Below are 144,179 nucleotides of genomic sequence, written 5' to 3'. Positions count from 1 at the left end.
CACATGTACATGATATATTATGTATACGTTACGTGCAATAGGAGCGACAGGGTTAAACTGAGGAGGTGTGAGAGAACCCCTGAACAAACGGAACAAACACCACCATCTGAAACCTCTGATTACGTAATGAACGGTAAAGGAATAACACATGTCTGTACAGCATGCGAAAAAAAAAGATAGCGTACTTGCTCACTTTCACAGTAAAACTGTCCAAAAGCCAGATATCCCACTCTAATATGTCTCACCAACGAGGTATATAAGCCAATGCCTAGTTTCCTCTCGGACTCACCATATTGGTCTCACATACAAACTCCTGACGATACTATTTTCGAATGCCGGGGAAAAGCATGGTAAAGATTCGTACCATGTAGGACCCCCTAACGTAAATGACGTTCACGCTATTAAAATCATAGGGATCGTGGAGTTTAAAATAATAATTTCTATCAATAGCTCTGTTGTGTTTTCTCACCAAAATCTTTGCGCATCATATTCACCAGGTCACTATGTTACATGAAGATATCATGACTACCACCTGACTACTCTCCACGATGTTTCGTCAGTGATTAAAGGAGTTCCCTTGAAACCAACAATTAATTGAGGAACCCCGTAATCACAATAACAACAACTACATTGTACCACGAAAAAACAACAACAGGCTGATATGACTGTCAAATTGGCTTGTGGGCCTACATTATTTTCCAGTCGTTTAAAGAGACAATGACAGTATGACTTCTGAATGGTAAATGGCTCGTTTCAAGGTTGAACCGTCATGTTATGGATGTGAAAAAAAGAAAAGAAAAATAAATGTCTCCCTGGAGAATACATGGCATTAAATGAACAAAAAGTAATACTGGAAGATTTGAAAGGGAAACATACTGTAAAACCCTGGTGCATTCAACAGTTTCAAATCTATCCGAAGTCTCGTCTAAAAATGTCCTTTCTTTAACCCATGCAGGAAGTGTTATCGTTAGAATAGGGCTAAAGCGTCAGATACAGTGTACTCTAGTAAACAAGGCCACCAATTTATCTTAGATAAAATCTTCACTACATGATATACCTCAAATCTGTTTGGTATTTCCAGAAGTCGAATCATGGGCCCGTTAAATACAGCTTAAACGAAGAGATTATCACAGACAAGGTGTTTGCGGTAAAACGCTCTTCAAATCACAGTGTAGAATGGTGAGGAGCGGGCAACGACGATTAATAGTACATGTTCTTAGTCATGGTCACTCAAAAGCTATTGTTCACAACTAAGTGGCCTCGGTTCCGTAGACTTCGGGGTTTTTATGACGTTGTTTGTATTTTTTTGAAGTTATATGTTAGTTAAATTACCTAGTCTTCTTTCCCTGTATAGAAAACTTTAGCCAACTCATTAGTAATGGGATGGTATTAAACATAGGATCATCTTATCCTCTTAATGAAAGACACCGCCACCGCACTGATCTATGTTCAAATATAGCAAAACATCAAACAACTTTATGTTTTATAGATTCAAGGGATGTAGCATTGAAAGTTCGACTTACACGATGAAACTTTCGTCTTTTTTTCAGGAGAAATGACTCTCAAAAGCAAACCCTAAATCTACAATATAGAAGTATGATTATGTTTATGATTATGATTATGATTATGATTATGATTATATCTCGAATTATTTTCTTAATCCTAATTTGGTTACCGCTTGTAAAATATGTTTAAAATGTCGGCATGCCATATGTAATGAGATTATTTCTTTTCGAATCCCCCACGATACCACGGAGAAGAAAAAATCATGAGTTGGTATTTTCAGAACGATTTCCACTTGTCATGTCCCGTTTACAAAAAGGAGCAATGTCGAGGTCGTTGGGGTGAGCTCCGCTGACTCGGGCTGACCCCCAAAAAACGCTGCTACTGAAATGTCAAACTCGTGTTGATGCGATGTAACCCAAGCTCTAGGAAAACCGAGACGTTCTCTGAAATGATTCCGTCGACGCCAGAACGAGAAAGAAGCATGAAAACACGGGAGAAATATCTATCGAAACAGCATAAGGGTCACACGACTACGTCGTTCATACGACAAGACTTTTGATTTACAGGCGTCTAAACGTCAAGAAGAAGTACTTGGGTGTTGAGATGAATAAATTTGCCCAGCCGCCGAGTCCCCCATTCTGTGACCTCGAGTTCGTGTCGTCCCTTCCAAGTGGTTTTTAATGTAAATAAAAGTGAAAGTCCAAACCGCGTTCGTGTCGACACAAATACAGACAAATAGAATGGTACAAGTTTCATTACAATCGGACCTAAAACAGTGAAATTAAAAAGTTAGGTATTTCAAAGTTTGACACGTTTTCGTGCAACAAGAGGAAGCAAATCTGTCAAGGTGATGTCATCACCTCAAATACTCCTCATGCTTTTAGTCAATAATTCAACACCTACATATCCCCCCCCCTCCCACTTTGAGGTCATAGGTCATTAATGCAACGTTTTCCCATTAGTTTTGTATCAAAAGATGACAATTCGTCAAGATTTTGTGCGCAGGTCATTGAGAGAATTGAGAGATGAAGAGATCACCCCACTTCCAAGTTTGAGAGGATGATTACTAAACATGATTCAACCTTGCGAGCGAGCTACATGAGGTATTGCTATGTACAAACATAGATAGACTTGGTAATTCATACTCCAAGGTTAGCTGCCATGGCAGAAAATAGAAATCACGGCATATCCAGGGAGGTGGAAAGAGATATTTCTATATCTTCCTGGTCTATATATTCCGCGACCTGGTACTCTCCAGCGAACGGTAAAGTGATCGTTACTTCTGATTCCTCAGTGACCTGCCCTGGATATCGCGATCTAAACAAAAACTGCTCTTCTTAAGGAGATTGGTGACAGCATATACCGAGCAGTTTTCGTTGTCTTTGTTTTAGTTTTTGGTGTGTTTGTTTGTTTGTTTGTTTGTTGTTGTTGTTTTTTGCTCAACGTACAGTTTTTAATCGTCTGTGTTTCTCTTATAGACATGTGTATTGTATATAGCAGTAAAACATCAAACCTATCTTCATAATTATGCAATGAATTGTGGTCACCCGTTGTTCTTTGTATCATTTCATGTATAATCTCACCAGACACGTCATAACTTTTCTTCATGCTTATAGATGTTCTTAATTACAGTAAATTGAGATGTTATTGAATTTACCACCTTGAAAGTCACCTGCATGTCGATTTTGATACACGAGTCCTCCAAACTGACAATTATGCTAGTTTTTACTTGACCTATATACGAACCCTGCTGCATTCTTGAAAACTTGGAATATATCCTAACCCAAGGGACTTTGGACAGTGCGTTTCACGCTATAGGTTTTTATGTGCCTCAAAACACACAAAGGGCGTGTCTGTCTGGTTCCGTGCATGAGGCAGGAAAGCCATGAACATATACCTGGTCTGTGTTGTTTCAGTAAAGCCTACTCATTCAAAACACTTATCATTTTCCTCTAGGGGAAGCTTTATCATTATTTTGCTGTTATTGTTGGTGGTGGTGTGTTGTTGTTGTTTTTTCTGGATTCTTCCTTGAGATCTGAATGTCCTGTCGACATAAATCCCCATGAATTTCCTGCCGGGATCTGAGTGACAGACAGCCTCACGCAGCTCGCAGCGCTTCAAAAAGAAAAAAAAAATACGCTTGTGACAAAATGGTTAATTGTTAAGCGGATATCGAGTATTAAAATCAAAAGCACCACGAAAGATAGACGGAAGTAGCGCAGCAACCGTCAGATAAGTTGCTATGACAGCACATGGATACAAACAGAGAGATGTTGACAATATGAATACCCTGACAACTATAAGCATAAGATCAGATAATTGCATGATGGCGTATTGAAATTAAGCATGCTCACGCTTTCACATGTAGTCGTCAAATCCGCTGTTTGTCTCTCTTTTGTTTTGTTTTGTTTTTGTCAAGTTGGCCAACGTGAGCTTCAGGTTAATCAATTTCATTAGTGCTATAATTATGGCTTTAACACTCATTGAGAAAGCAATCCGCGTTTGTTCCTGTTTTTCCACCAAGACACCGACTTTCAGAGTAAATCTTATCGCAAATAATATCATATTGTGCATCCCTATAATGCTAGCCTTCATTTTGCGTTGCTGAACGCCTCAGTTTTCGATGTGTCAGAATTAAGATTTTTCTTCCTGAACAAGATTTTTTTTTTCTTTACTTGCAAATGAGTCTGTGAGTTTTAAATGTGAGTAAAAGGTGATGCATGATAAGGTGGGAGGGAGGTCTTTTCATTGAGGCAAAAACAAAAATCAAGTTGGTAAAGATGTGGACCCAATCTTTACCAACAGTGACAGACAATGCATGGTAAACCTGGGCAGTGTGAGCTAAAAGTCCAGCTTTCGTATGTAGCTGAGTGTGGGCAAACAAATTGTGTTTACTACAGGCATCTCTCTGGTATAGATCCATCATGGTAAGACCAGGGAGGTGCTCTTCCACCTCCCCAGTAAGACCACGGAGCTACACTACAGCTCCACGGTAACACGATTTATATGGAGCTTCGATGTAGCTCCATGTGATAGTAAGATCAATGGCTCCATGGTAAGATCATGGAGGTGGACCACCTCCCTGGTATTAGAAAGACAAAAGGGTGAGGCTTGAAAGGGGTGGTAAAGTATTGGTGGAGATGAGAATTGGGCTTTTAACATTTTGCGAGATACCAAAAAAAAAAATCTTATGATATAGTACAGAGCATACCATTTTAAGAGGGATTCAAAGTTTATTTGATGAAAATCGGGTTTGGAATGACTGAAACATCCAAAAATAAAGTAAAACAAAGCTATCGTAATAAAGTGTGGGTCCCACACTCTATTAGAATCGCTCTCTTTTGGTTATCTCAACCATTTCAAAACCAATTTCATCAAATAAACGTTGAATGCCTCATATAATTACACGTTCTTTTATATTTCATAAGAGTTTTCTCATTGTCTCACTAAAAATGTTAGACACCTGAAATTAGGGCTCAACCAAAACTATAATTTATGATCCCTTTAATACTGTACATAACAGGCGAGCACGGGAAGTATCACTTTGGTTATAGGTGTCTTTTTATATGTGTGTGTTTGGTGAATGTTTGTCTGTTCGCTTTAGTTTTTTGTTCGTGCATCTCTGTGTGTGCTTCAGTAAAAGGAGCACGACCAGTGATTTTTTTCTATTATGTAACCTTCTAGACCCAAATCGGTGTGTACTGTATAACTTTTCTCTGTCAACGTGTAAAGTTGTTTTGCATAGTGATGTCATGGAACTAAACTTTAATTCTTGCATTCCTCACATTTTCCAGTAATTTTCACACAGGTTGTCCCCTTGGCTTGAACGCATGAACTATAGGCATACTCGAAGCAAAATCACGAAAGCGTTACGGCATTAGACGAAAGCGTTACGGCATTAATAATTACATAGTCGATTTTCCCTGAATGATCTAAAGCCTCTAATTGCTTCACCTACTTCTGGTAAAGCGATTCTATTCAGTCTGTTGACCAGACCCTCAGACTCGGGGACTTATGGCTGTCAACTTATCATTCGGGTGTGAAAGTGTTGTAAATCTACAAAGAATGCGAGATCCTTTGGGTACCCTCGAGTTTGAAGAGGAGTGATTTCAATGTTCTTTGTCCAAAGACGGTTTAAAGCTCGGCGAAATCTGGCGACCATAATACTTCACAGAGCTCATGTCAACAGAGGAAAATAGGATTGGATTTAGTATCAAAGATCGAATCAGTGGTATGTATTTTGTATGTTTACTTGTTTGTATGCGTGTGACAGGTTTTTGTTTGTTTGGTTTTTTAACTATCTTCTTTTTTTCAACCTAATCTCAGGTTAAAAGGAAATTACAGTGATGAAGATGGTCTTCATTGACAACACTCTGTATTAAATTTACATCACATCAAACGCTTTCCGGGTATGCCTATAGGTTTGCTATATGAGCATAAAAACAAGTTGTTGTTTTTTTTTCGATTTTACGTTTAATTTTCTCATGAAGTTTATCATCAATGACAGTGGATACGTTACTCGTAATAAATGACCACCTCCAAGGTTACAACATTTTCTGTCATCCTTTCAAACCATGTCTGTGTAACTGGGCCAGTGTAAAGCCAACAACATTTCACTTCGTCACTCAGCCACTCTTGATTTTCCCCAATTTGTATTAGTGAATAATGTGCTCTACAACATAACAGTCCCTTGAAGAATGGGGCAACAGTTAACGGGGCATCCCTATATTCACGTACATTGTGATCTCGTGTTTTCATGACATTATCCGTGAGTAGAGAAAGGCGAAGATTGCAGTGTAGTCGGCTCCACTGCCTGTGACAACAGAAGTCGCAGTAATAAAAAGACATCCCCGAAGATCTGGCGGGAAGAATATATACTGAGGATTAGAGGAGGACGGCCCATGCAGCTGCGTTTAATGGGCAATGTTTTGTGCGATGTTGAAATAAGGGTACATGATTGTCTGGAGTGGCCGAGAAATGAAAACATGTTCACACCGGAAGACACATAGCGGGAAATGACGTCATAAGCGTAAAAGTTGTAAGTGGTTCAACCTCGGCACCGAATTAAAGTGACAAGGAACACTATAGGATGTGGTCGTCTTTTTTGCTGAGATCTAACAAAGGGTTATTTCAGGCGGAGCTAATTTTGCTCTGTGCTCCAGAAGGTCCCGACTCATCGCGAAAATAATGTTATAGACTCAATTGCAGTGGATGCAGAGTGACATTTAACATGGCTACACGAAATAGTATACAGGCCTTCCCTTATTACAAGCTGCTTTAAACATTAAAGAGAAGAAATAGAATGGCCAAATTGTTATATGGCGATCAATGAATAAGCTTTGAGAAAAAGAAAAGGCAAATACTGAGGAAGAAAAAAATAAATCACAGCGCCTCAGAACAAAAAGAAAAAGGGGAAAAGATTCGCCGGGAAAAGAAAAGAGAAAGTATGAGGAAGGAGGCAAGTGGACAGAGGAATGAGAAGGAATGTGTGAAAGGAGAGAAGGAAAGCCAAGAAAAAAGAACGCGGGAAAAGGGAAGAGGAAGAAGGGAAAGAACATACAAAAGAAGATGCCAGGATGGTGAAGAGATAGCAGAATTTGTTGGCACGGTAATTGACCGTGATGGTGAATTACGTGAACGACGTACAACACACAAGCAGAAGAAAAAAAAGAGTCCAGAGAAGAGCTGGAAGAAAAGAGAAAAATAAAGACAAAATCACTTCATTCTCTCCATTATCCCGCCACCATTCTGGCCACTTGCTGAGCTAATAGCATACAAAGCAACGACAGGTAAGCTTCTCTGCAAATGAACGCCCGTCTCAGACCACATTGAGTCCATTAGTTATGCGTATGGTGCTTACAAAGCAAACACCTTAAAGGGATAGTATGGTTTGGTTGAGATGAGGAAACAAAGCAAAACAAATTGGTTTATTAGGATCACTTTGTTTTTACTTTATTTTGGATCTCTCAGCCATTTTAAAACCGATTTTAATCAACTAAACTTATAATTCCTCTTAGAATTGTAAGCTATGTCTGTAGTATTTCAGATAAGCGGTTTCTAATTATCTCGCAAAAAGTTAAATCTGAATCCCCTTCTCGATCAAAACTCTACCATCCCTTTAAACAAAAGAAAGCAAACTTTAAAGTGTGCTCTTCGATGCTTTTCGAATATGGAAGCTTCTTAACTTTCCCATATAAAAGCATGTCCTGAACAAGGAACAAGCGAGCTAGGTGATTTGCAGGAAGTCGCTTATTTGTCTCAAACTGCAATGCGCCGTGGCGAGCTCTAACAATTCGCTTTATATGAAGCAGTTGCATTTTCTCTTCACTGTAACTGTCATGCTTCCTAATCTCCAAATTTACCAAAAATTATCTGCTCTTCCAAGTTGTCAATCTTCCGATTAAGGTCATTTGGTATTCCGCTCCACAAGGGTCTCTGCTCGGCCCTTCAGACTCCAGAATAGAGGGGACCGTCTAATCATGAAAATAAAAATCCTTCTTTTTTTAGTTTCTATTCAACATATTCATGATATTTCGGACTGAGAATTGCTTAAACAACGTTATAAAAAGACACAAATTTACATAGTTATGATTACATCAATTCGTAGAATACTGCGTAATCTTTCTGTATTATCACACGTCTGATAATATTTCTCGAAGAACTTTAAACAATAGCATTTACTTTATACGTCAAGTATCTGAGTCAACCTGACCCAAATATAGTGAAAGGACTATCTTCTACAGGGGAATATATTACAGCTGTATTAATCACCTATACCCAATAAAATTCTAAATGCATCAACTTTAAGATCTTTCAAACACCATTTTCTGATTATCTGCACTGTACATTGTAGGAAGAAAATCATAGACAATATGTACCGAACGCAGCATCACATATTTGTAATTCCCTTTTTGTTCGGGTTATTTTTTTGTTTTCTTGTCTTTAACTATTGTAAAATTTCTCACTGTTTCTGTAAATGTTTCCATTTAACATTTTTCTTTTTTTTTCATGTTTGCCATCTATTACCTTGTATGGTAATGTGGGAGTCCAGGGGGAAACAGCTGAATTTCGTGAATATAATACGGCTGACTTGGCAATCCTTAGTTTCTTCGTATTGCATGTATTGGGTACATATTCTGTTGTATAGATATACTGCATATTTTATTCGAATACGGAAATAAAAGCAACAACAACATAGTTCCTTCCTATGAAAATGTCGAGTGCCCTGATTTGTCCTATATTTCTTTCGAGTGTGTCATTCCATTGCAGTGAGGACTTCCTTATCAGCCTCAGGTCACGTCTCGAGTAATTTACCTTATCCTATATTCCACAACATCCAAATCAAGGCTATACTCAGTACAGCCTGCCAGGTGTATTCTGCCATTGAATGGGGGCGGTATAGAGGAAGCTATCCAGTTTGACTTTTTTTTTTCAGCCGGAAAAATGAGGATATCATGGATGACCACATTCGCACGCAGCAAAACAAAACAAAATTAAACTAAACTAAACAAAAATAGCCTAAACTAAACTAAACAAAAACAAAAACATGACCGAATATAGGCCTTATACCTGAACTGAAATTACCCTGAAGAATAACACCTTCATTAGGAAAGGCCGCTGTATATTAAGATTTAGACAAAACACAATAACAACTATAATTTGGGAAACATAGAAAGATGCTTTGACATTTTTATATTTTTTTTTTACATTATCATAATTCATGACAAAGTGGGAATATCAAAGACATATTGATAGACAGTATGTGCGTAATAGAAAGAAAAAATGAGAGAAGTCAATACAGTTCCATGTTTAAAGTAATGGATCAATAATAATGAATGTAAATAAAGAAAACATAAGCAAAAAGGCATAGACAGATAAATAGATATATTGAGGTAAGTAGACTACCCTCCCCTCTCCCTCCCCCCCCCAAAAAAAGAGGAAAAAATAAGAAAGCGGCAAGCTTACAACGCTGCTGTTATTTTTTTTCTCAGTTTCCGTAAGGATGAAATATAATTACAGTAAATAATTATGTTGAAGCAAGACTGCCGACCTCAATAAAAAAACGGGGAGATAAAGAAACAAAACAGAAAAAATTGACCTTCGGTGTAACGACAACAAATTAAGAGCTGTAACTACGCAGACACAATATTATGGAAGTTTGGAGAAAATTACTCACAGTCACGTGATTAAGTTCAATGCCGACGATCTCCTAAACAGGAAACGTTTCCACGAGCCCTGATGTGTTAATGAATGTGTGTCGACAGGCAAAAGGGTACCCTTCCCAGCGTGGGTGCGTATGATGGATGACAATCATGACACTGTCTTTCTTGTTCATGCTGTTCAACTCCAAGGTAAAATATCTCCTGTACACCACTGATAAAACTTGTGTTGTTGTGTGCTATGGTGTGCATACGAGTATGTGTGTGTGTGTGTGTGCGTGTCTATGTGTGTTTTTGTGTCTGTCAAAATTTGCACGCTTGATAATCATAATAAATTTGCATATCATACAAGTATTTTTCAACACAAGTCATGTACACAGTCAATGGACAAGAAAATACTTGTATATATGTTTGTAAATGAATGTGTATATGTACAATGATGATACAGAAACCAATAAATCAAATCAAATCAAATCAAATCATGTGAAATGACGCGTCACCTAAAAAAAGGTATGAATATGTATAAACTTCATGATCATGAATATGCATGATTCTCGTGGCTCGCGTGACAAGAGAATCGCGTGAGAAATAGTTATGACACGGTTGAACACCAGGCAACGTTTATGACGTGTAAATTGTTTACCTGGGTCATGCTCTTCTTCAGTGGGTGATCACGTGTCAAATGAAGTGATGCGGGGATGGTTTGTCATAACATTTGTTCTGTGTCCTGACTAAGAGCCTCATTGGTAAACTTGGTCGTGTCAGATGGTTGTTTCATAATGGACTGCATAAGTTGACATATCAATAAGCGCGGCCACAAAGGAAAAGAATACATCGTATATCACAAGAATTTCAAGAGGTACATTCAAAACCAGAGCGTTTGAATGTCTAGATACTAACCCATATTTGAGAAGTGTTATTTGATCACAAGAGGAAATACCAAAACCTATATAACAGTGTTTCGCGATCATGGGCAGAACGTACAAATAAATTGAAATAAAACATAGCAAGAGACTGAAATGAAGGCTATCAAAAACTATGGATAAGTTCTTTTTTTTTCGTCCATCCTGACACAATAATTGACTTATCATAATCTAGCTTCATAAAAGTTTGATAACACACATGTCTACATTCCAGCAGTAACAAATCCAAGATTATAAAAGACTGCGGGAGCAGTTTTATTCGAAAAGTAGCGCGGAGTAGCTTTCTCGATATATTTTTATCTTTTAGTTGATTAAGATTCGCTGGCAGCAAAAGAATGTATACATAGTAATAATCAATAATAGGTAAATGGATAAATAAGTTGCTTTATGTGTTAAATCAGTGCGCCCAGCATGATCTGAATTCTCTGAATACAGCAATATTTGCAGAACATGTTTCTAAACTGTGAAGAAAATTGGGCAAAAAAGTTAATAAATTTTACGGGTTTTGGTACAGCAATCGTTGAAAAAGAAGACTATCACAGTTCGTAATGTCACAGTCGTGGAAAGATTTCGGAAAAACAAAGAGAATTCAAAATATTCTTATTTTCTAGTATGATGGAACAGGACTTGACTTACCTTCTTTATAAGATTGAGGATGTTTCTGTAGCAAGTTTCCATTCCCATTCCCGTTCCCATCTTTAATTTGCTTGTACTATATATAATTATGCATATGTATATATTTGAAGAAAAAAACAATTGTGTTTTCTTCATTGTTACTCATTTTCAAATATATTTTGTCAATTTACGTTTTTGCAATTATCACAAAGATGTTCTGTTTATAGGCCTACATTATATATAATTTCTCTGTTTATTTTATGGAAAGGAAAATAAATTTGAATCTTGAATCGAGTCAATTGAATGTGCACTTTCATTATCTAAAAATATGTGGATATCTCTTTATGATTTTTGTATATAATTTCACTAGTGAGGAAAAGCTACTCAAAACTATGTGAATTCATTACTGGGATTGTCAGTTTTTCAAACTTCACTGATGTGTGCATTCACTTAATCTGCACACACATAATCATATTTAGAGTATATTTCCCTTTAACGAGTCGAAAAACTGGTGTATTGCGTATATAGATTGCTCCAGAAAAAGAAACCTATATCCTGCATATGACATAAACAATTTATTTGCGCTCGTGGAGTTATTCGCTGCTTCAGCGACGAAAACAAATAGTTACAGACGGTATATGATTTTTTTTTATCCCCTGGACCACCGCCAAACCGGTTGAACATATACGAGTCAATTTTATGCCTGAATTACGAGCTAATTTGTGGCACAATTCTTCAGCGACGGGTGAGCGATTTCTTAAATCATGATCGTTCAAGTCCATGGACCAACATGAATACGGGGGGGGGGGGCGAATCGAAGAGTATAAGAGATCAGAGGCTGAGGCAAAGGCAAACAAACCTCTGTGGGCAACGATGAGTTATTTGCTTGGAAAAGCAACTTCTGGCTCCCACTCATACAGTAAATTGTCATGCAGTGATAGAAGAGGAAAAAGATCTATGGCTATTAGGCGTGCAAGACTCGTGTTGTTTGTGTCGATCACAGACCCAAGAGTTGCAATACGCTGTATTTGGAATCAACATATTATTTGTAATCATTGTCATGTGGGTCGGTTAACTTTTGGTTAAAGTGGTCGTATACTAACTTTAGCAGTGAGGAATTTCGACGAAAGTTGTTATTTTCATGAGGATTATTGTTAGATATAACCGTCTTGGGTCTGTATTGACATATACTGTACAATGGACATTAAGGAGGAAAATAATTGTATGAGGAAATAGCAGCAGCGGCACAAAATAAAAAAACGGAATGAATCTTTAAAAACGTGATATGATTTGATTTGATTTGATTCAATTTATTTTCTGTATGGGATGGTTTGCAATTACATCGACTTCAATACTTTCATTACCCTTGTACCCGAGAAATAGTATTATGACATTACACAGTAATATTGCTGTTTTTAATAATAATTTCAACAATTTTCGTTATATATTTTCGTTGCATGTTGTGAAGGTCATCAACAATTGGACGAAAGAAGCAAATCATCAAATTGGCAACCTTGTCTGTAATTCCACATATCAGTTTTGTCCCATGACAGTTCCGTTGCTCGTGTGTTACCCTCTAAAACCAGTACAGGACTTTTTTTTCACTTCTTTCAAAATATTCAAGTATTCAAAGGTATTCAATGACTTAGTTTGGACTAATACGTCAAAAATTTAAATATTCCAAAGCACAATACATTCCTCCCACTAGTAATAACCAAGAAAGAAATCGCTGTTTAGTGCTTATTACTTCATTTCATGTGCCTCTGAGTTTGTACAAACCAAATACAAAATGTACATGCAAGTGACTCTCTGAAAGCCACGTGCGGGTCTCATAACCACCACACTACCTACCTTCGGGCAATATTCTTTCAGTTCGGGCAATATTTTCTGGTATCTCCCTCGAGGCCAGTCGATATCATATAAATATTCTGAAGGTCATGAGACGCTCATTAATACTTATCCCATATTTTGCTCGGTCTTCTGCACATTCTTAAGCTCATATGTTACTGATTTCCTGTTGCTTTTGCTCGAGATTATGGAGCATATCTTTCAGAAAAGGATTTAACTGTACGCCAGTAACAAGTTATTATCATAGAAGAAAACTTGAAAAGTCGAAAACAACTTGAAAACTTGGAGACAACTTGTAAATCTCGACATCCTTCGAGCACGCACTTCTTGTAAATGTGCTGATTTGTGTTTGTATATAAAAAAAGACAGAACTGCCATCAGGGACCACTTGGAATTCTTTCCCAACGCCTCCCCTTGAGTGCAATCTGCCAAACGATTTGCAAGTGTTTTGCCATCGAGGTACCCGACTCACAATGTATCAGGACAGAATAGAGATTAAAGAATCGAACAATGTACGATCAGGGAGGTACTATATAGAGATTCTTTATAACATTACCGCCATGGTACTATCAAGGAGTCGTGGGGTACCTCCTTGGTAGAACTGCGAAGAAAGGAAGGGGTAAGACCTTTAGGAATTATTGTTCTACGAGTCTATATCGACAGGAGTTCGTGAAAAATAATGGGTCAGTGGAACTTGTAATCATCTTTCATGGGTGAATAAGTGGACAGAACGACTGATACCACAACAGCAGCTCCTATTATAGCCCTATATAGTGAATGATTTTACGTTGCTGTTTACATCTTGCCTCTTCTCATTTCTCAGAGTCTGCTAGAATCGCTTTGAAGTAAGACTCCACTACTATATAAATACATCAAACAGAAATGCGTAAACCTCTATAAAAACTCCATAAATAAAACAAAAAAGGAGAATGTCTTCAACTTTGAAGTTTGCCTGATATCGGGAAGACGATGTTTATTTCACAGTAATTAGGCTTATCACTTCAAACGAGTTTATGTCGATCATCGACTCAAAGTTTCCCACAAACATTTCTGAAACCAACATTCTTTTCCAAATTTATCGTGATTTCTTCTGCAGAGTGTAATTGGGTTTGTTGTTTAAATGCATTTTTAGACTTCGTAAGAATTCCATAGGGCTTATGCATGGTCTCTTCGAATCGTCAAAGTAATGAATTATTCAAGTATATTACACTTCAAGGTTCATAAAAAAAATATAATAAGAATGTGCCGTGCCGCAAATCTAAACGGTTTGGGTACCGTCTTATGACTATGTACAATGGAAAAAGAAAAGCCAGCCATAACTGTGCTAAGCGCAGCCCAGTGAAGTCACGTACCTGCAACCATGGACCTACGTAGGTCCATGCTGCAACCAAGGAGCCATTGATCGAACGTGTCACCATATCCCACTGAAAACATGGAGTTATTCGGGTTGCTCCATCTTCAATCGTTCACCCCTGCTCTCATATGTATATGCGAAACTCCATCTTCAGCCAGTCCCACATCTTCGACTCCTAAAAGTCTATGTGTCATCGTTGAGTTATAAACATTCGAGTTACCGTGGTTTCGCGTTTTCCCTTTTTCATTTCTAGTTTGAAGAGGAGATAGGGGAAAGAGAGTATATGTTTAATCGAGGACTCTTTTTGAGAGTTTTTTTTTTTTTTGGGGGGGGGGGGGGGGGAATGGGCCTATTTTGCCCGGCTACATGCTGACATCACCACTGATTCGTTCTTTGACTTCATGAACCCAAACCTGACCTTCCAATCAGCTCACTCGACAGATCTGTTAACCTTCATTTAACGAGAGTAAACAAACACCCGACAATCATCGTAGGACCGATGTCCCTTTCCCATCTTAAAATCGGTGGAAATGCTCCTGAACTCTCACTGTCTACAATTTTTCTCGTCTAGTCGCTGTACCCCCAAGCTTTACTCGGCGACCTCGCTTGCTGTTGAACCTGGGGCATCTTTCGACATGCCACAAAAGGTCCTCTCAAACTCAAGGACTATATGCCCCCATCCTTACTCCAGCAATTTGTACACGCGGTTCACCCCTCGCCCATCAGCGTTCGACTGTATCTCTCCGTCCAGACACGACAGAGATGGACTAAACCTTGATGTATTTCTACAACTGGGAATTGCACTTCTTGTGACCAGCGATCTATTCTCCACTTGCCGTGTTGACAATCAGTCGTGTGAGCGAGTGAACCATTATACAGCTAATAGCTTGCTTTACTTATTAATAACCACTGTACAGTTCGGAGTAGAGAAGCCCAGACAATTGCACTTAAGTTACTGGAGAGTAAATCGGGCTGTTGTGGGGCTTTCGCTATTCAGTTTTGCTCCCCGAAGGAGCGTCTGATTGTCAATTGATCCTTTAATGACAACGGGTGCAAGAATTGGAGTATACACGTTGTATTTCTTTGGATAATTGCTCCCTTGGGGAACTCCATTGTGTCAAGAGGATAACGATGAGAGATGCTCAACCCTCTCAGAACCACAGATATAAAGTCCTACTGAGATCGTATATAAATATGTTGCCCAGGGAATGAAGTTAAAGGGATGGCATTGTTTAGGTTGAGATGGGGATTCAGGTGAGATAATTAGAGGCAAGTTATATGAAATATTAAAGAGCATACAATTCTAAGAGGTATTCAAAGTTAATTTGATGAAAATCGGTGGGACCCACCTTTTGTTAGGACCACTTTGTTTTGATTTGTACTAGATTATCTCAGCAATTTCAAAACGGCTTTTCATCAAATAAACTTTGAAAACCTCTTAGAATTGTATGCTCTTTAATATTTCTTAATAAGTGGTTGCCAATTATCTCGCAAAAAGTTAAAACTTGAATACCCATCTCAACCAAAATTATACCATCTCTTGAATTGGTCATCATCATCTCCCTAATATACGCACTTTGTCAAGCTTATGATTCTTGCCTATTGTTTTATTGCAGTAAAAAGAGAAATTGTTAATCGAGTTGCAAGTTCGACACAAAAATCATTCATTCAAATGATTATGCAGTAGGTATACCCGCTCCTTTAAAGAGGAGACCCACCCCAAAGATGAGTAAACTTCAAAAGAAAGAGAAAAATATTCTCTACAGAACGATACAAAAATGACAAAAATCGCATACGAAATAAGGAAGATATGACATTTTGAAATTTCACATTTTTTCGGAAAACACTTCTTGACCAGTCGTTATGAATATTCAAATCAGCAAGTTGACAATGTGACGCTCTCACAATTTCTTATTCATTTCATTTACAGAAATGGCAAAAATCTCATGTTTCAGCTGGACAAATATAAAACTTGCCTTGAAACCATCCAAAATTGCCTACACGAAACCATCCAAAATAAAAAAGAACAGATGTTAACTCTGATATATCTTCTTGGTATTGGAACACGCTTTTACTGGAACGAGCTAAAAATAACAATTTGTCCGAATTCCATATATAACATAATCTTTATATGAAAAATTGTGAGGGAATGACATTATCAGCTCGCTCATTTGAATATTCCTAAGGACTGGTCAAGAAATGCTTTCCGAAAAAATGTGAAATTTAAAAATGTCATATCTTCCTTATTTCTTATCCGATTTTTGTCATTTTTGTATCATTCTGTAGGGAACATTGTTCTCTTTCTTTTGAAGTTCATCTATTTTGGAGTGGATTTCTTCTTTTATAAGGGATACACACCATCACTGACTATCGGACGGAAGCTTGGTAGTCTAGTGGATGTGACGCCTGTATGGCAATCCGAAGGTCATGGGTTCGAATATCCTACGTGGTTATGTATGTCGACGGTTTCATTATAGCTATTCTTTTTTTTTTAATCACTGTATAATCAGCGGGCATTTACATCAGTGGATGGAACTTTGTCAACCAATTACAGGCGGTTGTTCCTCATAATCATTGTATTAGGAGGTTTGATTATACCCCTGGCAGATTTAAACTCCACTGCTCACGTTTAACTCAAAATGAAGAACCCAGGTAATTCATTATCCGTCAGTTGTGAATATTTGATTGGTTTCAGATATGCTGATGATGGTAAAATCAATGATGATACCGGCTGGAAGGAAGGCTACGGAGTAAAACGCCCTGAAGATGAGACGGTATCAGACTTGTAGAAATGGTTTGAAGAGCGAAAAGCACGTATACACAGTCATCCTCCAAATTCCATTTCGTCCGTCGACATGTCACGTGCTTCCCTGTGATGCGGCTTTTATAGGCTTACCGTGACACGTTTTGTGGTGTTGTTGAACGATTTATTAAGTCGTTCATTCAAAAGGGGAACGGCAATACAGCAATCAACCTTCGGCCAAGGAGGTATCATACACTACCATGGCCTGTGACTGTAGAGCGCAGTATACGTGATACATAATATTAATGATTTAGTCACCACCACATACACACAGACAAAAACATGAAATACACTAAAATATATATATATTACATATATATATATATATATATATATATATATATATATATATAGATTCAAGGGATCAAATTGCAATCAAAGCTCAACTGTCCGATTCGAAGTCAACAAACCCGTTTTGCCAGATATCTCCTTCTCTTAATCCTCCTATAATTTTTTCTTCAATTCCATCTGTTTTTCAATATTTTTCTCCTTCAAATCAATTCTACGTCCCTTATTTCACAACGAATGAAATCACATTCTACAATACACGAGCCTTGCACCTATGGGGATTTGGACATCTTCGCGCATTCATCTCTGTGCTTTAAATAGCAAACACACCAAATGTCCATATAATATCAAACACGACAAAGTCATAACAGGAGTTCTCACCGTGAAACCATGCTTACTTTCCTGTCTATACTGTTTTCCGTTACTTGACCATGTTTTGTTTTGCAGATAAAAGTGCCGTTTGAGTTGATTTTTAAACGCCTGCGCTTTGTAAGTTAAAGGTGAACCCCGCAATACCGATCGGGGTACTGGCAGTCTGAACTACGAGAATTCTCTGATTATAAGGAAAACGGACAAACTAAATGACAATTTTATCAGTAAAATTTTCCCTGTAAAAGTTATGGAAAATTAATGTCTTTGTATTCGTGTTTGTGATCGTTATAAAGGGATTCGCCTCATAATTATGACTGATCAATATCAAGACCTGATTTCTCCAGAATGTTTGATCTTGTTCCGTGACAAATTAAGAAATTTGAACAAATTAATAAAAAAAAAAAATCCAAACAACAACAATTCAGCCAGACATGCGTTGATGTCTAAAAGAAACCCATGGCAATTCACATTTTTACGACGAAACAGACACCAGACTTTAAGCAAAGTCTCAACAAAGTCTATGATTGATTCAGAGGCATTATCATTTGAAAAGAGGTGGAACAGACTAAACAATGGGGATGAACAAGAAGTTGCACAAAACTGATGGGAGAAAATGATATTTTGAAGATGTTATATGACTGATAGAATTAGGTGACGGTAATCTCCATACGAGCAGAAATGTTGGCAGATATGGAAATACCGATCTTTTGAAAGGGACATAAATTTGAAAGAAGTCAAGTATACAAGCTATCATAGTACACTATAGGGTGCAACATTCAAGATTCGACATCGGTAAGATCTATACTAGGAGTGTTATCGGCCAAAGAACAGCCAGATTTTCCGGTCTTGAGTCAATTATTGGAGTGGAGTTTCCCCTCATGTCGCGGGGAGCCAGAGTGCGCTACTGTCGGCTGTACGTCACAAAGCTCCAGACTGATTTGCGGAGCCCAGTTATTGATTTGTAAAGCAAACCATCTGGATTTGTACGTGATCTTTCGGCAAACTTGTTACGCTGGTATCCGGACAGCGTAATGAGATTTGATTTCTTTCCTCCACTTATTCATTGATTGAAGCCACACGAGAGCTATCCCGCTTCCGTCGTCCAAGGACAGGTGAAAGATGCCTCATACACACACGTGAGTCATATTACCCTGGCTGACATTCATGTTTTCAATGTCATTTATTTATCCCCCCCCCCCCCACCCCGTGTTTTGTCAACCCCTGTGGCTTAGTCCAAACCTAGTTTGTGATGGGGGAGAATGACGCATCTACCCCTTGCTGTTAGCCTCGAATAAGATGCCGGGTGGGGAATATATAAAAGTTCAAGCCCTGTTTTTACAGACCATACCGCAACAACGTCCAGAGAACAATATTCCTCGCCTCGGGCAATATCATTAATACAACCGCAGAAGAGAGCGAAGGGTACCATTTAAACAAATCGAAAACCTTCTCCGGGTAGGTTTCTGCGAAGAGGGTAGGTCCACTGATGCGACTATACCCTGCCCACCAGGGCCAGCGTCGCCTATACCCTTATGGAACAAACACAGTGTTACCACAGTGTGTTCACATAGTTGAGTATGTGTAAACAATGTGTTAACCATGTGGTCACAGTGTTGTCACAGTGTGGCATTTGAGATCACATAGTGTACCACATAATTGGCATACCGAACACAGAGTGGCACACATATACCACAGTGTGGTATAGTGTTACGACAGTGTGTTCACATAGTTGACTATGTGTAAACAATGTGCTAATCATGTGGTCACACCGTTGTCACGGTGTGAGATTTGAGACCACATAGTGTACCACATTATTGGCATACTGAACACAGAGTGACACACATATACCACAGTGTGGTATATATCGAACTATGTGTAAGCCCTGTGTTCATAATGCTACCACAGTCTGGTATTTTAGTTGAAGTGTTTTACCACATAATTCCCACATAGATCACATACTGAACACACTGTGAATCATGTTTGACACAGTGTGGTATATTTTGAACTATGTGTAAACCCTATGTTGATAGTGTTGTCACACTGTGGGATTTCAGATCATTCATTTACCACATAATCCACACAGACTTGGCATACCGGACACTGTGACTTGTGCTTACCACAGTGTGGTATATATTGAACTATGTGTAAACCCTGTGCTCGGCGTTGTCACTTTGTGGGTTTCAGATTATTCGCCTGCATCATCTCCACATACTTGGCATACTGAACACACAGTGTGGTTTATTTATGTGTACTCCTGTGTCCATAATGTTGTTACACAGTGGGATTTCATATCATTGATTTAACACTATAATATCCACATACTAGATGTTAAGGAAGAAACACTACATTTTTATATTTTGAATAAATGAAAAATAATGAAAATTAACTTTCCTCAAATTTACACAGAAGGTAGCCGCTGAATAACGCACAATTTTGTTGTGTACTGTTTCAAAATATTGCAGGGAACAGCATACAACAAAATTGTATGCCTGTATTAGCTACCTAATGTGTAAATTCGCGGAAAGTTATATTTTCATGGGTTTTCAGTTATTCACAATCAAAAGCTCAAACTATTTTTTTAAATATCTAGTACTTTGACACACAATGACTCATGTTTACCGCATTGTGGTGTATATTGAACTTTGCTTTAGTATTGTCAGTAGGGGATTTCAGATCTTGTACTACCACATGGCATGGTAATCCTTGTAAAACCAGGCTATTTATGGTTTTGTGGGGGGGGGGGGGAGGAAGCATTTTACCAGTTTGATGAAATGTTTCAAATATTGTAGTTTATTAATAGATGTACATGTATGTATCAAATTAAAAGAATACACCTCATCACTGTACTCCCCAGAGATTCTTATCAAGTTTGTTCAGCCACTTTTAACTGGTCTGATTGTCCAATAAAGTAATAAACCAATAACTTAAAGCTGGACAATATACAACACCCTTTAAGTACATGGTAGTTGCAAATGTTATATACTTATTCATTTTCCTAATTTCAGTTGAAACCTTTCAAATTTCAAATTTCAAATACTGGCATGGAACAACAGTTTCATTTAATGTGAGAATATGATCTATACATATCATTTATCCAACCTTCAGATGAATAAATCATGCATTTAGTGTTTTGTTAAAACTGTTTACCGATGCATAACATCAAACACTAGAAATGATATAACACTAGGAATATCTATAGTTGTGGAAAGAGAACAAAAAGTGACATGTTATAACTTCCCTGTTTCTCTCATAAATCACATGCTTTCCTAAGATTTCACCAGGAGGTATTGCATACAATCTATTGGTCACATGTTTCACTACTCTGATGTGTACAGCATCAGCATGGCTCTCCCTGTCTCTATTCTTTACAAATGGGCCATCATGCTCTACATACTTAATGAGAGCAAATGCATCACTATCATCTTCCGAAACCACAAAATCATGTACAAATGTCACTTCATTGCCTGTTACTTGTACATAATGATTTATTCTGGTAGTGTGCCGAGAATATTCAGTAGTATGGATACAAACTGTGCTTACAACTGCTTTCTGGTACACTTTAATTACAGAAAAATGTCACAGGATATTCTTGTGGGGGTTTTTTTCGTGACATGCTATACCACATGACTGTCACAGGACAATACCACACAGCAGTACCACACAATAGTACCAACTGGATTATAAAAAAAGCAAAAAAGCAAAACAAAATGCATATTCCAGAATCTCATTAATAGGTGAGTTATGCTGCGAATTATGACAATTGATTTAAGCAGTACTTAACCTGTCCTATACTCCTACAGTATTACCTATCAAGTGGGAGTGCTGAGGTACAGAATGTGATATACTTCATGCGGTATTTCTGTGGTATTCCTGTGGTATTCCTGTGGTGACACTGTGGTATTCCTGTGGTAACACTGTGGTATTTCTGTGGTATTCCTGTGGTAGAGACTTTGCATAGCTCATGAATATTTATAAAAAGCAACCTAAATTTGAGAAAATTCATAAAATACTTCTAAATTCGAAGTATTTGTGGTGGGATTTCCTTTGAACTATTGTCTAATAATGTTATGTTATACCAATGTCATAAATTTTGCTTTGAAAAGGTAATTCCATATTCAATAACAGTGTTATCTACTCAGTAACCGTGCCTTCATGCATTACAAATATTGATATACCTAATGACTATGTGATATTTGATATGCTTGATGATTATGCGGTGACTGCCACATTGTACTGTGGTGGACTATGTGGTGACTGCCACAGTGTGGTAGACTATGTGGTGAATTCCATAGTGTGGAGGACTATGTGGTGACTACCACAGTGTGGTAGACTATGTGGTGAATACCATAGTGTGGTGGATTATGTGGTGGCTACCACAGTGTAATGGACTATGTGGTTATAACCCTGTGGTCATAATGTGTGACACTGTGGTTTAATTCACAGTGTTTTTAATATGTGTTTTGGACCATGTGGTAATGCTATGTTGCACAGTGTGGTGACGCTGTGTTTAACACCGTGGTAAATACACAGTGTTACCACATGTCCCAAAATCACATATTAAACACATATTAAACACATGTGTTCGACACTGTGTTACACACTGTGTTCCACACTGTGTTCGACACTGTGTGCCACACTGCGTTGCACACTGTGTTACATAGTGTGGTAAAACTGTGTTCTTTCCATAAGGGTATACTTGTACTTATACTAGATGGCTTGTGCACAGACAAAACGAGGTTGCAATCACTGATCTCAATAACTGCATAGAAATTAGAGGTTAGCCTACAATCCATACTGTGATGCAAGTGTCAATCCTTCTATGTCTGCAATGTTGCGCATGCGTGTTAAGTGTATCAAAGGGATGTTACCGCGGTTGCGTTCTAATAGAAGGGCTGTCGGGGTAATGTCGCGGTAACTTCAGGGTAATGTCGGGGTAATTATGCCCTTGCTGGCTCGGGTAGAATTTGGCAAAGGTTACTGCCACAACGTCGAGCAACATTTTACTGGGACCGTTTTAACAGGCAGGGTAAAATAAGATTACCCGGACGCTACCCGTACGTTGTCGCGGTGAAAGGCTCTGTTAAAAGCGGGGCTTGACTAACGAGGCCTCGATCACCCCATCTGCATTCGCCCCGTTACGACTAAGCATCACCAAAGTATATCAAGACAGAAGTATTCTGAGATAGGCAAACACTTAATGCAAGACATTTTTGAGATGAAAGGATTTAGACCTGAACATGAATATGGAGTATAATGCACAGACAACAGCTCCCATTATTAAATGAACGATTATCTCTCCGTATCAAAGCTTGTGTTTGTGACTGCACAATCTAGTTTTGAGCGAGGTAGCGAGCTCTTTTTACTATGTCATGCATTCTTCCCCATGCGCATAACTGGTCCACCCACGGGATTGGGAAAGAATTAGGCCCTAAACTCAAGAGTCCTAACGTCGACTTCGACTGTAGAGTGGCGCACGATAACAAGAGAACAATTTATTATGGGCACGCGGGGCACCCAGGGGCACCCAGGTGTTGTTGAAGTCGGTGTTGACAGCGCAGCGTGGAGACGATCATGCCATCGGATCGTCTGCCTAAATCAGTCGCGACAGGCCGACTGGCAGTATCGGCAGTCCCAGGTTGACAGGCTGATCAGCCTCATTCAATTAAGTTTTCTCGAACGCGCCGCGGTCTAAAAACAGCAACAACAACAACTAACCAGTGTGGGCTTGATAATCGTGACTTTGCCTTTCACGGGGTTTCTTGGAAGCCCTTCAGACTTGTCATATTGAAGCCAAGACCTAAGTCGATATGGTGTTTTCTTGATCCTGCACCCCTGCAGGGGTGTCAGTCTGGCAGCCGTGAAAGTGTTAATTATAGTTGGAGGACAAATCATGCTAAACCACCGGGTCCCTGGGCGGGATTAACAACTTCCTGTTATACAATGAATTCGATGATGCCTTTAGGGCATGTGTTCATATTTTGACCAGATTAAGGGGTACACAGAGTTTGTCTTATTGTTATTTACACGCTCTGACGGACCAATAAGGTACTAAAAGAAACTGATCAGGCGCAAGTAAAAGGAGAATTAGAGGTTTATTTCGTTTGTATAGACGTGTGATGAAACCAGCATGAGGCTGTTGAAAGCTACATTCATGAAAAGAAGTGATAAAAGGATCCATTAGACGTAATTTGATAGTTATATATAGTTATGCTAAATCAGTCATAATCAGTTAAAAACAAGTATTAAAGACACCCAGTCGCGAGGATACATGGACATATTTCAGCCGCGGGCGGCAGCACGTAAACTCGCTTCCGAAGTTGCTACGAAGCGAAATGTGTGTGTGCGCAAGACATCCCTAAAGCAATGTATCGCGCTATAGTATCTCGATTGCTCGCGATCGCTTGCTGAGCGCGGGACAGTACGTTTTGTGTAATGTGAGTGATGTTCGCATGAGCTAGTAGCTAGCTAGCTGCGTATACTTCGTACGACTACGCATTCTCTTCATCGTATCGTCGATCGTTGTCACTCGTCAACTATACTGTAATCATCAGATCAGATCAGATTAGTGAGTGCAGACCACATTATAATAGATAGGGTGGCCATCATGGACGATGACACATCGTCATGGGTAGCGGATATTACCGCCGAGTTGTCTATTCTGAACGCGGACGATTGGGTCGGAGACCCTGCCTGTATCATGTACTTGCCCTGGCGTGTGTACATAAATTCAGGACGGGGAAGCGACTGTGCCCGTGCAGGGCCAACGGCCAACGGCCACAGTTGCACTGCACATTTATGCAGTATTTTTGCACTCTTCATTGTTTTACTAACTAATATGAAGAAGGTGAGCGTTGTATCACCTGCCTGGAATATACTATATGTAGGAAGCAATGCCGAAACCCTTTCATTTGACTAGGTAAACTCACAGTTATAGTTCTGTCAGCTTAGCCTGGTGTGAATAATCTTTAAAAAAAAAAGACACACACACACACAAAGTGAACATTAAAACTCATAGATAAGTACATGACAAATAAGATGTAATGCCTTCTTCAGACAGGAGCATAAAGAAATTATTGTCTATCTCCCTCTTACACAAACAAACAGAACACTATTGTCTCAACAATACAGTGTGAAGGATAACCATTATAAATAAACCTATCACAGGTATCAGTATTTGAGGTTATGTGTGAAAAATGCCCTACAAATTAATGAAAATCGCGGACAGTAGACCTTTGTCCATAGTCAACTCAGTGTAACATCGCAAAGCCACTGTAATGGGTTAGCTTTCTACCAAACACTGATTAAAATACCAATCAGAGGCGTACCTTTGATCAACAAATAAGGGATGTGCCACGGATACCAATTAATCGTACTTGATGAAGCTCATACCTGTACATATTAGCATGTTACAAACTGATAGGTTCATATTGCCCCTTGACCTATGACCAATATCTGTATTAGAATTAAAACAATGGATTCTTATGAACTGTTGTTCATCAACAACTTCCACACCAATCAACATCCCTATTAGACACTCCTATATGAAGATGTGAAGGTAAATAAAACTGTAACTTTCACGTACAAGGGTATTGTACGTACACTACTGAATAACTCTGTAGTTACTACCACTGACCTGACACTGTCGGTGTAACCAAACTTTAACGAATTTCAATTGTAAAGGATCAATTTTTTTTTCTTCAGAATTTACATTTCAACATACTTGTAGAAATTCACATGAAAAGATGTACACTTCACTGGATCACTTGAATTTGGTTTCAAATTATTGGACCAAATGCATTGGAAGTTTGACTATAAATGCAACATAGATGCCTGAAACTTTTGCCAAGCTTATGAAAATTACAATCTTTATCAAAATTCCTTAACCAAACTTAAAATGTAGGGCCCCTAAATATGATGAAAGAGGAGACTTTGCTATACAGTTAAATCAATGGGGACAAACAGTATTTGAATCGCAGCCATGAAATCTGGCTATGCAAATTTAACCTGGATTGTTGACGCTAGCTGCTCAGGAAAGTGACCTCTCTGTATCTATCTAGATTCTACATTTGCACATGAAATACTTTAAATTCTCAAAACTGTGATGACAAAAAACTTACCACTACTTGCGATTCCCTGACTAATGACATTTGCTGCCTACTGCTGGGTCAGTTTTTAAGAAGCGATAAACTGACCCAGCAAATGTCATTTCGATTACGGCGTTATCATAATTTGACATAAATGAGAACTTAGAGAAGTTTTTCGCGGAATTATACATAGAAAAATAGGCCTACTTGTCGATGAAATGCAAAGGCCCTAGCAGTTAAAGATAGATTAGAAAAAGTCATTCCACTTCAATCATTGATTCATGTAATAGACTTCTAACGTTACTTACACATCATCTGGATCTGGATTCCTTGAAGTTGTTGACTTGGTCAGCTGGGGTTGCTTGATTGGCGTAAGCCGTGGCATTGCATGCCGTAACACGAATTTGCACATTCTAAATTCCTGCAAAACTGTTCATGCAACTCCAGCAAGAGGAAAGCAAATTTTTCATCGGCACGCTGACGCTGAAGCTTCCCCCTCTGCCACTGGTCTCTTACTTGTCCTAAGCAGGGAGGTGAGAGGAAACCTCCCTGTCCTAAGCATGCTAAGAACACGTCTCTCTGCGTTCTCCACTCGTCGATAGCGTCAAACAAGTAGATACGTTTTACTCGAGTTGGACGGCTGTTTTGATCTCCATTGTGAGGTTTCATTACTAAACCAAAGCCAAGGCTAATCCGAAACAGTACACGCATACCACACACATTATTGATATTGACATACCGGTACCGACGACTTTATACCAACTTTGTTATGTTCCGATCCGGCCCAACATACTGTAACACAGCTGACGCAGCAGACAATTGCCAATCAGATCAAAACAACCCGCCATATGGCCATGAGCATTGCAACTTGCTATACATGAAGTTTAGAGTTTTAATATTTCTTCATCAAAGCATATTTATAAATACCAAATATTAAACAAAGTAATATATGAATGATTTAAAATATTGTTATATAATATTTTCAGACATTTTAAAATATTATTGCTTAGATTGCTGAAATTGGCACCATAGTGCAAATAAACAGAGACTGCAGCCAGATACGTACGTACGTACGCCACACAGCTCTACTGTTGTGTCGCGACGGGGACCCGTAGGAGAGATTTTCATGCACATGGCTGTTGTGCGGTTTTGTGCGTGCACCCATTCGGCCCCATTCGGTAGGTATTCGGGCGTCCATGTTGAAATTACAGTGGACGGCTCGCACGGCTCTCGTGCCCCATCTGGTTTTCGCTGGTGCGCTGCGTAGCGTCGTGTTCGGCATTCGGTACGTACGGGGGTACAATAACGGGAGGAGCAGCTTGTCGTGCTTTTCTACTGAGCTGCGAATCGCCTGCGACGACCGATTGCCTTTAAAGGCAGCCGATCGCCATCCCTAATGGTACGTAAACTCCGAACGACCGAAGTTTGTGTAATGCTACCACCGAGACAAGTTTTAGTGTATGTGTGTGCGTGTGTGTGTACGCATCATACACAAACATTGTCACCGCGAGCTGCGGTGATTGGAGGAGAGAGGCCAGAAGACGCTGCGGCGTGTGTGTGTGTGTGTGTGTGTGTGCGTGTGTGTGTACGCATCATACACAAATATTGTCACCGCGAGCTGCGGTGATTGGAGGAGAGAGGCCAAAAGACGTGTGGCTCTTTTGGCCTCTCTTCATGCGCATGCGCACTGAGAGTGTGCGTCCATTCGGAAGCTCTCGGGACAGCCATTTTGGGTTAGGAGATAAGCACAGGGAGCTCTCTTGTAGCCTACCGTATTTTCGCTGACCCATTGAGCCAGCGCTATTCTCATTCGAGGGTCACTACATATGATACAGAATGGGGGAGGCAGCGTGTTGCGTTCGTCTCCGTGCCGCACAAACCACTCGCCACGACCGAGTGTCTTTAAAAAGGCCAAAAATTCTCAATACAACAGAGACGTATTCAACGGCAGGGCCTGGCTTAAAGTTACAGTTCGTATGCATTTAGGGTAGGCTGTTTGCTCAGTCTTCACATTCTGTGGGATGTAATGAGCGTTATAGGGCTCACACGGGTAAATAATTCCCCATAGAGACGTGTGTTAAAATTCAAAATTCAAAAAAAATCATGTAAAATAGATGGGAGAAATTAGGTGTTTCATCTTCACTAACCTGGATAAGTGAGCTATACCCTGTCATCTATCAAATTTCCGAGGCGGCCGGGTTCTTCAGCTCAAACTCTGTCCAAGGGTCCGCAAAGCCAGACTACGAGTTCTTTTCACTAAAAAAAATCACCTATTTTCTGTACATGCACCCAATGAAATATAGTCCCTTCAAATTCCATGAGAAAAGCTTTCATCTTCAAACCAGAATGCAATTTGTAGAGGAATTCATACTCAGTATATCTGCAGCTATTCAATTTTTAGATATGCCAAACTGCATTATTGATTTTTAATTATTTTTTTTCTTCATTTATTTTGGTATCTTTGGTACGAATTTGTGAAGGGGTCTAGGACATTCCATTTTATTTACAGGTGTGAGCCCTATAGACATTCGAGAAACAAACGCATGAACAAGGTACGCATGGATTATAGATCTCACTCCTCATTTCAAAGTGAGAGAAAAAGAATCCACAGAGACAACATGGGTAATTCGAGACAAAATTGGTGCATGGTTGTGTTTGATAGAAGAGGGCATCTTACGGTTAGAGGGATCGAACTCGGACGGTACGCCAAAGAAGGCTATAAATGACTTGCTTTCGAATAGATCCAAGAAAACTTGAGGGGAAATTCAAAGAATACATGTACATATTCAATCTCCTCACAGCGACAGCGGGTAGGAATTGACAAAAAAAAATGATGAAACTTGAAAAATGGAGCTACATGCTTGAACTTAGCTTAGGGACACAATACACTTTTTTCAGTCTAGACATAGATAATGGAGGGGTTAGTAGAAAAGAGCAAGTCGAACTTTTAAAGCTTCAAAGCGATTAGGATTCGGTCCACTTGTTGTCATGTATAGTTAAATCACAAGTCATTAGAGTCCGTCGGCAACTCAAAGCACATTAGATCATTAAAAGCACCTCCCCGTCAAAAGTGAGGGGATGTGACGTGAGGGCATCATCTATTGTGATGATTATTCGTATAAATTCTCGCCTCGCGGTTAAAGCCACCTCATCAACGGTTGAAAAGGGGGTAATAATCGACATTGCCGGAAGGGTGATGCGACTTAACGACCCTCCAATTCTCTCTTCGTGACTTCACGATTCATTCATTTTCTCTTTTCTTTTCTTTTTTTTTGGGGGGGGGGGGGGAGGGGGGAATCTAGATTCTGCACGTCGATTCCATATCAGCCGCAAGCATCAAATCACGTTCGGACGCAAAGACTCACAGAACGTGCAGAAATTTTTGGAGGCAAAGCGCGATTCCCTCTTCGTCCGATATCATGCTCACTGGGTACGCTGCATTCTCTGGCGTCTGGGGCCTTTCGTTCATAGTGTAGATTTATATGAATATCTCATAAACGGCTGGCGATGAATAAATGACAAGATGACATCTTTCCGACCTCAAAGATGTAACTTCTTGAATAAATTCTTCCACTCTAGCTGCGATAGCCATAAGATGATACACGTACAATACTATTTTTAGAATATCATCTATGGTGAAGATAATGATACATTATAATGATAATGATTGCTCATAGCTTTAATCCTATAAATAACCGTTTTCATCACTACTTCTAACGTTACCAGTATAATAACACCTTTAATTTTTATCATCATCTCATGTGTGCATAACGGATTCATTTTTGAATTGATTATAAACCAGAGTAAATCAATAGAATTACAATGTCAAGGATTTTGACGTGGTGCACAAAGCCATAGCCACCGAAGTCTGCCTTAAGAAACCCGACTACACTCCATGCATTTTCTTTCTTTCTTTCTTTTTTTTTTCTCTCCTCAGGCAAAAGGGAGAGAGAGAAAAAAATGAAATAATTGAATTCTTCCACCTGACATGGAATGAGGTCTAACTCGGCGGGAGAAATCTTTCATGTTCATGTTTACCCCGCATTGTTGGTGGCACGGAAACCTCGGAACGGCACTGGCAAAGCAAACAGCGAAGCTGAAACCAGAAAATACGACAAATCTTTCGCAAACAGTCGACTGATCTTTCCTTCTTTCCTTCTTTCTCTCTATCTGTCTCTCTTTTCCCTCTCTCTCTTGTTGTGTCGTTGATTCATCCTCTAAGCTTCTTGACAGAGTGCCTTGAACTTTCGAGACGCGACTCCAGAAAACTGACCCCTTGTTACGAGTGTCCTCCTTTGAGGTAACGTCTTGGAATTGACAGTTGCGGGGCGCAGACAGTCATGTCCGTCCAGCATACAACACTGTATTCAACATTATCAGTTTTTTTACGATCCTGGGAATTCTACAGTTCTCAGGGCTGAGGAAGAAGCGAGCTGTAAACCATGCAGACGTGAGTGATACTTTTATAAGGAACATTGAATTATAATTCTCCCCGTTTTCCCCTTCTCTCTATAATTGAAGACCTGAATATAAGAACGACCCAAGTCCAATTTTTGGCCAAATTCAGTTTGACATGGGAAATTGTAGCTTATGCATGGACTCATCTTGTGTATAAATGATAAATCCTAATTACCCCCGGAAGTGCCTGAAATGAATGAGTGAAATCTTATATGAATGTAAGAATGACCCAAGTCGAGGATTTAGGTCATTTTCATATTCATATTACAGCGCCCTCTCTCATCGCTTCTCTCATCTCATATAGCAGCCTATCCTGTATGTGATTCAAAGAACGACCCAAGTCCATCACACAAAATGGCCTCTCCACAATTAATGTAAATGTTAATTGTCAATTGTCATATGATCTAATTTGTATATACAATGTTGCCTTCCCATCACAGTTAAATAGAATATTATTGGACAAATAAAAAAGATATAAAGTTTTTTTAAGTTTACTCGAAATGGCCTTCCATGGACTTGGGTCGTTCTTATATTCAGATATTCAATTACATAATAGATACGTTAATCATACCACTGTTTCTTTGTGTAGATATTAACTTCTACGTCTTTGTGTACATGTTAACTTAGTTAAGATCATTAAGATAGACTAATGGCATAGAAGAGTAAGAGGATGGTGTGGGAGGGAACATATTGACAGAGCGAGATAGAAGAGAACTAGTGTTTCTACAGAAAGTAGGCCTATAATGGGTATAGTTTCACTGCATATACACATGTCGAGTTTTGAGCTAGTTACTTTTTAATGATCAAATTTACTATCCCCTTACGCTAGTCGTGGGTTTATTTCTTTTAATGATCTCAAGATATGTAATTAATAAGCAAAGTGTTTGTTACCATTCTTTTTCACTACAGTTACTGTGGACCATCATTAATGTGGATACTCTGCTATGTGTATGATTGTTAGGCAGCAGTTTGCACACTTTGAAATGTAAATTCGAGTGACTTTAGTGATGTATATGGAGAACTCCGCAATCGTGTTTTCTTGTACAACACAATGTAAAGTAAAAATGATTTCTAAATTTGAGGCAACCCATTTTGTCTCTTGCCAACATTAAAAGGACAACAACTTAATCTCACTTTAGCTATTTACCTGAAATCCAGAGCAGCCCCGTAGTTAATGCAGTACGATATAAATAAAAATTAGGGATATTCAAAATGCCCTTTACTACTGCGAATGCCCTTTACTACTCAGACTGAGCAGCTATTCAAAGGACATGAAAAAAAGATCTAGGTATTCAAACAAAAAAGCGATGGATATACAGTAATAGTATGCATGCACAGCAATGATAATTCCTGTATAGCAGTCCGAGATTTCACTTACCAACACGTTACGAGGGTTGGGGTTGCTCTCTGGATGACTGAACAAAGCCCGTAACATCCGAAGCATATCAAAATCGAAAACAAAATTTGCTTAAATCGCGATTAAAAAAAAGACATACAAAACAAAAGTAGACTCTTTGTTCCAAATCGCTCTTCCAGTGTTACTACAGTGATCTACTAGTTTAGACCAGTAGAGCGATCTATCTCTCGCAAACGCCGAGATCTAAATGGTTATTTGAAAGAGATGATTCCCGAGGCACCCCTTTTCACTCCAATTTTGTGTATGGACGTGCTGGCGACGCGTCGGAGCGTGTTCTTAATGTACACAGCTCACACCACAGAGATTTTATGCTAGATTCTCTTTGGCTCACTCTTCTTTATACTCTATTCCCAGGTGATCAGACGGAAAAACATAGAATTTCGTCTGCAATGAGTGAGACCAAACTTCTTTGCGCGCCCACAGAAAATATTCTAGATTTCTTTTCAATTTCTGAAGAATACCAAAATTTGCGATATGGTGTGAAAGAGAGACGCAGACAAAATGTATGCGTGTGTGTGTGTGAGAGAGGGAGAGAAAGAGAGAAAGAAAGAAAGAAAGAAAGAGAGAGAGAGAGAGAGAGAGAGAGAAGAGAAAGAAAGTAAACATGTTTCCTAGATTTTTTTTTTCTGTCATTCAGTAGAATGAAGGTGAGTGCACTTTGATTTCGATTTGTGAGTGAAAGAGAGCTGTGTTATCCATTGTGAGGACAAGGGTCGGCGGGAGTATCAGAGTTCATGGTAGGTTGACGTCATACAGGATGAACTTTGTGAAGTACTTCGGTTATTTTTCGATGTCCTGATATCCCAAGTCACTTTTTAATCAAAGAAATCCAAGATGCAGTATATACCTACACACCAGCTAAACAAAAACAAGCACCTGTTATATATTTGCAGTGTTGTCAAGTTCAAGTTTTATTTAGTATTTCCACTTTTTCAGTGATGGGATTACAAAATGATTGACAGTAAAACAAGAGTACAAAATATATACAACCATATCTTTTGATTGGAGAAGAAAGAAAAAAAAACATACTTAACACAAATGTAAATGGTCATTATCATCTGAGGATATCACAAGTAAATGTCAGAAATATGATGGGGCCTACATACAAGCAATGATGCTTGTAATACTGTAGGTTCCCGAATTCATAGGCGAGGAATTATACGGAGAACGGATATGTTCATCTTGACCAACTAAAATTTTACCCAAATCGCCTGATGAAACGTAAATTCGTAACTTCAGACAAAAGTGCAAAAGTGTGACACTGCGTATGCCATTGAATTGTGATACGCTTTAGCCAGTCAAAATGACTCAAAAACGAGAAAACATGAATAATATCATTTTAGTATGATATCTTGAAATATTATTAAACTAAAACATTATCACTTATAGTATATTTTCACCCTTTCATAATTGAATATAACCTAGGGTAGTATTCTGCTTATGTAAGATAGTCAGGGGGATGTTACGATATCATTCATCCCATATCAATGTAAAAGCCAAAATCATAACAACCGCCTTTATGCCTTTAATACCCAGCGACACAGGATGAAGGACTCACTACCAAACTTCTCACTCTCATAATATGCTTTAGTTTCGGTACACCTGTACTCTACTTAAATAGATCGTTGTTAATGTGGAGAGTACTGTCATTTACTGCAAATCAGACCATTTCAATGTTAATTTGGTGCTTTTTCCTGGGAAGCGGCGATTTCTTTCTGTTCAGTTTGTTCAATCACTTTACCTTGATGTAATGGTCCATTGTCCGAATCTGGAAGAGGTGTTTTCTTTCTGTTCAATTTTTCAATCGCTTTGCCATGGTGTTATTGTCCATTGTCCAGATCTTAAAGGGATAGTACAGTATTGGTGGAGATGAGAATTGGACTTTTAACTTTTTGTGAGATACCTAGAAAACACTTATGAAATAGTTCAGAGCATACCATTTTAAGAGGAATTCAAAGTTTATTTGATGAAAATCGGGTTTGGAATGACTGAAACATCCAAAAACAAAGTAAAACAAAGCGATCGTGATAAAGTGTGGGTCCCAAACTTATTAGAATCACTCTGTTTTGGATATCTCAGCTATTTCAAAACCAATTTTCATCAAATAAACCTTGAATTCCTCATGGAATTACATGCTCTTTCACATTTCATAAGAGGTTTCTCATTATCTCACCAAAAAATGTTAGAAACCTGAAATTAGGTCTCAACCAAAACTATACGATCCCTTTAATATCAAAGCAGGCCTTGGTATCCCAAAGTGCCTGACATAAAGCATAGAACCTAGGAGGTGATAGACCACATACTTCTGCCTATGTATTCTTAGGCACCTCATTTCCCCTCTATCCAGAATTGTTGCCAGTATAAATGCTGATCAAATATTTGTTGTGTTATAAAAGTTATAATGAGGTTTGCTTTGTTGAAGAAAGCACTCCATGCATCCTTTGAAGATACGGTAACTTTGTGGAATGTTGAGACTATTTGGGATACCTATAGATATAAAAGTATGCCTAGAATTTTTATTCTATTTCAATAGGCCTATAACTTTTTTTTTTAAATTTCAATATAAATTTTTGGGGTTCAAATGTTTGTCCGTATTACCACTAAAGGGCAATCTCTCGTTCGTTGCTTCATATCTAACCTTCACTTGTTTGTTAGTTGTCTGTGTGTTTTGTTTTATTTCGTTGTTGGTTCGTTGTTGTTGTTGCTGTTGTTGTTGTTGTTGTTGTTGTTGTTGTTGTTGTTGTTGTTGTTGTTGTTGTTTGTTGTTTTTGATGGGAAGGGGGTGGGGACCGGAGGAAGGGCCTCAGAAAGCTGCGAATAAAAAGACATCAGATCAATGCTAGAAAATAAGCAACTATTTGGCCATTTGTTGTCGGAGGAAGCAAAGGTAAAAATCATACTGCTGGAAGGTCAGTTAGCACAGTGCGCTCACTGTCTTGCGCGAGGATAAACTAGTGTAGCTACAAAGTGCTCATGCACAAAATACGTTTTCATTCTACTCCTTGCAATTTCTTTCTAATGCCTCGTTGTCCTTTCTATAGACATGATAGTGTCCTCGTTCACGCAGTGATATAAGGTCAAACGAGACCGCCAGATGACATAACTGTACCAGAAAAAACGAAACAAAACAAAACAAAACACACACACACACACACACACCAAGATATAAGCAGGCACTTCCGCTTGAACTGCACAACATGTTCGATCTCGTATAAGTGCGTCGGGGGAAAATAATTTCGAGTGATTCTTGCATTCATCCATTCATTTAATTTCATTTGATTTCTAACAAAAGTATGAAGCACAATATGGCATTTGCATATATATATACAAAATCAGTGGAGCTCTTTTTTTTTCAATAAAGGGAGTGCAATTATGATAGACCAACTGTAACCAGGGAGGCGAGACGAAGTCACCTCCCTGCTGTAACTCGAGGAAAAATTGTCGGAAATGGAGGGAACAATTGAGAAGCCCAGATTGTAGAATGCAGTCCCCTCATGAGCATTATTTCATTCAGTGAAGTAGCGAAATACAAGAAATCCATCGAAGTTATTCCTTTTAAGCGTGACAGATTTATATTTATCGCCATTCTCCCATTTGGAATGGGGAGAAGAAAGAAAACCCATGAAAAGCTTAGTATCCATAATGTCAGACAAGCTGATAATGCAAATGGATTTACGACTATAAAAGAAGTAGCGAAACCCCGCTGGCGACAATTTATATCGTCTTTGTTTATGAAACTATCACGCCACAGCAACAGATCATTTGAAAGCGGAGGTTATAGGCATCAAAACCACCCAAAAAATTGGAGGAAGTCGGAATAGGGTGGAAAGGATAATATTTTATTTTGCAGTAATCTGTAAATAGAATCTGCGGGATTCCAGTCTTTTAGATATGAGTAAAAAAAAAAAATCGTCGGTATCTTCGGCGAGATAAAAAGAAGATTCCTCTTTTTAGTTTTGCTGTCAGGTGGCTATTGAAAAGCCGACATGTCGGGGCGTATAATCTGGTATGACAAATGTCTACATTATGGGGCCCCACGAGGGGCATTGAGATCGTTGTTCGGTTAACCTCGAATCAAGTGGATGCCGGTATATCCCCCACCACCCCCCCCCCCCTCTCTCTCTCTCCCTCTCTCTCTTGTTTTTATAGTTGAGAGCAACTCATCGTCATTATTATCATCGTTTGAATAGTATATCTGTGGTTAGATCACGGAGTAGGCCTATGGTTTTTTTTTCCACATTTCATGAGAAAGAGAGTAGAGTTAGGTTGAAAAAAAAAATCCTTCATTTAACTATCATCTTTGTGACGATATATACCACCAAAGAAGAAGGGGTTGTAGTTGCTAATTGGGTAGACCCCGAATTAGAATTTCACTTTACGTCAAGCTTTATATAATAGTATCAATGGTATCTGAACAAGAAGCCTGCATCTTTTTCCCTTTTTTTCCCGTGATTTTACCATCCCCACTAAGACAATATAGATAATGAAATCCATTTAGCCTACGCTGCTTCCATTTTTAAAGGGATGGTACAGTTTTGGTTGAGATAGGGGAATCAGATTTTGATTTGTTTGCGAAATAACTGGAAACCATTTATGAAATATCATAGAGCATACAATGCCAAGAGAGATTCAAAATTAAGTTCATAAAAATCAGGGGGGGGGGGCATGAAAAACTACATGAAATGAAATGAAATGAAATTGAATTGAATCAAATGCCTAAACCCTTCAAAGTTCGTAGAATTTCCAGTGGAGTGTGAGAAGGCTGTATGCACAAGGACAATAGAGGGCGGAATGTGTCAATCAGGTGAAACGACATTGCCTCCCAGAGGAAGTGTAATTGCCGAATACAACTCGGCAAGGCCATCACTTCAGACGAGAAGGCAATAAATAGTTCAATATCCCCCATACGCCGAACTTTCGTCGACCCTTCATTTCGTCACTTGAACATGCAATCTGAACAAATACATCCGACGAATGCAGTTTATTGATGAATTTGGCTGTTTATTAACTAATGTATCAGACCTATACCTGTTAACATCAGAACTGTGTGCATCATGAATTTGCCTTGACTCGCAAAATGCGACACCCAGAGAGGTTGTATATAGAGAGTTATCGATTCAACTGTATTCTGTATTCACTACTACTGTATTGTAATTGTCAACATTACCATTGCCGTCATGATAAGTATGATTTCTCTAGTAGTAGTAGTAGTAGTAGTAGTAGTAGTAGTAGTAGTAGAAGTAGTAGTAGTATCGATGTGATATTAAAATGATAAGAATAGAATAATGACAATAATAAAAAAAGTAATGCTGATAATGAAGGCGTAATTAGTACCATTATCTTTGTCCTCGTTATGGATAACATAATATTCAACACGGAAATGGGATGATTATCGTTAATAGTAGGAAAACTCAAACTTAGGTTAGCCATTCTAATGTCAGCAGTCAGCAAACAAACATATCAAGCAACAAAAAGAGTATTTAAGAAATAAAAAAAAACCCACAAGAAATACGCAAAACACGAAACCGTTGGTAGACACTGCGCCGTATGATTTCTAGCATTTTGCGTTTAATATAACTTTCAGAAATATCATTGTAGTACTTCGGATTGCCACATTATAAATACGATAAGATTCAATTCAAGGTGCGCACCATTTACGACTTCTTAACAGATGTTTTGCCTCTGTAGTAGTCCACATAGCATTGGTTACTATTCCCAACGTGTTAGCCATTATATCTGTAAAATATCACATGAACGTGTGGCATATGAATCTAATTAAAGAGGAAAAAATTACATATATATACTTCTCTTCTTGGTAATAATGTAATACTTAGAAATCACTTGTGTATGATAAACTGGGAGAAAGAAAACAACTTGCAAAACTTACTGTCATGAAAAGAAAACTTGATGAAAACGTAATAAAAGCGTCTGTTGTTTAATTCGTTCAACAAGAAGACGCTGTGCATTATACGGAAGACGTGTGCGCAACACAAAGTTGTGACGTAAGCACTGTTTTTTTTTTTTGCACATTTGAATAAAATTTACATCAATTACTTACCTCATCTATCTCACCATTACAACATCTAATGGTTTTTTTTTTTTCTTTATAAATTTTAAGGCTTCTGAGTTGGTACAGCGGCTGTCTGTTCGAAATCATGTAGAACGTCTCATTTTTTTTTTCTTTTTAAATTTAGCTCAATACAAGTTAAGCGCCTCAATATAGGAACACGCTTGGATTACCGTATAGGCCTATAGGACCGCTTGCCTAGCGACTACTGAGTATTAGTAGAGCCCGCTTATTTACGATCGATAAAGCCGATATTCTGTGTGTATAAGGCTCCTACGGTGAGAGGTAGGCCCCTACGAATTCCTTGAAACACCAAATTTTGTTTTGCAGATATACAACGTACATTCTAATATAAATACGACGAAATGATATAAAAGAGGAATGTATGCACTATAGAGCCTACAGTGGTGACAATAATTATTCTCACACCAGAACTGATTTATAAGTAGTGACGGTAAACACACCCCCTTGGCAAGAAAACAACTCCTTTTTATTTTCCTAAAAGTCGTTTGGAAACCTTAATTCTACGCCAGAAGTGAGTTGATAGACGCACCCTACGACGGACGCGCAGACGCGAAAGTCATCCTCCTTTCTGTAAATGCAGGCAAACCATTCCGCACTTACTACGTGGTTGGAATGTGTAAATGAGAAAACAATAAAGATACACCCAAAAGATTCTGGCGACAGAGCGTACAATATATAGAACAATCAGGTTTTGATTTCCTTGATACCAGAATGAATTGAACATTTAACAGTGCGACAACATTAACTAAGATAAGTTTTCAGTGAATTCTGTCGAGCAAAACGCTGCACATGACTGAATTACAAGCGCCAAAACTTTCAATACTCATCATATTTTTCGAAAAGAAACAAATGTAATACATTCATTACTATACACTTCACTGATACAGTAAGTTTATCCCGTCAATGACGTTTCACACACCCACGTGGAAAAGTGCACTTGTGAACAGAAATCAATTTCAACTAGGCCTACTTGTATTTGAATAAATACTACACAAGTTCAACAATGACATTTCGTGCATAAGAGTAAAACCGTTTTCATGGACTTAAATTCATTTTGAAATAGTTGCTTGAAAAAAAAAGTAACTAGACAGGTATTTTAACATGAGTTACATATGGCAGCTAAGCACATTGAATTTGAACAACGCTTCCCAATCATTCGCACTTTTTAATGATAAAAGCAAAGTGAAAAGCAACAACAGTACTGCATGCGTACGATCAAAGACTCAGGAAAAACGGTTTGATTACCGCTTTCAATAATTACATGTACTTAAGTTATTTCAAATTTCTAGATCATCTATAATTGCACTAATATTGGCAAATGGCTCAACAAACTTACAATGCAACATAATGAAAACTCTTGTCCGTGTTATAAAGAATGTTATTAGTCAACAAACAGAACAAAGGAATGAGCATCTCACCTAACAAGCAAAATATTACGTAGTATATCCAGTTAGGATCAATCTTTACACACTATTAAAAGAAAACACACGTATACTATAAACTGACAAGTGAAAATATATCACTTGTAAAACACACAAAGATATTACAGCTTCGGTTCATTGCACCAATGTGAACGTTGAACTTGCTACAATCAAGTATATTTTGTTCATTCATAAATTATCTCTAGGTCATAGGTATGGACATGATATCATTTGAGTTGATATTCTGACAATGAATCTGTATGAGATTATGGTAAACACACACAAAATTAATAAAAACGCCAACTCACAGTCACGACTGCTGCATTGCCTAAAAATAATACTCCTACTTTTGTAGCGTTCACACTCAGGGAACAGGCACTCTGGTGTGTTCAAATTTTGAATAATCATAAAGATGTTGGCCATGTTTTTAAGAAGTCGAATGTCACTTCTAACTTGTAATAGTTGCTTGCCTAGTTACTTTGTCATTCTCCGTTGAAACACGATCTTCCCGAAATTTGAAAGATTCTTGTGTGCCGGTATTCCTCTCTCCGGAAACACTTTAATCGATCATAATGACCTAACCCTCGGATTTGAGAAGGAAAAGTTGAACCAAATGTTGGCTTATTCATACGACCAGGTTAGATTTTTTTCGTTTCTTGATAAACAGAAGACTATCACTTTGTAACGGTTGTGTTTCGTATAGCGTTGTCATGACAAACTTTCAATTTTGGCTAGGTCACGCTCAAACGCAGCACATACATGTATTAGCTATCATCTATAGCTACTGAGCTTTTCACATTTGCGAATCAATAAACTCTCTGTTCAGAGAGTCCTTTGATTGGCCGCTTTACAGGAGAGAAATTTCTTCGCCCTTCTCCTTGTATTCATGTTCCCCTTCTACTTTTCATTTCTATAATTCTTTGCCTTCTGGCTTCATTTTTCTTTTTTTTCCTTCCAGTTATGGCTCTTCCAGCAGCCACCTCTTCATCCTCCTCCTCTTCCACCTCCTCCTCCTCCTCTTCCTCCTCCTCCTCCTCTTCCTCCTTTTCCTTCTTTAGTCTCCTCCTTCTCCTCCTCTTCCTCCTCCTCCTTTGTTTGCTTCAGTATCTTCTTCTCTGCCGCTATTCAACTTCATCCTCCTCCTCTTCCACCTCCCCCTCCTCCTCTTCCTCCTCCTCCTCCTCTTCCTCTTCCTCCTTCTACTCGTCCTCCTCCTCTTCTCCTAACTTCTAACTTCTTTTCTTTTCGACCAGCTAATCTCCTTCGTGAAATAAAATCAGAGCTGATCATGTGTGCTTAAATTAAGCCAATAGATCTTCAATATAATTATCTCAGGCAGTAAACCAGTAGGGTATTTACAGGCAATAAATAAAAACAGACTTATCTATCATTGATTCTAAGCCAAGTACTGTCTGCACGTCTTTAATAGCGCCCATCTTCAGGATCTTCACATCACTCATCAACGGACACGCCATCAAGAATGATAATAATCAGTGTAGTTTACGGCGAAAAATATCTCCATGTATGAAGGGGTCTTTCAGAAATACCGTAAAATCAAAAAAAGGAATAAATTATAATAGTTTGTAGCCTATGCTGAACAACTTTGTAAGTTGTACATTTTTTTTTCATAAAAGAGTATTAATCGCCACGAACACGAATACATATCACATGAATTATAGATGACATCACCTCACGGATATCAAATTTGTTTCAAACTCGCTTGCACACAGGCATTCACTATCATAACAGTTTGTATCATGACTTCTAGTAAGGTAATTGGAGGTCGAGTTATTTTAGAGGTGTATAGATGTAGCCCTGTTGATTTTTTAGAGTTACTAAATTACTGACAGACAATATAATTTTTTTAATGATAACCATCTAAATGATGGAGTCGAGTTCCACTTTAAAGGTCCGTCTTTTTGTGTGAAAAGGATGTTGAATGCAGAAACCGCTACCGTAGAAGCGTACCACTGCGGTTGAAGTAATAGCTGAACTGCCACTTTTGTTTCATACTGCCGTCACAGTGATGTAGTATCACGCGAGTTCCGTCCGGATGAACATCCAGACATCTAAATGATGGAGTCGAGTTCCACTTTAAAGGTCCGTCTTTTTGTGTGAAAAGGATGTTGAATGCAGAAACCGCTACGGTAGAAGCGTACCACTGCGGTTGAAGTAATAGCTGAACTGCCACTTTTGTTTCATACTGCCGTCACAGTGATGTAGTATCACGCGAGTTCCGTCCGGATGAACATCCAGACACTTTCCCGTGGATAGGTCCATCATTGTCTGACCCTGTGACAGGGAAAGCAAGGTGTAGGTCAGAGGTCAGGGGTCACACATTATATTTCATTCATGAAAACAAAAATCAATGTTCTTCTGGCATACATTCTTTTTTGGGAGGGGGCATAATTCTGACTACGGTTTTACTGCATTGCAACATGACGCTATAGATTCGAATTCAACATTTGAATGAAATACAAAGATATATATGCACACACACACAGAAAGAAATGAAGCAAAAATGCAATTGTGACAGCACGCGAACTATATTGGTATGTACGTAGTTGAAAAAGTTCTGGAGTTGCAATTAAACGCGAGGTCCGGAGTTCGATCCTACCTTGCGTTAACAACCTCGAATGATTTATATTCGATGAGATGTTTTATCAGTCTATGGGCAGCTAGCACGCCAATGTTGGGTGAGCAGTAATAGCAAAGCCCTCTCTATTATATAACAGTAGTACCACTACGGAAGTTACAATCAGATGCCCATGAGGTCATTTTATAAATCAAAAGTTTTCATCGAATCAACAATTTATCCTTTCTCCTTTTCTATTGTATCTGACAGTAAGAGACATGGACGAGGAGCTGTGTGTGTGGTTGAGTGGATAAGACTATATCAATCACGAGATTGCTGGTTCGAGTCCAAGTGTCCTTCTATGAGTAAGGCACATTTTCCCCATTGCCTATCAGTCATTCGGAGGAGATTCCTATGAAACGTCGGCCCTCCGAAGCGTGAATTCCCGATTAGTTCGAATAAGAACAAAAAATCAAGTGGAGGGTATACTGAATGAGACGTACGGGATGGATGGAATAACAGAAAGTAATAAGCACTGATAAGAACGCCAAGGCTTGCTAGCTTACCTTGGTGTGTTGGAATCGTAGATTGGGAGACTGTTTGCAGGCTCGGATAGTAAGTTGTACCTGTCCCCTCATGAGAGATATACATCGATTCTTGTGGTAAAGGTGGTTATCCCAACCTAGACTGAAGGCCTTCAGTAGAAAAAACAACAACAAAAAACCAAAACAAACTTACAAAAAACAAACAAACAAACAAACAAACAATAATGCTACAAAGATAATGATAATGATAATGATTGTAATAGTAGTAATGAAAATATCAAATGAAAAATTAATGATAATCATAGAAATATTAACAATGACAAAACTAAAAATGATAATAGCACAAATCATGAAAACAACTACGTCTGTAGTTATTTTCGTAAAAGCACTGAAGCAACATCATGTAAATGGCAAATAAATGCAACCTGGATAATGATTGAATAACTATACTGTTCCACCTGAAATCGTCACAGCATTACTTCCCGAAAACCAAACTATCCAGGAATATTTATCACAAAATATAGTTAAGCCATCTTCTGGCATTATACGTAACTACTTCTCTCTCTTTCCGGTAGTGTTTTATCATTCCTCGTTTAAGTTCAAACATTTGACACGTCATCATCTCCATCATCATCATCATCATCTGATAAGAAATGAAAGCGTCGTTTGCACAGAAAATAAAAGAAAAATTATGAACGATATTGTGATGAAGTTGATTTTTTCTTCAAATTGCGGTATATGTGATTGTGCGTGAGTGTAATTATCATTCGCATGAAACTTAGAGTAGAATGTTAGTGATAATCATGACCTCTATACTGCATCTCCAAACTACCTAATCAGAAAATATGATAATGTCATTCAAAAACATTCCATGATAAAAAAAAAGAAATGGGAGAGAGTGAGGCATGCAGTCTGAAATCCATTTTATCCAGTTTTTCGTCACTGACGTTGATTGTTGCAAAAGGCAGCATACTTGCTTACCTGGTTGTTACCCTCTCCGTGACACGGGTACACAGCCATGGTTCCTTTCCCCATCGTGTCCAGACACACTCCCAGTCCTAAATTTCTGAGCTATAGTACCAAGCGCAAAGAAACAAATTCCAACATGGACTTCGTAATGCAGAAAATTACATATCCACGGCATTTATTCCATTTTTTTTTAATTTGGTATAAGGTGCCTTACGTGATGAAGTCACTTTTGCAAACTTGGCATTTAAAGATTGAACAATGATGTTATAAAATCCATTCAATTCAATTCACTTCACTCCAATTCAATTCAATTAAAAGTCGATCTTTATTAACAACTATGATTGTGCACATAGGTATTTCCCAAGTTCAAGTTCAAGTTCAACTTTATTTTCATTTCCATTAAATAAACAGGAGAAATTATATTCAATGCATAAACAAAACAAAATTGTAGTAATTTCGATAAACGTACATCAACAAGATACATGTGATGATGAGTAACGACATATAATTGCATTTATAAGGTATATACATATGCATATTACACGAATGGTAATGGAAATGGAGGGTCCCACTAAAAAGCCAAGCTTGTACGATATGGGACCCTCAGAAATATATACATAAAAAGCAAATAATGGCTTCATGAAACTACAAACAAATATATGAAACAAAATCGAAGAAACCAATGTCAACTGACAAGAAATGAAATAACAGGAAAGAACGAAAAAAAAAAAAGAAAAAAAAAAAACACGCCATCGTGGACACAAGCAAACAGATTTCCAGGACGTATAGGAGTAGTAATACGCACCCTTGAATGATATTGTGAATATAAGGATTGGGTACATATACCAGAAAAACTACAAAAGCGCGGACATATTAAAAGCAAAGAATAGACACAATGATGCATTGTTCGATGACTGTCATATTTGAGGAGAACTTATATTCGACAGATTATTTTACTCTCATGATAGAAAATAATTGATGTGTAATGATTAATGCATAAAAATAAGTGATAACTTAATTGAGTTAATGAAACAAACCTAGTTCGGTAATATGTTATAAGATTTCAATAAAAATAATTTCAATTTATTCTTGAAAGAATTCAAAGTTCGCACTGTTACAATATCATTAGGAAGTGAGTTCCAAAACTTTGGCCCATCATAAATAAAGGTGTTCTGGGCCAGAAGAGTTCTGAAAAAGGGCAAATGAAACTCATTCGAACGCCTCGTTGGGTAATTGTGGACGGACTGATTTCTTGGAAACATTGTTTCAAATATATTTGGAAGATTTTTTTTATCATAATTAAACATAAATTGTCCTAGGTTATACAGATACAAATCCTTGATTTTCAATATTTTGTTTTCAAAAAATAACGGGTCAGTATGAGACAGAAATGCAGTATGACATATAATACGGAGTGACTTCTTTTGTAATAAAAGTAATTTATCTAAGAATGTTTGATATGTGTTTCCCCAAGCAAGAATACCATAATTTAAGTATGGCAATATGAGAGATGAATATAATGTAATAAGGGACGACAAAGGAAGACAAAATTTAACCTTGTTGATTATACCAATATTTCGTGAAATAATTTTACATATACTATCAATATGGAATTTCCATGAAAGCTTATTATCAACTGTTATTCCCAGGAATTTAATATGGGAAACAATTTCCAGTGGAGTCCCATCAAAAACAATGTCTTACAATAAGCAGTTCGCTGTTTTCCTCGAATGAATTCGTATCAATTTCACGATACAACAACTTAGACCTGTTTAAAAAAAAAATTCTAACTGCCTGTAGCAATTAAGACAACATTCGTAATTATTGCTAGTTCCCTATTCTCATTTGGATTTCTTTATCAAACAGTCAGTATCACTTAAACTATACACACTCCCCCCCTTTTTTTTTCTTTTTTGGTATGCCGATATGTATTATACCATTCCCTTTTCATCTTACTTTTCATATCATAATATATATGGGTACTTTGATAACTACCCGGAAAGAATATAACACTGCTATAAGGACATGAATGAAAACATGCAAAACTATACATTACCAAGAAGAGTAAACGCATCATCAAAACTGGTCTTCTGGTACACGTATTATATTCATTGAAAGAGCTTCAGTGGTCTCATTCACGATATGGTGTAACCAGTCTCTCTTTCTCTACTGAGTCTTTATCTTTGAAAAGGCAGGTACTAATATTGACTTTGATGAACTGAAATGGGAAGAGAGTGGGGTACCTACCTCTCCTCTAGCATGTGACTTGGAGTTTGGTACGTTGAGGGCGGGAAAGACGTTGTTGAGAAACCATTTGAAGTCGTGACAATGGAGGTCTTCTCGTAGTTTCACCCGGTCCGAGATGTCGCCGAACTCCTTCCCCATGAGCTGCGGCTTGAGAGAGTAGAAGATGTCGCGGTAAGGCTGGTCCACCCACACCTCTACCAAACGCATTGTGTTACGCATGAACGTGCTGGAAGCAGAGGGGAAAAGACACGAAAGAGCAACATTTAGAATTCTGCTTTGATTTGAATACTTCGTTAATTGCAAACGAGACAGACGAACTACTCGCACAAATTTGATAATTATAGAGATCAATCTACCTCCTGAAAGTCCATGATGTCGTTTCCTGTAAACACATTAAAAACGAGACTTTGTGTAACGTTTAAGTGCACTCAAATTTCACTTTAGAATCGAAGGCTATACTAGCGCTTCACCATGAACTTCATGAGCACTACCGGTCTGTTAAATTAGATGTACCTCTCTTGTTGAAAAGTGTAGGGTCCATGGTTCTAAAATCTACTGCAACCTATTTCATCTGATGGATTGAATAACACCTCAACTTATTACAATTCCATTGCTGTCCTTACCATCATTTCGCTCTGGAATACAACTTGTTTTTCTTTCTTTAAGGGAGGCTGAGGAATTTCATCTGGTAATTATCACGCTAACGGTGACATTAGCGCTGTATCTATTAAAATTAGAAGAAAAACGTATATCTGGAATATTTCCTTGTGCGTCTCTCATACAGCAGTGGGTTGTATTTCAACCTAATGCAGATTTTCATCAACGTGAAATGTCAACCTAAAGGCCAATATCTTTAAACTAATAAACGCCCTATCTTGGGAGAGAATCGAGAAGCTCGGCTCCCAGTAAATCACGAGTCCACAGAGATGTGACTTTTCTCAGAGTCAACATGGTGTGCGGCGGAGCATGAGCAAATTTGTGCAAGGTCTCATTTCATGATGAAATTTTATTCATTTAAAGGCAGCAGGGCACATTCTTACTTTTCGTAAGGATTTCAACACATCTTCTAAACAGTAACCTCTATCAAACGAATTTTCCATAAACTTATTGCGCTATGTATAGTGTTTGAGTAACAAGCAAAGAAAAAGAGATTATTCTTATTGTTCTTTCTGCAAATTATTCTAAAAAATTGCCTACATTTTCGTGTTGTTTATTTGTGTTGAAATATATTGTGGAATGTAGGTAACATTTTTCTTTTTAATGAGCGTTTTGATACATATATGCACATATATCTTTTTTTTTTTTTTGAGGGGGGATAAATATTTTGATGATCATGATTGATCAGTATTGCTTATCACAGCAATGCGGTGAGCGTTGTTTGTTGCCGATTTTTCTAGTTATAATAACTGGTAATATCGTTCCACTATCCGCAGCAGTAATAGTAGAATTTTAAGATTATGACTCATGATCTGTATCTGATGTTTTAAACATAATCATGTTCTGATCTCCCACAAGTCCTGCGAATTATGCCAGACAAGAGGTGGCGGCTAATGCCATTCCTTTAACATGACGTGATGCGGTTTGAAAAATTGATCTCCCGCCACGGGTTGCCATGGGATACTATGGAATATCATAGGAATGTGCAGACGACAATAAATAGCGGTGTTCAAGTGACATGACTGGGTAAACTTAATTTTCTTGAATAGAATTTGAATGACATTTCGAAAACTCTTGCCACATGCATTGACATGACTATCTGCACATTTATTATGAAAGGCCTTGCTTTTTAGCAGTCCCCTCCATTTTATGATAATCTATAATTATCGTAAGGTGCTACCATTATTGTACATTCTTTTCATCCTACATAGTTTTACACACCTTATTTTCTGTTACCAAAAAAAAAAGTGATGCCTATATGTTCTGGTCGAAAAATGAAATAAAAATTGAATTGGATTGAATTGAATTGAATTTTCAACAATTTTGATTCGATATTGTCATAAAAGTCATAACATCTATTGCACTTCAGTTTACAACATTTCCTTTTTTCGTAATATTGAATAACAATCGATTTATATGAATGTAGTACATGATTTGGACTATTTATGTATTTTACTGCCACTGCATTTATATTGGAAATATTGATGAATGAATGAATATGTGTTGAGTGTAAACAGAATCATGAATTGAGTCCACATGTATCTATCTTAATAAATCAACGGAGATCCAATGTATGATGATCATACCCTTGGTATAGCTAGGATTGCACATATATTATATTCACTAAACATATTCGTTTAATCTTCACATAACATGGTGTCATGGGGTTATCTGTCACTTGCATAATACATCTTATTAACTGTGAGATTTAAGAAAATGACAGTTACTTGAATCGTTAGTAATGATGCGTATTGTGCCATATACCCTTGACATAGTACATTTATGGGGAGTTCTTAAACTGATGGACATTACGTTAATTATGAGTATCCTATACGGTATTGTTCCCTTCAGATAGATTCTGCAATCCAACGCTCATTGCCAAAGCAAAGTTCACACACACACACACACACACACACACACACACACACAAACGACCCAATTATAACACGACATCGCCAAATTGATTTTGACAGCCTATAGGATATCACTCACTTGATATTTCCGTCCGGGAACTTGTACGGCTGCTGTTTTCTGAAGATGTGCGCTACTCTAGAACACGGGATGATCTCCAACGTACCCCCGCACATCCACGTCTACGAGGCAGGCAAGATAAGGGAAGAAAAAGGCCGGGAAAAAAGGGCATAAAATACATGTGCCTATCATAATTATGGGTATTCACCATGATCATTACGTTTATACGCACACATAGATGTGTGTATGTCTACATATTTATAATATAGTGCGTCTATTTACAACATGGCTTTGGATTGGTGTACTTTTAAGTGGCAGAGAACTCCTAAAGTTTGAGAAATTTTAAGTTCTGATTGCAATGCCTCCGAGAACGAAACAATGGCTCTATTTGATTCTAGTTTCAGATACAATATGATAATGATCAGTGATGATGATGATAATAAGAATGATAATCATTATAATGATAATAATTTCTATACCGCAACTTGCAAAAATCTCTAAGCGGTTGAGAAAGGAGATCGTATAAGAGAGATTGAAAAATATCATTTTCATATAAACTTACATAAAAATCAAAAAGATGTGTCTTCAGCGTTCTTTAAAAATGTCTAGTGGTAACATTAATATTTCGAAATCTTGTGAGTGCCGCAATAGGCAGGTATGTGGGAAGTTTTCAATTTTCCATTTGACAGTTAATTTCCTTCACCACTTGTACGAGACCTAATTTTTTCATTTTTTTTTTAACTTTTTGTTTTTCCAAGCTATGAATTTTGATCGCAAAAACCGCACACATAGTCGTGAGCGGAACTGTGCCGTACTCGGTGGCCTCGTAATGATACGTCTACGAAACCCCAGGCTGATTGTGTGGTGACATGATTTGATTAGGCGATGTCCGGTTGATGTTCGTGAATGTCTGTAATAATGATCTAGATGATGATGTAATATCTTCATAGCAGTGTCCGTGGCACATGAAAATAAACAGCTAAAACATGGAGCTTTCCACACAAAAAGGTGAAATTTCATAAAAGATCAATCTTGCTGCTGTATAGGTATAAAACAAATGTTAGTTGTTCATGTAAATAACCTGTATGTCCACTGAAATCACTGTCCTGAGTGATTGAGACAACAATCATTATTATTATTGTTAGTATTATTATTATTATCATAATCATAATAATTATGATCGTTATTATTATAATCATTATCATCATCATCATCATCATATCATTGTTTCTATGCCCTTTTCTTTTCAAGTATTCCTGTTAATGTTATTAATGTTGTTTTAGAACAATCGTTATTGATGTCATCATTATCATTTTCTAACGATTGTTAATATTATATGCGTTAGTATTATCATTTCCACTAGCATTATCGTCATCCTACTACTACTACTACTACTACCACTACTACTCATACTATTAATATCAAAATTATCATTATCATCATCGTCATCATTAGATACTGATTGATTATCTCCGGTAGTGTAAATGTTCATGAGACATACGTTTCTTATATTCAGCATCGTTTATTTTATCTTTCCTCTTAGGCCTACATCGAGATTCTATATTAACTCTGTCAACAACGAGCGAAACATTTGGTCCTACCGTATAGGGTTTGTTCATTGAATGACCGTTAATGATCATTAATGCAAGGCTGTGCTATTATCATTACCAAGGGGTAAAAGGAAGAAAAAATTGAAAAACCCCCATCTCTAGGAATCGAGAGAAAAAAACATTAGCATTGCAGTCTCCCCTAACACTGCAATCTCTTCATTACCTTGAGAATATACAGCCACATGGGATTCATTTAGAGCGTAAACATGTTTTCAGGTTGTCACTGGTGCATATTGCCACCGTGTATGGTGTTTATCGAACGAAATATATGTGTTTTTGATTTAGAAAAAAACAGGACTTAGATAAAGAAGAAGTATATTCTTCGACCAAATAAAGAAATGTCCACTCATATACTTCAGTAGTCATCACAACCTCTGCATTACGATTTGCTATTATGGTGAACTGGGTCGTTAAAAGCTGTTAGTAATGAAAAACAAATGGAACATTTTGGAGCAAAATAAAAGAACGTGAAAAATACCACTATATTAATAGATCATTCCTCGCAGCTGAGAAAATTCGAGTTGATTTGAGACATCCTGTTATTATTGCTCATGTTTGTGATTCGAGCAGTCAAGGAGGCCTATATAATACGAGCGTAAATGTCCTCATTTTTAGAATACTTGGACTTTAATAGCTAAGCATTCCGCGCCATTTCTGTACTCCGCTGCTGTAGTATGTCCATTCAGACTATCAATTTACTTGTATTTAATAGTGTTAATATGATTTAATACTGTGCAGTCGTATTTCACAGAGTGTTCACTAAGCAATGTTCTGTTTCAAACTGTGAATTGATGATTCACAGTGTATTCACAATGTTAAAACGTGCGATTTAAACAGTGTGAAGAGATTTCACACTGTGTTTCACAGTGTGTTTCACAGTGTGTTTCACACAGTGGGACACTGGTGTTGGATACTGTGCTCTTTCCAGCAAGGAGAGGCTATTGACGTACATCGTATAGGGTCCTACAGTCCTGATACATGCTTCACTTGTCGACTAAACAAACATGCGCGACTATTTTACATTGGAATGAAGCATAGAAGTCCCACTAGAAGCGAGAAGGTTTGCATTCTGCGGTTCTTCTGCATCGCGAAGGCTGGATCTGCTTTCATCGAGTACGCCAAAAGGACAGTTCGATTTCAGTGGTCTATTTTAATTCATATACATATACGTACACGTACTTCCATCGAGCCATAAGCAGGATATTACATTCAATACAGACTGCACAACACCTTGCAATTGCCTTCAAACGTTGTACAAATAATACGCAACATGAGTAGAAGCATGAATCCGCATTAACTTTTCAGTCTATTTTCCTGGAAGTATAGCAAGCGTGAATACGACGCGACGGTTCGTGGTAACCATGACAACCGAACACAACTGCTCACCATCGAGCGCAGCATTGAATTCTGCACATAAAAACTGCATGGGGATGTATAAATGCATTATCAAATTACTTACGCCACATAACCTGCGTTAGGCGTCTCTGTAGAGTATACAAACACAAAATCATCGTGGATAAATGGCGATGTGTTCGTTTCGAACAGAATGATCTATCGTACCATGAAGCTATATAACGGGTAGCTCCATGATCGTACCATGAATTTACACTACGGAGTACGGACTCTACAGCTAACGTTTCATGTTCTTATGGAAACGTGAATAGACCCTTAAAGGGGAATGAAACCCAAATAAACATGTGGATTGAGTGAACTCAAAGATATCAGTAGACGACATCGGTGAAGTTTGGGGAAAATGAGACAATCCGCTGGGAGTTTATGAATTTTGAAAGTTTCGATACCACCTAGCTGGGTAAGACGACTACACCAGCAGCTGTTATTCGTGATGAGCAATGATACAAAGAAAACACAAAGAGAATTCAACATATTTCATTTTGATTTTTATAGAATGACGGCAGAGCACTTGCCTTCTCTCTTTCAGGAGGCAGGGGAAATGATAATACCCTGAAGTGAAATACATGTTTTGTCGAAAAATAAAATACAAAACTTTGAAACACTGAAACCCTCAAAAGTATGTCAGGAACACGTAGAAGACATGTGTGCTTGTCACGAAAAATGAAATCTATTATGGAATTCTCCTTATGTTTTCTTTACATCGTTGTCCAACTGTGATGTCAAGAATCATATTGTTGATTTCTTCTTATCCAGCGACGACGGTATCAAATCTTTATGAATGCATACTTGAAAGGGTTGTCTGATATCCCTCAAACTTCACTAATGTGTCTACCAATATTTCCGCATTCACTCGATCCACGTATATAATATGAATCATTCCCCTTTAATAGGGTAGCGAGCATTACCTTTTTACAATATTTTACTCTTACCTTAAAGGATAATTCGAGATTCTCCGCTCCCCAGATGTCAAAGCCCGGGTCGTATGTGCCCAGTTTGTAGAAGAAAGCCTTGTCAATGGAAAACAATCCTCCCGCCATTGCTGGGGATCTGAAAACGGATGAGCGTTTCATACAGTTACATAAAGTATCTTTGAACAAAACAAAACGAAAAAGGTAGGAATTATTCGTTCGAGCATCCATGCTCTCCCCCTCTGCCTTATCATAAGATGCAATTCATCTTTAGTAGTAATCAGTGCTAGATCATGCATATATGGGTATAGGCAATCGGTTTTTCCCAATTCTGTAATAAATCGGGAATAGAAATGATGGTGTTCTACTTCCTATAGGTATAAATTTTCACAGTGTTTGAAGACTCCGTAAACGGCTCCGAAGCTAGTTGTCCACTCATTGAATGAACATTGGCATGATTGGGGTCCTGTGGCATAGTGGATAAGACTCCCGACTCCCAAACGGAGAGCCCTGGATCGATTCCCGCCCAGTGCTATAACGTCCTTGGACAAGATGTTTTTACCCACCACATCCCTCTCGGGGTACCTGGCAACGCTAGGGTAATAGTAAAGGCATGACCCTCTGGTAGAGCAGTGGCAACAACGGAGAAGCTACCCTGGATTTAGAAGACCTTGTTAATAATATGACTACTGCTTGAAAATCGAATTGCCCGCGCATGTGAAACGTCAGAACAGAGACATCGTATGCATAAATGTCGAGAAAACCACTCGTTACTTTGCTTCAACTTTTGCCCTCAATTGTACATGGAACGAGACGGTTTGCATCCTGTGAATTTGTTCACTTTTTTATCATTTACCTGATGGGCCACGTGGTATCTTGTCTTCTCCTTAATTCGTAATCCGGGACAGGATTCCACGTGAATTTCATCTCCCAGTTAAAGGCGCCTATGAGACCCTGGCCGGAACTGGTATACCTGTAAGAACCATGACGAAATATCAAGGTGTAAAGATCACAAAAGACATTACAAAGACACTTTGTATCCTACCATGATTAACCTGCTAAGTACAGTAGCCTTGATTTCCAGGAACACCTTACGATAATACTTTTAGAAATAATCTTATTAATCTTAATAAACTTAATCCACACTTGTCTATTTTAAGGCTTCCATACAGGGGTAGAATTTTACACTCCGATACTATCGATTAAACTTAGTAGGACGGCAACGACACAGTTTGATACACCTGCACATCTCTAAACCTCCAAAGTGTTCTAACTAATCTACAAGATAAAAATACAAGTCCTTGTCGAATGTAAGGAAAAAATCCTGACACAATTGTAAGTTAACTCTCTGTCTGATATTCATATTGCATTTTGTTTCAATTCCCCGGCGTCGTTTCTGGAACAATGATCACGCCGTTGTCAATGGTTGTTTAAATCATTACTGGCTATTAAAGTATACGTATCCTGGCTATGGCGCTACACTTTCACTTCATTTCATTTCATTTCATTTCACTGAAGAGGATGCTTTTACATTCCGTTCCATTCACTTGCAATAACGTGTAACAACAACAACATCAACATCATCACGATTTTCTTGCACCGCGAAAAGGAAAGAGGTGAGAAGGTTTTCGCGCGCAGACATGAATCTGACGATGAGTTGTCGACGAGGTAAATAAATTGCCTGTCAAGCATGTCATGATTATTGATTCATGTCTCAAAAGATATCGCTATCATCGCTTTCCCTTCAGGGCAACATGAAGACAGGTCGCTGGCTTTGTTTGTTGGACAAAGAACATGAAGAAGGAGTGTGGAACGAGGAAGGTGTTTTATCTATTTATTTATTTATCTATTTATTTATTTATTCTGCGTTACCATAAACATGCCAGACTGAGACGATACAACGAAAAAAAAGTGGATAAATCAACATTACTCCTAGCAATTTGCTGTCAAGTACTAGAAAACATTGACGGAACGTGAATAGACAGGCATGTCATGATTATCGATTCATGTCTCAGAAGATATCGATATGAGGTTATCAGCGCTTTCCCTTCGGGGCAACATGAGGAGAGATTGCTGGCTTTATTGGACAAAGAAGGGAGTGTGGAGTGAGGCAGGTTGTTGTTTTTTATTTATTCATTTATTCTGCATTACCATGAACATGACAGACGGAGACGATACAACGAGAATGTCGATAAATCAAAATTACCCCTAGCCATTTGCTGTCAAGTACAAGAAAGCGTTTTCGGAATCGAGGAAGACGTACGGAGATGTATGGTGCTAATGAATAGTACCTCATCTTTGGTATTCTCTTCCAAAAATGCCCCCAAAATTTACCAGGTGGTAAAATCACCAGCTGACTTTTTTGATGTGTGCCGAAATTATCCGGTCGTCTTTACGTAAATATAGCTCTCACTAATCAGCCATGATTCAAAGTCAAGTGTATATAGGAGCGATCACGTGATTCTTATACAAGAATTTGTACACAAAAATATCACAACAATAATGGTTTGGGTCGGAAATGTAGCAACTACAACCCCTTCCCCTAGAAGTCGTGATCGCTAATTGTCTACTAGTACTTGAGTTCAATGAAATGCACGACACACCAATTTTGTATATATATTTTCAGTACTTCTTTCATATACATTAAAGATGTGTGATAATGTTTCTCTGGATAAAAATTCTTTTATCAAGCATTTTCACCCTAGTTATTATTCTGGCATTTTTAATCTACAGTAATGTTTCATGGAAACAACTTCTTGTTCTACACGTCTGTTATGTCCTATGACCCTATTGTTTTTGTTATGTAAGTCCATGTTTAGTCCCCGTCAATGTCAATGTCTGTATGTGTGACCCTGTCATCGTCTGTCGTCGTCCATGTCTTTGTCTCTATCTCTATCCATGTCCCTATTTCTGTTTTTTTTTTTGTATCTTCAGTTATCATAATCTCGTACATAACTGCACACTTTATGGGCACACTCGCCACAAGTTCTGTACTTCTAGAAAAGTGCGCCAATCAAATTGTTCAAATTGATCGCACTGTATGTACTTATACATGTATAGCAGCATTGTATGCGGAATATATCATTGAACTGAAATTTGATAGTGACTAGCTTGACTTACTGGAATGTGCGAGCGTCGATGGAATCGATGGACGGACAGACGACATTGGAGCTGTTGTCATGGATACGCTGTAGCAGGGGTTCCAGCCAGCCGACGTTGCACTCGACGTGCGAGTCGAGGAAGGTGAGCACGGGCCCCCGGGCGATGTCGGCCCCGATGAGACGGGCCCGGATCAGCCCTTCCCTCTTCGGTAGGCGAATGATCCTAACCTTGGGGAAGCGCTTCATGTATTCGTCTAGGGGCGCCTTCAGATAATCTGGGGATGAAGGGGGGGGGGGGGGGAGAGAGAGGAAGAATGATTTATGGAACGGATCATCCCGATTATCTGTATAATTTCCACAGATTACCACCTGTAGCCATACTGTACACGATGTAAATGATGTGATTACTTCTTGTTTCTCTCTTCTTTTTTTTTAATTAAGTAGCGGTCAAAAACAATTTCTGATCAATAATGTACATGAACATACAACTCTGTACTGTGTAAAATGTTTACTTACTTACTGTTCTCCTGCCGTCGAATTTAAACTTTCCGCAGATTTTAGTGACTTTACTTAAATAAACTTAAAAAGTTTGATTAGAGTAGACATTTCTTCAGTCATGCGCCTTTGTATGTGAATATATAAAATTCCATTATTCCGCGTCTCACGATCCATAACCAGAGAAGTATGTGTGTGTGTGGTGTGCTACAGATTGTTTCCTTTGCTTTATTTGTTCGTGTGTATTTTGCCTCTGTTAAGGGGAAAGTGACGTATTGATAGAGGGGTAATGAACAATAATCATTTCCTTTGTGGCGATATCAAGGCTTGTAGCTACAAAAGCCCAAATGGCCTGATACTGAGGGGACAATTCCAGATCGTGCATGAGAGGAAGAGTCGACAGAAAGACAAAATTAATAAATCACCTCGCTGGCTGAAATCGTCGACGAGGAGCACTTCGGCGATAAGCTCTGGAGGTGATCGGTTGATCACGCTGTGTACCGTGCGGAGCAGCGTCGACCACGACTCCTCGGTGAAGCAAATGATGACACTGGTCCTCGGGAGGTCGTTGGCGTACCCCATGGTCTTACACCTGTAAGCCAGTAATCGATAGGAAGAAAGGACGAATGACAAGGTCAGAACAAACTGGTTTGCTCCGGCCCAACTCATCCTTACCCCTTACTGTTCTGTTCCATTGACTTGGGACAGTGTGCACAGATTTCTGTTCCATTCTACACTCAAAGGGCACACAGGGTTAAAGGGAAATTGAGCTCAGTTTCACATATGTGGGTTCATGGAATGCAGAAATAGTAGTTGTAATCTTCTGTGAATTCGGAGGATTTCGGTCAAACGTTATGCAGCGATATCAAGAAGAGATTTCCACATAAGTTCTTTGTTAAATCAAAAGTACGTTCTTGTCATTGTTGTCATTTCGTTTCGAAATGATCGTTCCGCCGACGAAATGACTGATTTCGTAACGAAATAGGCCATGCGACACTTGGCGCGCCATACAAATTGTCCATGGTTTAAAACCATGGTTTCAATTGTACCACCTTCGTGAATTCGGGCCATTATTAGAGTTAATGTTGATCAGGTCTTCAAAAGTAGGGATAGAATTGATGCAGTGTATTGTTCAAGACTGCAGAGTCGAAAGTTTCAACCACCAAACTACATTAATATCAGGAATATAGGCACAACGGGTTGGTTGCTCAATCCACTGTCGTTTGCCACAGTATGTTACGACACCGCGCAGATCACGTGGTCCGATCGAACTCTTTCATGTCACTTCAGGCAATGTCATGTACACGGAGTCAACCAACAGACAATTACATGGACTCACCAGCACGACGGTATTGTCTCACAAACAAACAAGCGAATAAACAAAACAAATATCGCTGAAGAGAGGCATGGACATGGAAATGATAAGCGCAGAAAACGTTTCGACACCTGCGGGAATAAGGGAGAGTGATTTCATCGGACTGAATGTGGATGGTGTGTTGTACAAAACCTGTCGGAGCACATTGACTCGCTACCCCCAGAGCAGGTTAGCGGCGATGTTCACCTGCCAGGGACCTTCCGCTTCACAAGCACAAGATGAGCACGGTGAGTATAGTCCTGAAAGTATTCCGCAGTAGTTCCCGCATTTAAATCAACCTCTTTAGTTATTCTTCTTGCTGAAGAAGACCATCTGCATATCTCCGGGGTTGGGGAAGGGAATCTTGACTCTACTAATTTACTATTTGAAACCAGTGACAGGTGACAAAAGAAGAAGTTATTCGTTTAGAAGCAGCGATAAGGGCAGCAGGGGCAACACAAGTACATAGCAGCAGTACTACTCGCAGTTGCGGTCCAGAAAGTAGTAGTCATGGTAGTGGTACTAGTCATGCTAGTGATTGCATGATCATTTTGGCAATGTGTCAAGTCAGTGGTAAGTCGAGGGAATGAGTTATAGTCATTACAAATGATAATTCTATGAATTCACACATTTATTTGAGCGAAATTTCCTTGAAAGACGCAATCGAAAACTACTTTCTAAACGGAAAGACAGTGGTGGTAATTGTGGATGTCAATAAAGACAAAGTGGTAGGGATGAAACTATTAATACCGCCGAGTCAAAATCAGGAGAAGTAACAAGAGAAGAAGGTGCCGAGTACAATAATTACTGCATTACCATCACTGTTAACGTTGCTACACAGAGTTACAATACCTAAATATGTCCATTTTCTTTCCTGTAGGTAATTTTGTGATCGATGGCGACGGTCGCATGTTCCGTCATGTCCTGAATTACCTCCGCCGGGGAGCCCTGTGCCTCCCCGATGACTTCACGGAGTTCAAGCTCCTGCGGAAGGACGCCGAATTCTACGGGCTCGGGACCCTCTGCGAAGAAATCGACATCAAGCACCACGAACAACTCGCTATGGAAGTTGAAAGGACATCGGCCTCCTCCCCGACCTCGAATGACCATCGCTATTACGCCAAGGTTGTCGAGTTTTGGGTGCGTCGAAGAGAGGATGTTCGGACTTGGAGAGTGTATGGTAATTTCAAGATGCTGAAAGAGGTGCCGTCACTCCGACTCTACATGTATACATACAAGACTGGAAGCCAAGCGATGTGGTTCTCTACAGCAGATGGGATGTACGATGAGGAAAGAATCGAAGTCACTAAGACCGGACTGTTGGACGAGCTACGAACTCTTGGCTTCAGGCTGCACACCACTGACTGCGTTAGTCCATGGTTTAGATACGTTTTAACAAAACTCTAAACTGAACGCTTCCGTGCGTCTGATGACTTTTATATAAAAAAGAACAAAGAAAAGAAAGTTATCTGTAAAATGATAAAGTTAAGGTTTCATTCAGGTCGAAAATGAATTTAGATGAGATGAAATATCAAACTTGCACAAATAGCATGTTCTGAATAGACGGTGATATTAGTCATAGCTAAAGATCTGATAATGACACTACCTCCACAACTCTTTTAGTGGTTTGTCAATGTAGAAATCAAAATAAACATTTCCGCCGTGAAAGTAGTGACCGCTATAATTGTATTCGCCCTTCCAAGTTCGTCGCCGATTAATTATTGACTCACTGGAATTATTCGATGACTATTACAGTGGGTTTTTTATGCCTCCGCCACGAAATGTCGCCGGAGGCATTATATTTTCGGGTTGTCCGTCCTTCCGTCCGTCCGTCGGTAATCAATTTTGTGGACAGCACAACTAAACAACCGTTTCAAGTATCCAATGAAACATGGCAGGTATATGTATGAGGGGGTGAAGTTGTGCCTATCAACTTTTGGATGCAGATGCTCAAGGTCAAAGATCAAAGGTCAAGGTCAAATGCACAAAATTTCACTATTTTCCCCATATCTATGCAATGCCTGAAGGCATTTTCTTGAAATTTAGTGTATACATGTATAACCCAGTAAAGATTTTCTAGTGAGAGTTTCGGGTCATGAGGTCAAAGGTCAAAGGTCAAGTGAAAATATTAAAATATCACTTTTTTCTCCATATCTCGGAAATGGTTCAAGGTATCTTCACGGAACATAGTACATAATTACGCATGTACTGACTGGCATTGATTATCTAAGGAATTTTGGGGTCATGAGGTCAAATATCAGGGGTCAAAGGTCAAGGTCAACTCATTAAATTTCACTTTTCCATTATATTTATGCAATGCCTGCAGGATTATTCTTGAAATTTGGTGAATACATGTATTACCCAATGGAGATTCTCTAGGAAGTTTTTGGCCAAAAAGGTCAAATGTCAAATGGTCAAAGATCAAGTGAAAGTGCTAAATTTCACTTTTTCCTCCATATCTTGGAAGTGACTCAAAGTACATGCATCATCATGAAACTAATATTTATGCATGTTCTGCCTGACAGTGATTCTCTGAAGAATTTTCAGGTCATAGGGTTAAAGGCTAGGTAAAAATGCTAACAATTTACGATTTAATACAGAAATTACACTTTTTCTGTATACCTTGAAAATTACTCAATGCATAGACTTATAAAAGGGTCAAAATTTAAGTATAAGTCCTCAAATCCCCAAATACAATATAGTTCAATGAAAATGAACACTCAACACATTATAACATGTCATTTTAATATTTTGCCAGTTAGATGAAACTGTCCTCACACATTGTCAATACTTACTGTAGACCTATTAGGAGAATCATTCATTATGGCGGAGGCACACCAGTCGCCATAAAGCGACATTTCTAGTTGCTTCATGTAATGGTGATATTATCGCTATAGTCAGTGAAAAATTGTATGATTAAAGCTAAATGGAGGGATGAAAGTTGGAGACTTCCCCACGTCATCACTTTTATATTTGCATTAGTGATAACGACCGAAATTCCTTTTCCCTATTCAAGGATTTGAATTCCGTATACTTCTTGTTGTTATTCTTTTTTGGCTGAATTTTCTGAAAATTCCACTGTCCCGGTTCTTTGATATTAATTTGCCGAACACATATTGAGTTTTCATGTTTCAATAAGGGGTCGGGCATTCAGGCGTGATGAATGCATTGTCAGAACGCCTTCGTGCAGAGAGACAATAAAACTGCACTGGTCTACATTAGATAGCATGGAAAATACAATGTGCAATCAGCGGCGAGTGTCTAGGCCCTAATCATACTGTTTTCCTAGGGACATTGCACACGCTTTTTATTATGTCGCACACACATCATGCTGGAATATAGGTGAGAGTCGTAATATATCATTCAATACGCAATGTCGGGTACATTCATCATTATCTCGACATCTTGTCAGCCTGAATAGACTTTGTGACGAAACAGATACGAAATCTGTTCGAAAAAAAGCCATTACCAACAACAAGAACGATGTTATCTGATGTTCAAACGATAATGAAGGACACTCTCCAGAAGTTGTATTGCTCGGCCTCAGTTCTGTGACGGCTTGGAGTCGACAGTCGAGGTGACTTGGGTATTCCCCCAATTGTGCCTAGTGTATCGCTGAACGCGGATTTCGCAATCGCCTATTCAGGTACTACCTGATGTTGCGAAATTTCGGCTGTTGCTTGGCACTGATGCGTGACTGTTAAATTCCCGTCACAATGTCGTTGGAAAACTGTACTTATCAGTGAATAACTGTACGGGGACGCTCACTAGTATACAGTGCTACAATGTTAAGCGTTTCTTTCTGCTGTTTTTGTTCTCCTGTAATACTATAAAAGTCTGATACAATGGAAAGTGAGACAGTTTCTTCGGAGGGTCAACACCTCGTCAAGTCGCCTAGCGAATATATCGGGTTAAATGTTGGCGGTGTCCTGTACCGAACTTGTCGCAGCACCCTGACCCGCTATCCGAACTCCATGCTTGGCGCTATGTTCACCAGTTCCATGACTCCGGCAGCACGCGATGAACATGGTGGGTACAATATTACTTTCTTTGGGGCTGGAAGATATCAATTTCCTTCTATTTTTATGGCTAATGTTTCAAATTCAAATTTTCAAATCCAAATTCTTTTCCATTTTTTGAAAAAAAAAAGAATGTGGTTTGATCATCCATGTACACTTCTCCTCTTGATATAAGCAGGGATTCTTCGTAGATGTTATTGCTGATGATGATAAAGTTGATCATATTGATAGAGTCAGATTAGCTCCGAAAAGTGGAAACTACACTGCTTCCAAACGGTGCATGATGAATCTCACAGTGACATACATGCAATGTTCCACGAATGGATGATAACACAAACCAGGGATTGAGATGGGAGCATGGGATATCATCTTTCCACCTTCCCTGCACAAACAAAAGCGCGCACGGCTCAGCGTAAATTCTTACGAAAGGCAAGAGTAGACGCTTCTGTTGTGCAAAAAGAAAGCTCACCGTGGTCGTAAATGAAGCAAATCTAATGGGGTCTTTTTTATCTGTCTGTTGCTTACTTTGAATTTTGTCATGATAATGTTCTTCCTCCCTTTTCCATCGTCTTCATTATCAATCTTCCCCATCTCTATTATGAACAAGCGCGCCGGAACACTTTTGGTTTGGGGGGGGGGAGGGGCAAAATCTCGACGGGGGCACATTATGTGACGGTGTGAAATCCTCGGCGAGGGAGCGAAGCGACCGAGCAGGGGTACCACGGTAGGGACTTTTTGTAGAAACAGAGTACAAAAGTTGCGTTTATAGAGCATTTAAAAGCAAATTTCTAGGAAATTACACATAGTGGAAAAATTTTAGTGCGAAGGACTATGATTATAAGATACGGGGGGTACATTTATGTGATGGTGTAAGATCCTCGGGAGCGAAGCGACCGAGCAGGGGGAGGGTATGGGAGGGGGATACCCTCTTCCCACGGTATAGGGACTTTTTGTAAAAACTGAGTACAAAAGTCGCGTTTACAGAGCATTTAAAAGCAAATTTCTAGGAAATTAAACATAGTGAAAAAAAAATTAGTGCGAAGGACTATGATTATAACATACGGGGGTGCATTTAATTATATGTGACGGTGTGAGATCCTCGGCGAGGGAGCGAAGCGACAGAGCGGGGGGAGATGGTAGTCGCCAAAAACGAGCACTCTGGCAAAATTTTGTCCAAATACAGTCGGAAGGAATTCCATCTGATGGTTCTCGGAAAATAAACAAATCAGCATTGACAAAGGGACCTAGGGACGTTTTAATCTTTGAAATACCTCGGCGAATTCCGGACATGTTTGAGAGAAAAGGGTTAGGTGATTGGTCCCTTCATATGATTCTTTGAGAACAGTCAATTTAGTACAGCTCAATGTCTCATTGCAACTCGATTGCAGTTACAAGATTTACTCGCAAATGAATGATACACACTGCTTTTGTGATTACGAACTCAAACTACAAGGATTGTAAGGCAAATTGGTTTGATCTTGAAAAATTTGCTTGATACAGATGTATACATAAAAAGCATTAAAGGTAACCATTTGGCAAGGCTTGGTGACTATAATGTATATCACACCTTGATAAATGAACGAAAGTAACTTGTCATGAAGAGAACAGTGCCGAGCAGCTAAGGAAACTGTTAACGTTTTAGGTATTGATATCTCATACGCTATCCTTGTGCGAAGGCTAATCTGAAGAATCACATGATTTCCCTTCAAATTCAGGCAACTACCTGATAGACGGTGACGGGGAAATATTTAGGCACATTCTCAACTTCCTCAGGCGGGGTGACCTCTGTCTGCCCGAGGGGTTCCGGTTCCTCGACCTTCTCCAGAAGGAGGCCGACTTCTACCAAATCCAAGAACTCAGCGCCAGAATATGCGCCTATCGTCTTGCGGAGAACTACGAGAAGGCAGAATATCCGAGGACGAATACCTCCACAAATTTTATCTCCCACGGAGGCGTCGTCGAAGTGTGCATCCGCGAGAAGGACGACGAGCCCCACGTCTATCGAATCTACGGGTCCCTCGTCACATTGCAAGCCATACCACAGCTGACCGAATACCTGGAGAACTACAGGAAAGGAAGCCAGTGTTTGGAGTTCTACGCGCAGCACGCCATGTTTCCCTCCCACACCTATCGCAGGTTTCCAAAGACCAAGCTCTTCGATCACATCTGTCACCTTGGTTACAGGCTCCACAGCACGGACTGCATCAACGTCGTGGATACCGAGGGAGATGACACGCCCTGGCTCCGCTATGTCTTCGTCATGAAGGAATAGCGTTCACTTTCCTACAGACCCATCTATAGAGCAAACTGATGCACCAACACATAGTCCGGGTTCGCTTACCCAATGTCATGGCTAAGGTAGTCGACGACAGACACGGTTTTCATGTTCGACCCTTCTCTTATCTATGAAGGCTGTGTAGATGTTATTCGTGTCCCAAACATTTCTTTATCCAACCGACATAATGCTCGTGTTTCAACAGATGATACACACATTCCGCTGTGTACATGTGTTATAATGTTCTGTGTCTATTCGGTGACAGCACTAGAAAGTGTACCTTTTGTATTTCTCTTCTTTTTATTATGCTCGAGCTGCCGTCAGACGAAAGCAAAATATCAACTAGAGATTGTAATTTGTCATCACTGACAAATTAAGGTGATCCGATCTTTTTTTTAATCAATGATTCAAGTCCTGATCGCAATAGGCATGACCATGCAGGTTTCATCTGTGGTCAGAGACATTGGCCGTGTGATGTTTGGATTCTCATTTAGAAAAGGGAGTCATATCTGCTATCTTTGGTACCAAATCTGTATACACTATAACGAAGATACAACAACAAGTACATATGACCTTTGACCCCACTTTGCACAACCTAGATGGCATCTGAGCAAAAAGTGGTTATTTTGTGAAATGATTCTTGTAACATGATCTTTGCGTGTGCAAAATATGGGAAAGATAAGACATGTATTCACCAAGATACAGGATGAAACATTTGTGACCTTTGACCCTAATTTACATACCCAAGATGTTGTCCGATCAAGTAGTTGTTATTTTATGAAATAATGTACGTGACATGAACTAAACATGTGCAAAATATGGGAGTGATAGGGGCTGTTTTTCTTGAGTTATTGCAAAGAAAGTTGCAGAAACATAGGAATATCTCAATACATCGAAGATAAGCTTTAATTTCAACCAAGTTTTTTTTATATGATTCCGACATTGTATGAAGAAAGGAAGGCACACATTCGATAGCGCACAGTCTCAGCTACAACATATTAAAATCGAGGAGAAATTCACCGAAGGGTAAGTGAGCTGGTGCTCGATAAAGACAATCATGTCAATTTTCACATTTAAAAAAATTCCCTCCCATAGAGATACCACGTCATAACGAAGATAAAGAAAGAAGTACATATGACCTTTGACACAACTTTGCATAGACAAGATGACATCTGAGCAAGAAGTAGTTAATTTGTGAAATGATCCTTGTAACATGGTCTTTACGTGTGCAAAATATGGGAAAGATAGGATATGTATTCACCAAGATACAGGATGAAACATTTATGACCTTTGACCCTAATTTACATACCCAAGATGGCGTCTGATCAAGTAGTTGTTATTTTATGAAATAATGTTCGTGACATGAACTAAACATGTGCAAAATATGGTGGTGATAGGGTATGTTTTTCTTGAGTTATTGCATATAAAGTTGCAAAAAGAAAGAAATATTTCAATACATCGAAGATAAACTTTAATTTCAACCAAGTTTTTTGACGTGATCCCGACATCGTATGAAAAAACGAAGGGCACACTTACGATAGCCCAAAGTCTCCGCTACAACATATCGAAATCTTGTAGAAATTCACCGAAGCATAAGTGAGCTAGTGCGCGATAAAGATAGTAATGTCAATTTTCATTTCCAGAAAAACTGCACTGCCATAGAGATTACACGTAAACTGGTCAAATTTGACAAGGTTACTTTGAATCCATTTTTAGGAGGTGATGCCGTCATTAAATCAAAATTGTGTTTTTATATTTATGAAAGAACATTTCATAAGCTTCAACATATTGAAATTTGGCTGAAAAATGGCAAAGGATAAGTGAGATACGCTCGAGTAAACTTGGAATTTGATGACGTCATTTTGAAAATTTACTTTTTTGACTTTATTAAGAAATTTGATATCTTTTAATCATTTTGTCAGCATAGCCAACCCATGAAATAACATGTACAACTCATCAGCTTTCAGAATATGTCAAGAAAATGGGGGGTCACCGTCCATCCTGACGAGTAAAATCCGATTTAAAATTGGCGGTTGTTTGGCATAGTTGCACTGTGTATCCCCATTGACGCACGCGCGGAATTTTAAGTTTGACGGGCCCGTATGACGTCATATTGAGTCGGATCGACTTGAAACTTGGTAGAAATATTCCTTGACATTTTGGACATCCCATCCGTGTAAAAAAACTGAAAATTTCTATTGCATACTAGCTGTGCGTGCGAATATGTGCGCGCGCGTACGCGTCCGTCCAATTTTTTCAATTTTTCAAAAAATGCTCCAAATGATCTGAAACGTGTGCAAAAAAAATTTGAGCTCGATTTGAGCATACAAATATTTCAACGCGCGCGTACGCGCACGTACCAAGAGAAAATGTGAATTTTGAGAATATGAGTAGAATGCGCATAACTTGAAATATATGTGACGTAAATTTCATTGAAAAACTTCATTCCATTAATGAGATATGATTGAGAATGTGTTTTCATATAATGACGTCATAGTGACGTCACGGTCGACTGATCACTTTGATTTTAGTTCGATTGCCGTCTTTGGGACACGATACATACATGGTATAAGTTTGAACTTGATAGGCATAGCATTTTCTGAGCTAACCTCTGCACAACTTTTGGGGAGAAATAAAGAAAGAAGAAGAAGAAAGAATCCGTACAGATACAATAGGTGATCCGAGAGGATACTCGGATCACCTAATTATACTACAAACTATGCACGTGTGAAGTTAAAATCTAAAGCTACTACCATGACTACACTGGGAATAAGAGAGGTGAAATGGGGAACTTAACATGTCGGTAGTATTTAAGGATGACATTATTGAAAAGTATATCATAATTATATTCATTAGTTGATCACATCAGTGAAGCCGTAGGAAAACTAGACAAGCCGAAAAGCTATTAACTGAAACTGACGTTGTACTATACCCGTGACGTCAAATATTGTAGTCTTCTAATCCAGGGATTCGGCCGAAAATTATGCGATTCAAATTTGAAGAGCTTTTCCAAATTTCACCAAACTTCACTGGTGTGTTCTACTAATTTCTTCTGCATTCGCAGAATTCTCAAATGTTTTGAGTATACATCTATTCCTTTAAAGTCTCGCTGTGACCAGGGACCATGTCACCATGGATACATCAAATTTGTGTCTCTCATTGTGTTTGAGTTCATCCACCATCTTAATCCATTTTGTAATTCAAGAGGCAATGACCCAGTTTCCTCGATGGGCTGAGAGATAATCACAACTTTTAGCTGTATGACATCTCACTGGGCAACGTCTGCCCTCATATAGTCTTGAACAAACGATTAAACCCAGAAAGAACCGCTGGTCTAGTGGGGTATACAACCATGAGGAAAACGTCTTGAGGATAACTCGGCCGCTTGTGCTGTATTTAGTTATATTATGTTTCGTCAATCATGTACGCCCTATAGCAAGATGTTTGTTTGTGTGTGTGTTTGTGAGTGTGTGTGTAAGTGTTAATAGTTGAATCTTAGGTAGGACGTAACAGTTTTAGACATTTTTCTGCTTGCTTAACTCCCAAGCAAGGGAAGAATTTAAAGTATACAAGGTATATTCTTTTAATTGTTCCATGAGTATTTTTTTTTTCATAAGTAGATTAGCATTTAAGACTGTGTATATTTTGAGTTATGTTCTGTCGTATACGTCTTTCTAATTGCAAGTTGTCTGTTTCAGTCGATATACTGTGTAAATCATGTTGCTATATGCGCTATTGGTTTCAGCTTATACCGTCAGATGCTGTCAGATTAAAGCAAACTGCCAATATTGCAAACTATAAACGTATGAAGTAATGGTAATGGTAATGGTAATGGTAATGGTAATGGTAATGGTAATGGTTTATTTAAAAATTCATTCGCAGCCATGGATATGGCTGAATTGCAGAATTGTGTACAATATAATATTTCATTTTATAATAACATACATAATCATACAATCATTCTTCAATTAAAATATAAAAATACACAATTATATATATATATATATATATATATATATATATATATACATATAAAAGACACCTGATGACCAAAATATCAAAATTGATCAAATACACTTGTACATACACATTGAAAAAGCTGCGAGAAAAATTAAACATAATCTTCATGTCATCATCATATATGCATACGCAAACTTATAGACTAAAATATATATCAAATATACACAAATCATTATACTTCTGGAACAACTTTCAAATTTTGTTTATACATGTACTGAAAAAAAAGAAGAAAAAGAACAAAAAGTGATAACATGAGAGATATTTAACACCTGTGTACGGAGACGGAGAGAGAGAAACACAGAAGAGATAGGAAGGAGATAGCAAGAGAGATATAAGGGGACAGAAGAGAATACTTGGAATGAGATGTGCAAAAATAAAATAATGAATCCATTTCTTTTTCATCTATATTTCTATTAAAATCATCATTTCAAACCGTATAATCTTCAACATTGCTATCTTTTTAACAATATTATGTATCATTAATGGTCAAAATCATACAAAAACCGAAATACCTTATACATATAAGGGAGTGGGGTTACCCACACATATGCAATAAGCATACAAACATAACAACATTCATTTATATTTCACATATCAATTATCATAACAATTAAGATTATTTTCTAATAATGATCTGAATGCTTAAGCTCAATCAATGTCAGTAAAAAAACTTCATCAGGGGGGCATTTTATGAAGGAACTTGTCGGATAAAATATCTGACAAGTCAATTATATCCGACAAGTTTTGAGAAATTCTTTAGTCTGATTGGCTGATTTCTCTGAACTTGTCGGATATAATTGACTTGTCGGACATTTTATCCCACAAGTTCCTTCATGAAATGCCCCCCCCTGGTGTGTCTATCCTGAAAAAAAAAAAACCCGTCTAAAACGCTTGATCAGCGTGTTGATGTTAAGTTTTTGATGTGTGGTTATTAACTTATTCTGGGAACTGTTGTACACATTTTCTAACGAGACAAGTAAACTCTTCTATATTAACTCTCAGAAAAGCACACACACATATTACTCGTCTCGACTTTCATTCAATCATACTCCATGGCTCACTTACCCTTTCGGTCTGACGTCGGGTACCGATCGCTCAAGGGAGATCATGTCGCTCACGTACTCGTTGAAGAAGGCGTGTTGCCAGCCAATCTTCACCTTGGATTCATCCTCCGGCCCTGTCTTCACCAACTTTCCCATCTCTCCAGGCCCGTGGGGGTCACGTGGTTGTGACGTCACATCCAGGTTCCTTACAGGATGTACGCGTGGTGTACGGTCTTTCTGTATGATCTAACGAGAAGAACATCAAAGGGGGGGGGGGGGGAGAGAGAAGGAGGAACCAGAAGTATTAAAGAAGAATGAAAACCAAATATATGTTTGGATTAAGGGAATGCAGCAATATATTAACAGAATACGTCATCAGTGATGAAATTCAGCAATATCGGACAATCCGTTCAAAGCCATAAATCTTTAAAGATTTGGTCAGCCATCGCTGGATAAGAAGACTATAGTGACATCACTGATGGAAAAGTATACAGAAAATTCGGCATACTTTCACTTTTCAAGCATTATGAAAAAGCACCTTATTTTCTTCTTTCAGAAAGCAGGGGGATTAATATTACCCTGAACAGTTATTTTGTCTTTAACAAATCAAGGGTATCTGTACTTTTCATATTAAAAAAAAATGATTTTTTTTTTATAATTCTCTTCATAGTTTCTTTACATTGTTTTCCATGTGTGACCACGCAAACTGTAGTAGTCTTCTCATCCAACGCTGGCTGCAACGAAACTTTAATAATTCATATTTCTTGAACGAATTGTCTGATTTTCAAATTTTGCTGATGTATTCTAATTATACATATTGATGTAGTCACTCAATCTACACGTACTATATTCGAGTTTCCTTCCCCTTTAGAGTGCCAAAGACAGCAAATGTAAGATAGTAAATTGTTCTGGGTAGATTTCGTGAGAGAGAGAGAGAGAGCTAAAGGTGCGTGTGTGCATCCTGATGACGTTCTCGGTTATCTATCAATATACTAGGACATGCGGGACAAAATTATTTTTGAAATGTGTGCAATTTATGCAAGAGCGTTGTGAAATAATGTAAGAGAGAAACGATACATCAACATTGGCATACGTTAATTTACAATACAAAATTGTATTAAACGTTCTTGAGTTTCGAAAGACGGGTATTTGCCAAAAGTAATGGTCATATTTTGCCCCCGAGAAACGTAACAAAGATTATGATGTCTCCACTTACTTTGTCCTCGTGGACCATTGGAGCGTGCACGTCATGATCTATTTGGTTCATTATCACAATACTCTCTCCGTTATGATTAGCGTTGTCCTGGAATGATTGTGGCGGCTTGCGATCTTCTGCCGCGTACTTCTTGACTTCAAACGCAAGTCTGTCTTTATCGCTACGCACGCTGTCTAACTCCTTCTTCAGCTGCTCGATTTGGCGCTTCATAACATCACCTCGCACGTCCACGGATTTCTGCTCGACGATTTCCCCTGCACCTCTCCTCGGCAAAACATCCTGCCCACTTCTATTGGAATGCAGCAAGTTTTCCTTCAGTTCGTTCCCCCACGAGAAACGGCTGCGCTTTTCCTTGACTCGACTCAACGTTCTGTTCAAGTACGCGCGCTTTTTCGCAAGCGCGTGGAAAGTGTCTTCCTTCGCCGGCATCGCCATGGTGTGGACGGGCTGCGGGTGGACATCCTCCTCGCGAATGTTGCGCTGGTGATCGAAGCTGGTGGGGAGCTTGAGGGTGGAGCCGCTGCCCTCATCGGTGAAGGACGAGTACATGGCTAGGATGAGGACGTCGAGAACGAACCAGAGGAGGGAGGTGTAGAGCACAGCCAGGATCACCCGACTTGACGTCCCCTTTGCGCTTCGCATCGTCGTAGAGGGCGCTGCAAAGGGAGATACGAACAAGAACGTGACATGATTAATTATGCAAATACAAAGACAGAAAGTTAGTCCAAAAGTTTATATCGTGCAAGTGAGTGTACTTAAACAGACACACATCATGATAGTGGCTTCGCACTGAAGTTTGTCAGAATGCCTGATAATCTTGACTATCGGCATACGTTTTGAAGAACTTATTTCAAGAGTCCCCATGCAGTTTTTTTCGTAAACCCTGTGGCGACGTGTTTGTATACAAAGCTAATGCCATTTTTAGATTGTGGGTTTAAGGGGGTTAAGGCTGGAAGGCAATCTACAGTCCTGATAGCACACGTAACCATACTCACATCTCGCAATATAAGTGAAAACAGGGAAAGCGAAGATTGCAATTTAGGAGGGAAAAGAGGAGAACGGAAAAATCGTACGTGGAAGGAGAGAAAGAAAAAAGAACCAAAGAAATCATGTCATCTTATGAATAATGAGACTGTGTTCAGGTGAGGGACTTTATCATGTTCTGTCTTGTAGAAATCCAGAGAAATCCATACGCCTATAGTACTGACCCACATCGTTTAAGATAATGAAGACACCACGTTCCATACAGTGTGACTGTAATTACAAAAAAGTGTCGACTACAGCAAGGCAGACGAGTGGTATCGTGTAGAGCAGCCTCTGCATTTTATCGTCACTTTCTTGGCGCTCTAAAATAATCGACTTGATGTCAACACATTTCCTTGTACATCAACTCCGGAAGCGTACTACCTCTCACATGCATTACCCCCCCCCCCTTTCCTCTTCCTCCTCCTCCTCCTCCTCCTCCTCTCCATTTCCACGAAAGGAAATAAAAAAGGGGGTTTCAAATCACATCGGGTTCGGTCGTTGCTGCACATGCGCGTTGAACATTATCCAAGTCATTTTCCTCAACTACCCTACTATCTACATCAATAGAATCTGATGAGGAAGAAGATTGGTGTTTAATTTTCTAAAATAATTGTGAGCATACGACGGAAGGGTATGCGATACATACTTTCCTACAATATGCATGTCATATACAATAATTGAACTGTAATAAATTATCATTCAGAGTTTGAATCGATTCTTGTTCAGCAATCTGTTCCCGATGAGCTTCACACAGCAGCGACTGCCCATTACTCTTCATCTCTTGTTTCATTATACGCTCCAAGCAACGTATCGTCCACGCTCCGAGAGTATAGTGTAGGATCAATCTGGAGTTATGTTGATTAAACATGGCTCCTGGGGATGTACTTAAGACGGGATGGGTCCTATACGTGATTAATCCTGAGTCAAGGGGATGTTTCGAGCTTAATTTGGGTTATTGGAAGGCGCCAGGGAGACCTTTTCTGCCTGTTAGGCACGGTTGCCTTCTGCTGCGAAGATTGTTTACCAGAGAGGTGTCGTCTGCTTTGAGACGATGGGATAATGAAGCGATTTGTTCGGCGGGAGCGAAGGACGGGAGAGATTTCACCGCTGCGGAGGGGAACGGATTGCCGCAGCTCTCTGTGACGAAATTAAATGTTGCACGTCCGGACTACATCTCATTCAGACATAGCCATTCCCTGGAACACCACAAACATTCGCCATGAGACAGGAATATTAGCGTGGCGTCTGTCGATCGCCTTGCATGGTTTTTCGCTCGCATAGACGCAGTCACATTAATTTGGCGCACATCGGTATAGTGGTTAAAGGATCGGGGCTATCACGGAAGTGATCATGGATTCGAATCCTGCATGGTGCGAACACCACTTCACAGGATGCCTTACTTGTTCCTTCTGCCCATAATGTAAATTTATTGTGCAGTAATTAGAGTGGGAAGACACCCATGCCAAGGCTAAATTTGCTACCTTAGATAGATAATCTGGGTAGATTAGAGCACATTGTCAAAATAATGTATGAGAGAAACTTGTAGTGGTGGATGTATTTCACTAGGAGATTAAAGCTAGAAAACGTATGGGCAAATGGTTAATTTGATGTGTCAGACACTATGATTATGATATGTTTCAGGCAAAATGAAGACGACGAATACGTCTAAAGAAATAGTGGGTATATCAGAGGATGTGATCGTCGATGCGATTTCAGAAATAAGAAATTAACAGATTTCTCCAACCCCATCTCACCCACTCACCCCCCCCCCTTATAGCCATGAACGAAATAAATCCGACGCGTTTTCAATGATTTATACAAGTCAAAGAACGTGAAGATATTAAATTATCTTTCAGCCATGGATCTGAAAAAGCTTTGTGGATTTCCATACGCAGACAGGAGTATTAGGGCCGTCTTCGTCATCACATGTTGAATTGTGTGTGAAATATTTAGTTTGATCGGAAATCTATCTGGATTTTTGCTTCGATACTACATTTTGTATATCCATTTTTCATTTATTTGTGTACAAATAGAATTGTTTCTATTCAAAAGATATCTCTGAAAGACAAAAGAAAACAATTTTACATTTGTATATTATTTTCTATTTATTCAGGTACAAATGTCCTAATTGTTCCTATCTGAAAGATGTTTCAGTTTAATGTTTCCAGGTTAGCATGCCTGTACAGTGACGGGGCATTGAACTGCACATTACTTGAATATGAGACCATTCTGAAGCAAATACATTTCACATAACAATAGATATATAATGTACTCTTAAATGAATCCCACAAGGATTGGAACAATCATCCCCCAGCATTCCCACTGATTCCCACTGATCAGGTACTAGCCATCCCCTTTAAACAATAGTAAGAGACATTTGCGGTTCTAGCTTTGTTACTGATTTTCAAGGCATTTAGTGTTAGTATAATGTACTTATTCGCAAACCTGCCTCGTTTAAATTCCGTTTACAGTATATATTTCGGGTTAGGGTTCAGGTTGGAATTCGGGTCAGGTTTAGGAATAGGTTTAGGATTAGGGCTAGGGTCAGGGAAAGGGTCTGGGGTCATTGTCCAAGAGATAATCGATTGTCCTCGAACCGACCCTATTACTGTTTAGGGAAATATGTTATGAATTCTACAGTAAAGCGTTTCATTTCGGTCAGTCTAATTGTACTCATTGTATTCATAAACGTTGTTTCTCCCATATCCGGCCAAATCGCTCATGCGGACTGGCGCGGTGTAGCGGAATGTGCATTTTAACTCCATTGGGTGGGGAAATCATAGCAATACTACTCTACATTTCTTCAGTCTACTTGTTTCTATTCTTATTGATGTTAATCAGTGTCTCGACAACTGAAAAAAAGAAGCAAATGTCTTGGCACAGGACTTGAAAGAGGGCTATGAAATGAAATAAATAAAATGGAATGAAATATTCATATAAGGTATGTGCAGAAACGAACACATATTTCCATGTGAAAAATCATAGGATGTGACCATTATAGGCAAACGACCATGATTTATGTCAGTTAAAAAAACAACAAGAACCTACCACTGAAATTACAGGTTTTCCGTACTGTGTTTAAGCTTTTGACAATTTACAAATCTACCTCGAACTGTAGTAGTAAATACATGTATACACAATGTTTGTTTGATGTGGATAAACAAGGTAACAACTTCGGTACACATGGCGTCATTGTAGCGAATTGCGTCCAACGTGTTTCCGGTATCAGTCCACTTATTAAATTCAACATCATAGCACGCGCTTGTCTGCCCAAATCGTCTCCTCTTCAAGCCAGAATTTGGTAGGACGTCCCGCCACGTTTGATGTGGCTGTTTACCGGCGGTCATTTATTTCGCGGCGAGGACGGTAAGGTGCTAATATGAATTAATTGCGCGCGTTGTTCGCCCTTCCGTCACGTGACGCAATTATAGTTCCAAGTCAAGATCATTACCCCGCGATCTAATTAGCCATGTAAGATGCTCTTAATGACTTGCCAGCACTCCTATAACAACACGGTACTGTTGTCAAGCCAACTTGCACAGCGTTTTCTAACGATTCATTTAAAGGCTGGGAAGGGGCTTATTCCGTCCATTTTCAGTGATTTTCCGATTGTTTCTACAAATACTACTTTCCCATCTGCCTGCCTTTCATCACACCAAAGGATATCTCCGTCGCCAAGCATGTCCTCTGCTGATTTGCTTTAGTGTGCCTTTACCTGCATTGGTTCTGTCGAGGCAGCAAATGAACATAATCAGATTTTCGTCAGTGGTATCGTGTTCCTGTGTGGCTCAAAGGTCTCTACAGGACACAAGTCGTGCTTTTAAGAAAAGCGTCCACCCCTGTATAGGTAGCTTCCAACTGCCTATAAGATCAATGTCACTGTGCGGTATTTCCGCAGTACTATGATGGTATATATAGTACTGATACATCTTTTGCTTTCTTGTTTCACTGTTCAAAAGGATACAGACAAAACCTGCGTCTCAATACGACTAAATAACAATTCATCATTTTCATTCTCTCCAAGAGCAGTAATCATTATACGCTCTTGTCAACAAACAATTGTCATATATTATGCTATAGGATAACACTGTCGGTAAAAACGAGTATAAATATCAATCCAGAAATGCTGGAGAGAGCAGACTGATGACAGACGTTGAAAGGGACATGTCGGCACTTTCGTAATCCTTTGACCAAAATGTAAAAGTGGTTATCGCTTTTGTTGTTGTTGTTTTTTGGATAAACTCTCGCTCTCTTTCTCCCTCTCCCTCTCTCGACCTCTCTCTCTCTCTCTTTCTTTATCCCTCTCTGTTGACCCCGCCCTTTTCAGCAATATCCATTGCTGCCGTGAAGCTGGTATTGCTACCAGCAGGTTTCTGAAAGGCACCCACGGGTGGACAAGCAAACAGCTGCCTACCAAGGAGAGAGCACTGGAGTCGAAAGCAAACAAAGCAGACTTGTCGTTCACGGAGTGTTTCCTATTCATTATTAACCAGGAAATGTTTATCTCATGAAGCCAATGGGCAATTTATATCATCATCACTTTTGTCATCATCATCATCATCACCGCCATCATCATCATCATCATCATCATCATCACTATCATCGTTATGGGATGTCGTCGTTGTCACCATAATCATCATATTCGAGGGTTCTTTTAGGCATTCCTCTCTGTCACCGCCCCATGGCCCAATCCCATCTCACGCTGAAAATTTACACATTCCAATCCTCTATCCGTACCAATGTGATTGGGTTACCCGGTCTACAATTCCATCATCTTTTCAACCATAGTTCTGTTTTAAAAAGTAGGTTCTTCATTACGATTATGAGCATAATGAATGTAACTATACAGAAATAGTCGACCCAATAAAATGCATGGATTTGGAAATGAAGACTGTTAAATAATCGTTAAACTAGCTAGAGTACAGAAAAAACACCTCCTCTTTGCGGATACGAATTCAATGTTACGATTTTCACTTTCAATGATCAAACTGTAAATCTAAAAGACATGATTAGGCCTACTATTATTAAGGATCTACTTCATACTTGAGCCGCTCATTTGAAATAGAATATTCTTATTTAAGCTGGAAAGGTCAATTCGGTAGTGTGAGGTCACTTTGATGTTTTGTATTGTGTTTTGCTTTTTTTTTTCATTCCTGGTGATCAGTGGTGGCGGTGTAATGTTGACCACATGTTGAGTGACAATTCAAAGCTTTGTGGTCAAATTCTTGGAATTGTCGTATACGGATCGTAAAATCTGTTGATGTCATAATTCACGTATTTCATTAAAATGTCTCAGAAGTCAGTGGCCTTATATGTTTACGTGCTTAAAAATTGTTTTTAAAGGAAACCAGATCAAAAACATAAATGTGGATTTAGTGAAAGCGGCAATATCAGTAGAGCACATAGGTGAAAGTTTGAGGAAAATCAGACAATCCATTCAAAAGTTAAGAATATTTAAAGTTTCGGTGACGTCATCGTTGGATAAGGAGACTATACTACACTTCATGCCGTCATTATGGACATCGATATAAAGGAAATATAAAAAAATCCACATATTTCACTTTTCTAGCATAATGAAAGAACACTTGACTTGCCTCTTTAAGAATTAAGGGGGAATAATGTTAACCTTAACATTATGTCAGTAACAAGTCGATGAACTGTGTACTTTTCATGCAAAATGAAATTTTGTGGAATTATCCTTAAATTTTCTATTGTTGTCCAAAATGACGTCATGAATTGTAGTAGTCATATTATCCAGGACTGGCTGCATTGAATGGATTGTCCGATTTTCCTCAGACTTTCCTGACATGTTCACTCAATCCATATTTATGACATTTTGCTTATTTGGGTTTGGGTTTCCTTTAATGGACTCTTCTGCGTGAGATTGGCTGATCCATTAGGCACACTAAAATGGACACCTGTAAAGTTTAAGGATGCGAATTGATGAGAAAACTACTCAGCCGAGATTGATCTCTGCTGAATTAAATTTTGATAGTATACAACATGTATTGTGTTTTTGCGCGTATTCAATTCTATGAGTATACCTGGTCTACGCCAAAGAATGACCCTACGAAGATGAAGGATGAAAATATCAATCATGATAATTACAACGCTGAGAATGATGCTGATTATAATATCTCAGCAATGACTACTTTTGCATGATCTACGTATGACCTTGAAACCCCCGCTTTTGATAGAAGGCTCACCACTTGTAACACCACTTTCCCCAAGCAGGCTCTGTAAAACTATCCGCCAAGTGTCACATACAGTTTGCACACTCGCAAAACCTCATCATTTCCAAATTGCAATCTAAATTGAAACTGCGTGTAATTGGACCCGCCTCAGATATCAAGACCGAGGTGTTATTTGCTTATCCATTAGGGCACTTTCCGTATTAACATTGACTTCTTGGCCGTCTTCAGTGCGCGACATGTGCCATTGATCATGTAAGACATAATATGTATGATATATGCCCACGTGATCATTCACGTCATGGCCAACGGTTCTCCTTTCTGTCCTAAAAGCCACGTAGCCGTAGCAATCAGCGACGAATTAAAAGTGTCAGTCGGATTCGGAGCTAAATGAAATAGCCAATACAGTGATGTCAAGTTCATTGGGCAATTCACAATGAAGTAGAGAGAAAATAATTAATATAGGTGTATTATTTGTGTGTGTGTGTGTGTGTGTGTGTGTGTGTGTATATATATATATATATATATATATATATATATATATATATATATATACAAGGCTGGACATTGGCGATGTCCCTGGTCCTCTAAATATTGATGTTGAGCCACCAAATGTTTTAAAAAAGACTATTTTTGGTGGTCCGGATCGGGAAACTAAAATTTAGAATGGATCGTAATCTCTCATTTCATTTCTGGCCAACATTTCAAATTAAAGATTTAGTGCCCCGAAATACGGGCCACAAGAAACAAAAAAAAAAATGTTTGTGTCGAACCCTGAACATATTTTTGTGTTTACCTTGAGGCTACTTTGGATGTATTTGTGTGGGGGTTTTTTTAAGAGTGAGTTCATAAGTGTGTCTGTCCGTGTGTTTGTTGTAGGAAATATTCACAAGGAGCAGTGGTGATGTAACTACTAGCTGACACTTTTTTTTTCCTCGCTGAGGGATTAGTAAATATGTTACAAGATTTTCCGTCTGACTGTATTCAGACAATATTTCAACATTAATTCTTAAATCGTTGCCATAGCAAAAACAAGGCTGTATCGGCTTACTGGTTGCTAGAGAGAATCAACTCGTTTTCAGCTTGTACATTAAATTTGAATCCAGTATGAGACTTGCATAATATAGAACGAGAAGAAGTTCGACCCTTGAGTTCGACTGCACAAAGGAAAGCGATTTCTGTTCCAAGGGCGTGCTACCGAAAACAATGCACTTCGATGTTTTCAGTTTTTATTAATGTACTAAAATCCATTGATATCTCGTCCTTGAGGAGCTTGTATCTAATCAACCAGGGGCCTGTTGCATAACAATTTTTTTACCTTACATAACTCGGGCTACTTTAGAAAAGAGCTTTTTCCTGTGTTGAAGTCAATAGCTGAATCCATCTAACCTTAGTTTTCCGTCTTTCCCAGAGTTTCTTTAAAGTAAAAAGATGTACATGCAAAAGGCCCCAGTTCTACTCAACATATCTTTTATTCTTAAAGTCTAATGATTTCTATCCATTCGTTGAATTGCAAGGTCAAATGAACGTCAGGGTAGCATTTTCGTCATTTAAAATAGAATAGCTTTCAAGACATGTCAGAATGTCCAAGGCCTTTGACACCATAGACCACAGCATACTACTTCACAAATAATCACATTATGGTATCAGAGGAAAGGCCTTGGAGTGGTTCAGGAGTTACCTTACTAATCGAAAACAGTTTGTATTTATCAACGGACATGCATCGACTACACAAAATGTTAACTGTGGTGTTCCTCAAAGAAGCTTACTAGGTCCCCTTTTATTTATTCTCTATGTTAATGATATGTCAAATTCTTCAAACATCCTCTCTTTCTTATCATTTGCGGATGATACCAATGTGTTTTTATCTGATTCTGATTCTGATCGATTAATTGATATTCTAAATAGTGAATTAATGAAGTTACTTCAGTGGATAAGAACGAACAAATTATCAATAAATTTGCAAAAAAAAAAAAACTAAATGCATGTCGTTTAGTAATTCGCTGGAAAATTTACCGAGAAATATTTTCTTGGAAGACACGGTCATAGAAGAAGTTTCCTCCATCAAATTCTTAGGTTTGATCCTGGACAATAAACTTACCTGGGGTTCGCATATTGATATTTCAAGGAATATAGGTGTTATAAACAAAGTTAAATTTTATCTTCCCCAAAATGTACTTTTTATGTTATATTCTACTTTGATACTACCTTACTTAAATTATGGGATACTCACATGGGGAAACACTTTTTCTACTAATACAGAAAGAATATTATTATTACAGAAAAAAGCTCTTCGTATCATTTGTCACGAATCGTGGAGAAGTCATACTAATAATTTATTCCACGAAAGTAATTTTTTGAAAATTTATGATCTTTATCGTTTGCAATTAGGACAATTCATGTATAAACTCACCAACCATTCTCTCCCCCTTGTGTTTGATTCCATGTTTTTAAAGAATGAAACTGTTCATGCATATCCAACCCGTCAATCCCATGAATATCATTTGCCTTTGACTAGGACGGTTTTCGCAAAATCTTTATTCTCCTTTTCTGGACCAAAATTCTGGAATTCTCTGGATAATAATATAAAAGAAGCTTTAAGTTTTTATACATTTTCTTTAAATTTAAAGAATCGTCTAAAAACTTCGTACGCAGCATAATTCATTTTTCTTTTTTTACTTTTGATTTTCAAAGTTGTTGTTGCTTCGTTATTCTCACTACTCTTTCTTCATCAGCGAGCCCGTGCTTCTGTGCCTCCAGTGCCCTGGTTATGACCCACCATTTTCCTCTCCTCTCCCCTCCTCCCCCCCCCCCCCCTGTCCACCTCGGACTTACTACCTTCTTCACTACTATATCTTTATATCTTTCTATCCTCTCATCAATTTTTTCCTTACAAGAGAGCCGCCATGTGTTTGTTAATGTGCGTCCGTATGTGTGCATGTTTGTGTGTATTACTCTGTCTGTCTTTGTTTGTTTGTTTGTTTGTTTGGTTGGTTGTTGTTGTTTTTGTTTTTTTTTTTGCTACCGCTTAGGGAAATTTGTTGTTGTTGTTGTTTTTGCAAGTTTTTCTCTATGAGGGGACTGCATTGTACAAGCTCTGCTTTTTAGCAGTCCCCTCCATTTCCAGCAATATTGTTTATGCATTTACCACAGTGACGTAACAGTTATTTGTATCTCTGTTGATAATTTACCTATATTTTTTTACAATGTTATTCTGTTCATCGCATTGTGGTACTGATTTCATGACGTCTGTGTATACGAGCGTTTCTTTGTATTTCTTATTTGTTCGTTGGAAGTGAAATAAATCAACTTGAACTTGAACTTGAAAAATATTTGTTACAAATATGTTGAGCATGATCATTGCAGTGCATCGAACAATAATGACCGTTTTAAGGCGAAATAATGGTCACAACAATGAATAATGATGAATCTCATTCATCGGCGTGTGTTGAAGAAATACAGTCCTACCAGAACTGCACAAGCACATACACACACTTTTTCCAGAATCTTTTCAGAATATTCCATTCAATTAATATTTAAAAGGATAACATAATTCGGTATATTATACACAGAGACAAAATTACAAACTTTTATCATTAACATAACTATAGCCAGGGCTCGACACTAACGGTGGCCCGGTGGCCCGGGGCCACCAAAAATGAAAGTCGGGCCACCAAATTTCAAAAAAGGGCAGATTTGGTGGCCCGCGTCGGGCCACCAAAATTTTTTCTAAAGTATGTCAACAAATTCGGAACTTTTTGCGCCGGTAATGCATAAATGCATGCAGTGAGTTAATGTTTTTTATTGTTTTTGTTCGGGCCACCAAATTTTTCTCTCGGGCCACCAAAAATTTGAAATTGATGATTTTGGTGGCCCCATCGGGCCACCAAAAAAAAAAGTTAGTGTGGAGCCCTGCTATAGCAGTAGACAGAATTGTAAAATAACATCCATTGTTTCTTCGTACTGTCTTCACAAAAAGTACACCTAAATAAAAAAAAAGATGAAACAAAGTGAAGACAATGAGAACCTATAGCTGTATTTATTAAAGGAGTCCACACTCCCTCCCCCATCTTCCATAGCAAGTTCTCCCCTTCCCCTCCTAAGATATCTAATCCCACCGTAATCTTTAACCCATAAACCTATAAACACACAGAGTCACACACATTCACACGCAATCAAGACATAGTTTATGTTCTACAAATTGAATTGCTCTTGAACTTCGTGATAAGATACATCTCAGTATACTTTTTTTATCCTTGATGTCACCGTAACTCGGCCACGGACGAGCGATTGAGTGAAGAGGTCGCATTAAAAACTAATGAATTCCATGAAAGGTGTTAACTTAAAACCGTGAAGTGATTACCACGAGTATGAAGGCAGCTTACCTAAATTAAGCCAATGGTTGCGTGATGGCTGTCTGAGTAATTATTCAAGTTCAAGTTCAAGTTCGAATTTATTCGTTTTTCCACAATAAAATCATACAGACATAAATCTCACTTTCTTGAGTGACAGAAACAATGCACGTAAATTCGTACAAAGAAACCAACAATAATGGGAAAAACTAATAGTATCAATACATTGCAATTGTTGCAGAAGTAACGAAAATGAAAGAATTGTCAATATTATTAAGGTCGGGCCACAATTCAAGGTCGCTGGCCGGTACGATAAGGGTTCAATTTCAATTTCAATTCAATTCAATTCAATTCAATTCAATCATAGTTTATTTCCAATCAATGAAAATCAAAACATAGTGCAAGGTATACATGTCATGAAATGATATTCAAACATTTGCAAAAGATTCTGGTATACGAGATAAATTGTGTTAAAATGTGTTTTTGGGTGTGTGCGCGTGTGTGTTTTTTTTTTTAAATGACTATTCTTTCCAAACTTCCTTATACCTGAAAAACGGATTCAAAATCATACATGCATATAAACTTACTGCATGTTTTTAACTTATAAAATTCGACTTAAAGACTGCTGAAGTTAAAATATACGTATGTGTTAAAACATATGTATATGTGCATATCAAATATATATTATATTACATTATATCATATGTCATATTTTATTATATCATATATCGTATCAAAATAATCATATCATATAACATATCATATTACATATCATAATATCAAAACTAATCGTGACAACTTTATATGGATAGACCGATCATTTTACTTGTACAATGCTAGGTCTACGGAGGCACCCTTATCAGTAAGGATAAAGCCACTAAGTTTTGTTGCCGTTTTCTTTAACTGCATGCTTGATTATAAATCAAGATTGCAATGTCTGTAAAGTGAAAGCGACGATCTCTCGTTATATTTGCAATATATACATAGACGAGGTAAGATAGACTTGATGAAAAAACTGTTTATGAGAAAAGAGAGAGACCATGCACGTGAGTATTGGCTCAAGTTCAATTTCATCCTTTTTTTTTCTATTCGGATTTTGCACATTTAACACGTCGATGCAACAAGGCTCGCTGGCTATGCAAACGTGGCAGTGAACTTTCGATCTATCTCAGCCAGCTGCGGGTACGTATAGCTGCCTGTGCTTGGAGAGGGGGAAAAAGTCGATATTCCATTAACTCTACTTAAATGACCAATTCACCTGTGTAGATCGAGCTATCCTATCCTATTACCCCGCTGAGTATTGCAGCCTCTATAGAACTTTGGAGTCTGTGTGTGTGTATGTGTGTGTGTGTGTGTGTGTGCGCGCGAGCGTGTGTAAGTACATACTTGAAGCGGATGTTTAAACAAAAAGTGGCGTAAATTAATACGCCATCGATCAGTATCAATCATTTTGCAGTGTTTACACACCTCATCCCAACACTACACTCGAGACATATAATATAGTGGCAGATAGGTTAATATTATAATGTACGAATTGAAATATGCGGGTTACTTCTGTGCGAGAGATCTCTCAATTCCATAATTGGTTTCATCAGACGAAACGTATGGCAGACATTCCTGTTCGGTTCTGATCGACACTCGTGGCGTCTACGAAAGGGCGTGTGAGTTGGTTCCTTATCGCTGACTTATACACGCCTTTGCACCTGCCGTGTTTTACTGACTTTTAGTTAAACCAACTTTACACTCATTATACACATAATTTTATGAGCTAAAGTCACAAGCACACACACGTTTATAATTTGCATTTCTTGTTGGTCAAACGGTATTTAAAATATCCATCTATCTATCTACGTATCTCTCTTTCTCTATCACTCTGTATAAATTATATATGTGTATATATATATACCATTTTAAGTATATGCACACACACGTACAAAATATTCATAATTCATATTATATATTATACAAATATGATGGCAATATAAATACATTTATGAACATTAAATACATTTATGAACATGCAATGATTATATATATATATATATATATATATATATATATATATATTTACATTGCCATCATTTACATGTATGTATAATACAACTATCAGCCACGCTGAAATTCTAAGTTTCCGTCGTTGATTTCTGCATTATAAAGTAATCAGTAGCTCCCCCTTAGGTGTTAGATCTACATGTATGTACGCACGTTGTCTACTGGCTCGGAAGAGTAGCTCTGAAAAGCATAGCGACATTTCACAAGGCTAACACTTCAGTCATTAGCGTCAGTGCGTTATCAATACAGTAATGTGGACCTCTAAAGAAGATATCGACCTCTTATACACCTATATGGCAAATATGATGTTGTATTGTGTATGTTAATGTCAGCAAATGCTATGCACACATCTGCGCGTGCATATTGAGAGATAATTGGTTCTTCCATTACAGAAAAGTGAGAAAAGCAACGTTTTCTATCCAACTCATTTTATGATTGAGTTTGTGTAATCAGCTATACATTGTATATATGTCACGATTCAAAGCAATTCATGCGCCTGCATCCAACGTTCTGAGAGTTTTGAATCCATTTCATCGACGTAAGTATTTTGTGCGTCGGCGAAAGTACATTCGACAAAAATAGCCTTGGTCGTTGGATTTACTGTAATTGGGAAGCTTCGTAGAAAGTGCGTGGTGATGATCAGCCTTGGCAAGTGTCTAAAAAATGAAATTAGTCAATGACCCTTTTAAGAAGTTGATTAGCTTTTCTTCTTGCATCGCCTGTTTCAAGGCTTTTCATAGGTTTCCAAGGCTCCTCGAGTCAGTAGAAGTAAAATCCTCAAGTTGTACAATATGAAACATGTTAATGATTTTGGGAGATGGTCTTTCTTCATGATGTGTTCTCAACAATAGATTAATGTTTGTGTTTGTTTGCTTGTTTGTTTATTAACATGCGAAAGCAAGAGCGACAAGGCGACACGGAACAAATAAAGGATAAGACATCTCAGGAGTAGACTGTCGGATACTCCTTTCATAGAGGGGGAAAAAGTGACTACATGGTTATACTATTGTACAAGTAGGTCCATGGTATACAAATGAACTTAAAGGACAGGTTCACCTTCATAGACATGTGGGTTTAGTGAATGCAGCAATATTAGTAGAACACATCAGCGAGAGTTTGAGGAAAATCAGACGATCCGTTCAGAAGTTATGAATTTTGAGGTTTCTGCTCAGTCACGACTGGATGAGAAGACTACCATAGCTTGTGATGTCATATGTGTACAACGATACAAAGAAAGAATAGAGAAAATTCAACATATTTCCATTTTTCTCGCATAACGAAAGAACACTCGACTTCTCTCTTTCAAAAGGCAGGGGGAATAATATTGCCCTTAACATACGTCAGTAACAAGTCGAAGAAATGTGCACTTTATTCAAAAAGTAAAGTTTTGTGAAATTCTCTTTTTATTTTCCTTATATCGTTGTACGCATGTGACATCATACACTGTTGTAGTCTTTACATCCAGCAGTGACTACACAGATACTTTAAAAATTCATAACTTTTGAACGGATTGTCCGATTTTCGTCAAACTTTCACTGTAATTTTTCTTCGTCTCTTTTGCTATATACTTATCACAATATTCGTACTTATATTCTGTACTTTGATAACTTTCCTGTTCTGTATCAATGCGCTTAGAAACGCCCGCATTAAGCGCGATGCACATTTTATTCATTATCATCATTATTATCACACTAAAACCCTAGAGACATGATTGTGCAAGCTATTACATGCAATGGCAGATACTTTCAGCAGCTGTTCAGTGAGCTTGACAAGGTTTGTTTGGGATACGTGACCAAACAAGCGACAAGAAAAACAAGTGGTAGGCCTACGTGTGATTTGATATGCTAACAATTACGGTAATCCTTTCCGCGCTGACAATGTCTCATTTTTTAAGGCATAATTTACCATTTGCAGATGAAACAAGAACTCAGCATTAGCGCATCAAAAAAATTCTAGTTCTAAAATATGAGTTGGAGATAGAAACAAAAAATGTAAAAATTTGAACAAGTATAATCGATGCTAAACATTGCTAAATATACAAAATGTGAACAATAGTTATAATAAAAATGTTTCCTGATTAAACCGTGTACAGTTATGGTTTAATGAGAAAAATAGTGATATCTCCTTATATTTTAAGCTCTGTTGCAAAAATCTTATATGGTAGGATGTTTTGTGTTATAGCTGACCTACATATATGCATCAAATGTGATATTTTGAACAATTTTTTTTAAATCACTGCTCCCAAAGGTAAACAGGACCTTTAAAGGGATGGTATAGTTTTGATTGAGATGGGGATTTAGATTTTTTTTTGTTCGAGATAATGAGAAACCAGTTCTGAAAAAAGAGCATGCAATTCTAAGAGGAATTCATAGTCTATTTGATGAAAATCGGTTTTGAAATGGCTGAGATATCAGAAAACCAAGTGGGTTTAACCCGTTGAGGACGGGCCGATTTCACTACCACATTCATTTCCCATAGACACTTGCCCGAGTATATAAAAGTTGGGCACCAACTTTATTGGGTTTTTGGATGTCTCAGCCATTTCAAAACCAATGTTCATCAAATAAACTTTGAATTCCTCTTAGAATTGCTTGCTCTTTCGCATTCCATAAGTGGTTTCTCATTTCCTCACAAAACCATTAAAATCTGAATCCCCATCTTAACCAAAACTATATACCATCCCTTAAACAAGCAAGATTATTGAGCCAAAGGAAAAGCCGCTTGACTTCTTCCCCATCTTTCGTGGTATAAAGAATAGACAATGGTTTATTTATTTATAACTCTTCACCTATTCAAAGAAGGACACTGTAATATTATTTCCTTGTAAATTCAGTCATTATCTCTTTGCACCATAAAAAAACAAATCCTGGTAGCATAAAGTCAAAAGAGCAATTGTACACCCCGCTCAATGAAATACGCTAATCAAATGTAGCCTAGCGAATTTTAACCGCAAAACTCTGAAGAACAACCAAACGTACAAATCGTAAATTTCCTATTGTCGACATTGTACATAAATTTATCTAACAATAGACTGAATGAATACATTCCGATGAATCGACCTAAGACAAAACTTATAGCAAATAGCTTAACACCAACATGGGCACAGTTTCATGATTGACTTTGCGTAAATCCAATCTGTTTGATGCGCAAATAGCATTATTATTGGGAACAAAGTGGTCTAATATCAATGGGAAAGGCGTATAGAAAATGCATATTTCGTGAATCTTATATTTACATGCGTTTGGAGAAAATGTGTAACATCCCGCTTTAAAGTTGTTGTCAAGTTGGGAATAATATAACATTCTGAGATACACATCAATCCCAAACGACATCCACGATATTTCTGATCATAAATTCCAGGACTTACCTCCAGACGATGAACTCCAGAAAGCGAGGAGAGGGAAAGGGAGATGAAGCGGTACGGAGTGTGATCCCTCCGGGAGAGTTATCCGCACGTCGCGAAGAGCTGCCGCATCGTCATGATCGTGGCGCCTGAGTAAAACTCAGTGGATCGTGCGGAAATCCTCGTCCCGCCTGCTCGCTCGAATGCGTGGCTGGCACAGTGCGTCGTTCAGTAGCCTCAGCATGAGCGCGAGCGGGAGAAGATCCGTGGGTGATGACGTCATAACTTTATGCCCATTCTTTCTGCGCGTAAGCCTGCGGAAATCGGGGGACAACAATAAATGCAGTCTCCAACTTGATCATTTTATGCCATAATGTATGCTGCAAGCACAAAATATGAGTGTTATTACACAAGGTCGAATTGATCTTTGATAATGATCTCACAACATGATCTTAATTTGGGACCTTTGTTTCGTGATTATTTTGATTTATTTGTCTAGATACCTACGCTCTACTATACAATCATCGTCTGCCTATCAAAGAATTGTCATTTTCACAGACATTAATAGATTATGCAACCTATGTAAATACATGACAGATATTATCAAGGAGTTTTTAACATGCTTTTGATATTTCAGTCAATCAATGTATCCCTACATCATTTGTAATTTATTTACCTTTTGTTCTGTGAAAGAAAAAAATGTAATGAATTTAATTAGATTGAACATAATTAATTATCTCTATACATGCTAGTCGCTTTAGACAGTTGACAGGACGCCTGCTTTATAGCACGCAATGTGTCCTTCCAGTCAATTTATCAATATTCCAATGCCTTTTTCTCATCATTAAGTTTTTTTCCTTCTTATCTTTACGACGCCCGAGTTAATTCGACAGTCAAATAATTATTAATCTTGTTTGTAAGAAAGAAATGTTACCATTCATTTCACTCCTGATATATATAGGACAATATTTTGTCATAATATTCCAGTCATTACAAAGGTTTTTTTCACCTCCGCTGTTTACCAGCACTACGCTGATGACTGGTGGGGATATAATAGATAAACTACCAGCTTATTAAATTTCTCGAGTTGTATAAACGATGCCACAACCTGTTGCCCAGTCTTGAAAGGTGATATACTTCCTTTCTAAAGCTGGGTAATTACAGGGTATCTACTAATTAAGTCCCTCCAAGGGAGGAAAAAGAGTTATAGCCACCTTCTAACTTCATTTTGATCGTGATCTAGCATCGTGTTGATCGATAGCAACCAAATCGGGTGACGACAGTAAGTTGGTTGTTTGCAATCCACAACGTGAACGCGAATCTCTGAGACCTGAGCCAGAAGTTATCGATCGCTCGAGTTTTCTCCCGTCCGCATGCTTCCATGCTCACGCTATGCAAATTAAAAATCTTCTCTCTGACAACAGCTGTCTAAACAACTTCAGCAATCATTGGAGAGATTTTTGCACACAGCGCGTGAATATGGATTTCCTTGAATCATACCGTGTGAGTTCTGAATGATTTATCTATCTGATCTATAGTGTCAGATATTACATGCAAATGCCTAATCAATGATTTTGTCTAATAATAATATCCCTCGAGTTCCTCGTGCACATGATTCATAGGGAACAGACCTCTCATCCAGTGTGGTTCTTCTCTCTGAAACTCATTGCCAGCGAAACTGAGAATGTAGGTCTTAATCCTCCTTTTCAAGGAAGAACTGAAATCATTTTAGTAGCAATAATTTTAATGCTTATGGGACATCGCTCGCTTTAATCCCATTAATACACAAGTATCAATTAGTGCCAAGCGATTCAAAAGATAGACTCTCACACCTGCCATGAGAACATTGACTCTTCGCATCTCGTATATAGACCTATCAATTTGATTCAAATTTCTTAACAAGCATGTAAAATGTGTGAAATTTAAGTAGGCGTATAATAAGTACATTTTTCATCAGCATAAAAAGGGCTATTTTTATGTCAGAGGAAATTGACAATAAACGCAGAACGATTGTAGTAGGTTATTTTTCCTCCCTAAATAAGTCAGATCTCTAGCGAGATTTGTTCACAGACTTAAACAAGAGCACAGGGTCCATGAGTGTTGGTAGGATGACATTTATATTCGTGTTTTAACTCTGCCGGCAATATTTGCTATCTCGTAAAGGGACGTGTCAGTAGGAAAGAGCACCGTTGCTACATGGATTATACGAGTTGAAAGCAAGCATAGTATTATCATTATGATCCCTTTTTATCATTCCCTACCACCATGACCAGCTGGTTGTACGTTAACAGGTGGAACGAAAGAGAAAAAGGATCATAATTATACTGTACGCTTTGTAGATCTATGAGTTGGTGCAACCCCTTCTGATTGAGCAAGTGTTCCTCTCTCCTTCTCTCTCCCTCTCTCTCTCTCTCTCTCTCCGTCTGTCTGTCTCTCTCTGCGTGTCTGTCTCTCTCTCCTCTCTCTCCTCCCATCTCCATATATTTCTCTTTCTCTATGCCTCTGAGCTTTCCTCTATCAATCCGTCATTCCTCGATTGATGCATCTAATGTGCATTTATCTGTATTTAGCATGTCTATGATACGTATATGTACGTTATTTTGTATGATGATGTATGTGTATCGTGATGTTTCTACCTATCTATCGCCACATAGCTCGTCAGCAAAATATCTTCCCATATCTCCCTATTATATATACCTACGTGTTTCGCTATTTACCTATATTATCCACCCAATTCTCTCTTTGCGCAGGGTTTCACGGAGGGATACACGTTTAGCCGGTAGGGGTGGTGATTATGTGTTGCATTTTACTCTCTAAAAAAAAATCGAGTGAAAATTTTCACTCTAAAAAGAGTGAATACAAAAAAGAGTGAATTTCGAGTGAAATTGGAGTGAATTTTGAGTGAAAATGCTCATTTTCACTCATTTTGGAGTGACGTCAGGGATCACTCCAAAATCTTCGAGTGATCCCTGACGTCACTCCAAAATGAGTGAAAATGAGCATTTTCACTCAAAATTCACTCCAATTTCACTCGAAATTCACTCTTTTTTGTATTCACTCTTTTTAGAGTGAAAATTTTCACTCGATTTTTTTTAGAGAGTAATAGTGGGAGAGAGAGTTGCAGAGTGTGTGTATGTGTGCGTGCGTGTGGGTGTGTATTGTGCGATCCGAAGAACATCAGGTGTGTGTGTGTGTGTGTGTGTGTGTGTGTGTGTGTGTGTGTGTGAGGGAGAGAGAGAGAGAGAGAGAGGGAGGAAAGAAGGAGACTCAATCGAGGACCAAACCCAAGAGGTGGAGGAGAACACAACTCTCTAAGTATTGATCAGCCTCCGTTGACGATCGCATTTTAACACACTGGGCGTCCCCGAGGCTCAAGATAGTGGATACTTGCCTTGTAAATCAACACCAACTCCTCTCGTTTAAAAAAAAGAAAGAATAAAAATGGAGGAAAGGAATTTGCTCCGATATTAGAGTACTTCGATTAAGCTGCGACATTGATTTCCAGCGTTCGTGTATTCGTTTCAAGTGGGCCGCCTACTTCGGGGGGAATGCTAGAACCCGAGAGGCACTTGACATTTATCAAGTCAAAGGCTCGCAGTGGGAATCCAGCCTTAAAAACGGCAACATTTCGTCCAATCTGCTCGCGACACGACGGGCCACTGTGGCCTCTCGAAACGCTTCGACGATTTCTAACACTTCTAAAGGGGCATATACAGATTTAATAGTCTACTCCTCAATGTGTCTGTCACAGGTTTATATTCACAGGAAATATAAGAATGAAACACTACCAAAACAAAAAATACTCTTTGAACAAGTTGCATTTATTTGAAAAAGAAAATTTATATCAATTACAATTATTATGTATGATACACACACACACACACACACACACACATACACACTCATATAATTATATAGATATATAATCATATACATATGATATGTGTGTGTGTGTGTGCGTGCCTCTGTGTGTGCGTGTTAAAACATTAGGCATGGAACTGTTAGCAAAATCATAAAGTGTTTTTTGAGTTTGATGTAAAATATTCTAAGCCATATGAGCCAGTTGCTGTATGTAAATATTGTGGTCGTTATATATTTGCTTATTGATATCTTAGTGTATTTGTGAGTGTCTGTCAGTATTTATTTGACTTGCAGAAAACCCCACCAAACTGCAATGGTGTGAATACGGTGCCAATCAGGTACAAACACACATAATACATATGCACATGTACACAAAGCGCGCTCGCACACACACACACACACACACACACGCACACACACACACACATGCACACACACACACACACACACACAAGACGTTGCTTTTGGTTTCTGATGCAGATGTGGATATAATTTAAGGAATGTTTGTAAATATTTTGAAATGCAATGTTTGATCCAAGAGTACAGGACTGGAGTCACTCCCCCCCCCCCCCCCCCCCACCAGCATCCCCATGGAAAGGTTAACAATACTATGAAAAGTCACTGATTACAATAAATTCATGTTACCAAGCCACTAAAAGCTGCATAAGATCATCTCATATTGCATGTGCATATCTTAGCTGTCTTACCCCCATCAGGCATAACCATTATGACAGCGGACATTTTCATGGTATATTTCTAACAGCCTCATGTTGGCAAAGAGCAAAGAAAATCCATCCACCTTCGCTATACAGTTGCATAGATTTACACCACACAATTTTTTTTACTGAAAATTACCTAAAGAGTGACCCCACGTCCAATTAGCTAAATTGATATGTAGCATCGAAATACAATGGACTGTGCTAAATAGAACGTATGAGGGAGTCCCCAGAAGATCTCAAGGCCGCGAAATTGGCGTCCATGTTTGCTGGATGCCGCTATACGGGGTAAGATAAGCAATACGTTTACAGTGATCATTAATATATTTGACAATGCCACGCGGACAAGCATTACTCGTTTACTTCTCTTCCCGTTCTCATTTCCATGCTATTTGCTTTTAGCTCGCTGGCCAGACAAGACAGCAAATAAGACGTCCTCACGATCGATGCATCATCTCTGTTTACCATCCATCGTAATCCCCCGGCTCAGGGAGACTCAAATGGCTAGTTCAGGAAGGCTTGTCGTATTTACATGAGCTTTCGCGGCGAGTATGGATTTTTGCACACGCGAACTCGCACATTACGAACTTTTAAAAATGTACCAGTAATATATCTAGCGTCACTGCATTAATATCAAGGAGGTACTAGGTGAAAGTAGTATACCTCTTTGGTAATATATACCTCACGTTGTAATTCATGTTATCATATTCGCGTATGTTCGCAAAACAAAAGAAGGCTATAGAAAACTCTGACTAAACCGCCATCCGAGGTAATCCTCTCTTTACTCAAGAGCGCACCTGTTGAAACGTGGTTGTGCAAACTGCTCAAATATAGGTGGAAGCCTGGAAGGATATGCAGAAAATAATCTTTTACGACCTATTCTTTATTATGATGACATTTACCGAGTTTCATGGTTGTGTCTTTCAATCCTTGTCGGCGTGTTGATATTATGCAACCATGGAGCTAAGTAGCCTTATGATGCAACTTAGGCTTCTTTAACGTTGTCGTATTGGTTACGCTAAACAGGCATGAATTCGTAACGATAAATTTCTATTTGTCAGTACTTCTGTGTACATCTATTCGCGTTTGGGATTGTCATGACAAATACAGAAAAAAAAACAGGAAGAACGATTAATCAAGCTGTTAGATAGATAAAATAGCAAGAAATAATGTTTTTAGGAGAAATGACATTGAAGTCAACATTATGAGTGGAAATTAGGGCCACCTACCACGAAATCACACAGCATCAAATATTGATGCGAGAGTAAAACTTATATCAAAGTGCAATTTAACCACAATAGATGTTAGATAGATAGAAGTTCATATTGGTAAATTTACCAGATAATAATAATTCAAGGTTGAAATTTATAGACAAAAGAGCAGACAGATGGACAGTATAAAACATAATAGCCACAGCAATGAAGTCATCAACAAAGACATCTATATTTCCTCCACCGAAACACAACATGAACATCCGATCTCAAGGACCCATGGCTCAAGCAATAAACCAGCGGGTATAGGCATTTCATTTCCGTCCGCACTTCCGAGCCATCGCCCGCTGGTCCTCTCATACGATGAAAAATGACACCCATTCGTATCACTCACATCAACAGTACTATTAATCCTCCCTACCAGAGGTAATCTAAGTGATATTATGATTTGATATCATATAATTGAATTGCTGCGAAGTGCGCGACCATCCCTGAGCCGCAGAAAATTGACACAAACAAACGAATGCACACAAATTGAATGAAAGAATCATTGTGTATGTCTTGCTGACTGACTGAGTTCTGTCAAGGTCGGATGAGGGATGCTGGGACATATCGGAATTACAAGGCAAACGCCACGCGATGTCTCACCAGCATCGCTATTTGTGATTTAAGCATTTATCAATGCAACTTCATTGACCTTTTGACCTTTTACCTTGTCCGACTTAACCAATATCGGGACTTGACAGGTATCATAGGTGATGTACCTGCGGTGTGAGTTTGGTGGTTATAGCTCAAAGCTGTCGAAAGTTAATGAGAGCTCATAATGTACAACGGCGCTTAAATCTGGGAAAGTTCATTTACATTTTGACCTGTGACCTTGTCAAAATTCACCAGTATTCGAACTTGACTGGCATCTTTAGGTGATGTACTTGTAGTGTGACTTTGGTGATCATAGCTCAAAGCCGTGGAAAGCTATTGAGAGTACGCCACAATCATACTATGTGTAAAGTGCTTATCAGGTAAAGTTCACTAACTATTGACCTTCGAACTTGTCGAACCTCATCAATATTCGAACTTGACCGGGGTCTTGGTTATAAACCTGCCTGGTGTGAGTTTGTTGGTCACATCTCAAATCTGTGGAAAATTATTGAGAATATATCACAACAAAATATGTACTCTGAGTACAGTCATTTGAAAGTGCTAATCTGGGAATGTTCATGGACCTTTTGACCTCTGACCTCGTCGGACCTCATCCATAGTTAAACTTGACCGGCGTCTTTAGACTATGAACCTGTTGTGTGAGTTTGGCGGTCATAGCTGAAAATCTGTGAAAAGCTATTGAGAGTACGACACAATTATATTGTGAGTATACAGTACTTTTTAAGGCAAGTTAATTGACCTTTTGACCTTTGACATTGTCTGGCAGTACCTGTAATCGAACTTGACCGGCATTGTCAAGTTATGTACGTGTGGTGTGAGTTTGGTGTTCATAACTCAAAGCCGTGGAAAGTTAGAGAGAGTGTACCAACTTGTTGACGACGCCGACGATGACGAAAACGACGAGGACGGAAAAATGACGCCTATAGATGTTTTGATTCCGTATATACGCGGGCCAAAGAAAGAAAATAAATTAAGGTATTTTACTACGTGTGGTAATTCTGTCATTTTTTTATATCACCAATCAGATGACATACATAAACAAAACAAATGAACCACAAAAAATAGATATAGGTGCCTAAATGATGTGATTTTATGTGTGGGTGTGGGATGGGTGAGGGACTCTACTCGCGATGTTCCAACTTTAGAGCAGTGGAAATGTGGAGTTGGTACCTCACGTGATTCGTATTATGCTACAAATACTACATCTGATTTACAGCGACGATAGTTTGAATGTGTTGGAAGACAAGACAAATTTCAACCGACTTGCGTTCCATCTTGTTTGATTAAGCATATTTGAAATATATCTCTAATAATTCGACAACAGAAATCTCACATCTTACCTCAGATTAGCCTTATATAAAATCAAAATGCTTCCCTAAATCGAATGGATGCCACGTTCGATGAGGACTCTAAACCATTCATCCCAAATAATCATCTTCTTTCATGCTTTGCAATGACAGTTAAACGCTCAACATTAAAAGCTAGGCTGCGTGATTTTGACTCCATTTGAGCCAAAATGTAATTCGCAGAAATTCGCACGAGTGCCTCTGACTGATCTCACAAAATTCCATTCAGTTCCGAAGGCAACTGCTCTAACCAGAAAGTTGTTCAATGAAGAACAATTACTGTATCGTGTTTGCAAGATTATTGTCAACCTGACGATCGATGTGTTCTCATCCATACTATTATATGAAGCACTCTTTTAAACACAAATAGCGACGTTGTACTAAAAAAGAAAATTTATACCAACTTCACGTTTATACCGAGAGCATTCGATGATGAGTCATTGCACTGTCCATGTAAATAAAGCGTTTAAGCATGCTATATAGTCCTAACCTTGCATTGACAACATGAATGAGTTGACGTTTTGGTGTCATACGTTTAGATGAGCCAGTTGTGATCAGGCATGAATCTTCGCGCCTCCTGAAATGGGCTTCGCCAGTCTAATCACCAGCAACATAATATCAGCGACCTTCAGCGAACATCCAAAACTGCGAACGTTCAGAGGTAATCTTACCTACAGTGGTCTTGGCGGAGCGGATGGCATTTCTACTCGTTCGGGGGTTCTTGGAAGTTTTCGAACTGCAAGAAACTCGGGGTGTTGATGCGCACAATCGAGAGTGTGAGAAGGGACACCGGCCAGAGTGGAAGCCATCGTGGTAAGAAGGGAAAAAAAAGTAAAAAACAGGGTAGAAGGAGAAGATGATGATGAAGGTAACGAAAAAATAAGAACAAGATGAGGAGAAGAATGAGAAGAAGGAGTATATTGGAGAAGGGAAGGATGCACAGAGACATAATAAGATAGAATAAAGAGTAATTGATCAAAGACTCCTGAGGCAACCATATAAAGGGAGTGCAGTCGGAATGGAGAAGAGAAGAAACGGAGAGAGGTCAGTAATCTATAAATTCCTTAGATTGGAAATCAATCTATGAGATTGTGGTTAGGGACAAATGCAAAATCAGGCTTAAAAATCAGATTGACTTCTAAATCTATCAGATTGAGATTTTCAATCTAATTTTGGATTTGTCCCTCATCTGAATCTAAGGAATTTAGAGATGGACCCTAATTACACCCTGTAGAATTGCTTTTGAATAAAAAATATCAAAATGCAAATTTCTCTGTCAGCCAAGGACATCACACATCATTGTAGCCCTTGTAAAAAAAGGAGTAGAGATTCGTTTTTGCCGATGCTGAAAAGTACTTTTGATAGCCTATACACTAAAGGAGGAATATATTTTCCCCCAACACTTATTACACAACAAACGACAAACGTGTCCCTTCATAAACATGAAACACACAAGCACCCACGCATATACACCCCCTCGCTATATCTCCCTCCTTCCCTCCCTCCCCCTCTCTCTCCTTCTCTCTCTCTCTCTCTCTCTCTCTCTCTCCTTCTTTCACTGTATACGATATATTCTGAAGAATTAAATTCTTCGCCAACCGTACAAAATAACTTTCTTGCGGTTTCCTGCATTGATAGATTCATTGTCTCGGATCGTGTCGACAGCAAAGACCTCCGGACGGAAACGTTGCCATGGTAACCGGAACAACCAAAACTTTTACAGACATCTGCCTAATCTATGTACACGCTTGGAGAAGGCAGGTGTAATCCATACCGTGGCATAGCCGAGCTTAGATTTACGCCGCATCATGACAACTGGCAAGATTTTTGTCGTTATTGATATGCAATAACGAGGAAAAGCTAAGTGCTCGTGGTCGTAGAACCTCGATCCCCTTGGCAGCGTGACGTGTAATTATTGTGTCCTGATTCCACTTTGATTGGATTTATAGCGGACTGACTAATTTATTGGACACCCAGAAATGGTGGTAATCATTCTATACTGTCAAATGGAGTGCTTGTAAATACCAACATGTACGTCCAAGGTGAAATCCTTGGTAACGTAATGTGGATTTTTTTTTCTTAGAGATCATTGAGGGACGCGAGGTATTGTCGAAATCCAGCATAGAACACTTATCCTCTTGGCGATTTTGTATTCATTGCAGTATTTCTTTAATTTTAAATTTCAATTTCATTTTCATATTTCTCAATGAAAAATACATCAAATGCAACAAAATGAAATTAGAGCATGTCTGTTTAATGTTTTGTTTTTATTTGATGTGAAAAAGGCGTTTCCTTAACATATTATTTGCAATGACAGGTTTATAGGAAAATCTTTCCTGGTATTTACTCGTCATGAGTATGAACAATGTACATTCTTTTGTTTCACCTCATATCTCATCATATGCAAATATTCATAGGTATATATCTCTGCTCAAGACTCCACTCTATGAACTACAATGTATTTTGTTCGATAGTGAGAAAAGCGTGTAAATCAAATCTGTTCGACTGGACTTAATTGTGAAAATCACAGAGAGAACATTTTCGTGACTCGTCCCGAGTTACTTCTCCAGTTCTGTCTGGAATGCTCGCTAGCCAGACAGAGCTGAAGAAGTGACTCGGACGAGTCACGAAACTGTTCTCTCCGTGATTTTTACAAGTATAAAGTCCAAATAAACAGATTTGATTTACACGCTTTTGGCATATTACCTGGATGAATCAAAATCTGCACCGATTTATGAGGATTTCAATACATAGTTTTTGCCAAGAGGCAAAATCACTCTCATAATCGGGGATTTTCGAACCATCATTAGTCAGATTAGAGAGCATTACTAAATGCATCGCAACGTTAATGGCGTTGACAGACGTGCAGGAAAAAAATGAGAAAAGAATTCATACATAATTATAATATCTAACAAGAGTACATTTGTACTATCATAGAGAAAGAGAGAGAGAGATTGAGAGATAGAGAGGGAAATAGAATAAAAGATAAAGATAAACAGACATACTTTGTGCAAAGTTCATCAGCACACGCACAACATCCCCTTCAATGCCTTTGCACTGCGATTGTGCCTGATCGGTGAACGCTAACCACCTCATGAACATAATCATTATACTTTCATTTTCACACGGAGCACTCGTTGATTTGATGAGCATGAAGTCCGGATGATTCTGAACGATGAATCCTTGAAACGCCCTGGTATGAAATGAACTTGTTGCAGCCATGCGTTTATTGCTCATTATGCTATTCAGTGTGATGATGAACATATAATTGAAAGTACTTATCTCTTTTTTTTTCCTTCATAGACGACGATTTCATTTCATTTCATTTCATTTCACTGGAAATTTGCTGCTTTCGACATATTTTGAAAAATCGACTAGGTTACGCAACCAGTACTAGTAACTATTAATAAAGGTTGGTATCTGGGGAGGGATAAACACATATGGATGAATCAATTTTGGGGAGTAAAATTAGACAACTTAGACCCTAAAGGTGTACAAGAGGGGAAACGTCCTCGTTTGTCGAGTTTATTTTTTTTTATTCTTCAATACGTGGCCAATAGAAAGACGTCTAACTATCGTGTAACCATCAGTGATGTAAGCGGCCCTTTATTACTCGAGTCATTCGGCCAAGCAAATGCTGTGCGCAGTGTGTGTGTGTGTGTGTGTGTATGTGTGTATGTGTGAGTGTGAGCTAGTGTTTGTGTGTGTATGTGAGTGTGTGTGTGTGCGTGTGTGTGTGTGTGCGTGTGTGTGTGCGTGTGTGTGTGTGTGTGTGTGTGTGCTCGTGTGTGTGTGTGTGTGTGTGTGTGATGCATATTATATCAATGATGCATATGACGTCGTCACGTCTGTCTGAGACCGGAAGTATTCTTTGTTCGTATGTGCTAATTGGCATATACGAATTTTCCATCACACTGCCACCCGCGGTATACACAATACACAGTCTATGATTGATGAAATAAGACTACTTAGTACTTCATCATAATGACGCACGTTGCTTGGAGCCAGAACTGACAGAGGGAAATGGGAGCAGATGGTGTTGTGTGTGCCAGAGGAGAAAAATCAGGGTTTTCTATCTCTAAAACGATAAAGGCAGCATGCCTCTTTGCATTTCACAGGTTGATAATTCAGCAGCATTTTCCTTGTATATATATATATATATAGCCTTGCAGGTATTCTACTTTCAGTATTCTTCAGATACGGTCGATATTAGGCGCATTTCCTCAGTCTGGAATCTCTGCGATTTTAACAAGAATCAGTTGAATATCATTATCACACAGAAGGATCATTTTTTCGAATCCCACAGAGATGATAATGATTATTCAATTTTTATTTCGTCATTTTAAAGTCGTTAAACTGGAATTCTGGACCAGTTAAAATATACGTCTGAAAACAAAGAGTAAAATTTTAAAAGAACGCCAGTGAAAATTTCATTAAAATCTTATAAAAAAAAATTAGGGAACTTATGAAAGTGAAAAGTTTCGATAGATTTTGCAAAACCGTTATTGAACGTTTTGACATGAGTAGGCAAATGAAGGGGCTGATGATGTCGTCAACTCACAATTTTCCATTGATCTCGTAAAAGAAAATCAAAAATCACATTTTCTGCTATGAAAGTTTAAAACGTAATATTGTTCCTGCCTAAAGCACTTTAAACTAATGATCAGTCTGATATATTGAGATTTGAGACTTGTGCATAATTGCGTTCGAACAAAAAAAAAGGAAGTTTCAAGATTTTGTTAACACACTATGATATGGCAAGATGTGAAGCGATGACATTATCAACTCACTTATTTGCACATTATACATCGACTGTTCAAGAATTGGTTTGCGCAAATTAACAAAACGTCACAATTGAATGACTTTCCTTACGTTTATCAGATTTTGATCAAAATTTTTCTGTTGTTCTATAAAATACCACTCTTCTTTTTAACTTGTGCGGAATTTCCCTTTAAGGCGAAGATTTCGTCAGTCAGACACGAACGGAAGGAGAGCTCAGGGTAACATTATGAGCGCATCATAATCACGCATCAAACACCATAGTGGCCATTGACAACACCGCCTTGATATACGTCACTTTACAGTATATGGGATCGTTCTGGGGCATTTCACGAATCGTTTTGTCATTTTTTTTTTCTGAGAAACTGTTATAAGCTTCTTAAATCTTTGCATTTGATTGGCTGAGACCAAATTTCTTAGACAAATTTGTGGGACAAAACGCTTCATGAAATGCCCCCCCCCCCCCTCCGAATCAACAATAATTTTATCAAGAGGGCACCGTTTCATGAAAGTTGGCAGCCCTGACAAGTTGACAGTCTCTGACAATTTCAGTAATTTTTTTTTTTTGGTATAGTAATTGTCAGAGACTGACAACTTCTGACAACCGTGCCCAGGTTCGTTAGGGTGATAATTAACCTTGCAGTGAAAGGCATGTATTTCAGGCGTGGATGATTTACATAACAAAGCCTACAATACAAAAAAAAAATCAAAATAAAATGCACGAATGAGACAAATCAATAATTGGAAATATAGTCTATGAACTCCGCTACGGAGAAGTTTTATTTTGTGGGCTCCTATGTGGAGGCTATTTGATATTCGCGACATTACGATACAAAAGAAGTGAAGCAAATTAGAAGTGACATTCTATTTGCGCATGTTCCCAATTTCAGTCAACTTTTTTTTTTATTGCAAAGAAAAGAAAAAAGTACTATATAGGTACAGTCAATGAACTTTTACTCATTACCTTGAAGCACACCTTACGAGCTTTCGAGCTTTGAAAAAAGCTATCCTCCAATTATTTCAGTAATACCTTTTCAAGGACTTGGGCCCTTCATGACACTGTATATCGGCGATTTGTTATACCTCATCCAAGTCGCATCAACGCAGCCACACGTGTAGGAATCGCGGGGAAAGTTGCCGTACAGTACAGCTGAGCCGAATCGATAGCCACAAGTACAACAGTCAACGACCGACTGAGCCATGGGATGAATGGCCAGATTGAAAATATAAGCCAAGTATATATTTATGGGGAACATGACGTCTCAATTGCCCTTATTGCCGTTGTTTCATTTCATCGTCGTATCAGTTGAACTTTCACTTCCGTTCTACTTTTGATAAGCACACTGCTTATTGATCACGGTATGCACCTGTATGTCCATGTTATGTTATGAGTACGATTAGATAGATGTCTCTGATTTTGTAATTTTTCATGATTAAAGTGTTGTCAATCTATTACGGGGTTGTTTTTTTTCGCAAGTGATAATAAAATCAGTGATGGTAATTCTACAGTTGCAAGAATTATTGTTTTCATTTTAACGAATTTTATGTTCTTGTCCTAAATCTTTGCTTCAAAAAAACAACATTAAACTTGTCTCATGGTCAAAGCTTTTGCTATTAAACTGCCTTTCTTGTAAACTACAAAATGAGGAAATCGTTCCTCTCATTCGTATTTATGTTTCATTCGAGCCGACATTAAAATATACATATATATATTTTGACGTCGGATGTCCATCACTTTATATGGCTGATATCTCACTTTCATCTCAAATCTTTAATTTCTTGTTGAAATAGTACAGACCTCTGATATGAATAGTGCGAGAATTGTGCCTAGATTTTTTTTTGCCTATTTGAGCAACGAGAGTGCACCTGTAGGGCATGCTTCTTCGTTCGTATAAAGGTTTGCCATAATTTGCAACATCCATGAAATGAACCCGCGTTGAACAACAATTAATTAATTAATCTGATCATTGTCCATTTCTGGCCGCCGTTTGGGTTGTTGCAATTACTGGAAATGGATATCGCAGCAGAGCTTTACATGGCACTGCATGGTATTTAGGTCTCTGCTGTTGATATCCTTGCACTTTCCCATCTCAGCTGTGTGTGTGTGTGTGTGTGTGTGTGTGTGTGTGTGTGTGTGTGTGTGTGTGTGTGTGTGTGTGTGTGTATCTACGGCTTTTTATCTCTCTCTATCTCTCTCTCTCTCTCTCTCTCTATCTGTCTGTTTATCTATCTGTCTATTTATCTGTCTCTTTCATACCATCCCCTACCCTATCTCTATTTTTATCAGCTGTTTATTTCTACATATTTTTGCTGTACTACAGTGAATCAACAACAATAGCAAATGTCCATCACATATCCACACAGTCGCAGAAACTGAGCAAATATAGGACTCTCGACAGCGATGCTCTTATACACCCGTGAGTGGTATCTAGATTTTTACATTGGCGCGTATAAGGGAGAAACAGGGGACAGGTTTCCATGGTTACCACATCCCCGTGGTTTAGTAACAGTATTTTTCTGTTACAGTGTGTACTACTTTATTGCTATATCGTTTCGGAAGTTGAATGATGATAATTCTTTTTCATTAGAGCGGTGTGTCGTTCTTGTGCAGTTATTGTTTCGGTTGAGAATTTTGAACAGTCTTTTTATAATTCCTGAACAGAGGACTGATCTTTAAATTAGCAGCCAGTTTTTGAAAATTAATGTTCCAATTTCTCTCTCGTATTAGCAAATTTTCGTAGATTGCTTTTTGTGTTTATATAGACTTAATGGATTAAACCGGTTCTGCCTATTATTTCTCCAATAACAGATTTGAATGGAAATTTAGAGGTTCCAACTAAATGACAAAGTAATAATTTCTGATGAACAAACAAAAAGTCCCTCAGGACTAGATGAGCTCATTAATTGCGTCTAGTTCTTCTGGCTGAGTGCGCGTGAAAAAAAAAAAATGCCAGTCGCACAGACAGAGTATAGGCTGGGCACTTAACGCCCTAATGAGATACGTTGTCACCGTCAATTACCAATCACTCTCAATTTTTTGGTAGATTAAACATGTTAGAGGGACGAGCAACCTTTGGTGATAATCCAAAATCATCATCAAATTTCATCCGATTTCTGACAGAAGTATAATTCATGGTCAGGTAAATTTTATGCAAATTTGTTTCTACGAACTTATCCACATTCTCTGGAACAGTCTACGGTGCAGATAAAACAAATCTAAATCGAAGTACTAAAAATGGAAGAAGTTATAACATGAGCAGTAGATAAGCCACAATGAAATGGTGTGAGGTTTATAGGAAATATTCGAGGGACAATTAATACACTAAGCAAAAAAAAAAAGAAAAAGAAAAAAAAGAAACTAAACACTTTTCCCAGTGCATATTTTTCATAGAAGATTTTGATAAATATCTGTTGTGTCATATACCATATTAAAGGTTATTTCATTGGTTATCGACCTGGTAGGTTAACACAAAGAAACTTTTACGCATGAGTGAACATATTCGCTTTTGTCCTCCAAGACACAAAAGTGAAAATTGCAAAATTTTACATGTAGTGATTCATTTTGCAAATGCCCTTCAAGATAGCAATGGTAACAAAAGACACATTCCACACAATGAGAAACATGAATGAATAGCAAAAAAGTAAGATTTTGTTTCCTTGTATCTCTTTATTTCCTCAAACAAGAACAAAGTAGCAAAGTAGGAAATTAAAGACGGAAATAAGAATTTTCTTTCAGGTTAAATTCAAATCTAAAAGAGAGTAAGATGCAACAGTGGTTAAATGGACTTTTTTGTTTCATTCTTTTAATTAAGCGATTTAAGAATCATGAGACAAATAACATTTCAAATTTCTACCATTTTTGTTAATATTGTCTCTTTTCTATAATGTCATTTGAATTTGGATTTGACAGAAGGTTCTTTATTTTCTCCATTATTTTTTGCCTTTTTATCTTTGGGGGCTGCAAAGACATTGTAGAGATCAATGGGTAAATATCCATATTAATTTATGTTTCTTATTGTGTTGGATTTGTCTTCTCTTCTCGTTGTTATAATGGAAGAGCAGATACGCATGAATGAGAAATTGTCCATTTTTGCAACTTTTACTTTTGTGCCTTGAAAGAGAAAAACGAATGTGTTCACTCATGCATAAAACTTCCATTTTTACCGACCTACCAAGTTGATAGCCAACGAAATTGCCTTTAACTTGGTATACAAAACATTGATATTTAGCCTAATAATCTATGAGAAGTATGAGCTTGAAAAAGTGTTTACTTTCTTTTCTTTTCTTTTCTTTTTTTTTTTGCTGAGTGTATAACTTTCAAGAATATTGAACGCAGAACAAGTATGGTTTGGCCCACGATTTAAAAAAAAAAACAAACTACAAAATAAAAATATCTCTTAGGTTCTACCAATTATTGTCGTCGATGTTATAGGATGTTTATGAATAATAATGGCGAACAAAAAACAAAACAAAACATGTTGTAGTCCGGACTAAGTGATTACACCGTCAAGATAATAATGTTCACAAATCGAGTATTGTTATATCAACTAACAGACACTAGGGTATCGAGCGCCCCCATTGTTTCGCACAAACAACATATGAAGAGAAATTTCTGCTATAAAATCGGTCAATTAATAGTGCTTGAAGTTCAAGCTTTGGCTTGGATCACGCAGCCGTTAACGCCCTTGCTGTTGTATTTACAAAACAAATAATGAACTGGTTTTTTTTAAACGTCTCTGAATAAACCTGACAGTTTATTCAATCAATAAGAAGGTTCGTGAAGGTACTCAAAATCATGGATATCAATAAAGAGCTTTTCTATTTAATTTGCTCCCTGGAAAATGCATTTCAATATTTAAAACCCAGTTATGCATGCATTCATTATAAGTATGTCGAGCAAGTTTCTGCCAGTTAGGAACAACCTTCCACGGTTTACCTGAGGTACTTATATAGGGTATCCAAAAGATTATAAAATGAAGTTGAGTAATGGCAACACACCAGTACAGCACATTGTTAAGAGCGATATTCTAACCCCCTCCCCTTCACCCATGGGGTCTACATCAGGTGAGAATCACTATTCTCAATGGCCACATTTTATTCGCATAGTACAGCTCCACGAATTTTGATTATAACAGTGTATGAGTTGCCCCACCGAGGTGTCCGTGTATCCTTCCCCCCAGAGCTCCAGGGGAGAGAAAATGGTCGTTAACCAGGTACTGCGGCTCTCTCTGGTACCAAAACCCGATATGTGATGTATTATAAAGAGGAAGTCCCTGTATTCACCCAAATAGAGTTTGATAGAACTGTCCTCTGATCAAAGGCAATGGGAAATCAATTCGAAATCCTGCTTCACAAGCCAAATAGGGGACAAAGAATCCAGAATACAGCGGCAAGGCTGGTTGCAGGTGCTATCTTAAGAGACCCAATTACATCTAGCTTAAAAAAACTTCACTGAATATAATACCATGACAAATACTATATTACTATTTTGATTATTAAATCGTTATTCTTATCTTAATTATTACCACAACTATCATCATGATAAACATTATTGTTATTACTATTACAATTATTTTCATTATCATCAGCACCTCCGAATATTCTACATATCGAAAAATATTACAATTGTAGAAAAGGTATATCTTAAAATGATGTGTATTATTTTTTTTTCGTTTTATGATATTCTTTATTTGAATTTCATTCGATATCAGGTCCATGTTAACAATGAAATTAATATAAACACAAATAAGCAGCTGTATTCTTCTTTCTTGTGTTGCTAAATCATTTTTTTTTCAACATACAGTACGATATATTTTGAGTTGGTGGTTTTTTTTTTCGAATCATACCATGTATAAGAAAAATGACATAAAATTGTGCATGACTCTCAGAACAAGCTATCTTGATCAACTTAATCAAGCCAATCCATATCTGCCTCATTACACAAAAACTTGAATGAATACACTGTAAAAACATCGGTGTTAGATTTAACACCATGGGTGTTAAATCTATCACCGATCAAACTTCAATAGAGGACCACACCCACAGGTGTAGAAAATGCACTGCGACGGTGTTGAAAAGTGTTCACCTGACACTTCGTGGTGTTAATTTGACACTGTACCTGGTGTTATTTTGACACTGTACTGGTGTTAATTCAAAAAATGACACCACATGGTGTTGATTTGATATTTGTTGGTGTTAATATCAATGGCTTAACACCCGTCCAGCTTCAATAAGAGACCACACCAGCTGGTGTTACTGTGATGTAAATTTATTTTCACATTTTTTCAAAAATCTAGTATTTTAATGTAAAATTCTTGATCGTCTTGTTTAAATTAAAAATCAACAAGAAGTGCAGTTACTAAGAAACTCTTCAAAAAACAGTTTTATATTTGGAAATGACATCCGGATATGTTAATTTAACACCATAAATGAGCATCGAAAATTTAACACCAGCTCGGTGTTCACTATTTAACACCGGACTTTTTGCAGTGTATAACTAGGTTATCTGATGATTACTCCATCTGATGAATCATGGCTTATTTGCATAGGAAAACTTTAGTATTTGTCTACATCTATTATCTGTAACAGCATGCTATTAACATAATTAAAGGCAATCAATTAAATTTGCTTATTATCAATGTATACGTTTCCCTAATTTCAAGCACTGTTTAGGAAACACAATTATGATTAATTTGATATAGGTAGAGATATAATGATCTCCAGTAGCATGTTTTCAGCGAAGTGTTCCACGAAAGCAAAAATCTGATCCTATTATTGAAGCCGTAATAAATGGCAGGTATTGGGGAACATTGTCTTTCATTTCAATGACTCCATTAAATCACCGATGTGAATTCCGTTTGACCCTATTAGCACAATATGAAAAGGGAGCGAATGTATGAGTAAGTAAAATCACTGAAAATGGAATGAAACCAGCGTTTAAAGGTCCTGTTTATCTTTGGGAGCAGTGATTTAACAAATGTTCAAGACATCACTTTTGGTGCATATGTGTAGGTCAGTTGTATCACAAAACATCCTACCATATACAATTTTTGCAATAAATCTTAAAATATAAGGAGATATCACTGTTTTTCTCATTAAACCATAACTATAGACGGTTTAATCTGCACAGAAACATAGTTATTATAACTATTGTTTACATTTTGTATATTTAACAGTACTTAACATCGATTATACTGGTTCAAATTTTCACATTGGTTGTTTCTATAACTCACATCTTAGAATTATTTTGAAGCACTAATGCTGGGTTTTTGTTTCTTCTGCAAATGGTAAATCATGCCTTTAAGCACCCTAGGTCCCTTTCTATCGTAAGTTCACAAATAAAAGATCATGAGATTACGGTGCAAAACCAGCCAGCGCGCTTTAAGGCCTGTCAATGCCCTAGACCAAAGTCCAATGCGATATCATCTTTAACCCTTACTGTGCCAATAGGGAATGAGTGAAATGAGCACAAACTTCATACAAAAACTTATGGACAGGTAATAATGTGGCATGCAGGGGGTTAAATTGATATCGACCTTTTTATACAGAGTCAAAATCAAAGAAGAAATATGGTACATGTTTCCTTAAGATCGTACATTAAAAAAAGTCATTTGATTTCAGAATTTCATTCGTTTGCGTGAAGCAGTACTATTGGTCTCAAATCAAATGTGGTAATGACATCACGTCAGTTTCATTACAGGTGTATACTGCCAACAAAGAATAATCAAAGGGCCATGTCTTGTTTGATATTGTTTTAACAACTGTAAACCCAACATCTTACAGTGCCTTACATATCAGTATGGCTACATTACTAACACACATCACTTATTTATCATAATAAAGGACACAGTATCTTCGAAGAGATTTTATTTCTTAAAAAGAAAGTTAGCAATTTTTGTTTTGTTTTGTTTTGTTTTGTTTTGTTTTGTTTTGTTTTTTTTTTTGACATCATCATGCACCTCCTCCAGTTTATACATAATCATATGATAATTACCGATATCACTGTCCTGGTAAAAATGTATGAAACTTTAAGTTTCTACAACTTTCTCATCAGAAGTCAGATTCACGTAAAACTGTCACTCCCCCTTCGTTTAAGTCTAATCGTCGTGTTAAAATCAACTTAACCCTTTGCGGGCTTTGGGTGTCGGATGGCACAGAACACCCCATAGAGTTGAAGACACTGTCCAAAGACCCTGGTACAGATAGGATTAAACATAGCACGGACTTGCACTTTTAATCTTTCTTTGATGGCAGCTTGACGTGTGGAAAGGAAGCATTGACGAGGAGAACCACTTACGTGAGGCCGTCAGTTTTTCCTTCGAGTCACATTTAAGGGGGATAGCAATATAGTCTGGGCAGGAATCAGGGCTCGAGCGTTCGTCCGGCCCGACTTCCGTTCAATTCGCGTCGGTATACTGGTCTGCACTATGTTCAAGTCTAACATGCCTAGAATAACCTCGTTTTCAGCGCTATGCTTGAATGGAAAACTGGGTCCCTTCTTTGTAAATCAGCTTGGATCGCCTGGAATAAGGTTTCGGCTCTCTGCCAAAAATATCGCCTTCATCTTCGTTTCGTCTCCTCCATCTACTGCACCTCCTAATCCTACCTCACATCTTTAAATCCCCAAATTCCACCCCTACTCCTTCATCGTCATCTTCTTCTTCTTCTTCTTCTTCTTCTTCTTCATCATCATCATCATCATCATCATCGTCATCATCATTATCATCATCATCTTCATCATCATCATCATCAACAACAACAACAACAACATCATCATCATCATCATCATCATCATCATCTTTTCATCCTAATGGGAGTCCTGCAGTATATGATACAACAAATCAGGTTCTGGACTCAAACACAGGAGATCCTGAATCTCGCCCGATGAGAACATCTTTGAATGAGATGTATTTACCTATACTCTGTCCTTCTCTCACCAAGGTGTAGAAATGGGTACCGGACAATGCACTAAACTAAACGCAGACTCCTCTTCGGGAGCGGTGACTCTATATAAGGTCATACTCTGTATGGGTATAGGGCAATGCTGTAATTATTGTGTTCCTTTTTATCATTACTATGATTAATGTTTTCATTGATCACCATTACTGTCTTTGACTATGGTTATAATCATCATTATCACAATTTCTATCGTCGTTAGCAGCAGCAGCATCACTGCTATCGAGGCTACTCCATGAATGAACTCCATTTCTCTTTTCATCCCTTATATCATACAGAAGATGGAATTATGAGACAAGGAATTCCAAATGGCACAAGTTGCTAGTCAAATCAGTGGATTCCCTTTTAAAGTGAAATTTCCGGAGAAAACAAGAAATCTGTTGCTTAGTCACTGTAACAGATTTGTTCATATATCTCTTGAGACTTTAAGCCGTATTTCAGTGTGAATTACCATCATTCGATTCCATGACAACGTCGATCGGAGCAAAAGAAGCAATGGGAAAGTGTCAAATCTATCATATACTACGACTTCCCATCCCAACACGAATGAACTCGTTTGGAGTCTTGATATAATTCAGCAGAAGTGAGACATTGAGCGTAAGATTTTTATTCTCGTAAAAAAAAATATTAGCATAATTTCTTTCGGTCACATACAACATAATGACTTATTACATATGTATACAAGTACAGTATAATCGTACTGGGTTGTCGCAATGAAAGAAAACCTTAGGGGAAGTTCTTCAACATCGATGACAACTTTACGGGGATGATTGAATTCAGAGCTATCCCATTTTGTAAATTTTTTTCTTGTTGCTAACTTTTTGAGTGTGTCCCTTGCAAGTGACCTAAACGCTCACATGAAGAAAGAGCTCAATGACTTTGTTTTTATTTTTACAAAGTAACGTTGAATATAGAGTGTATAAACCAACGCGTAAAAATTTCCTGGGATCTCTCACACGAATGCGCGAATGGTCTGATCTTCTCAAGAACATGTAGTAGGGTTTGGGTTTGTTTATCCTTTAGGAACTAAAGGGCTTTTCACACTTGTAAATTTTTGCTTAGCCCCGGACCAACGGTGGGGCTAAGGGGGGGCCTTAGCCCCACCGTTGGTACGGGACTATCCTTAGCCCACTTTCTGTTTACACTCGTTTTTGCCAAAGTGGGCTAGCCCCACCGATAGTACGGTACTATCTGGCCCTGCAAAATAGCAGGGGTTAGCACCGCAATTGCGGTGCTAGCACCGCAATTGCGGTGCCAAGCAAGTAAGTGTAAACAGAACGAAAAAATAATCCTGGGCTAAGCGACGGAGACGAAGTTCGACCCTCACTGACCAATCAGAAACGAGGTAATCAAGTGCTGCCGGTGCGTGCGTGTACGTGTACAGTACACAGCATGATTATGAATATTCATGTGGTTTGGAAAGTCCGGGGCTAAGAAATACGAGTGTAAAAAGGTCAGATTTCTCCTTAGCCCCGGACAAGAGATAGTACGGGACTAATTGGCGTGTGTAAAAAGCTGAAAAAATTGGTATGGGACTAACGATAGTCCTGGGTCAGAGAAAGTCCGGGGTTAAGAAACACAAGTGTAAAAAGCCCTTAACTGTAAATTCTTCTCTGAAATTTCGAGTGAAAACACTCCACTGCGTCGGCAGAAATGTGAGAATCTTGTTTGCTTAGTGTACATCGTTGCTAGCCTGAATAGAATCGACTTGCTTTATCGGTTGGTGCTGATCGCGACTTGGTAAGTGAACCCTATTGTCACACGTAAAGCTTTTGCGTGGTGCATGGCGGACACCCCCGGGGTTGGAGTCGGGAGAAAACCTCAACAATAATACCTTTCCGCAAGTCTGATGCACAAACACGGAAAAATCTCCGGATATTTCCTCGTATCTATAAGATCCGACCGGGGTAACTCAGGAAACTGGGCCTACAGAAAAACAAACGAATCCCAAGACCCCATTCGGGCTTGAAAAAATAGACTAAATAAAACAAAACTTCAAAAACAGTGACGGTGTGAGAAACGAACGTGGCACAAAAAAAAAAAAAAAAGCATAGAAATGTTATTGTGGATCGCTTAGGCGATGTTTGTCGCATGCTTGAGTCATTATACAGAACGTGAGGGTATAAACCATGAAACATACAGCTAAAAGTGTAACAAGCCAAAGAGAAGTATCATACAACAACACTAAAAATGAAAGGAATGGAAACGACGAACCCATGTCAAAGTATAAGAACCGGTCTAACCCAACTTTCGATGTTAATGTCAATTTCACCATGACAACTGTTGTTACTTCCTGTATCGCAAACTCCGCTTGTTAAAGGTCCAGTTTACCTTTGGGAGCAGTGATTCTAAAAATGTTCAAGGTATCACATTTGATGCATATGTGTAGGTCTGTTGTATCACAAAACATCCTATTATATAAAATTTTCGCAATAAAGCCTAAAATATAAGGAGATATCAGTATTTTTCTGAATAAACCATAACTGTAGACGGTTTATTCTGGAAGCATTCTTATCATAACTATTGTTAACATTTTGTGTATTTAACAATACTTAACATTGATTATACGGATTCAAATCTTTACATTGGTTGTTTCTATCCCTAACTCACATTCTAGAACTATTTTAAAGCATTAATGCTGGGTTTTTGTTTCATCTGCAAATGGTAAATTATGCCTTTAAGTTGATATCTACCAGGAAGGAGTATTCGTATCTCAAGGCACTCATCTGCATGTCATTTTTATCTGAAAGTGTTGAAACGATTACATTCTTTAGGTTTTATTTTTCTTCTTCTTCAATCTCAGTCTCTTTCTTTTTCTTCAGTGTTTTCTATTTCTTTTACCTTTTTGTTTATATTCTATTACTTTGTCTTTTCTATATGTTTTCCTTCTGTTGATTTCCCTTCATAGCGTATATTTCGATTGGCACTAAACTTGTGGTCAAGCAGGTCATAATTCTTAGAAATAAAGGCGACAGTGATCAATGTATCTATACCACAGCGGTAATTGAACGCTGTCAAGACGGTCAATGGCACAATGACCGTATCACAGAGTTACAGCTTCAACACATTCTAGAGTGAATGCACATGAATGCACACACGAGGAAAACTTCGGTCATCAAACTTTTATCCACTCTCATGTACAAATGGTAGGGTTGTTTGTTGAATCAGTATTAGACCTTTGATTATTCAACTATTCCACCCTGGCTTATCATACCAAGGAGTTTGCAACTCCTTTAGATCATAATTCCGGAGGTTTTGTGTTTCGTCGACAAGGGACACTCGTCATGCGTCTTCGGTAGATGACACTTTCGTAATGCTTTTCGCCCAAAGCATCGTGGAAGAAAAGAAAAACGAGAGGAGCGTAACGAAAAGGACACTTTGGGAGCCATATACTTCTGCATCCCCCCTGAGGAGACGTACTCGTGTAGTGTTTCCCAAGATGATACATCAACGGATTAGCTGAACTGATGTCCATCGGCAACCTTATACTCAGGAATAGACGCTAGACTTCTATTCACTCTCCTCCCATACTGAAATATGAACCCTGACAAAATAGCATCTAGAGGAGTACTCGAATAAAATCTTTGAAAGTGCAGTGTCGTGGGATAGAGACGTCAGCCCACGCAACGCGAGATGAATCGTGTGAGGGTCTTGTTTGTCTTGTCAATCGGGCACAAGTCGCTCCAAGTGATATCACATTTGTGTCACTTTCGGGTGTTGACAAGATGCCTGGACGCCGGGCGAAATTAGCCATCTCTCGCACAGAGCAGTAGAGCAAGAGAAGGAGAAACTAAAGCAAGAACGACCAATTCGTAGACCGGGGACTCAATGCATTGTTGTTTCGAGAGAATATAAATGTTTATATTTCTTTTCTTCTTTTTAAATCTCTACGTATGTTGTATGTTTGCAACTCTATAGGTGTGTGTATGTATTGTATGTATGATGTGTGAACCTCTCTGAAAACCAGCTTTTGGTCGACGAGGGTGTTCCAACCCATGAGTGAAAAATAAAAATTGAAGAAAGTAACTGCATTGAAGAAAATGATTTATAGGTAGAATTATATTTGAAAGAGAAAGAGACTGGTAAATTGATTGCAGTGGATGAAAAAGAACAATGAAGAAGAGGAGGATACATTTTTTTTAGAACGAAACGATGTCCTAAAGCAAGGAGTGGAGGAGTAGGGAAAGGATCGAGGACAGAGATAGAGAAGGTACAGAACCTCGCTGTTAAACACAATACAAGTACATTGTACGTCCTTCAACTGGTGACTCATGACATTTGCTCCTGCAACAATTGCTCCCTTCTTATTTTTCTCCAAGGACTTAGGGATAGTGTGATAAGGTTTCAGATTGAGTTTGATGTGAAGATTAGGATTAGGGTTGGGGTTGTGATAGGGTTTTAGATTTAGTTTGACGCGAGGATTAGGATTATAGGGTTAGGGTTATGACTGTGAGTAGAATTCATATTTGGCTTAGCGTGCAGATATTCCATGGGAGCATTTGCAGCAGGAACAAATGTCGTGGAACCCCTTCAACTAGAGCTTGCATTTGATTAAGACCGTCATCTACCAGTGAGTAAAACGGTCTGTTGAACTGGTGTCACCAATGTGGTCAATTGTTCATTTTCTACAAGAAATTTCTGCCCCTCTTCTCCTTCATTTCTTCTTCATACATGGTGTATGAGTATTTGTCTCGTTAACCCATTAAATCCTAGATACCACATTTTGGAGGTTGGTATCGTATCTTTTATTACAATTTCTATTATTCCTTGTTAGTATTTCGGTAGAATAAGAGCTTTGAATATACTTTGACACCTATTTTGTTCGCACACATTGTTCATCAATTTTGGTTGCGAAATTATCTAAAGCGTCTAAATTGCTGAATATATAAATAACCATTAAATTGGCAACATTTTTAGAAAACTAACACTTCTTTAATTTCTTTGTTTTTAATCTTTTATCATGTGCAAATTTAATCAATTTAACCAGTCCTATCCAACCTTTTCTCCTGTGTGAAATACGTTACAAAATGAAGAGTTACCAATTTCAGGACATGATGAGTCAAAGCGTGATCTAGACACTCGTTTCTTGACGACATACTTTTAATGGTTTAGATTTTTAGAAATGTAATTTCAGGTGAGTACTTTTTTCTTTTTCTTCTTCTCTAGTGCATTTTCAAAGCAAACTGGACAGGATGTCTGACAAAATTTGCCAGTCCTCTCTGGCTCACTAGCAGTGGGAACCCCAATCTACCACTCTCACCAGCAATGAAGGAATCAGGGTACAAATATCTTTCCCTATGACATTTCCATGTGGCATGGCCAGAGCTCCCACTGACTTGGAGACGAACTACAAGTATCTGAAGAAAATCTGAAAATCTCTTCCAGGCATGCCGGGCTAAAGGTGAGCGAGTGTAAGCCAGAGGTTGCCCCGATGCCAACCGATAGCATCTTTCTGTTATCTAAGTTAAAGGCGCTGGTCAGATCTCGATCTTTGCCATCGAATTTGAATTTCCCAAGAAGCACAAAGCTTTGCATGCGTTTAGATAATATGTCACCGCTTCTACTAGGTATGTGACTGGTCTTACCATCAAGCACACAAAAAATATAAGACACTCGAGCAGAGAAATGAACATTGTTGCAATGAACAAATGTACATCATCCAAATATCTCTTAATCTGCATGACTTTTTAATAGATCTTATCTATTGAATGCTTTGAACTTCTTCAATGTTCTTCGGTGATGATCTATATTGCATCGTGGCATTCCGGTCAATCATTACATTAATCCGCACGACATTTAATAGCATTGTTCTTCTACTCGTGAGTCAATCTCGTATCTGCATTTATTAACTTATTCATTTATTTACTTAAGGGGCATATGCATAGACAGTGATTGAGGAAGAGGAATTTGCTGGAGCTTATTCTCAGTGAAACCGAAATACACAAAGAAATTTCAATGTATGATTTATTGCATTCTAGATGTCGAGTAAAATCTTCATCGCCGACTCAGTTCTTTCTTTATGATGGGACACACCGAGTTGAATACTATCAAATTTCTCTCACGTCACGACATGATAAGAACGGGACGATAACAGGAATGTCTGCTTGTTGCTGTCAATGATAAGGTGTGGCGGTGAATCCGGGTCATCGTTAGAGAGGGACCTGCCGACATCCTCTAACAGCACGCGTCTACCAGCGGACCGCATCTCCCTCGGAAGCAAGGTACTGGAAGTAGTGTTGACGTATACTCGAAGAGGAAACCAAGTGAAGTTTGTATTCTCGTCTTTAGTGAATATCAATATGTGACTTTCAGTTTAAATTGTCTGCATGAAGTACAGAATGCGGATTTCAAAAGAACAGTTAGATACGCAGGTGGTAGGTATTAGGCCTTTACAGTGCACTTCTGTTATAACGAACACGGTTATAAGGAAACTCTCGTTACAACGAATTAAAAAGTCACGTACCAAAATTATCACCTATATCTCTTATAACATTCTTCACTGTTCGATACTATTCACTATACCAAAATTTCTATATAGCGAAAGAAAATGGGCGGTCCCGAGAACTCCGTTCTAATTTGAGTCGCCGGTATTTCTCATACTGAATTCATAGCAATAATTATGTCTTTACATCTCGTGATAACTCGCCGGTTAACATACGGCAATCCCCCCTCCGTAATCTACCTTAACTTTGTCATGTTTGTCAAAGAGCAGGGCTTATTGGTTTGTATAGCAAATGAAATCATTTTGAAGTTCATTCGGTCTGTTTGGTTTGAAAAGCGCTTGCTTATGACGATGGTCTCCTGAATTTCTGCACGGCAAGAATTGCCTAATTTGTCTTTGAGCAAGAGATATACAGTAACTTATGTTTGCATAAAGGTATGCACAAAATAGTTTATTTTCACTTTGAATTGTATCACTGAAATTTGAATATTTGAATTAATCGTTTATTTGCTTTAATTGTCAGAATCAATTTATATTGTGCTCAATTTGTTTGTTCAATTGACTTCGTACTTCATTTATGTATGAAAAAGAAATTCAGAAATAAAATCAGAATCAGAATCAAAAATCAAAAAGGTATAAGATATTAAAGTTTCCCAATTTATATATTGAATAATGATTTGATCATAGTTATTCAATTCAAATAAGAAGGTTTGATGATGTCATGACATATTTTTCTCTTTCTTACGTTAAAAATCTTCTCTTCGATTTGATTTTGACATTAATTCAAGAAGGAAAAAACAGTTGTATTTTTATCCTGCCCTATATACCTTCACCCTTTAACATCGATTCTAGACCTATTACAATTTCAGGAATGATGACTTTGAAATGGGTTTGTAACAGCTACATTATTGACAAAATACAAGGTTGTTTTTCATGCACTTACCATTGGAGCATTATGATGTGTTGATAGCATCGCCTTTTCTTATTATATGATCGTATCACTGTTTTGCGAAAACAGGTGATACGTTGACTTCCATGATGTTGAAATCTTATAACCGTATCAGGGCGATTAACCCCCCCGCCCCAGGCAATGACCTCCCGGATATGTATACTGGTTAGTGATAAGGTTAGAGTAAAGATTAGGGTTAAGGTTAGGTTTAGGGTATAGAGTATTGGTTTGAGTTAGAATTAGGTTCAGGATTGGGATTAGGGTTAAGGGCTTTTTACACTTGCAAATTTTTGCTTAGTCCCGTACCAACGGTGTGGCGGGGGGGGGGGGGGGGGGGGGCTTAGCCCCACCGTTGGTACCGGACTTTCCTTAGCCCACTTTCTGTTTACACTTGTTTTTGCGAAAGTGGGCTAGCCCCACCGATAATCCCGTACTATCTGGCCCTGCAAAATAGCAGGGTTAGCAGCGCAATTGCGGTGCTAACCCCGCAACTGCGGTGCCAAACAAGCGAGTGTAAACAGAACGAAAAAATAATCCGGGGCTAAGCGACGGAGACGAAGTCCGACCCCCCATTGACCAATCAGAAACGAGGTAATCAAGTGCTGCCGATGCGTGCGTGTACTTGTACAGTGCACAGCATAATCATGAATATTCATGTGTTTGGAAAGTACGGGGCTAAGAAATACGAGTGTAAAAAGGTCGGTTTTCTCCTTAGCCCAGGACAAGAGCTTAGTACGGGATTTATTGGCGAGTGTAAAAACCTGAAAAATTGGTACGGGACTAACGATAGTCCTGGGTCAGAGAAAGTACGGGGTTAAGAAACACAAGTGTAAAAAGGGCTTTAGAGTCAGGGAAGGGGTCCGGGGTATTTGCCCAGGGGGTAACTGCCCTATATACCTCTTATAACACGTAAACGTGATGAAATGTTTGATTGCGTTAATTAAAGTTGATATAACATCGGGTAATTTTTTCCCCTTTAAGTTAGAATGTAAAATTTTACTTTTTCCCAGCCACAAGCCATAGTTCTCACAGAAGTCTTATGTGAACAGAGAACTTTAAAAAAAAAAAGTAAGATAAGCATTCCCACCTGTAAAACACATGTGGCAGTTTGCTCATGTTCTAAACATTCAGAACTTTCCCGATGCCCTTTGACATCACGGCCCATGCAGTAGTTTGATTATACTTAAAGGAACTTTGTATTGATTCATAATACACTGATCATTACTTTAGTGGCCAAAAGAATACCTACACACTTGTCATTATAATAACGTTTCTTCTGTTTTATTTTTCAGATTGCTTGGATGCGTACGCCCACTAAAAAAAAAGAAGGAAAGAAAGAAAGAAAGAAAACTCCAAGCCAAGATTCAGCCGGTAACATTATCTATCAGTCATTGCTGAAATATTACTTATGATTATGCTTAACAAAAGACATTGGAGTGTATACCTTCCCCTATACCGAGCATAACTTACATGTTTCCCTGCATTAAAAAAAAAATCATATTGGCAGAATCTTTGTTTGCAGGGGTTTTTTGTGAGCGTCTGTTTTGTTCTTTTTGTGAGTGTGTGGGCGTATCCAAGTAAACTAAAGAAAAATAGTGGGAATACCAGTATAAAATATATGGCACGCATTTAGATATTCATTTTGACCATAATATATAAGTGATGTTGAGGGTATCAGGAATCAACACAAGTCGACATTCATTGCATTACATAGTCCCTTTAAAGTTGTCAGACGTTAAACCTTCGAGATATTAGATGGCGTATCCCAGTTATTACGCCAGACTCCCCGTTGTGTATAGCTACTGTCAGACTGATTCTGGTGAAGATCGCTATTACGAGTCCAATTACTGGGACTCAAATCTGTTCATTCATAGCTGGTGGCCGTTAGGTGAGAGTTCTAAGGGACTTGCAACAAAATATAACTTGAGTTTTGAAGTATGGCGATATTTTGCAGGTTTAACTATTGAAAGAATATTACAGTTAACCATTATAAAAAGCGATACAAACCGCATGATGTTGCCGTTTATTTGAATAGCATGAAATTCCAAACTGGGTGACGACAAATCGTCTTGACGTCATCTTAAGGTCACAGCTAACGGTGCCTTTCTCTAGCTCTCAAAAATTTCTCTCAGCTTTGTCGACGTCACGGAATCTCAGAACTGAATATTTAGCATCACATGATTCGACCCATATCACCTCATACAATGTTTAGGTCAGGCGTTGTGTCTAATCACAAAGTCGCATGATGAAGAAAACCACGTGACATCGTATAAGATATTTTACTGCCGTTCACACACACACACACACACACACACACACATACACACGCATACACACACACACTCATAAACACACACAAAAAATACATGAACACCACAACATCTCAGTCGCATACAAAATTATTATATACATAAACATCACTACAGCTCAGTCAAAATCGGCAGCGATTTTTATCAAGCATTCATGACTTTAAACACGTCTAAATCGATGAAATCGGAAGATTAGCAGATTTTTTTTTCTCCCTATGTGTTATGCTGATTAAAGTTGAGATCCAACGTGATTACGTGCTCATCCGAAAGTAATGACAAAATACTCTCACGTTCGCTCTCGTGCCAGTTGGCTTGGTGCGTTGAGGAACGTGAGAACATGCACATCTCACTGAGGGGTATAGGCAGCGTTGCTGGTACAAGTTGGTTTTTTTCCCCCAAATTTTTTCAATCGCTGTCGAAACTGAATGACAAAATTTGCTTGAATGACTCAACTCCAAATGTTATGCAAGCCATATCAATTTTTCTATTTGACCTCCCCCCCCCCCCACCCGCCATAAAAAAAGGCGCGTTTTACCTCTGTCTTCGCAGGAGACAGCACAACATTTCCGTCTCTCTAGGCAATATAAATCAATCCATCAAAGGTATATAGGATACAACCCAATTGTGATAAATTCCCAATTGTCTGACTGCATTTATGAACAAGATATAACGCGGTTTTAAAGTGCGCCATCGGGGCATCTCCGCCCATCTCACTCCCTCTCCCTACCTCTCTCCTCTTTCCCTCTCTATAATCTATTTATCTATTTCTTTCTCTCTCCTCCCCTTTCTACTCTCTGTTTTTCTCCCTCTCTGTTTCTTTCTGGCTGTCTGTTTCTTCTCTCTATTTGTTGATCTTTGCTAAATCATCCGTGCAGTGCCGTGTGACATCTAAGACAGCCAATATGTTCATCCATATCAAGAATGTATTGACGAACGACAACAAATCGACCTCGGCAGCGTATATGCACTTTGTTTCATTCAACAGAGGACATTGACCGACATGGGAAATAAATGTATCTAAACTCTCCTTTCGTTTCTCTCGCTTCCCTCTCTACCTCGACACGTCATTCCGAATCCCTAAACCAAACAAACCGAGAAAAAATAACAACAACTGCCACTTTTGCAGCTGCATCTTTACAGACGTTTTTCTCAATATGTACCCACGTTTGAAAAAAAAGATCAGTACTGAGCTGTCTTGTCATACATTGTATAAACAAGTGTCTCGGATGTTGTGTAGGATTTTTTACGAATTGAAAAAATATGGTTATCTGTGCCTCAAAGAATGTGAACATTATATTCTGTGATTGACTTGATTTACACTACCTACTTTTTTCCTAGACAGTTACGAATAATTAACCAAAATGATTATGATAAACGATGAACTAGCATGGTAATTAATGCTTCTCCATAGATGTCTAAATAGGCCTATTGACAGCATGTTATTCTCATGTTATTCTAATTCTATTTTGTATTTCTCAGTCTAATAATATTGAAAGTAGATATAATCCCAGTCAGAAGAATCTGACAAGCTTTGAGATCACAGATATTGAAAGTTGACACACCATCTATTCACGTTATCATCATAATAACTACAACTATGCGTCTACTCTTTCTTACGCAAAACAACTATGACGCTCGGGTCGAACTTGTTACAAAGGTCTTGGTGATATTCGTTATTCCGAAGGCTCGTTATTCCGAAAGTTCGTTACTCCGAAACACACAGATTTCCTATACAAAGAAGACCGTTAATTCAAAAAATGAAAAGGGGATCGTTAATTCGAACATTGTGGCGTTATTCCATAGGTTCCTTAATCCGAAAATTTAAGAGTGTTTGTTATTCCGAAGGTTCGTTAATCCAAAAATGAAAAAGGGTTCGTTAATCCGAAAATGAAATAAGGTTCGTTAATCTGAAGGTTCATTAATCCGAAAATGAAATAAGGTTCGTAATTATTCCGAGGGTTTGTTCATCCGAAAATGAAACAAGATTCTTTAATAGGAAAACGAAGTACGGTTCGTTCATCCCAAAATTGAAATAAGGCTCGTTACTTAAAAATTTGATAATCTATAATGGCGATGAACAGTTCATCTTGATGATAATGTTGAAGAGGGGAAGGGTGGCATACAGATAAGGAGGAGAAATGCTTTTTTTTTAAATATCAACAACACAATTATCAATCATGATTGTATTTCAGGTCGTCAGTAAGTCTATTGTGTGTATTTGTTTTTGTTTATATACATATTAGTGTGGGTGTTTGAGTGTGTTCGATCAATTTTCGTTGAGTAATATCCTACCATTTTTTCTCTTTTTTTAACTGCAACACCGTATTTACCACTACATGAAGTTTATTTCGTTTTCAGATTAACGAACCTTCGAAATAACGACCCTTTTTTTCATTTTCGGATAAACTAACGTTTGGAACAACTATCCTTATTTCATTTTCGGATCAACGGACCTTCGGAATAACGAACTTTATTTTATTTTCGGAATTACGAACCTTCGGAATAACGATCCTTCGGAATAACGAAGCTTATCTTATTTTCGGATTAACGAACCTTCGGAATAAAGAATTGTAATCGAAGGGTCTTTAGACCAAAGCCATGGATCTTAACGTGAATGTCCATATTGAAAGTATATAGCTCATAATTGCATCAGTAACATAATATTCACCTCTGTACTTGCACGCCTGATAAGTATAAACACATATCTTTTAATCGGGTAAAAATATATGAGATACATATTATGGTACATCCGAAGCTGCCTTGTCATAGAAATGCTGCTCACTACAGAAATACTAATATTTTGTGAATATACTTCCCATTCTGCGTTGAGCGAATCTATCAATTATTCTTCATTATACACACGATACTGGAGTTACCAGTTAATTTCTGGTTTTGTGATATTATGGTAATGGGAAATACAGCAATTACTTCCACGAGGACCTGGATAATGTAAAAATTGACGCAGTGACTACGAACTTCATTTTCTTCTCATCTTGCTCTGTAATATATTCTTGTCGAGAGTTCGCAGATATCTTTGCTGAGTGAAGTCACAAGGCAAATTGTAATCAAGGTACTCTTCAGAGTTAAAAGTAGGAGTCCATTGATACAACGTATTACGTATACGCTCCTTTGTTCCACCTGTATGTTTATCAATATACATATTACGTATCTGATTTAGATATATAGACAGCGGTATATAAATATCTGTATGTAAATAAGTGATTATATAGGTATACATACACAATTCATGTATAGATAGAGATAGATGAAAACTGAGATAACGGCACTTCTGCGAGAGAGACAGAGAGAAGGTAAAAGAGAGAGCCGGAGAGATAGAATATATAGAGGGAGGGAGAGAGGGGGAATGTAATCAAATGTGATACTAAGTACAGTACTCGGATTTGTCTCTGGCCAAGCACGAATAGGCCTGTGTTTAACAACAACAACAACAACAACAACAAATCAATCAGGCTGTGCTATAGCTTGTCCATTGCCACGTGCACCATTAGTCTTAACATTGTCCGCTAAATGACACAATCCCACGGTCGCATTCATTATTGGTAGCACGAAATTAAAGCCGCGCGGACGACGAGCTCAAGGTGTTACCCGCTAAGCCACCCCAGAGTCATCAGGATGAGCTCGGCATCGGGCGATATAGGAAGTAGAAATAAATCCTTTTATACCGATTTGCCTTGACATCAACATGGCAATAACGTTCTCTCCACCAAACCATCAAACGCAGCCACACGCGGTACTATCTACTATCATCAGGCGTGTTGTTACACCAGGGACGTGGGAGAGTGACCTCTCTTCCACCTCACAGGTTGGACAAACCCTGCACAAGTCAAACTTTAAAAACGCTTAAACGCCTCAGTCTTCGAAATTCAAACAGTTAAAAACGAAATCCCCATAAACGTTGTATACTTTGCTTTCGTTTAACTATTCACCATTACCAATAAGGGGATGGGGTGGGGGTTCAACATACGTGACTTGGTACGTGGCAGAGACCAAGTGAAAGCTGAGATGTTGTATTCTGTAGTTATGAAAATATTATCGATTTATACGACATTCCTTTTCAAATTGAAATTCCTCTTTCAATTTGTTTGGTTGTCTGGTAGTTTATGGCGTTTGGGCGACTACTGTTGAGACTTCCTGAATGCTACATAGTATAGTATAATAGTCTCCAGTATCTTTAAAGAGAGAGGTAGGCCTACGCATGTGATGATATAATGTGGATTTACTAGGGTTGTTGGTTGTGGGGTTTTTTTCAACGGTATATTGTCAAGTAATAATTTTGACAATATTTGACATATGACAATATAAACGAATCGTCTTTACACTTAAACCTGATCATGATGAATATTCTTTGTGCAAGTCCGAAGGTATGAACTTGAAGTACGAAATAATGGTGATGAAGTTTCAATTTCCTTGGCAATTTTATAATTTTTCACTCTTGCATCCGACTGTAATGTCAGATAGGCCTTGAATAGTACAAGACGCTCATAATTTTTTTTTAAATCATTTCATAAAAAAAGGAAAAAATAAACAAAGAACACCATTGAAAAAAGTCTTAATACTCCCTATTTGAGTTAGAATTGCAATGAAGTATTTGAAGTGCCTGTGCCTGTCGAATATCAATGATCTTGATGCCTAATCGAGAAATAATTTCATTAAATGACATGAATATACTATCTATTTTGTTTCTCTTCAAAGTGAAATGACGCTCCATATTCAAGGTGACTTCAATGAATAAATTAAAAAGCAAAATGGGAGAAATTTGATTAAACCTCGTGACTTGGGAGTCGTCATTGTTCAGTTAACGACGAGGAAGTACCACTAAGCTTTAGTGGTATCTAAAGACGATTTTTTTTTCTTGATTTCATAAAAAAGGAGATTATTTAAAGTATGCAGTGGGAAACTTGAGAGGTATAATGGCCTCATCAATCCAGCTCATCCCCATCGTGTGTTTAGGGCTAACGTTATTCAATTTAAAATTCCAGATTTGATATTTATAATAATATGTTCATATTTCATGTTCAATAACTTCTACTTGTTTATATCGACTTGAACGTCATTGTCATGCGTTTTATATCAGTCTTGCTGAAAGCAAAAGTGAAACGAGGCTATTGCCTATAAGAGGAAAATGCCCAACACAGGCTCCGCCTTGAAAAGAATAAAAATAAATGAAAATAACAAAACTGTTGCGGACAGGTTTTGATTTTTTTTTCTCTGTTTGGTTGCGAGACCAAAGAATAACTTGAGACAACACTTGCCAACTGTAAAATTTGGCGAGGGTATGTTGGTTGGTACTGATTAAGAAGAAGAGGAGAGAGAGAGAGAGAGATGTTGAATGAAAGCAATCATTCATGAAGAGGTTATCTTGAACAGAATATTTCATATTCAAGGAATGTGAACTTGTGAAAATGTACAACGTAGGGGATGAGGCACTGTATTTGCCCCCACCCCCTTGTTTCCTGAGTATACGGCCTTGGTTATTAAGTAATGTGAGGCTAGCTAAAATACACATTGTTGACTGACTTGTTTTGTTGATTGACAATCTTTGATTTGTTAGGCGTAGTAAAATATGATATGCAGAAGAAGAAAGTTATTTACTGCCAGAACTCTTACGCCATACTAGACCCATGTATTTATTACCTTTGGATATGAATTTATGTATATCGAGGGGTATTATGTTGTCGTCAAGCTGTTTCACATGCAGCCCGCCAGTGAATTATTTTTGCAATACGTTGCCTCTTGAGCTGATACGTGATCATTGTGAGATATTTAAAGTACATTACCACTTACCTTCACCACATGAGATGATGTATCCAAAGTCCTTTCCGTGGCCGGAGAAAGTGACCAAATTTTAAAGAAAATGCGATACTGATTTCTTTCCTTTGCCCTGGAACAATATTAAATCCAACGGAAAGAAGAGTGCCTCGGCAAAATGTCCTGGGTTCACACTGTATTCCGACAAGATCCTATCGAAGCCGATCGTTGGTGAGCCGTGTTCCTCATCAGACCCAGACAAGTCGATCTGGTATCTGCCAATATGTCTTAGGATTCCGAAAGTCGAACACTTTCCGTACTTGCAGGTCCCTCCTGACCATGCCACTCACCCACTGCGAGCAGACGATGCGAAGATACGACCTCTAGCGAATTTGCCACCAACCGCGAAGCGACCAGGAAGAGCCCCTGTACGCGCGTTGGAATTTATAGACGATGAGCGAACCGGCAGCGAGCAGACGATACCATCTTATGGATTTCGCGGGGAAAGTGAAATTTTTGCTTTACCCTGCAATCATTCGTGCCGTGTTCCGTGCGCCGCGGAGCAATTCTCTCATCACAAGTCAAGTGCAGTCCCATGCCCTTGACGCTCCACTGCTCGACCTAATGCGGGCGCTTTTGTCATCGCTCAAGCACTCGAAGAGGCAAAGGAACTTGGTGTATAATAAAGAGTATGCTTTTCATTACGTTACTCATATAGGGGCCTAGATCACACATACATAATATATCATAAGGCTGTCACGAAATGTGTTGATAGATAAAACAGTTTTATTTGTGTTTTTTTTTTAATATTTTATATATATTTGTATATCTTTTAATATGAAACAAACTAGGATAATACGTTATAAAGGAAGTAGAGGTTAGGTGAGGGAAACACAGGCTATGTACATATGTATTTGCATATTCATGGGTGCATTCTGTGGAAAACGGGTATTTTCTGTTTTATTTCAGCTTCAGACTTGTGGAAAGAATCGTAAAGAGGAATGTCTCCGTCCTTTGAATGAGTACATTCTTTTGATTATCTTACGATTAACTTATGATTAGCTGGGTCTTGGGGAATTCTTGATCCAATAATGATATGATATGATATGATATGATATGATATGATATGATATGATATAATATGATATGATATGATATGATATGACATGACATGCTATGATGATATCATATCATATGATATCATATGATATGATATGATATCATATCATATCATATCATATCATATCATATCATATCATATCATATCATATCATATCATATCATATCATATCATAACATATCATATCATACCATAAAATAAAAAGTAATATAATATAATATGAAATACTAATCAGTTTGTAAATGATAATGATATAAATCATATTTGGTAAGTATGCGTTGTGCAAAGTGTGCGTTTTCCCCATACATAATAATTTTCATCTTTTTTGACGACCAGTTGACATTTAGTTTTTCTGAAGGGGGCTTTATACTTTTCATGGGAAAAGTACAAAATATGAGTAAAGTCTGATATCTGTATTCATTCTATTTCCCAGCCATTCGGTTTATCATTATACCTATTCCCATCTCCGCTCTGATTGCTCTCTTCTATTTTTCTCCGGTATTTCTGTACCTTTTTCCTCTTAAAATTTTCGCTTTTGCTGGTTTTACTGAGAAATACGTTCGACGTACACTGATTGCCAAATCCTTGTAGACAGAACACTCCTTGCGTCCTCATGCAGAATGCTTTTTTTCCCCTTTCTTCTTCTCTGTTTTCTCCCTTACGTCTAGTTCCTTCTGTCTCCCCGGGCCGATTCGACACAGTATTAGCGTAATGGACGCTGTCCACATAATCTGCTGGCGAAAGACAAGTTGTGGAAATGGATACCATTCTTTTCTCGGACTATGAAATGGAGCACCGAGAGAGGGCTTAGCGTTAAAGGCGCACAGACGCTGTTGACTGTAAACATCTTCATCAATCAAGTGAAATGTCACGACAATTGCTTTTTAAGTAGCACGGATATCTATCAACTTTTCATATTTTCCCATGTATTCTAAAATGTAAAACCCTACTCGAATTATTCATCAAATGAGGTGTATGTTAAAGAGAAAAATTATACTCAGCTCTCGCTTTTTTAGTCGATTACCCACGAATAAGCCCCGTAGGTGAAAACTAGAAGTCTATTAGATTAAACTCCTCCATGAAATAGTATCAACATTAATAGTGGTGAAAATTATACTGGGAGTGGTGAAAATGGTACTGGGCTGCTTATACTTTTATACTACTAGGACTCCGTTTAATTTACTATAATATACTCTTCTCTTAGCGGTGCTGATATTGCTAAGATGGCCATGAAGGGGCGATCATTGTACAAGCGATTATCATACTCATTATTCAAGAAAATGCCGATCAGTTGTACTTGTCGATTCAGATTTATTCGTAGTTAGGTATTCGTGGTCAAGTTATGTAACTTCTGTATCACTTATTTCACATAGCGCTATATGAAATGAATTTTGCAGTGTTTATCCCTGCATTAGCTAACCATATTATTATCATATCATTATCATAATTATCTCCCTCTTCTGAGGATGAGACGGGAAAGTTGGCCGCAAACTTTCCGGGAGGACATTGGAGGATAGAGTGACAGTCCTTGAAGAATGCAACGAATAAATATTCAATACTTCAGTCGTGCCAGAACTTACAGCCTTCATTGACCTCACCATTTTACCCATCGTTCAAGAGGTTTGAATCTTCACCCTGCACCTTGGAAACTACGTACTGTATATACCCTACAACCTTGACTCAATCAACATTGGATATCAAACTACGAAAAGAAGAAGAAAAAAATCCAACAACAACATATTGACAGTAGTCCCTCCTCCTTGATTCGGGGAGGGGGGAGACGTTATTAACTTTCCTATAATCGTCGGTTGAGAATGATAAGGGCGTAAGTGACCACTAAACCCATAGTGTTCGAGAAGACTTAAAGCCCTTCTCATTCTCAACAGACGTATTATCGACAATGTACAGAAAACACTTAATTAAGGTCGAACAAGCGTAATTCTGCAAAAGAATCTTGAAACTATTTAGCTCTTTTCTGTATTTTTTCAGCAATTGTTGGTACATGTTGGACCAAGTTAATAACCTGTTCGGCTAGGGATGATTCTTGTTAAATTGGGCTTAACTTTGATTATGAGTTACAAGGAGGTGAAATATGTAGCCATTAGTTCCCGATAACAATAACAGCCACACAAAACAAAACAAAACAAAACAGAAAAGCATCTTCTAGCCCCTATCAGGGACTGATCATAGCCACCTATTCATTAGCCATGAATGAAATGATATTGTCATTCATAACGCGTACTTCACAGGTTGTAGGTCTCCGATTGAGACACGCGCACACAGACGCACACTCCTGCCATCATTGATTGTTGACGGAAATTAGTGTCAGCTGAAGAGGCCTAGCAGGTTTTTTCTCCCCTCCGATGTTGTCTGATGTTATCACTGGAAGACCTGCTGAGGCTTATGGTCGAGGTCTGAAGAGGAGGTTTAGATGTCAAGGTTAATCCGCCTTGGAAAGTGGATATGTCTGACTAGTAAAGTGATGCCAGACATCGCCAAACAGTCAGAAGGACGGACAGGCAGAGGTTCGCCTCTAGTGAGCCATCGCAGATAGGACTTGGGTACTAGCAAGATTTCGATGATGAGGTTTCATCCTCACTGATGGACGGATGGATGTACGGTCGTTTGACGGTAACGAAGCAACTCCGAATCCAGATACAAGATTGTGCACGCAAGATACTGTGATCTTGTCATCTTGCTGGTTATGACTTCACTGATTTCTTCTTTTTTTTTCTACAAGTTTATCTTCTTTTTTTAGACCCAACACGTCACAGTACAAAAGAGGTGCAGACAAGCACGTCCACGTCACAATACAGAACAAGTGTCACTGTACTCTGCACAATCCAACATAGCACAGTATACTTGATCGCTCTTCAGCAGTATCTTATGTACAGTATCTGTCTTAGAGGAGAAGGATGTTGGTGAATATGGAGGGTCATGAGCTAGGGTGACCATGATATTTATGGTTGAGATGATGACAGCACGCATGGCATCACATCTGTAATTACAAAGGACCATGCTTACAACTATCTAAAAGCCGTGTGAAAAAAAAGATGGAAAAAATCAAAACACCAGAATCTAAAAAATCAATATAAAGTTTGGGAATGCTTTCCTTCCATACAATTTAGAGGGAATTACTGTGTTTTGGGTAAGTTTCATTGAATACGAGTAGAGATATCATGCATGTTTTTTAAACGAAGTTTAAGAACCGACGTAAGTTGGTTATCATTTAGATCATGTTGATGAAGCCTTTGTGTTACAACTGATTTTCATTACTATCAGAGTCCCGCATCAGACGCCGTTTGGTTTAATGAGCTACTTCAGCGTGCTCCATTATCGCCATCGTCAATTCAGAGAAAAATCTTATTACAATGATTTCGTATAAAGGCAAAAGGTGGTAAATCATACATGCTATTATACTTATGTAGTCAGAGTTAAACAAAATATTCATTTATCATCAATCCTGAGGGCCATAGAAAGAAGGAGGGACACTTCTAAATCTTCTAATACGTTTATCACAGATTAAACTACATATGGCTTGATACTCATCTACCTCGTCTACCACGCTCTCTTCCTCCCATCTCTGTCTCTTTCTCCTACCATCTAACTATCCGTCTATCTTTCTATCTTTCTATCTATTTATCTAACTATCCATCTATATATCTACCTATCCATCTATTATATCATACATCTGTCAATCCATCTATTTATATATTTATCCATCTCTCTATCCATCTGTATATCTATCTGCCTAGTATATATCCATCTATCTATCTATCATCTATCTATTCATTTATCTATCTATCTATTCATTTATCTATTTATCTATCATCTATCTATTCTTATATCTATCTATCATTTCTACCTATCTATCGATCTATCTCATTTCATTTTCTCCAGCATTCTCCTTATATTCCTGTAGTCAAGACGTACTGACTTCTGCGCGCAGAGCTTTCCAGACTGTGTTATATCATGAATCATCCCACGCCCGGGTCAATGGTGCCGTCTTTGATACCCGGTGCCTGAAATCGAAGAGTTCAAATTAAGTTTGCTCCGCTCTGAGATTGGGTTTGTAAAGATCGCAGCTCAGCGCCTGTAGCCCCCAAACCTGGCATGATACGCGTAGGTTGATCTGTTTCACGATAGTTCAGCATCGCGGTGAACACTGTCATTTCTATCTTACCTTGTTTTACCGCTCAAAATGTCAAAATGTCAGTTTCCAATAAATTTTGCCACAGCAATGGAGATTCACAAGAGAAATAGTGCTATACATACGTTTATCTTGACGACTTCGTTTAAGGGGGTCACTGAAATTTGATGGGAAATTTGTATATTACAACAAAACAAAGTCAAATTTCAGAATTGTAATGAAGTCACATATACGTTATTGTTGCCCATGATGCATTACTCTTTCATTATTTTGATTTTTTTTCTGTCATATACAGTCGCAGAACCAGTGTCATGTTTTGACTCATGGAGCAGAATACAAGGCATGGTAGTTGATGGTAGAATGGATTGGCAATCAGCGAACTTCGTCGTCTGAAAAACTGAATCTACCGTGAAGAAAACCGACCGGGCGGAAGATTGCGTGTCATTGGACTATGATAATTAAGATTTCACATACATTATCATAATGGTATTTTTTAAACAAGATGCACAATGAATATACAGAACTGAGTTAAAGAGTGATGAAGAAATTATATGTGATTGTCTCAGTTGTTGCACAATATAAGACATGAGCAACTTCTTGTTAAAAAGATGCTTGAAATCGAATGCTAGCAGCAAGATGTATTTTTTTCCTTAAAGGATTCATTGAAATTTCGATCGAGAATAATGCATACTCTCTACGCTTGCGAGACGCCTCTATAGTGAGGCCTTGTTCGGTTTTGATTATGATGCATGATGGACTCACAAAAAAATCACCGCGTTACCTCTCTGTACTACCCCCTCCCCCTCTTCCCCCCTCCCCCCCCCCCCCTTTAATGACACATTCAAAGCGAATTCTTTGCTTACAGTCAGTGACCTTTCTGGGATGAATCTCACAAAACCTTGTACAATCTCATTAGGTAATGCCTAACCTTCCCGTAATCTATCCAGATCTGCATAAGTTAAGGCTAACTTCACGTCTTCTTCTCCTTCTTACTTCTCTCCTTCTTTTTCTTGAAAGTGCTGAAAGCGTATATAAACTTTTTTTTTTCAAATATGACTGACAAGGTAATCTGATTGGAATGATTCATTTTTGACATTTCATAGGATTTTTTTGTGATTTTGATTGTCTAAAACACAAAGAAGGCGAGCAGTGTGTAAAGAAGTGTTGATGGTTATGTACAACAATATTCTCCGATTTGACATATTTCAATTTGAATTTGAATTTGAATTTGAATTTGAATATTTTCCTTTAGATGACTTAAAAGTATGATATGAGGAGACACTGAATATGACAACCACCGACCATCTCACATTACGCTGTAGTCATATGATATCATAGCACTGTGAGTAAAGTAAGGGTGATACTTTCTTTACGTTTGCAAGCTTGCTCTGATGTGAAATTGACGGTTCTTCGCTTTGAGATTCCAATAAGCAAACGGTGTAGATGAATTACAGCTTAACCGTCATAACTTTCTTGGTTATGTGCGCATTTACTCAAACACCCTCTGTAAGTTCGTTGTTTCTATTTTCGCATGTTGTTATTTCAGAGTGAAATGTCACGGGGAGCATGCTCCAATGTTCAACAAACCTTATATGCAATAGAATGTGACAAATATTTGGAAAAGTTCCCACAAAAGTTTCATCACATACCCAAATCAAATAGCACTGGCTGACTGGCTCTTCATGTGTTAAAGTCGAAACGCGTTCCGATTTACCGCGCCCTTTCATTAAACTCGCGGGCCAATATCGTTTCATCAACGACACATGAAGAGGAATCTTCTGGTGATTGTGTTATTGGCCAGACGTTATATTCAGAGGGATATAAGCCATTGGCGGCTCTTATGCCTTTCCTTCACCGATGGGTCCTCTTACTAAACTTGAACGTCTATAGCTTCAATCTACGATCAAAATGAAAATGTCAGCGTACTATACACGGCGGAAGGACGTCAGACTGCCTTAAGGTGCTCTTTTGAATTTTGAATTCTTTTGAATATTTCAAGGTAGGGAGAAGCAGATGTTAAAAGAAAACAACAACACCGATTTGCAAATTATCCGATAGATCCTACAATTTGATTGGCTCCCTGAAAAAAAAGAGAGAATTTTCAAAAAATAGTTATCAATGCCACGTTATTCTATCTATGATCACAATGTTTATCTTATGTAATACATAATGAGATTTTGCTTATACAAAAGATGACGGAAATATATTTTCTGCAGTAGTGTGATATATCATTTCACACTATGCAACTGCTCCATTGACATTAGGTCTGACACAACTCTTCTCCTGCCAATTAACTTTTTCCGAAGAATATTTTGGCGAGAATAAGAAAGAATGGAAAAGAAGCAGCGCTGCAGCATCAAAGGTGAAAAGCGCCATCAAACCGTCGCTCGTGAGGTGAGAGTTTAATGCACTTTTGACGAGTTTTTGCGTTAACGGCGATAACTGTAGGCCTGCCTGGTATATAATACATTCTTTTAGTCAGTTTTCATACCCTTGGCAACGCTTTATGTGCCTTCATTCAGCCGACGGATGGAAAACCTTGCTTGACTGAAGTCAATTGAGCTACTCAGTTTGGGTGAACGGAATTTTGCTTTGCAAACTGCCAACCTAAACCTCTTTCTCACGTTGTATGAATTCTTTTTTGATGTTTACCGTTTGCATTCGCTCGCTGGAAAGGCTTAGCATATTGACGACTAGTAACCTTCATGGGATGCCATATGACATCGATCCGTGCATAAGGCTTGAGACACGATTATGGGTACCTTTGAGTTTGGCTATGCATAAAAGAATCTGATCTGAAGACTGGCATAGTTTTAGTTCATTTCCCCCTCTCGTGTTATCAGAATGCCCAATATGCAAATGATGCACAGGACAGAGTGGATCGGTGAGAATCGGATGCGCGAGTTAAACCTCTTTTACCTCTTTTAGACTGTTCCAAATTAAACGAGAGCATCCAGTTCTCACTGATCCATTAAATAGGCCTGTCCATCATTTGTGTTATAAAATAGGCCCGTAAATTCATGAAATACAACCATTTTCCCCATCATGAAATGCGCCCGGTACACCTACAACACTGTACAAGACTTGAGCCATGCGTTCGGATTTTACCGGACGCATGGCTCAGTGTGGATCAGTAAAAATCAATGCATAACAATAAGACCAATCAGATTGCAGAGATTCTAAAGCCCACTTTATAATACATTATAGCCTGTTAATTTTTTTCTAAATTGCTGGAGTTTACATTATTATTTGGAAATTTTTGCAGTTTAAAATGTTTTCTACTGTGATTGAAAACTTAGTGTCTCGAAGATAGACGAGCATGTTTGTTACATACAGGCAATCATTATCCCGTAGGTTCAGACATTGTGACTATGGAAACACAAAGGCCCGATCTAATTGAGGAAGAGCTTGTCAACCTGCCAACAATTTTCGTATCCGACTATAACAATACGATGGATGTGGCAAATTATCTGAGTCTTGTGTGTGTACGGTTTTGTTGTTTGTTTACTTGTTTGTTTGTTTGTTTGGTTTTTGTTTTTGTTTTTGTTTTGTTTTGTTTTGTTTTGTGTTTGTTTTCTTTTTGTTTTGTTTTTGTTTTTGTTTTTGTTTTTGTTTTGTTTTTGTTTTTTTTTTTTTTGGGGGGGGGTCAGCGGTAAGTAGAAGCATAGATAGATCGAGGTAATACGTCTCTCTCTCCCTCTCCCTGTCTGAATATATACAAATGTACCTACAGAATAGATACATTGGCACGTATGATACCGCATAAATATAATATTGTTTGTGTGTGTGTCTATGTGTGTGCTCTTTGTTTTCTTTTTTGTAATTTTCATACGTCTGGTATTATATCATATTACATTATGTATGTATGCATTATATATCATAAAACAGTGTCTTCATGCTATCCGAGCATTGATCTGTCGGCCAAGTTTACATGCACATTAACACACATACACCCACACACACACACACACACTCACACACACACACACACACACACACACACACACACACACACACACACACACACACACACACCTCAGCCCATAACGAAAATAATGTGGAAGTATGCACAACACGTGTACTTCCCCATATTTTTCTCTGTTGGCAGTGATTAAATGATAATAACATTTTCTCAGATATTGATTTACCACACCCTCTGACTTGATGATGACTTCTGCTTCTTAAAATAAAGTGGGAGAAGATCGTTAGGATAACAACTTCTATTACACAGAATCAATATCATGAGTCAACACTGGCATCATAGAAAGTTTGTAATCTGGTTGCCATAGAAACGCTTTCATCTAATTGGGGCTGAAGCTATGACTCTTCGTAATATCCTCGAATTCTAAAGAAAGCGATTAATTCTCACAACGTTCTCGTTCGCCGGATGTTCACGGGGGCGAACGTGGAAATGCCCGTAACAACATGTTTATCGTACATCGCGTTCGTGCGACGTTATTGCATTCAGTGGTTGTCGATTAGAGCAGACATTTAGCGCGGGAGACATTTCTATCATGACACGTAGCACGTAATCAATTACCGCTCTAGCCACACGAATGCTTTATTAAAGCAGCTACTGCGTGGTTGTTGGCCTTCATATTGATGATCTTCCTTCGTGAGCAATGGAAGATTTTCTCTCTCCCTCCCTTCCTCTAAATCTCTCCCTTTTCACTCTTTTCTTTTTCCTCCACAATGCCAAAATACATACTAAAAAATCAACAAAGTATCCTATTTGTCACGCCATTCATACAGGCACGCCTGCATTGACTGATTTGGCTGCATTGTGCTTCATAATCAAGATGATAATATTTTCATTTCAAAATGAAGCGGGGGGACACAATAGTCTGATATTGTTCTAAACAAAGATGACAAAGTATGAGTTGTTATGAGTCCTTACTTTTCATTGTCATCATGAATTGTTTTTGTATCAGTTGAAATACCACTAGATTATTGTCTTCATCTGTAATCATATTCCTCTGCGTATTATGCTTGCCCACTATATACCGCTTCTCCCTTATTCTAATAATAGGGAGCTTTAGATTTTCGAGGCGCGGACGTTCAAAGGAAAAAAAAACATGTTCTGAGCTTGCGCAGTAGCGCGCGTAAAGTCAATCTATTTTTAGCTTGTGTCGCCTGAGTTGTTTACTACGCGTACTGGGCTATTTTAACGTCCGCACAGTTTGCGACGTAGAGAGCTTCTTCATGCACTGATCATATGGGGGCGCGATTTTATTTTTTATACGTTGCGTCCCAGCGTAATCTAAAGCTACTTTTCCACACGACGCAGGAAGAGGAGAACGTCCAGCGCAAGCGTCGGCTCAAACGTCCGCGCGTCAAAATCTAAAGCTCCCTATCATTACTTTGCTGATGCCGCTTTGTGCTTTTTCCATTTGCTCCTTATTTTCGTTATTTTGCCGTAATAATTTCGTGATTATCTTTACATGCCTAAACTGTTTGCCATTGTTTGCCAGCCGGCGTTACTCTTTCTACACGTGAAGCGCTCTAATGAGCATGTAATTTTAAACACTGTAACTTATGTCGACCATGGGGGTGGAGCTTCAAAAAAGAAAAGAAAAAATGATTCAATGGGTTATGTAATTAGTCGTGTGCATATGTCAGTGCATAGGTCAAATATTGTTAGGCATACTGAAACTCTCGAGTTATGGCTGAAATAGACGTTGACATTTAAAAAAGAAAAGAAAAAGGAAGCACCCAAAACCTTACGGGTCTGTATAAGTAATCCTCTTGCAGCCTTTTGATCTCTTTGACAGGACGCCCTCATCGATGAAAGGTCCTGTGACGTGACATCCAGTTCACGGTTCGGGGAAGTCCCTACCCACGATGACTTCAGCTGACGTCAGTCGCGTATCAGGGCAATTACCCCCGGTTAAATACTGGTTAGTGATGAGGTTAGAGTAAAGATTAGGCGTAGAGTCAGATTTAAGGTAAGGATTAGGTTAAGGATTAGGATTAATAGGGTTAGGGTCATGGGGTGGGTCTGGGGTAATTGCCCACGGGTTAGTTGCTCTCGACCCGTCAGTAGACCCTTATACATCACAACTTCAGTATATCGTTCGGGGAAAAAAAATGTTATCAAACATCATTAACCATTTGATTTTACATTTTTGTCTGTATTCACTAAGTCTCACCCATAAAACAGATGTCATCAACAACAATAAATAGTATGTACCTTACCTATACCAGGTGTACCTTACAAGAGTAAGACATGTTTCATACAAAAATGATTCTAACCTTTCTTGCCATAACTCGACCCTTCAACATTTTCTTTTCACATAACAATGATGATTATCATCATTGACAGTTTCTGATGTGTTATGCCTTGAGGTCTGTCTTGCTGTTGTGAGTTTGTGCATTGGTCATTGTATGGTTTGGAACAGCTGAGTCAGTAATGATTCAATTCAATTTCAATTCAATTTATTTCCACAAATCTGATAAAAGAGGCAATTACATTGTACATCACAGCATACAAGAGACATCATAAAGGCAAAATAAGATATATACAGAACATAGGCGTTATATTAAGAGAAGTGGAGGAATCAACATAGGCCTTTCAAGGTCCATCCCCAAGAAATATATTCAACTATACATTGACAAGACAAAACACACATCATAAAAACTTAAACAGAACACATTACTAAGTACAAAACCGACAAGAGGCAACACAACAAGGCAAGTTAGGATAATATGTTAACCCTCATACATAATAATTTAATTAAAAATCATACAAAGCAGAAAAATTATTGACTTAATAAATGTATTTTATATCTTTTCTTGAATAAATTCAAACTGTTGGTACACTTTAAGGGAGATCTACATCCAGCATTTCCTTTGATATCCGACGTATTGTTTGAGCTGCATCTTCTTTTTCTGTTTCAGGGACACCAAAGAAACGAACACAGTTCCGTCTCGACTACAGCTCCTGGTCGTTGAGCTTTGTTTTCAGCATGTTGATTTCATGAAATGACTTCTCGTTTACCTTTTTCACTTCACAGAGTTCCTTCTCACAGTTGTCGAGTTTGCACTGAAGTTCGAGAGCCTTCCCTTCCGTTTGTTCCATGCGCATGAGGAATTCACTGACTTTTATTGGAACTTCATCCTCCACTGTTCTTCTGATAGCATTCAGGAATTCATTGTCCTAGAGTATCTCCTTCAGCAGTGCAGCTGTTTGTCGGGTCATTGTTAGGATGCAGAAACAAGTGAATACACTGCACGGTAGAAGTACAATGAAAATGCAGAGACCAGTCACGTGACATCATGAACGGCAGACAATGGCAGAGAAGTCATTTTAAGAGCGTTCTCATCGCAGTCTGCAGTCAACACGGAATTGAATATGAGGGGCCTGACAGTGGTTTATGTGGAACTTCAGTATGTGTTAAAGTCGACTCACGCAAATTCAGATTGAATCATTGCAACTGATTAACAAATTGTCCTACATCGACGTAAATAAGCACTGAATTGATCAGTGTTTTAGTAGTAGCCATGATATAAGAAATCATGGGCGTACGTGTATACCCGAGCAGGATTCGAACCTACGACCTCCTGATCTCCGGACAGGCGTCATCTCCACTTGACCTCCGAGCTTGCAGGGCATTTTGTCAATCGTTGCAATGAAAACATCTCGACGGAAGAATTTCATGAATTTAAACAGATTGAATCAGTCGAACAAACAGTGAGATATTTAAACAGAAAACAGGAAAGTTGTGTCAAATTTTCATTCATGTTTTCTCAGCGAAGTGACACCCTTCACGATCAATATACAAGTGCGAATGTGTGATGTCATCGCGTGACCACTCTCCCATTTGTTTGTACAGAAAAGAATATAATGAATTCGTTCCTTTCAGCATCTGCAGCCCCTCAGCCTAACACATAACAGACTGTACTCACCTCCCCCCCCCCCCCCCCCAATGAATCCATGTCCACAAGACAAATTATTAAACGAAGAAAACTGTGCGTATTAGACTGGTAAGGCCATGAAAACATCACCAAATCTAACCTGCATATAAACTGTGACTAAAATAACATGGTATACAATCAGGGGCTGCGCAACGTTTTTTCAAAGTGAGGGGGCCGACATTATTGGAAACATGGATGTTGATTCGGTTTCACAATGGGGGGGGGGGACATTTTGCTGCCACTTGGCTACCAAGATCGGTTGGCAAGCACCAAAAAAAAAAGGTCATAACAATTTTTGCTGCCACTTACCTCCCAAAATCGGCCAAAAGAAAAAAAGAAAAAAAAAAAACTATTTTTAAAAAAGTCTCCACACTTTTTACTGTCTCTTTTGCCCCCCCCCCTCCCTCCCCTCCTCCCTCTTCCCTACCACCCACCCCCCCCCCCCCCCCCCCGTTTGCGCCGGCCCTGATACAAGCATATCTTTTCTGTGAAAACATTTGAAACCATATGATTCCCTAACTTTTCCTTTAATTCAGGTTTTAATGATCCATTTGTTTAATTTTTCTCTCTTCACTGCAGTCAGTTTGAGCGTTGGTTTATGTCACGTTATAGTATACACCAGGGGTTGTTTTCACTCATTTGGCCCGAATTCACGAAGGTGGTACAAATGAAACCATTGTTTAAACCATGGACAAAAACTATGGAGCGCCAAGTGTCGCATGGAATATTTCGTTACGAAATCGGTCGTTTCGTCGATGAAATGATTATTTTGTAACGAAATGACAACATTTTGTAACTAAATGAACATTTCGTCCACGAAATGATAATTTCGTTAACGAAACGGTCATTTTGTCGACGAAATGACCAATTTCGTATCGAAATATTCCGTGCGACACTTGGCGCTCCATGGTTTTTGTCCATGGTTCAAACCATGATTTCATTTGTACCACCTTCGTGAATTCGGACCATTGTGTAGGCTGCGAGTTTTATCAAGCGAAAGCGGGACATTTTCACAAAGCCACCGGAGCCAATTACGAAGCAGTGAAGTTTATCGTTCATGTATAAGTCCGCCCTAAGAGCTAAAAAGCGATTGTTTTTTTTTTATTTGATGATTATTCTCAATGTTTTAATGAGCTGCACTAAATGCCTTTAAAATGCAAAAGCACAGACAGTACTCTTGATGTTTTGATAAATGAGATACCCAAAGGCTTTTCCTGTTTTCGTGCATCTTAGCAAATAATAGACGAAGTTAATGACAGAGCAACTCTAAGATGATTGATATTTCGTCGACGATGAAATCCATTTTCCCCTTATTTCCCATTTGAATAAAATATGACGTTTTCTTGGTAAATTTTAATATCATTTTCGCCATTCTCGCTGTATGATTATTTAGCCTGAGTCGTAAATAAGGGGGAGCATCTCTGTAACAGTATAAGTCCATCGCACTGTGTGTGATATGATAACGTACGTACTTGACCTAGATGTTGGGATGCGCTGCAGTTTTTGCAGCTGTCATAATCACGCTGGAAAACAAGCCTTGTCCAGCGGGCTCTTTATACCTCCATTTCGTTCTTGATGAAAACTTTATTACCTGTCGTCTATTCTGGGAAGGGATATTGCGCAAAAGCTCAGACGAGCTATGACGAACATGTTCTTTTTCCCCTCTCATTATTATTATTATGAATTTGAAATGAGACGTTATATGTCTAGGGAAACTTGAGTTGGGTTATAAGGAAGAGAGGTTTGCGGTAACACCGTGGGTATATGCAGTCCTTTAAAGGATTGTTGTTTTGTGAAAGAGGACCCTAGAAAGAGGATAGTGGAGGAGGGATGTGACAGTCGATATGAAATTTAAAGTTGCACTAGTGGAAATGGGAGACTTGGGTTGTTCTTTCGCCCCCAATACGAAGACACCTATAAAACCCACAATGTAGTCCAGTATAGAACAGCATGCATTAAGTTCCACACATCTTAAACCGTTGAAGATTATTTCTCTGCATATCAACAAAAAGGGGGTAATAAGAATAGACACTTTGACTGAAATCATACATAACACAGAGCGTAATTCGTTAATCAACGTCGTGTAGGTAAATTTCATTTCAAGGGTTCCTATACAAGAGACCTGAGCAAACTACCGAAATGAGTGGGGTAAAACTTCAAGGAAACCAAAGCTCAAAGTATAAATGTGGATTGAGTGAAAGCAGCAATATTACTAAAACACATAAGTAAACGTTTGAGGAAAAATAAAAAAAAAAAATCGATTCAAATACTGTTGTCCACAATATGACGTCATGAGGTGTATAGTAGTCTCCTTATCCATCGCAGCGGTGACGGCACCGAAACTTTAAAAAGTTATAACTTTTGAACGGATTGTCCTATTTTCCCCAAACGTTCACTGATGATTTCTATTAATTTTGTTACTTTCACTCAAGCCATATTTTTATTTGAGCTTTGTTTCCCTTTAACGCAGAAGGCTTTCGGCCTACACTGAGGACACCGGTATTATTAGACAGCTTCGTGTCATTAAACTGAAAATTAAAAATCGATGACAACGAGCATTTGCATTCCTTGTGGCGGCCATTTCAAAGTGAATTTTAAGTGGCTCTTGTGTGTGGAGAGAAAGAGTCTATGGGGGTTGGTATTCGTTGTGAACGTGCGTCACGAACGATGAAACGATTCTGAGGACAAACCAAGCTTTGCTCAACTGATAACGATTTTTCGGGTGCTGTTCGTTATTCCGAAGGTTCGATATTCCGAAGGTTCGTTATTCCGAAGGTTCGTTAATCCGAAACACACAAATTCCCTATACCCAGAGGTTCGTTAATCCGAAAATGAAAAAGGATTCGTTAATCCGAACATTTGCGGCGTTACTCCGAAGGTTCGTTATTCCGAAGATTTGTTCATCCGAAAATGAAATTCGGAAAAACGAACCTTCGGAATAACGAATCTTCGGACTGAAGTGCCTTCGGAATAACGAACCTTCGGATTTACGAGCTGTAACCGATTTTTCTAGGGGTATCACGTCTTCAAATGATGTTCACATGTCAGCTCGTGGGATGTCTTTAGTGATTTGAAATGAGAACGTGTACAATTCACATTCGGTACTAGAATCAGTGTCATAATTGAATAACTCTGATAATAACAGCCTTTGTTTATGACATGATTACCTATTCTCATTTGTAACGTGCCTAAAATTCTTCTTACATTCTATTGTTTTGCACGTTTTGCCAAATCATGGCAAGAAAAATATGGAGAAAAAAGAAAGAAACATTAAAATTAACGAAAAATACAGATGACAGCAAAACATGTTGTTCAAATGACAAACTAATGAAGTGGCGTTGCGAATGTCGAGAGACCGAGCAAATATCTTGGAAAAAAAAAAACTGGCCATTTGCTTCATCATATCTTCATAACGTGTCCTGCCGAGAGCGCTGTTATGCTTCGTGCATCTAATTTCCCGCGAAAGCCGAGGTCAGGTTGTCTGACATTCACGTCTCGATCTACATCCACGAACACGCAATGTGTCTGGGATTTTCTAAGTGTGATTGCAGGCGGTGTCGTGTTTCCCATTTAATGCAGAAGAACCTGAGCCCACATTATCCAAATCTTTGCCATCACTGTAACACAATCTCACAAAATGACTCATGAAATCTATCTCAAATGGAACAATAAACATCCTAACTATACCAGAATTCTAAAAAAGAACCAATCTGCATATCTCATTATAGTTCCCTTTAGTCATCCTTTTAAATGTTATTCCTCTCCTTCCGCCTTCCTCCTCTACTGTCACGCATCTTACACACATTCACATTCATCCGTAGTTGCCCAAAAGACTACCAGCACATCAAGCAGTCCTACCGCTTGTCTCGCACAGTTTTTTTTTTCGCATCAACTAAAAATCAAAACATAATCTGGCTTATGTCTATGATGATTTGATTATGGAAACAAGTAAATTAGATAAATTGAAGCCAATCCATTGTTGTATTGTCTATCGGCACAAGCGACACTGAAAATCCTCATGTACCAACATAGACGAATTCAAAAGCAGGACACGTTGAGGAGGAGAAACCCCGACTCCTGCACAAAGAATTAACAAAATTAATAAAGAGCTTTGCATCAAGTATACTCAGTGCGCTTTGAGTGATGATTGGAACAGAAAACTCCACAGCGTTGTACACACTGCCCACAGTCCATGGAAGATAAGGGGTTAAACGCTGACATAATACTACTGTACATCATTTTGCGAATCTCTAGAGAATGCATGGCCAAGGTCTACACTGGTGATGAAAAAAGTATAATTCCATAAAGCCTGGAGATGAAGCTAGCAGGATTTCTGTGTTTATCGCAGACGCCACCAACGGGCCCGCCTGGATTACTCGCATCTCCATCGTTCCCGATGATGACAGGATGCTGACGACAGAAGGAATAACCCCATGCACCCCCCCCCATTTTTTTTTTTTTCTGGTACAGCTTTTGGCCTATAACTTCATGAGCATACATGCTTGGGAGGAGACAATTAAACTGCTAAAGTGTCTTGAAGGATTTTTCACAGACACACGCACACACACACACCCACATTACACACATGCACACTTTCTGTGGGAAGAGTACTTTTTTTTTTGGCTGTTGTATATTTTTATTTTCATGTGGCATTCTATACCGCACATCAATGGCGGAATAGAGGGGATCATTAATTTAAGTAGCAGGGGTGTATAATCTAGTCATCATGATCGAATTGTGTCATTTTTACGACTCAATTAATTCTGAGTTCATTCCTATAGCCTATATTTTTTTACCATTTCGTTGGTGTCACTACATTCATACCTAGTGATATTTTGTGTTGTGATTAGTTATATTCTTGTAAATATATTTTTATATATGCATACAGTAGGCCTACCTATACTTCCGCAAAAAAACAAAAAAGAAGAAAACAGTTTTAGGGAAAACAAGTATAAAATAAGATATATTGTCATTTCTCTCAGTACGGGAACTAACCAGAGAGTGTTATATACCCTTTCTTAACACAGCATCAAAATTGCCAAAGCATTGAGGTCATAAAATGATGACTTTTAGTGTATATTTAGCTTTGAACAAATAACCTTGGTTTATGAATATTGCATTACGTTGGTTGAACATTGCATCTAAATACTATTTGTTCACGAATGTATAGGAAGGGAATGGTTCCCTTTAATACAGCCACGTATCAACCGCGAAAGTACAATGTCTTCTATAGTTATATGAAGGTTGGTTGTTCGTGATATCGCAGTGGTCACCGGTTACTAGATAGAGAGGAAGTTATTCCTCTTTGATAAGATGTCCGGGTCAACCCTCAACAACCGGTCACTCCAACACTTTATTCTTCTTTTTTGTTTTACGTATCCAACAATGACAAGGACCTTTTCAATCATAGGAATTATCAGAGTTGGGTAACTCTCACAGCTGTTTACTGGTAGATATATTGCGTTTATCATACCATCGCGGTAGCTCGGTATATAAAGAAAGGAAAAAATTGAAGCTCATTGATATGAGCTGATAATTTCATATTAATAATTATGATAATTGAAATATATTTGATGATTTGTATCATAATTTGTATTAAAGTCTATTAATTTCCAATGGATATGACGTTGATTTTACAGTGTACGATTATCGTGTTTGTATTAAGTATAAAGTTATTAAGTATAAAGTATGAAATATTGTATCATATCACTTTGATTTGTATCTACCACTTCACGGACTCACTGAAGAACAGCCTCTGGCTGAAGTGAGTGACCGTGTCGAAATAGAATAAACTCAAATAAAAATAAGATATTAAGCTCGTTATGAAAAATACATCGAAAACGAATTTTCGACTTCTAAGTCAAAGAAAGAACGCTATACAAGACTTTATAACATGACTATATAGTGATTAATTGGCTCGGATCAAAACGTGACTCATTGACATCATGACTCACTAATATCACGAACCATCACAACTGCCTATTACAACTTAACGGATCGTGATGATCAACTATCTCATCTTTACGCAATTGCTCTGCGCACAAATCCATCATGGAAATCATGGTTTTGGCAAATATAATTACGCTCATATAACCCCTTGCCCTCCTAAAAACAAAGAAACAAAGAAACAAACAAATAATGAACAATTAATCATATCGATGAATAAAGAAGAGATGAAATCTGTCTTTTGCTAGGTCATTCCAACGGGTGCTGTTCGTTATTCCGAAGGTTCGCTTTTCCGAAGGTTCGTTATTCCGAAGGGTCGTTAATCCGAAACACGCAAATTCCCTATACCTACAGGTACGTTAATCCGAAAATGAAATAGGGTTCGTTAATCCGAAAATTTGTGCCGTTATTCCGAAGGTTCGTTATTCCGAAGATTGGTTAATCCGAAAATGAAATTCGGAGCAATGAACCTTCGGAATAACGAATCTTAGGAATAAAGAGCCTTCGGAATAACGAATCTTCGGAATAACGAGCTGTAACCCATTTCAACACAACCAACGATAATATGCAGAAGATTCATTGTGAAGAAAAAAAAATATAAAAAGAAACATTTGTGTTAGTGTCTGCAGGTCAATAACAAAACTGATGCATATATGTGATTGCTTTCGTTCTTCCATTTTTTCATCCGATTGTACCCTAGAATAGATTGGCCATTGGGCTCTAACATGTGGGTATAGATGGGACATTTGCGAGCCATGTTGCCAATTCGAATGAGAAGTTAATGAAAGGTAAATTAATGTAACAATTTTGTAGATTTTGCTCGATCGGCAGCGCGTCTGCCTTGATCCAGATTCGAAAGACCCGGGTTCGATTCCACAGTCTAGCTGAGCAACGTCGTGTGTTATCATACCGTCCCTCCAACTATGGGAACCCCATGGAAGACCAGTTAGTTCAACCAAAATATGGGCCATCCATCCACCTTCTCAGATGGAAATTCAAACAAACAAATAAACAAATAAACAAACAAATATATAAATAATAAGTGATTTAAAATAATGATGAAATTCTGAAGGTAATAAGAACTTGAAAGGTTAGTATTGTGTTCCTTCATACCTTTTGTATGTTATTTGCTATGTAGGTCTATATCAGCACTTCAGGGTCCATTTAACTCTATCTAATGAAGACCTAGCCTGGCCTACTAGCAATACTTATCGCTGGTATAATCTCTCGCTTATCAAAATGTGTCACGAATGTGATTACTTAATGTGAGAATGGTGTTAGTGAACCCAAAGACGTAATCCCACCTGTACTTGTTGCTAAGGATATCAGGG

General features: G+C 38.3%; 2 protein-coding genes across 3 annotated transcripts; one reads left to right on the top strand and one right to left on the bottom strand.

Moving 5' to 3' along the window:
* Nucleotides 1–40,445: 40,445 nt before the first annotated feature.
* Nucleotides 40,446–124,270, bottom strand: LOC139720219 (polypeptide N-acetylgalactosaminyltransferase 13-like). 2 transcript variants are annotated; one of them, XM_071631585.1, is made up of 13 exons: nt 123,755–124,270; nt 86,746–87,035; nt 69,758–70,413; nt 68,564–68,787; nt 56,256–56,422; nt 55,355–55,610; nt 53,091–53,207; nt 52,256–52,373; nt 48,325–48,425; nt 45,676–45,901; nt 43,441–43,530; nt 42,481–42,609; nt 40,447–41,631 (listed from the first exon to the last, which is right to left on the bottom strand). In XM_071631585.1, the coding sequence occupies exons 3-13, from the start codon at nt 70,397–70,399 to the stop codon at nt 41,482–41,484; spliced, it is 2,220 nt and encodes a 739-aa protein (XP_071487686.1). In that variant the 5' UTR covers nt 70,400–70,413; nt 86,746–87,035; nt 123,755–124,270; the 3' UTR covers nt 40,447–41,481. The 2 variants fall into 2 exon arrangements, with proteins under 2 accessions (XP_071487687.1, XP_071487686.1); XM_071631586.1 differs by lacking the exon at nt 123,755–124,270 and having other exon boundaries at nt 40,446–41,631; nt 86,746–86,867.
* Nucleotides 61,030–63,475, top strand: LOC139720181 (uncharacterized). Its single transcript, XM_071631546.1, has 2 exons — nt 61,030–61,213; nt 62,919–63,475. The coding sequence occupies exons 1-2, from the start codon at nt 61,030–61,032 to the stop codon at nt 63,473–63,475; spliced, it is 741 nt and encodes a 246-aa protein (XP_071487647.1).
* Nucleotides 124,271–144,179: the final 19,909 nt, after the last annotated feature.

This window comes from Diadema antillarum, unplaced genomic scaffold (assembly GCF_040938485.1).
Source record: "Diadema antillarum isolate AM-2024a unplaced genomic scaffold, OU_Dant_1.0 scf00000123, whole genome shotgun sequence".
Classification (NCBI taxonomy): domain Eukaryota; kingdom Metazoa; phylum Echinodermata; class Echinoidea; order Diadematoida; family Diadematidae; genus Diadema; species Diadema antillarum.
Note: the sequence above shows the minus strand (reverse complement) of the source record. Positions and strands in the feature narration are given on the sequence as shown.

What these genes read in the sequence shown, in the direction of transcription:
- LOC139720181 (XM_071631546.1), top strand. Translation starts at nt 61,030, where the DNA reads ATGGAAAGTGAGACAGTTTCTTCGGAGGGTCAACACCTCGTCAAGTCG. An exon ending in GGCAGCACGCGATGAACATG is followed by an intron (nt 61,214 to 62,918) that starts GTGGGTACAATA and finishes CTTCAAATTCAG; the next exon opens with GCAACTACCTGATAGACGGT.
- LOC139720219 (XM_071631585.1), bottom strand. Translation starts at nt 70,399, where the DNA reads ATGCGAAGCGCAAAGGGGACGTCAAGTCGGGTGATCCTGGCTGTGCTC. An exon ending in ATCTCGAATTATCCTTTAAG is followed by an intron (nt 48,426 to 52,255) that starts GTAAGAGTAAAA and finishes CCTGCCTCGTAG; the next exon opens with ACGTGGATGTGCGGGGGTAC. An exon ending in AGTCACATGCTAGAGGAGAG is followed by an intron (nt 43,531 to 45,675) that starts GTAGGTACCCCA and finishes TTGGTACTATAG; the next exon opens with CTCAGAAATTTAGGACTGGG.